Source organism: Larus michahellis, chromosome 2, assembly GCF_964199755.1.
Source record: "Larus michahellis chromosome 2, bLarMic1.1, whole genome shotgun sequence".
NCBI lineage: Eukaryota > Metazoa > Chordata > Aves > Charadriiformes > Laridae > Larus > Larus michahellis.
The window spans coordinates 48,662,484-48,792,992 of record NC_133897.1 but is presented as its reverse complement, the minus strand read 5'-3'; the positions used below and the strand labels follow the sequence as shown (position 1 = coordinate 48,792,992).

At 43.0% G+C, this 130,509-nt stretch overlaps 6 protein-coding genes and 1 long non-coding RNA gene across 16 annotated transcripts; 4 read left to right on the top strand and 3 right to left on the bottom strand.

The window, feature by feature from the left end:
- Positions 1-492: 492 nt before the first annotated feature.
- XCR1 (X-C motif chemokine receptor 1) lies at positions 493-4,296 on the bottom strand. Its single transcript, XM_074573477.1, has one exon. The coding sequence runs from the start codon at positions 4,180-4,182 to the stop codon at positions 3,169-3,171; it is 1,014 nt and encodes a 337-aa protein (XP_074429578.1). The 5' UTR covers positions 4,183-4,296; the 3' UTR covers positions 493-3,168.
- A 19,520-nt stretch (positions 4,297-23,816) lies between these two features.
- On the top strand, positions 23,817-42,350 carry LOC141738969 (C-C chemokine receptor type 8-like). 3 transcript variants are annotated; one of them, XR_012585543.1, is made up of 3 exons: positions 23,817-24,143; positions 37,483-37,684; positions 39,947-42,350. XR_012585543.1 is itself a non-coding variant. In XM_074575208.1 (2 exons), the coding sequence occupies exon 2, from the start codon at positions 39,956-39,958 to the stop codon at positions 41,009-41,011; it is 1,056 nt and encodes a 351-aa protein (XP_074431309.1). In that variant the 5' UTR covers positions 37,496-37,684; positions 39,947-39,955; the 3' UTR covers positions 41,012-42,103. The 3 variants fall into 3 exon arrangements, 1 of the variants encoding a protein (XP_074431309.1); XR_012585544.1 differs by lacking the exon at positions 39,947-42,350 and adding an exon at positions 38,450-38,626 and having other exon boundaries at positions 24,015-24,143; XM_074575208.1 differs by lacking the exon at positions 23,817-24,143 and having other exon boundaries at positions 37,496-37,684; positions 39,947-42,103.
- LOC141738970 (uncharacterized) lies at positions 31,793-68,480 on the bottom strand. Its single transcript, XR_012585545.1, has 4 exons — positions 68,300-68,480; positions 54,217-54,286; positions 51,972-52,119; positions 31,793-35,894 (listed from the first exon to the last, which is right to left on the bottom strand). It is a non-coding gene; the product is annotated as an uncharacterized LOC141738970 (long non-coding RNA).
- On the top strand, positions 55,940-66,906 carry LOC141738968 (C-C chemokine receptor type 2-like). Of its 2 annotated transcripts, XM_074575207.1 has the most exons (4): positions 55,942-56,017; positions 56,541-56,617; positions 62,711-62,870; positions 63,536-66,906. In XM_074575207.1, the coding sequence occupies exon 4, from the start codon at positions 63,547-63,549 to the stop codon at positions 64,615-64,617; it is 1,071 nt and encodes a 356-aa protein (XP_074431308.1). In that variant the 5' UTR covers positions 55,942-56,017; positions 56,541-56,617; positions 62,711-62,870; positions 63,536-63,546; the 3' UTR covers positions 64,618-66,906. The 2 variants fall into 2 exon arrangements, with proteins under 2 accessions (XP_074431307.1, XP_074431308.1); XM_074575206.1 differs by having other exon boundaries at positions 55,940-56,017; positions 62,711-66,906.
- Positions 68,481-74,573: 6,093 nt separating the features above from the next.
- On the top strand, positions 74,574-83,771 carry LOC141738967 (C-C chemokine receptor type 5-like). Of its 4 annotated transcripts, XM_074575204.1 has the most exons (4): positions 74,574-74,683; positions 74,782-74,888; positions 79,177-79,336; positions 80,002-83,771. In XM_074575204.1, the coding sequence occupies exon 4, from the start codon at positions 80,013-80,015 to the stop codon at positions 81,081-81,083; it is 1,071 nt and encodes a 356-aa protein (XP_074431305.1). In that variant the 5' UTR covers positions 74,574-74,683; positions 74,782-74,888; positions 79,177-79,336; positions 80,002-80,012; the 3' UTR covers positions 81,084-83,771. The 4 variants fall into 4 exon arrangements, with proteins under 4 accessions (XP_074431305.1, XP_074431303.1, XP_074431302.1 ...); XM_074575202.1 differs by having other exon boundaries at positions 74,580-74,888; XM_074575201.1 differs by lacking the exon at positions 74,782-74,888 and having other exon boundaries at positions 74,583-74,683.
- Positions 83,772-84,968: 1,197 nt separating this feature from the next.
- TOPBP1 (DNA topoisomerase II binding protein 1) lies at positions 84,969-109,375 on the top strand. 2 transcript variants are annotated; one of them, XM_074575196.1, is made up of 28 exons: positions 84,969-85,053; positions 85,390-85,477; positions 86,062-86,196; positions 86,788-86,931; positions 87,674-87,855; positions 87,997-88,190; positions 88,971-89,150; positions 89,921-90,090; positions 90,653-90,816; positions 91,328-91,575; positions 91,868-92,187; positions 92,837-93,009; positions 93,973-94,184; positions 95,515-95,807; positions 97,438-97,611; positions 98,649-98,767; positions 99,843-99,966; positions 100,348-100,497; positions 100,976-101,084; positions 101,647-101,839; positions 102,669-102,895; positions 103,966-104,129; positions 105,066-105,180; positions 105,696-105,859; positions 106,728-106,868; positions 108,042-108,131; positions 108,572-108,733; positions 109,141-109,375. In XM_074575196.1, exons 2-28 carry the CDS (start codon positions 85,397-85,399, stop codon positions 109,282-109,284), a joined length of 4,572 nt encoding a protein of 1,523 aa, XP_074431297.1. In that variant the 5' UTR covers positions 84,969-85,053; positions 85,390-85,396; the 3' UTR covers positions 109,285-109,375. The 2 variants fall into 2 exon arrangements, with proteins under 2 accessions (XP_074431297.1, XP_074431298.1); XM_074575197.1 differs by having other exon boundaries at positions 85,004-85,141.
- A 3,047-nt stretch (positions 109,376-112,422) lies between these two features.
- CDV3 (CDV3 homolog) lies at positions 112,423-128,412 on the bottom strand. Of its 3 annotated transcripts, none has more exons than XM_074575199.1 (5): positions 127,824-128,412; positions 125,772-125,851; positions 123,461-123,597; positions 122,258-122,420; positions 112,423-114,164 (listed from the first exon to the last, which is right to left on the bottom strand). In XM_074575199.1, exons 1-5 carry the CDS (start codon positions 128,046-128,048, stop codon positions 114,140-114,142), a joined length of 630 nt encoding a protein of 209 aa, XP_074431300.1. In that variant the 5' UTR covers positions 128,049-128,412; the 3' UTR covers positions 112,423-114,139. The 3 variants fall into 3 exon arrangements, with proteins under 3 accessions (XP_074431300.1, XP_074431299.1, XP_074431301.1); XM_074575198.1 differs by lacking the exon at positions 112,423-114,164 and adding an exon at positions 118,803-121,128; XM_074575200.1 differs by lacking the exon at positions 112,423-114,164 and adding an exon at positions 118,803-120,696.
- Positions 128,413-130,509: the final 2,097 nt, after the last annotated feature.

Below are 130,509 nucleotides of genomic sequence, written 5' to 3'. Positions count from 1 at the left end.
GCAATGGAGAATGACCAAGATGGTTAGTGAGCTGGAGCACATGACGTATGAGGAGACTAGATTGATTGGGGTTTGTTGAGCCCAAGGAGAAAAACAAGGCTCAGGGGAGACCTGTTGGCTCTTTTCCATTATGTAATGCAAGGACATAGAGAAGGCAAGGAAGAGGCAACATCGCCAGGTTGCAGCAAAAGAAATTTTGTTCATGTAGAAGGAAAAAAATCCACCATGAGAGTTGTTAAGCATTGGAACAGGGACCCAGAGGAGTTATGCAGTTCTTGCTCTTGGAGATTTTCAGAGTTTGACCAGACAGGGCCCTGAGCAACCTTGTTCTAACTGGGAAGACAGAATGGCTGTGAGCAGGGTGGAGGAGTGGATGACCTCCAGAAGTCTCTTCCAAGCTAAATTAATCTATGAAAATTCACAATTACTTCTTCAGTTGAAAATACCTTAACTTTAATAAGTTTTAATAAGGTGGTTATCAAAGGCAGAGAACAATAGTCACAGTGTAGTATTCCATTGAATTTCTGAATGTTTATTAGTACCACTTCATTATATCAGGAGGGGAAATCTCCACGTGCTGAGTTACTTCGGTTATGGTAGGCAGCAGTACAATTGGGTAATATTAAGCATTCCCTTTACATGCTCAGATACACTGTAACAAAATATGCTTAAGCTACAAACAGATTTAAATAACTTGTTAAAAACTGAGCAGAGCAGGATCATTTTAATCTCTCATGCTTCTGTTATCATTCTTGACTTTTTTTAGATAAATATAAAATGTATCGACAGTAAAGATTTCAGGGTACTGTAGCTCCAGCACGAGTTGAATGACGGTTTGTTGAAATGATGTAGGTGCATGAGACCTTCTTTTACTCATTGTCACAGCATTTTCCTCTTGTAGAGCTTTCCTGGGGCCTGTGAAGGGGTCCGGCTTACCAGAACAGAAGAAAAATTTAGACTCATTTGTCCTTCAGTAGGTTGTGTCCTCATAATTGGTGTTATTGAGTCCCCAGTCCAAAGCCTCTTGAAGCAACCACGTTAATTTCAAATGTCTCTTATCAGGAGGCAAGAGCCAAAGGCTCTTCTCCACCACAACCAGACAAATGACAACTCCCACCTTTCTATGGTTTGTCTGAACACAAGTGAGTGCCCTGTGGGATTAATGAGTAACCTTTTAAGTTTTAGGCAATAACTCTGGTAATGAGATACCAGGACTGACTTGTTCAGAAAGATGCATCTGATGATGAGGGACAAGGTATGATCATTTTGTCTGGCAGCTAAACTGAAACACAAACTGGAAACTGTGGGCAAGCCCTAGAAAGACTATTTGGGTATGTATGTGTCATATATGTTTGCCCCATTCTTATGCTTTTCCCTGGGTATTTTTCCTCCTGGATATGATCAGAAAGAGGATATTGTACTATGGGCATGCCTGAGTTTCTGCTTTTTATAAACTAAACAGCAGCTGAGAAGAATCTGTTGTCTGCTCCAGATGATCTTTGGAGATCAAACGAAATAGTGCGGAAACAACACAGAGACACTTTAAGATGGCTGCCCAAAAAGCCAAATTCTTGCTTAGAACCATTGCCAAATCATTGCTTGATACCACTGCAAAGCTACCTTGGCTTTCTGTACAAATGCTAGGAAATAAATATTCTGGTTGCCAGAGGCTTTGTAATTTAGCTACGCTGGAATATGCACTACGTGTTACACTGCCTGGGGGGAAAAAAAACCCAACAAACCACTGAGCTATTGTGAAGAAGAATATCAGTTTCCGTGAGAAAAAAAAAAAAGCCACATGGTTTGATTGGTGTAATCAGAATGTGAATGGTTTCGTCACAAAAATGCATGCTGTTGAATTGAATTCCCTTGACTTGCTTTTAGCTGGGAAATCGTGTTTTAGTGGTCATGTAAAAACGCTCCTGCACTGAACACAACTAGCCTTCTTAGCAACATTTTCAAGGTTAGGTCCATGCAAACATTTGCACTTTACTTCCCACCTGCCCAAGGAGATGAGATGCGTGCATGGAACAACAGACTTGCGTGTGGCCAGGCAGCTGGTTAGACCAGGCGCTCGCGCACCTCAGAGATACGAGCATATCTGGTATTTAGATGGACGTGAAGCACATCAAAACCACACACGGCTGGCTTTGTTGATCAGGTTTTAAGCAGAGATTTCCACATCTCTGTGAAGCAGTTTTTAAAAAGCTGGGAAGCAGCAAGCATCCAAGCAGGCTAAAACCTGCTGCTTTGGCTCCCTATTTTATCCTGCTATTTAAAAAGCCATTTGTTCTTGCACAATAACATTTTTAGAGAGTTTAATTCTTCTCAGCACCATAGCAAAGTGAGAAAAGGAGGGAGGCTTAGGGGTAAATATGCTCCTGCGCTGCCCAGGACAGTGGCTGCCAATCCACTGGAGCCACCTGAAGGGATATTCAGAGCCTAGAAGGTGCCTGGGGCAGGAACAGTAACAGGAGGAAAACCAATACCCTAGTGAATTATCTTCTTAACAGCTTGCCTTCCTTCTAGGGCTCTCCCAAACTTTCCATTTCGGACTCAAAAAACTACCTTTACATAAAGCTAGTTTTATATGTATTTACCTATCAGCAGGTAAAAGAACATTTGCACTAAGAAATACAGAGATTCTGAGGTCTTGTAGCTATTGTCAGCCCAGTAAATCCTGAGAGCCACCAAAAGAGAGAACCAATAAAGTTCAGCACTGATAAACACTGTAAAGCATTAGAAGCTGCAGAAATACATGTGTGCTATATACATTTGCTATATACAATCCAAGTATTTTAAGTCAGGCAAGAAAGCAACGTGCAACACCATTTATGTCAAGACCTAATGTTTTAGCACCCGAAGGAAAAAGCAAACCTTTTTTTTTTGTTTTTAAAAAGAAATTAAAAATGAGAGAAAATCCATCTCACTGCGCAAAAAGAAAATCATAAAGATAAGACTTACAGACCAATGAAGTAATTTCTCAGCATTCTCAGCTCTCCATCCCACCGCAAATACATTTTTTTATTACTTTCCATACACGGCATGTTTGCAAGGAGTAAATTTGTATGTCTTTCTCAGGGAAGTGCCTCTAAGAATTAGAGATTACCCATGGCTTTTAAAATCTGAAAGTTCATCCAGGATTCGTGCTGATAGTGAGGTCTCGCTTCAGTAGATGGACGCATCTTCATAGTGGAATTTGCCTTGAGACCAGATCCTGGGGCTGGAGACTTGACCGTTGCCACAGGGTAAACACTGACTGCATAAGCGTAACAAATGCCTCTTGAACTTGACTCCAACAAAAACATAGAGCACAGGGTTGAGGCAGCAGTGGGAGAAAGCAATTTTACGGCTGATATGAAAGGCAAGCTTGGAGTCTTTTTCGTACTGGCAGGTAGGTGGTGGAAAAGTGATCAGAAAGCTGAGGATGTTGTAAGGTGCCCAGCTCAGGAAAAAAGCCACCACGATAATAAGGATGAGTTTCACAGTTCTGTGCTTTCTGCGAGATCTTGCTCTGAGCAGGATTATCAGGATCTTGAAGTAACAGAATACGATAACCCCGAAGGAAAACAGGAAGAGTACATTTCGCAGATAAATGTCCACCTTTTTCCATTTCTCATCAGCATAATCACAGGTCTTGTCCCCTTCCAATTTTTCTTGCACTGTGGTGTGAATTATCTCAGGAACCACAATTAATATGCTAACAGTCCAAACAACCAAGCTCACCAGAAAACCACAGCACTGCGTCTGGGATCTCAAAGTCGAGAGAGGGTTCACTACAGACAAGTACCGCAGGATAGTCATGAGAGTCAAAAAGAAAACACCGCTGTAGTAGCCGATGGAGAAAACAGCATTCACCGCTTTGCAGAGGAACTCACCGAAAATCCACCCAAAGGACTGGTCCACTGCCCAGAACGGCAGCATGCAGGAGAAGACTAAATCAGAGACACAGAGATTCATGATGAAGACATTCGTTAAAGATGTGAGGTTTTCATATTTGAATAGGATCCATAACACTAGAGTGTTGCCTAGCAGGCTGAGCAAAAATGAAATAGTGTAGAGAACAGTAGTGAGATGGGTGTAAAATACGAAATAGTCGCCCATTTCACAGACATTGCTGTCGTAATAGTATCCGTATGAGTTATTATCATCTGAATCAGGTGTATAAGGTTCTTCATCCATTTGTCTGTGCAAACCTTGCACTGTTCTCCAGCAACTATTTTGAAGAACTGCAACAATCAACCCAAAATTTTGGTGAAAATCAACCCAATAACTAAACTCCCACTATGGAGGCTTCTGTTTTAAGATTCAAAAAGAAGCAGTGAAACTACCTTATTTGTCCTGTTTTTGGGAGAGAAAGGAGTCGTTTCCTCTTATGACTTGCGCATGAACAGGTAGATACTAAAGATTTATCGTCAAAGCAACGTCAAGATTTTAAATACTTAAGAAGGCAGAAACTAAGACGTTTCTAAACCAATGTGGTCGGTGACAACTGCTAATTATTAAGCTTCTACTATATGAAGGTCGAGCGTGCATTGTTTTTTAACGTAAGTATCCCAGGTGCCAAGACTCTAAAATCTGCTGCTATTTTTTAAGTTTTCTGGAATGGCATCAAATTCCTAAACACTTCAATGTATATACGATTCTTTGTCACCAAGGTTCGGCGCTGCAGAAACTTAAAGAGCTGAGCAGTACCAGTACCAACAAGTGTAGGCATTAAGGATGGTAAAAGCCATGTTTCTTATGGATTTTCATCTTGAGGTTGGCTAATATCTAAAAATCTCCAAGCTGTGATGGAAGCATCCCTAGGTTGGGCGCTCCGTGCATGTCTGTGGCCTGCTGATTCCCAGGGGTGTGACAGGAACAGAGCTCACATCGCACCCCTTTTCTGGGGGGTGCTGCCCTTGGCCTGTCTGCCTGTCTGCAGGTAGGAGTTTAATCCCACTGTATGGTTGAAATTAGCCAGTGTCAAAAATTACTGCCACTTGGTAGACAACATACAATCAGGTGAACGTGCAAGGGTAGCACGGTCACAGTAGCCTCCTGTCTTTATGAAATTAAGCTAAAAAATAGGTATGGAAATATCAGTGATGGCTCCAATCAATGGTTGAAAGTCAAAATTAACATTATCGTTGATGAAGGCTTACTTACAGCACTGCATTTGTATCCTGATTTGACTGATGCAAGTGAGAGACCTGCCCCTAATCTCTTTGGAAGTACAGTCACAAGAGGAAAACTCCACAACTCGGGCCAAAATTGTGCTGGTGACATTTTCATTTTTGTATTAGCGAAAGCAGAATCTGCCTATTACAGCCAAGAGAAGACACGCTGCCGTTGGAGGACAGGAGGGTTATGTCTCCACCAGGAAAGCATCCCAGGGAGTGCTGCTGGCTGCCAGCATTTAATGCCATCCATAGGGGTAGGTGGCTTAGGTCAGCCAGAGTGTGGCACAGGCAGCACAGGGGCCAGGAATCATCTATCTGCTGGGATGTGGTCACACAGTTTTGAAGGTGAGGGATGTGTGGGATTCAGTACTGTGACAGCAAGTGGCCCTGGCATGTTTATCACCAGTCAAAGTCATAACTGGAAATTGTGCTTGTGACCCTCAGTCTATACCATGCTGCCATCTTCAGGCATACAGGACAAGTCCCTGCCGAGGCAGTCATCCTCTCTGGTTTCACTTGACCCTTAAGTGATGACACTTAAGCGATACATGGGATGGATTGAAGTCTTGACCACCATCATGTCCTGTTTCAGCTCAGGTTGGAGGCATGACTCCTTCCTAGCAGCTGTCCTAAAGGAGAAGAGGAGCCTCTTTGCAAAGAGTAAATACTCTCCATGGATGAGATGACAGTGGCAACCACTGTCTTCACCACTTATGCTCTCCTCCCATGCTGGCAGCCCGGTGCCAGCAAGCCCGCAGGCAGGACTGTTCACCTGCCAGGAGCTACACGGCCAGCAGGGCTGCTGCTGGGCTGCTCCTTGCCTCTGCCGCAATTGCTGCTGGCCCCTGGCACAGGGACCTTCTCACAAAGACCTCAGCCCAGATCCCTGCCTCTGCCTGAGAATTATTCTGCTGTGGAGCATTGTTTGCCCTCTTGCTCGCTGTCAGGAGCTGAGCAACACTTGCAAGGCAGAGTGCCATTTTGCAAAGGTATTTTGAGATTTTGTCAGATAATGCTTAAATGCCAAATTAAAAAAGGATATGAGCTTATCTATTTGCTTCACAGGTCAGGTGACAAAAAGTGGTAAATTGTTTCTACAGTCCAAATAGGCTCTGTTTTCCTGTGTCCATCTTCCATGAGAACACTGCTGCTGACCATGCAGGCACTCATGTCAGGCAGGTGTGTAGCTGAGATTGGAAACCCTGCCAGGAACGCCTGCTGTTTCCATCTCCAAATCTCTGTGGGCCTTGGTATCTTACCCATCTGACTCAAAAGGCTCTGTCTTGTGCTCTGGGAGAAGCCAGAGGAATGGTTGCCTGGGGCCCGGTGTCCTCTCTCTGATTTTGTGCTCAGCATGTCCAGAGAAAGTAGAAAAATGCTTCTGTGAAGTAGCTTGTTCTCTGTTGCTTCTTAATGCTGCAAGGTTAGCTCTTGGCTAATACCCTGGTTCACAAAACAAGTTCATTTGTCTTGGATTTCCTCCTTGGTGCTACTGCCAAAGCCATAAATATGGACAGCAGGCATTTGAACAGACGAGCTTGTGGGCCACCAATGTGTCTGTGCAAAGCTACATGGCAAGATGTAGTCCCTGCTGCCAAGAGCTCACCACCTTGGCATCCAGGGAGCCTGGGAGAGGCTGAGGTGCACTGCTGCACCCACCACCACATTCAGCTCCTCAGTTTCCAAGCGCCCACCTCATCCTCATCGGGGCATATCATCTACCCAGCTCACTCTCAGAGAGGTGGCAATTTAGCCTCTGCTTACCACAGCTGTTGTTCTTCCTTCCTCAGCTATTGTACCTTTCCCAGGATGGTGTCCTCAGTTTCCTCCTCACCTTTTGTCCGCTGGGGAATCTGAAACGATAGAATCATGGAATTGTCTATGTTGGAGAAGACCTTGAAGGTCATCGAGTCCAGCCATCAACCTAACACTGCCAAAACCACCACTAAACCATGTCCTTAAGCACCACATCTACCCATCTTTTAAATACCTCCAGGCATGGCTCTCCTCTCCTGTTTGCTGTGGGGTCAGGCGCTGCAGCTGTTGCCCCACCGTTGTTCACACCGACTGCAGGCTGCCTGGTGCGTGGTACCTCCACGCTGTGTTCTCGGTACAGATGAGACCTCGCTGGAGGACCTCGCTGCCCACCTGCCCTCAGAGGTGGCTTATCGTTCTCAGGGAAAACATAGCTTTGTACTGTGTGCGCGATTATAACCGATCTATTTAATGCAGCATGCCGTGCCGTGTCACCTGGTGCAGGCTCCATGTAATTACAGATGGAGGCTCCAGCCTGCAAACTGTCAGGCCTCCTGCGTGTCCTGATCAGCACTGAGTATGTGTTTTGAGATTATGTTTGTACCAGCTGGGAATCCCTCCATCAGGTTAGTAGTGATGGTAAGGAGCGCCTTACGGGAACCTAAGACACTTGGATCTTTCCCTTCTTGCTTCAGATTTGGTAGAAAATTCCTGGTCTCAAAACCTGTATTTTTGCTCTATTGTAGTTTATCTCCCCTGCTTTCTACTCTCTAAATAAGAAATGCTGTGCATGGATTTTCAATTAAGACATATGCAAAGGAGATAAAAAATTGATGTGATTGAATCAGCAGGGTAAGAACATGTTACCGTCACCATGAAATACAAATTGTGCAACTATTTTCAGTATATATATATATAATGATACAAGTGAGAGCAGAAGTTGGCTGAAAGATGGAAATTACCTTAATTTCTGTTGTCAGGACAAATAGGAACAGAGGAAGAACACACCCTACAGTTTAAAGTCATCCCGGCCCTTGTGAAGGGCGCTCAGCGAGGCATTCAGCATTCATTTCACTCCTGGTCAAAGGAGCCACGTCGCCCCTCACCAGGTGTTACACCAGCCTGCTCCCCAGGCAGAGGCAGCTGAGACAGCTCCCTTTAAGATTCCTGGCATTTACACAGACAAACCGAGGTTAACCTCATCTGAAATGGAAAGCTCTGGTCTCGTTATGGAAGGAGAATATAGTAGAGAGGCTGTCAAAGAAGCCCTCTACCATAAGGCACGTGCTAATGGGAGCTACTCAGGAGCATTTTTTACTCACTTTATTCAAACTCCTGCTGTAGCTGCTGGGCTCCGTAGCTTGTTCTCCAGCTCAGGAAAAAATAAATAAAAATAGTTAACTGGCTTTGCAGGACAGCTTACTCTTTAGCTATCCAGGCAGCAAAGGTCCAATCAGAAAATCAATTTCTGTTACCCTGAACTGGATTTTTTCTGGTAGCTGCTTCCTTCATCGATCTCTTGCTCCGGTTTGGGATAGGAAAAAAAAAAAAATCCCAAATGGGACTTTTTTGGCAGGAAAGGATGTTAGTTTTTCAATCAGGTTTATGTAGCACACTTTTTTATTTAGTGGAAGTTAAAACACATTAAATAATATTTCTCCTACCCTAGCCATGACATATCAGTCTCAGAGCACACCCTTGAAGTCACATATAGGAGATGGACAGCAAAGTCCTGGAAGTCACAATTGGGATGTAGACTTCGTCCAAAGTGCAAATGCACTCTGGACAGTTGGTCTGCACTGGTGGGTGAAACAACTGTTCATCTGCCGTGGAGGAGTTTTGCACATGGAACAAACTCTTTAAGGACGTGCGTAAAATGAAAAGCCAGTAGGACTTCCTTTGCCCCACTGAGTTTTGGAGAGCCCCAAGAAGCTCAGCTCCTCATGAAAACTCTGACCCTATTTTTAAAGCAAAATGTGCTCTTGAGTTGGGGTCATTTTCTGAGCCCAGTGCTTCCACCTGTGCCCCACATGTTTCACAAGGCAGGTACAACACATGCGGTCAGCCCAGCTCCTTGGAGGTCCCCTGTTCCACCCAAGCTCTGCCCCTCAGTCCTGGCCATCAGCCCTGTGATCACCCCAGTCTAGGGGAGCGAGAAACACCTCCAACTAGGAGTCTGAACCCCACTCCCGAAACATATATATGAGTTCAATTTTACATACTAAGTACCACTACAGTCAAGGCAGGATCAGCTTAGGGTATTTATGTAGATGTGCAGAATTAATGCTTGTGGGACTTGCCGTGCAGAGAATGATATTTTTCAGAAGTGCTGCCACAGCACAGCTGAAGCAGCAGTGAGCCCCCCTGCCCCCCACCCAAAGTCACCATGGGGGTAAAATTAGCAGCCAAGTCTGTTTTTAAAATGAGGAAGAGGTTATGATTTTCTCGTCTCTGCTTCTCCAGCTTCTCCTTTCCTAAGAGCTGTAAACACACCCTCTGGGCACTTTACCACAGTTTCGCTGTAGCTTCCTCTGTTCCAGAAGTTTTTTTTGGGAAAAAAAGTCTGGCATTTACACTCTGCTTTTGAACTGGCTGCTACCTTTACTTTTATTCAAAACCACACCTCCAGACAGAAGGGACGGCGGGGAATGAAAATGTCCTTGCAGGTTACCTGCTACCAACAGGACGTGCTGGTGTTTGGCAGGTCCCTCCTGGGGTGCTGCAGCAGCCCCTCTCCTGCCAACCCGCCAGGGCGCTGGGGTCTGAGGGCATATGGTCTGCAAGACCATGGTGTGTGATGATAACACCAGGACCTCAGGCCTATTTGGTCGGTAGGTTTTCTCGGCACTAAGACTGGTCAGAAAGGATGCGGTGCCAGCAGCCAAGCAGCAGCCGTCCAACAGAGTGCTCAGGCAGGAGCAACCTTGGCCAAAGAGGTTTGCGTGGAAGTGGAGGTGGTTGGCATCCAACCTGTGGTTGCCCACAACAGGCTTCGAGCCAGCGTAGTGGCAGCTATGGGTATTCCCCATACTCCCCAAGAGCAAGGGGAAGGAGCAATCCAGCCCCTTAATTTGGGTGGATGGTGCAAAGGAGAGCATCGCTCCCTGCTTGCAGCTGGGCAGAGTTTGGCCGTGGTTTTCTTGGTAATTCATGCAAGGACGGGATGAGCAAGTGAGTGCCCTGGAGGTGAGCAGAAATAGTCCTTCTGGTAATAACTGGCTGGGAGGAAACAGCAAACTGGAGCTTTCTGGGGTTTTCTGAGTGGGGAAACTGTCAGTTTGTTTCTACGGTATAGATAAGTGAGACTTTATGTGTATTTTTTGCACACAAAGAGATTGCATTGATCTCTGTTCCGACACGTAATTCTTATTTGTCCTAATAGCAACACTCCTACCAAGCAGCAAACACTAGCACGTTTCTTGCAGGCCAGACAGCCCTAACATGACATATCACTTTTCCATCAGCTCTACAGAGATTATAAACGCTCTGTTTTTCGTCTGTGAAAAGAGCATCACGTTGGTTCTTAGTAGCTGGGTTTGCTGGCAGTTGAAACCAAGCAATTCCACTTCTTATTTTTATTACTAAAGCAGAACATATCTGCAAGTTTCTGCTGCCGAGAAAATGTTGCCACACACACATGCCTTGTCTCTCTATGTGTTGATGTACACTTACTGTCCCAACAATACACTGCAAGATGGGGCTGTCCGTAAGAGTGCTCACCAGACACTACACCATATATTTAATTAACAATCTTAAAGCTGTGTAAGAAGTCTGTTAAGTAAAATGTGTGTAAAGAAGCTGACTCTATTCTCTCACAAATTCTTACAGTCACAAAATTAAGAGGACAATCAAGGCAAAGGAGCACATTGCACTTGGGAGAAAGAATTGCATGTCTTCCCTCTAAAGTTTGGCAAAATTCATGCCTCTGCATAAAGTTCATGAACTCATTTTTATTGCTCAGGGACAACTGGAAGAACAGGGTTGTATTTTTCTATAGAATTCCATTGCTACTGGTGTATTTAAGCTACACGCAGCCTTTTTTTTCAAGGGGATTATAAACCATATGTCTGAAGAATTTGTGTACCACATCTTGGGTGGGATTTCCTGTGCTGCTGCTGGGCCCGTTGTGGCAGGAATGATGCTGAAACAGAAGGAAACTACGCTGGCAGCCACTGGTGTGACCAGCAGGTACGAGGGGGTCCTCCTGCCTTACCCAAGGCTGGGCTCAGAGCAAAGCACCCCCCTGCAGCCCTGGGGACGTGGCTTGAGGAGGGAAGGAGAGGGGCAACCTCAGCAGCAGTGGGTGCAGGCAGAAGGAGGTGTCTTTTCTGGAGAGAGGGCTGAGCAATGTCGCTGCAAAGAGCCCGGCTTTGTCGTGGAGGCTGTCCTTGTCCCTGGCAGCGCAGTCGGCTTCTGTGATGACCGTGAAACGGGCTCACTCCTATCGGGCTGTTTTCACTGGTGAAGCCATTCTGACGCTGAAGTCCAGGACACTTGCAAGGCTTGAGCCAAAGGGAGAAAGAAGAGAAAGAGAGAAAAACAGTGCCATGTTCACACAAAATGAAAGGCCGGGCCTAGTGTAAGGAAGCAAACAACATAACTGTGTATGTCTCTGCTGTCTCCTCAGCATTTTCTAACCAGTTTTGTTTTGCTTTTCCTTCATCACATCCCTTACGCTTTGTAACACAGCACAGGGTGCAAGTTTGCCTTATTCACCTCACTGGTAGCCATTGGTCTTGGCCAACGCCAGGAGGCTCCCTGACACCCAGACCCAAGCGGGTGGCTGTGGCCTGCCTCCACCGCTCCTGATGGATGGCCCTGGCCACGTTGGGAGCCCATGCTGCACATCCCCTCCGGAATGACACCCGGCCAAGGGAGAAATGGGGAGCCTTTTCTTGCAGAAGGAGAAGCAAGGCTGAAGAATGAGGGGCTGCAGCCGGGTCAACGAATGAAGCATGGCTGTATCCCCCTCTCCACCGGCTGTACGACAGCCCCCCTCCTACCAGCACGAATTGCTAGCTCATCGCTTGAAAGGACACACTGCAGCTCTTGTGAAGACTAAGACCTGACAGATGAGCAGCCTCCTGTGCCCAGAGGGAGAAGGTGGCTTCACTGCCAGGCAGCGCGTTTGCTTATCATCAGGTTAACTTTGTTGGCTGCCGTCTTGTCCCTGCTTTTTCTCAGGGCAGCAGCTGCTCTGATGGCTGTTTGGACAAGACAACCTTTGGCTCAGACCTCTGGAGGCTGCCGCTCTGCTGCCCTCTCTGCTGCCACCCCTGACTGAGTTGCTGCTCAATTACTACTTACCCAAAATTACCACTCCACATTGCAGCCAGTGAAGAAGGTGATGCTAGAAAAGTGGATGAAACAATAAAAGAACAAAATAAGAGAAACCATTCTGCCCACTGCTGACCACTCATTTCCTTTGAGCCTTGCAGAAGATTGTCTGTGTGAAAAAAATTCTCATTGCTCCCAGGGGCTGTCTGTTTCTGGAGAGAACCAAAGGCCGAGGCTGTTCTCTGGCTTAAATTTGGAGTCAGAGACAAGAGAGAAATGCATGGTAGTCAGGTGCATAACAGGTTTTAAACAAATGGACTGCAAGGGAGAACAGGAAAGAGGAATGGCCTGAGGCTTCATCGGGTTGATAATCTGAAGCATCTCCAATGGTGGTGGGGAAGAGCCCAAGGCTCATTCAGACCTTGGGAAAACAGAATTTGGGAAAGCAAAGCTTTTCATAGTTAAAATGAAGTTTTCTACAGAATAAAGACAGAGCTGGAGGAATTTCCTTGTGCAAGGACATTTCCAGAGCACGGACGCTCTTTCCCTGCTCTCTGTTGGATACGCTGATGAGCTAAAGCAAAATAAATCACATTTAATGAAAATAAGCCACTCATAGTTCCATTCTGGGCACTGTTTATGTTAACAATGAGGCAATTAATAACTTGCACCGGAAAAAATCAACCGCAACCAAAAACAATCTTGTGCTGTTTTAGGTGCTACTTCCCCAAACCCCAGCAGTTCCTCCTGGCGTGCCACGTCTGCTCGCAGGGCAGAGACACAGCCTGGGCAAGGTGCATTTGCAAATGCTTCATCTGAAGAGGGGAACCCGTCTCCTCAAATATTTTTCCCCAGCTCTTAAGAATGACTGTGGAAGCGATGGCTTCTCGAGCTGATCCTGGGGCGATTGCAGTTCAGGTGGCGCTGAACTGCTCTTGGTCCGTGCCGCCAGGTGAGACCCACCTCTCAGCAGACAGACTCAAGTGCACGCTTTTCTCTCAATAGGCTTTTCAGAGAATAAATCCTTTCCCTTGGCTGCCCCTGAGAGCACAGCTGTTCCTTTCAAAGTTTTGGGCTAAAATACAGCTGGCTGAAACGCTCAGTCTGAGCCCAGCAACTTTTAAGATCCTACTAGCCCTGGCTTGCTTTCACACTCCCAGGTCTTTTTCTCTAGCATTTTACTCATTTCCTTACACTGAAGATTCACTGTTTTTATAAGATGCAGCTCAAATTGTTTTGCCCCGGTGCAGCCATAGCATTTTGCAGAAGACATCTGCGCCTTTCCATCCAGCAAAGCCATGCAGTTTGAGTGCGCGTATTTCAACGCCAAAGTATGAGCAAGCAGGTGGCCAGCAGCAGCAAGTCCACCCAGATAAGCTGTTCTTTAGCAAAAAGTCAGCTGTGGCCCACGTTCCACAGCAGGAGGTAACATCAGGGGCTCTGTGTGTGAAGCATGGGTGAACCGAGACAAAATCTTAATATTCCAGTTCCTGAGACATTTCATAACATCTCCGGCCATCTGTCCTTTGGTGAGATCTTGCGGTAAGTACAGCAAGGGCAGACAATACTTTATGCAACAAGGGTTGGCATGCTCTTCCCCAAAACTGCTCTCTAGCTCCTGGGCTGCACTATGTCAACTCCAAGGTAGCTCCCGTTGCTCAGGCCATCTGTTAAATTTGTGTGGCAGAGGCATATTCTTCTTCCTTAGTGATATTATGCTCAAACCATGTTAAACAACCACTGTTGCATGTCTCAAGGAGAGTCAAGTTGGGAGCTTAGGAAATCACAGCTAGGAGGTCTGGCCAACTCCTTCCCCCAAATTAAAAAACAGAAAACTGAAAGACAAGAAGCTGAAGGCAGTAACGCAATTAGGAGCTGTTAGCACGAGTCTCCAAGCTTGAGTAAAGGCCAAATAATCTAGAATGCAGTCTCCTTGTACACTTTCCATTTTCAAATTGCTCCTTACTCAAAACAGATTTTAAATACATTTGTGGATGATACTGGGGAGGCGAATTCAGGCTAGTTATCCAGGGATGACATGAAGAATCCACGCAGAACATAGAATTAATAAATACATTTCCATTCTTTAAAGCTGGGACGTGATCCCACCTACCCCATCCCTGTGCAAAGGAGCAGCCCCACGATGTCCCAGCCCTGGAGACCACAAGGCTTTCAGGTTCCCCTGCAAAGTCTTTAAGACTCAGAGTCAAAGCTCTGGGATTTTGCTGCGTAGCTTAACCACCACCCCAAGTGACCAGTGGTACCTCCGTAATTGTCTGCACCTCTTCTCCAGAAGCCGAGCTGACCACGGTGCGAAGAGCATCCATTCACCCCCATCTTCCAGCAGGCACTTGCGAGGCGGCGTGGTGCCCATGGGACCGTGTGTGCATTTGCAAAACCACCAGCTCTGCCTGCAGAGGCTGCGCCTTCCCCAGGCACGAGGCAGCCGTGCATGAAGGATGCGTGCAACGCAGAGCACTTGGACCTGAGGCTCTTTGGTGGCCTCTGTTTCTCAGAAGATGTAGCCAAACCACCAGTCTGTCACGGCTGTGTGAAATGAAGCAAGCAAACTTTATGAATTGCTCCTGAGCTTTCGTTCAGTTCTTGTGCTACCTCTGCCGAACGGGGGTCAGGACCCTGCACTGCCAAACCTCCTGTTCAGCTCTGGATGCCAGAGATTCCGGGCTTGCTGGAAGCGCACGGCACAGCTCTGAGTGTGGACTCCCAGCTTGGCCAGAATTGAAAGCTGCATTATTTCAGAGCAATTTCTATGTTTTCTTCTTTTTTTTGTCATGAACTACTGCTTCTTTTTCTGAAACAAAATGCAATTCTCCCTTACTTCGGAATTTCTCTCGGCACCGAAAAGACTGACTTTTGCCAAACCCTACTGCAATCTGCTGCTGCCTTGTGGTGTGTAGAACTGGCGGTAGCGCTAGGTGGTTGATGTGTACAAAGTGAGGTTTGCAGGAGGAGGTTTTAAAGACCAGCTGACATAGAATGAAAAACCAAGAGGCCTGGAGAGCTTGTCTGTTTGTAGATGAGCCTCAGCAAGCCCTTCACTTTCAAGCTCTCTTCTAGGAGCGGGACATCAAGCAACTCAGCTCTCCATCCACCGCATTGTCTCTTTTTCCACCAATATCAAAGATACTACCTATTGCTGCAGGTAAAGTCTCACTGGTAAAGGCTTTCCTCAGCCTGTGGAAGATGTTGGCCAGGATGCAAAATTGAGCCTTGACTATAGGGAATAAATTAGTAGCTTTTGGAGGAACCTCCATTTAGAGACAGGTGCTGGGGGTTTCTCACATGAAGTATCTTGGTAGCATTTTTTCTGACCTTAATAGAGCCCCTGATTCCTAGCAGCTGGCAAACCGTCCTTTTTTATCATGTTCATATTCTGCTGTCTTTTTGCTGGGAAAAAAACCAGGAAGCTGAGTCATTCGAATCAGATGCAAGTCAAAAGTAATTCTGTGGAAATTAAAGCAGGAAAAAAAAAAAAAGCATAAAAAAGCAGCGCTCACAGAATTAGAAATATTTATCAATCTGTAAAAATGCAAAGTGTAAAAGCCAGTGGCACTGTGCTTCCCTGGACTTCAGATGTAATGCAGTTCCTTAGACTACACGCATATTGATTGTAGGAGACAACCTGAGATTCAGAAAGGTTCTTGTGCTGCTTGCTTTGATAGCCTTCCTGAGTGGTGACAACCCACCCTGCACATGCCCTTCAGCAGCAGCGCTGCCCTTCTCTCTCCAGTGTGTGCATGCTTAAGGAAGTTTTTCTGCATATTTATAGACTTTATTGATTTTTTAGATCTATAAATAAAGCTGGAGGAAAAAAAAAGGGTCACAAGCCCAGAGATTTGTCTATGTTTTTGCGATGACCAGCTGATTTGAGAAGAGCTCCGCACACATCTTGCCTGCCCTGGCTCTGCAGGGGGGAGAAGGGTGCTGGCTGGGTGCAGTGGTGCGGGTTAGCAATAGGTGGCACGCTTGAATAGGGCAAACCCCTGCCTTCCCCTGAGCAGCCCAAGAAATCCTGTGCAAGGGACCCAGACAGCCAGAGATCTCTTCCAAAGGGTCTGTTCTTCAGCAGGCAGATAGATCCTCCACATCTACACCAGCTGCAGACAAGCAGAGCTGCTGACAAGTCAGATTAGATCAGGTCTTGCGTGAGGCTGTAGGTGAGTCCAAGCCCCTTGTGCTGTTCGCTGGGCACTGGGGTGCTGGTGGTGTGTTATTCATTAATGCTCTTAGGACAAGATCTTTGTTTTGTCTCCATCTCCACTCCCTTACCCGCCTCAGTTGCTCTTGGTGGGCCCCAGCAAGACTTGATCTCCCATACAGTCTGAAGCTCCATCACACCAGCCTGGGACCAGCCATCTTCCCACTGCATCACCTGGACGGGATGTTTCTGGGACCCGCGGTCTTCTCCAGGCAGCCGTGTCTCTCCCAGAAAGCACACGAGAGGATCTAAGCGCTGGCCGCACCGGTGTGGGTAATTTATGGTTCAGTTTGTGAAGCTAGATCAAAACCTTGGCAGCAACTGAGTATTTTCAGGTACACTTGAAATGAAAACATTTGGGGTTTGTTCTTAGTGAAAAAGTCAGAAAAACACCCATCTGTTTGGAACCAAAATGCTTCATGGGGGAAGGCAGAAGGGCACTCTAATTACCTGGTGGTTTTCTCATTTTTCAAAGAGCAAACATCATTTTAAAGCAAAACCGCAAGTTCCGAAGATGAAGAAAAGCAAGCCTTGCATTTAGAAGCTGAAACCTCGCATGTCAACTTTTCGTAACGTTTCCCCTTCTTTTTATTTTCCAGATGAAGCTATTTGCTAAATGCTCCCCCCCCCACCCCCACCCTCACCACCTCCCCCGCGACTTTCCAAAGGCTGTTGCAAATGACTCAGCCGGCGCGGGGACAGACCAGGGCAGGGCTGCAGCTGGGCAGTGGCAGATGCTGCTGACTCAGGTCGGGCGCTGCCCCATCATCTCCTCCTGCCCGGGCCAGACCCTGGCACCCCTCCAGAGCAGGCAAAGACCGCCCTGGCCCCATAGGAGATGCAAGGTGCCCTTGCTCCATCATCCAGGCCATGCACGCAGCCCCGGTCCCCAGCTTGCCCCCAGGCAGGAGGAACACTGTTTAATATCCTTATCAACAGCCTGCACAAGGGAATCCAGTGCACCCTCAGTAAGTTTGCAGATGACACCAAGTTGAGTGTGAGTGTCGGTCTGCTTGACAGTAGGAGGTTCTACAGAGGGATGTGGATGGGCTGGATCAATGGTTCATTGGTATGAGGTTCAGTAAGTCCGAGTGCCGGGTCCTGCACTTGGGTCACAACAACCCCATGCAGCGCTACAGGCTTGGGGAAGAGTGGCTGGAAAGCTGTCTGGCAGAAAAGGACCTGGGGGTGTTGGTCGACAGCCAGCTAAATACAAGCCAGCAGTGTGCCCAGGTGGCCAAGAAGGCCAACAGCATCCTGGCCTGTTTCAGTAATAGTGTGGCCAGCAGGACTAGGGAAGTGACTGTCCCTCTGTACTCAGCACTGGTGAGGCTGCACCTCCAGTACTGTGTCCAGTTTTGGGCCCCTTACCACAAGAAAGACACTGAGGTGCTGGAGTGTCCAGAGAAGGGCAATGAAGCTGGTTGTCTAGAGCACAAGTCTTATGAGGAGCAGCTGAGGGAAGTGGGGTGGTTTAGCCTGGAGAAAAGGAGGCTGAGGGGAGACCTTATTGTTCTCTACAACTACCTGAAAGGAGGTTGTAGACATGTGGGGGTCGATCTCTTCTCCCAAGTAACAAGCGGCAGGACAAGAGGAAATGGCCTCAAGTTGCTCCAGGGGAGGTTTAGGACGGGTATTAAGAAAAATTTCTTCACCGAAAGGATTATCAAGCATTGGAACAGGCTGTGCAGGGAAGTGGCAGAGTCACCATCCCTGAAGGTATTTCAAAGACCTGTAGACGCAGTGCTGAGGGACATGGTTTAGTGGTGGTTTTGGCAGTGTTGGGTTAATGGTTGGACTTGATGATCTTAAAGGTCTCTTCCAACCTAGACAATTCCATGATTCTATAACACTGGGCTGTTGTCCACCTGCAGCTCCTCCCAAAGCAACTCACTTGCAGTGTTTCTAAAGAGGAGGAGTCTGAAATGAGAGGCACCATCTGAGAAGTCGGATGGACAAAAGTGTTATGTTTTTACTAGAATTTTAGATAAGAAGATAAGATAGCATGTTTTTTCATCACAGCTCATGCACCAACAGCCACTTTCACACTTCATCTGATAAAAATCACCTAATGTGATTGATTACATGGTACTTAGGTTTCTGCGTTCCCTTTCTCAAAGACACCCTGCCCTATCTTGCCCTATCTTGGCTTCCCCCCAGGTGCATCCACGTTGCTTATTAACACTAGTGACAGCTGTTCTTAAATATCCCCATGAGGCAGGTGATGGAAGCATGCGGAAACTGGCAAAAAGCAATGAAAGGATTTTGTCAGAGCTGCAGTTGTTAAGGCTTTATCTACCATGCGAGGACAGTCCCTTGGCTGCAGCGATACTTGTAAGATAACAAGTAAATAACCTTGCTATAGTCATCTGGAGTTCACGTGGAGGAGAGTTTAGACGAACTGTTTAATTCTTCTTTTCTGGGATCCTTTGGTTGCAAAACTGAGTCTCAGATCTCAATTCATAATGCAGAAAAAGCTCTATTTGAAATTTAGGTATTTTTGTTTCAGTTCTTCATCTAGGATTTTATGAGAGTGTCCCTGTAGGTATGTGAGCAACAGGGTATAATTTTGCTTTTTTTATGCTGAAAGAGCAATGTCTATTTGTTTTTAACGATGGCGGAGGAAAAATGACAAAGTTTGCACCCTGGTTTGTAAGGTACGTAAGACCTTGGCCTTAAGAGATGTAAAGAAAGTTCAGAAATCTAAATACAGGCAAAAAGGAAGGGGAAACTTCTGCCGGTGTCCACAGTACATGACAGATTTGACTCTTTTGGTTTTCCTGAAGTGCTCTGCAGCCGAGCATGGAGAGATCTTCTGATACCTGGCCAATGAAATATGACTAATCAGGATGGGAAGTGGTTTTCCTGCATGTAGGTTGATTTTATTAATATCTTTCTACTTCAAATGGCCAAGGCAGGCTTTGAAGAAAACATGTTTGTTAAACTTTTGAGTATATTTCCACTTCAGGGCTGAGAAAGCTTTGAACCTGGGGAAGCAGGGACTTCTTCCTAGTAAAACCAGACTTTTCAATCAGAGTGTAGCGGAGGCAGAGGGTGAGCAAGCCTGAAACACTCCTAAAATGGCAACAGGTTTACTCCTGCTGCAGAGCGCCAGACAAAACCAAAGCCACACCTTGAAGAAAACACCACCACAAGAAGCCTCTGCAGCTCTTGTGCAAAGCCTCTGGGTGGGGTTTTAGCTCTTGGGGATTTTCACACCCTGTCAGAGGAGAACGGATGGAGCGTTGCACGTGCCAGGCTGGTCGTGGCTGACCCTTGAGCAGGTGTTTCAGCCCCCGGTTGGGATGAAATGTGTGCTCACACCTCCGATACGGCTGTGCAAAGGTCAGGTGGCACAGCTTAAACTGGCGAGGAAAGTCGGTTTCAAATTAGTGCCTCCCTTTGCCAGCCAGCACTGAGCACCCAGCGTTGTGGCTTTAGCACAAGGGACCGGAGGCGGGAATTTGAACTGCTGCAAAAAAAAGTTATGATGCTTTTTCTGACCATACAGAAAACGGGTGGTTACAAGCTGATCTAGTTAGAGCACCGCAAAACCATGCAAGTGAACTCTCATTTTGATTTGAGTCTGGTTTCAACAGTTTATATATTTCTGTATCGGCTTCATGCCTTCCTCCCACCAAGGCAAGATAAATTAATATAAGCCATATTTAGATTGGATTCGGTGTAACCTTTTGTGTACAGGTTTCTCCAAAACCTGCTTTTAAGCTGGCTTGAAGACAAAGTGCCCTACTCATCTTTTCTAGAAACTGAGTCAAAACCTCACCGCGTGTTCCTGGAGCGGGGACTGGTACATTTTTGTTTCCTTCCTGCACTTTTACTGAAGTCATCATGAAACCAAGCATCAGGCTTAGCTGAAATATTACTGTTTCCCCATTTTTCCCCCCCATCCATTTTCCCCAGGTGCCAAAGACGGCAGAGTGGACTCATGCCCTGTTTGGGGGACACCAAGAGGACCTGGCAAAGTGTGGCTGTAATTGTAGCAATGAGTTGTTGTCAAAAGCATATTTCACCTACCCCTTTTTGCTCTCCTTTTCTGCATGGGCAGTTAAATAAAGCGAGGATGTTATCAGGTTCGGAAGCGCTGTTTTTATCTTTCTTCCTGAGTTTTTGGCAGCAGAGGTTTCTTGCCTCTGGCCTTTGGTGACTGTTCAGGTGATGGGACAGGCTGTCCCACAGTGCAGGGGGGTACCCTTGGCTGAAATAGGCATGGTGCCCGCAGTGGAGTCTTTTCTCTTGCCCCTCCTGGTACGTGCGAATGTGGGGCTGGTGATGGAGGTCAGGGCTAGCTGCAGCCAGAGCTCACTCATCTGACCAGCCTCTCTCCTTTAGGGTGGCTCCCTGTGGGGTGATATTTTGGGAAAGGGGTTTTGTGGAAGCCTGGCTGGTCCCCACTGAGGCTCTGTGCGGTGTCTGGGAGTTCATCCAGACTTCTCGGAGCAGGACTGTGGAAGGTGCTCATTCACCATTGAGCAATGTGACCCTACGGAGGGTCTCATGCCAGTCCAAAACTGTGAGGCTGGGGAGCACAGGACACAAGGGACACCTTAACATCTGCTGGCAGGAGTTGAGGATTGGAAAATAAAAGCTGTCCTCAGCAAATCACTGTATCCCAATGAGAACCTCAAAGTTGAAATCTCAGTTAGGGATCACCTGCCCTTTAAAACCCCTTGGGGTTGCAATCAGTTCTGTGTCTGGGTTAAGGACAAGGATCAAAACAATGAGGCTGCCGGCTCCCCTCCTTTGGGGTAAATGCAGCACATCTGCATGCTGGCTCCCAAATTCCCTGCGTTTCCACCCTGCAGCTTCGTCTCAGGAGTATAGTCGCCCCAAGAGCCCTCTGCTCACATCAAACTGAGTCGGTGTAAATGATCTGCAGCAGGGATGGGAGGATGAAGTGAGGCCAGAAAGAAAGATCATTGGAGCATTTCAGCCAGTGCTTTGTGCAGCAAGCCTGCTGTGCTCATTGGAGCTGCACCCATTTGGACAAATTTGACCCTGTGGGTCTCCCCTGCGGAGCTGCAAGGGAAAAAATGGAAAGGGAGGAGATGTATACAGGAGTAAACTGGGGTTCTGCTGTGGAATTGAAGCCATCACAATGATCAAAAAAATATATTCTTAATTTTACTTTTACAAAACTAAAACCAGGCAGGGACAATCTGGGCGGGGACGATCTGGACCTTAGCACGTCTTCCTCTTCCCAGTGCTTCCCTTCCAAGTTTAGCTCTGGCCTTCTCCTTTCCGTGAGCTGTTTTGTAATGTCTACTCCTTGTTGCATCATGTGTTGCAACGCAAACAGCCCCATGACGACAATTGGGGTCTAATGCGTGATGGTGAACATTCAGCGTATTTACATAGGATAGTTTTTGGAGTCAAGTTCTCACGCCAGATGCTGGCTCCAAATCCAGCTTATTTGCACTCTCAGAAAAACCGTTTTGTTGTCTCTCTGGAAGACTCTCCAGATCAAGAGCAATGGTACAGCACAGCCTTGCTGTAGTTGCCCCAGGCTGTCCCATTTCTTCCTCCTCAATTAATTTGGGCCACTGGAAATGGGATCAGAGCTGGAAGCCCCTGTGTCCTGCTGTTCTTCGGGGCTGCGTCTGGGTCCTGGATAGGAGTGTGAGCTGAAACTGTGCCCAGAAGGTAAAGCTCCTGCAAAGACATCCTTAATTCATCTCTTTCTGAGATACCTCGGCTTATTTTTTAACATTTTCTTGCAGAAATTAGCATATCTTAAGGGTGCCACAAAAATATCACTGCAGAACGAGCAGCTGAGCATAAGGTACAAGGCCAGGAGACAAAGCCCCTGGGCCAAGGCATGGAGGAGGAGTTTGGCTTGGTCCCAGGACTGATTATACCCTTGGTTACCACAACCTGGCTGAGGTCCCTTGCCCTCTGCCGAGCACAACTCATGGGCAGGTCTGGTCTTCACAGTACTTTGTCTACGTAGCTTTGGAGAGCTACAGGGCGATGAGAGGAAAGCATGCAGGTTTGGGAGGCTTCCCCCTCTTTTGTGGAGGGATGCAGAGTAGTGATTCCAGGGCACACAAGGAGGAGCTGACAAGAGCTGGTAGCAGAGCAGAAGGTGCGCAGGAGTCCTGCCACCAGCTCTGCAGAGCCAGACAGCTACGCAGCTGTGATGCCAAAAGTGGAAGCCGGGGCACTTAGTCAAATTGGCTTTGCACAAAGGGGAACCGGATGCTTTGGGGCCAGATCTTGCTCTCGGTTTACGGCAGGTAAAGTTAAGCGTTAGCTAGTTGCAGAAGACTAGCTCCATGCCCAGCTGGCGACACCAGCAGCAGAGCTTGGTTCCTTGGGTCGGCACAACGCAGCAGATGAGGAAGAGGCGCTGGAGCACTTCAGGGCACAAAAAAAGAAAGCTCAGCTCAAGCGTGGCCAAGGCTGGGGACCGTGCAAGATGTTCATCCTCATCACCCGCTTTCTGTTTCCCTCTCGGTGCCACGCTGCCCCTCCTGCCCTGTCCTGGCTGCCCGTGGCCTCCTTTGATCTCCCCTCACCGTGCCCTGAGCTTGTGCTCCTGCTGCTTCACTTTCTTTACCCAAGTTCATTGCTTGTCTCAGCTCTTTGCCTGTTGTCTGCAATTTGTGGCTGACATGCTACACTGGACGACAGCAAAGAGGAGCCAAGATCCCTTTGACTCCTCTGCTGAACCCATGTTAATGAAGGCAGCCAAGGAACCATATGCATGCGACATCCCCATTTCCCAGCGGCGATGGGATGGCAGGGGAATGGCTGCATTCTTTGGACAGTCACCCTGTGCTGTGGAGACGTCCCTCGCTGGAGGGCCACGGGCAGCAGAGGCACCTCTGCGCTGCTGAGCCCCAGGACGGATGCCATCAGCACACGCTGTCTGTATCTCTCCTCCTGCTGCTCTTCTTGGGACGCCTGCACAGCCCTTGCCATACTCCACTCATGGTTGCCCCTGATGTCCTGTAGTGGTCCCTGCCATCCCGTGGTGGTCTCTGCCATCCTGTGGCAGTCCCTGCTGTCCTGTGGCGACCCCTGCCTCCAGGCATTTTGGTAAGCTGGTGTCTGATGCTGGCTTCCAGGGAGAGGAGGACCAAGGTCAGAGGCCTGGGTCAGCCCTAGACTTAGATGTGCATCTCTCACAGCTGGGGGGGTGCTTTGGCCATTGGGGCAGAGTCTGGTGGGGGACACCACCAGTAGAGATGAAACGGCTCCCCAGGGGAGTAGACGGGGCACAGGGCAAGAGGCTGTGCAAGGGGAAGAAATATCTAAAAGGTTGTAGCCTGGACTGGGGAACCTACACTGTTCCAGCACAGCTCCAACAGAAAGCATTTTGCCCATTTTAATGGTGTAATGTGAAATCCGTAAGCACTGGAGGATCCCATCTCACAACCAGAGGCAGCTGACAGCTGCAGCAGGCAGGGAGACAACAGACCTCATCTATTGAAACATACAGAGTTTTTCTTTCCAGAAAACTGGACTTTAAGTATATCTGACTATTCGGTGAGGGGGGGAGCCTTGATGCCCAAAGGCAACCAGTGCTGTCCCCACGCCAGCCTCCAGCCCCCGTCATCGTGCGTCCCTGCAGCCCCAGGAGACGGCAGCTGCTGCTCCACGCTGCAGCACTGAATGCTGCTCCCTCCTGGGCTCCTGAACGACTCCTGCCAAAGTGCCTGCCACTGGCTGAGGAGGAGGAGGCTGAAGCAGAGCTGAGCTGGGAGGTAAGTAGTGCTTTCAGGCATGGGAATTTGCTTTACCTACCCAGCATTGAAGAAAACTTGCCCAAACCCTGGCACTTTACTACAAGGGGACTGACCAGTTGTGGTATTTTATCTTTAGGACAGCCTGTTGTTTTCCTTCTTGTGCTTGCCTGTTGTTTTTTGGACTCTGTGAAGCCTAATTGCTGCTGCACATCTCCTCCCACAGCACTGTCTTGGAAGCAGCCGTGCCAAAAGTTGGTTGCTCTTTCCCCCCCCGAGCTGATCCCTGTATTTTTGCACCCATGGCTCTGGGGGACAGTGACCTGGTGCATCTGTCAGCTCTGCAGCGCTTCTCACCTTTGGTAATCCCATCCCTAGCGCATGTGCCGGAGATGAGAAAGGATCTGAAACACAGGCACGCTGGGCAAGATATTTTCAGCTCAGGTGCTGCATTTTTATGCTTTGGTGATGGCCAAAGGGCTGATCCTTTCTCACCTAGCTAATTTTCTGAAAACACTTTAAATGAAACCCGAGACCTCTGCACAGCCCCTGGTGTCCCTGACCGCCAGAAGAGTTGGCTGCCTTTTATGAGAGCATGATTTTCTCTCCGTGCGTGGCAATTCCCTGCCCGGTGCTCTTGCCCCACGGATTAATTCCCCTCCTTTCAGCGCCCCGTGCACCGTGCTGCGGCCACGGAGCCGGAGTGGGATGTGAGGGCAGTGGCCGCTTGCCCGGCCACCTCTCTTCCCCGCCGCCTGCCGCTCAGCCCTGCACCGCGCTGCCGTCTCACCGCACAGTGAGCCGGCCACTTCGCCAACGCTGCTGAAAACTTTTTGTTTGCTGGAAGAACTGGATGACTTTTCTTTTTGCGTAAGATTGATTCCCAGCCAGAGTGGGCAGACGTCTCTGCTCTGCCCCTTGTAATGCATGCTTCAGGACAGCACGGCCCTGCTGAAACAGGAGTTGTGTTAATTGTAGTTATGGCTGTGTTTTGCCAGACCAACCTCTCCGAGTCCTTCCCAGGCTCTTCAGTTAGTTTTTGATTGGTTGCGTGCATACCCAAAAGCCTAGGTGAATTTATTTTCTGAAGAGCTTCTTGGAGGACCACCAAAAGCACCCTTGGGATCACCATTTTGATGGAAGGTGGCGAACACTACTGCTGACAAGGTTCTGTCTCACCTGACGTCCGTTTGTGCGATCTTGTTGGCCACCAGCACCCTCAGACCATAGTTTCAGACCCTAGACCTAAGACAGACTAAAAAACAACTTTGTGTTAAAAGCGTGTCTGGATGTCAGGCTTGTAGATGATTCCCAGGGCTGAATTTTTAACATGTCAAGTCGTTCAATGACCCTTTTTTGTCACTGTTTTCCAGAGAGCCTAGAGACAACCATGTAATTTCTCTATCCTCTAGTACATCGGGGGGGTAAAAAGGTGTGTTTTATACCAAGCTTAATGCTGCTGAGAGCATAAATGAATTTATGTTGGGAGTGCACTCATATTGTTGAATAGCGTGCCTTACTGGGAAGTACATTAAAAGTTAACCTCCTGTGGTTTATGTGGTCAGCTGCTGTTTGATGTCTTATCAGAATACCTATTCACATTTCAAAAGGCAAAGAAAACCCCAAAACATTGTGCTTTTTTTTTTTGTTTATGAAGTAATTTCACTTTGCTGCCTTGGACCGTGGATCCAAGGACTTTATTACAGTACAGTGGAGAATTTCTGTTTTAACCTCCCGGTTTGAATTTTCCAAAACTGAAACGAGAGATAGCAGGAATAAATGAGGGTTGTTCTGTCCCATCTTCAGATCCATTTTACTGATAAAAATCCTAAGTAATCAAAAAGGCGAGCGTTCTTTGTCCCAACTTAAGAGAATTATTGTTGGCAAAGTGAGGTGCAACTGCCCCCGCCTACGCCTGGCCTCTTCCTCAAGGAAAGCTCACACTGGGAAGGCTTTTCCAAGTTTAGAATCTGTCTGGCTGGCAAATATGTGCTGGCTTTGCACATATTTGATAGAATAAAGATAGATAGAATAAAGAAAATACGGCATTTTGCGTAAAAGAAGCGCAAACACCCAAACCACTATTTTTTGTTATTGGATATTCAGTATTATTTGAGACTAATTCAAGAGCTTTATTTTTCTTTAAAGATTGCCTAGAGCATTGTGGCTCGACTCTTGACTTCAGGATTTCCTTTGCTCTGTCCAAAAAATATGTGCACATTGCTATTAATCTTGTCTATAAAAGCTGGTCTTGTGTTTGGTCCTGGTCAGAAGGACACGTTCACACCTAGTGAGTTCAAAAGGTTAATGAAACTTTTGACTTTTTACTCTTCTGCCTACAAGCTTAGAAGAGGGGAGGTATGAAATCTTGGTGGTTCTTGGAATTATTGGAGTGTATCAGAAAAGAGTCAGCAAAAGAAATTCTGGGTGTTCTAAGAGGAAAGATAGTTTCTACCTATGTGGTGGAAAAAGTTAATCTGTTTTGTCCCACTCATTTGAAACCCACAAGAGCCCCTCTTGGGCTTTTAGTACATGAGAAAAACATGAAAGAGCAGTTTGGTAATGGGAAGAAAATACTGCATAGTGGAAAGACACTCCTCCTCTTCAACCCACCTTTTTGCTGGATCTGGCATTTTTCAGAACATTTTGGGCTGTATCTCTTACCTTCATTGAGCTGTGCATGTCCATCCCCCAACCACAGGAGAGGAGGACGGTGTAGGTGGTGGGAGTGCGAGCTCTGCTTTACCCTAGCTAACCTAAGGGATCCTCCTCACTGCTAAGGTGAAGAGAGGGTGAGAAGGGATGATGCGTAAAGCAAACTCCTTCCTGGCAGTGCAAGGTCAGCCGTGCTGCAGCTGAAGCCACGCTTGCAGCCCCAGGGCCCGGGGCTGTGGTGGGAGGAACGCCTGCCCCTCACCCCCCGACTCCCCACAGCTTCACCCTGCCCTGCCAGCACTACCGCCAGCAAACCCTGGCATGTCTCCCTGTAAGTAGAGGGACTTTGGGCTTGATTATTTGCTTGTTTTCTCAAGCAGCACCATGCAAGATCAGGAGTGAGTTTAAACACGGTGAGCATTGATCCCTGCAGGTTTTGTACCTGCACGGCTGTCTACAGCCTAGGGCAAGCCCAGGGTACCTGCTGAATGGTAGCACAGTCTGCCCTGCTCGCTCCTGATGTGTCCAGATGACTTGCTGGGTCCATGCTAAGGTGCTGAGCGCAGGTAGCCTTCCTTGTCCCCCAGCGAGCTCTGGCTCAGGGGCTCAACGTGGCTGCACTTGTTTGGAGTGGCGTGGATGGTGGATGTGCCTGGTGTGGACAGCAGGCTCCCTGGTGGGTCTTTGAGGTGGAAAATGAGTTCCCAAGAACCTTGTGCTGCAGCGCTGGAAAGAGAGCTATGCCCCTGGCTCTCTTGACCAGAAAGGTTTGAAAGCTCTTTTGGATACTGGTGAAAAGCCCCCATCTTTTCATCTAATCCTAGTGCAAAAGTGTGTAAGTGTCTGTATTCTGCGCGGTCAAATCCTTTTAGCTGTACTTTCACCATTGTGAGCTTGACCTGTGGGCTTCCAGCTAATGCCAGTGCAACTGCCATGCTCTTCTTGCCATGCCCCCGTTGCCAGGCCCTTTGACTCACCACCTCTCGTAAAGCGGGTTGAGCTAACTGTGAGGTTTTCAACACTTCTTGTGTCTTGCACATTTCCTGCAAAAGGCGGCAGAAAAATGTGTTTCCTGAGATGAAGTAAGCGAAAAAGAATAGCTACGAAAACCAGAGACCAAAAGAACCTAAAAAACCAAGAAAAAGAATAAAGCTGTTCAGTAGCTTCCTGTTTACCAGTGGCTCAGATAGAGATTTATCAGCAGCGCTGCCAAGCTCTCTTCACACCTCTCAGACCACACTGGTGTGGGAGGTGTGTGTCACCCCAGCGAAGCTTCTCTTCACACCCCCGGCAAGAGCAGAGGCCTGAGGGAAAACATGAAAGACAGGACAACGCTGCGCAGACGCCTGCTTTGAGATTGTAGCCACTGCGGTCTAGATGGGAAGCGCCAGCGGGATGGGACCATTGCCCAGATTTTGCTGCATGATGCCCTCGTGCCGAGAGCAGCCTGCCCCGGGAAGGTGTTGCTAAAGGCACACGACCCCCCCGAGGGGACCTGCTGCCGATGGCAGGATGCGGGTTTGGATCCAGTGTCCCTGAGTCACTATCCCAGTCTTAAACCACAGAGGCTTCCCTGTTTTAAGAGCACGGTTTCATATGTTGAAACCCTTTTTTTCCTTTTAAAATCTGATAAGCCTCCAGAGCTGCTTCCATGGGAGGCTCCTGTGGCAAAAGCAGAGCCATGCTCAAGAGGCAGACGTGGGCGCCGGTGGCTGCATGGGGAATTTCCCACCCCGTAGCCCCCTGGTTCCTCACAGTCCCCGGGACTGTTGTGGCCCGAGCCCAGCCCAGAGGCAGAAGGGGTGCAGACACCATGGCATGGCAGTGTGCCCTCGCAGGGGTACCGCTGGCACCCGGCCATGGGCAGGCACCCTGCTTGCGGCCAGGAGCAAGTCTGGCATCCTGCACCGCACGCCGCGGCTCCCACAGGGCAGAGAGTGTGAACGAGGCCCAGCACAAACCCTGGGAGGAACAAGTTTAGCCATTTAACTGAGTAGCTAATTGAGTGCCCTCACCCATGCCCCAGACCCATGCGGTTTATCTACATTCACAGAGCCAAAAAGTGTTGCACAGGGTTAGGCGGCACTGCTGCAGTTTCTGTGCTGGAGCTCACAGACTTCACACCTGAAGGGTCAGTGAGCCCTGAGAAGAAAGACTTGAGCATCAGCAGGAATCATAGGAATGGTTAGAGTTGGAAGGGACCTTAAAGATCATCTAGTTCCAACCCCCTGCCATGGGCAGGGACACCTCCCACTAGACCAGGCTGTTCAAAGCCCCATCCAGCCTGGCCTTGAACACTTCCAGGGATGGGGCATCCACAGCTTCTCTGGGCAACCTGTTCCAGTGCCTCACGACCCTCATAGTGAAAAGTTTCTTCCTGATATCTAATCTAAATCTCCCCTCTTCCAGTTTGAAGCCATTACCCCTCATCCTATCACTACATGCCCTTCTAAAGAGTCCCTCTCCAGCTTTCTTGTAGGCCCCCTTCAGGTACTGGAAGGCCGCTATAAGGTCTCCCTGGAGCCTTCTCCAGGCTGAACAACTCCAACTCTCTCAGCCTGTCCTCATAGGAGAGGTGCTCCAGCCCTCTGATCATCTTCATGACCCTCCTCTGGACCCGCTCCAAAAGGTCCATGTCCTTCTTGTGCTGAGGACTCCAAAGTTGGATGCAGTACTCCAGGTGGGATGTGTTCCGGTTTTTGGTGGTCGCCGACTGGCGCTGCCTGGCCAGTGCTGGGAGCAGAGCTGTGCTCTGGCTGGGCAGTGAGGTTGCCCCCTCTGCAGACTGGGGCACCTAGGAATGAGTGCTGCTGCGGCAGGGCACTGACTCCAGTGGCCCTTTGCTCTGAGCCAGTATGGCCAGTGCCAAGCTCTGGTGGTGAGCACTGGCCAGCCAGCTGGCACAGGTAGCCTTGATAATCTGGTGGGAAAACATCAGCTTATGCCAGAGAGGGAATTATGTGCCAGTCAGTGTAATTACAGTTGCTGGAAAGCACTAGAAGGAATAAGCAGCCTGCAAGAAAATAAGAAGAGTAAGAGCCGATACAGATTCGTCAAGAAGCAGCTGTGTCAAATCAGCCTCAGTTACAGCCTCGTGCGGGCCAGGCAAAGCACTGGTATCCCATAATGGAGCTAGCAAGCTTTCTGAGCATATCAAACAACCTTTAGGTGGATGCACAAGTGGTCAGCAGTCAAACTCCCGAGTGGTCGCTGCTGGTCAGGAGACCTGCCCAGAAGGCCCCAGCACAAGCCAGCGTGCGCGTTACTGCTCTGGATGAAGGGCTGGTGCATGTTTTTACTGTTTTTACGCATGTCACCACCTTGGGAGGGGATGCAAGTGTACTGGGGGACAGGATGGCTGCTCAAATTGCCCTTGACAGATTAAAAAGCCTGGGAGCGATGGGCAGCAGTTCATTAAGGACAAGCGCCCACTTCTGCACACGGGGAGGGTCAGCCGAGACCACAAACACAGGACGGGGAAGACAACACTTCTGGAGAAAAGGATCTGGGGGCCAGCATCCAGCATGAGAGACACGTGAGTCACCAGTGCTATGTGACTGCAAAAGAAGACAGCTACCCCGGGCAGGTGGCTCTTCTAGCCTGCTTTGCCAGGGGTAAGGCCAGAGCTGGGGCTCTATGTCTGGTTTGGGGCACTGCGATGCAAAAAAGATGAAGGAAAACTGGGCAGCCGCCAAAGGAGAACAATGGCTACAATTAACAATTTAGAAAACATGACCTAAAAGGAAAAAGATGGTGGAATATGAGCTATTAAGATTGAAGAGAAACATGATCTTAGAATATTTTAAAGCGGCTAGAAGAGAGTAGCAATTGTTCCTCCATGGATAAGATACTGATAAACAATTGATATTGATAAATAACTCAAATGATACCAGGAGAGTTTTAGATTAAGGATTAAGACAAATTCACTAGGAGTGAGTCTGGAGAAGCACCAGGATGGTTTGTAAGGAGAAGCTGAGGGGAAAGCAAGGGCTGCAGGGGCAGCCTGAACAACCACGTAGCAAGAATAACAGTGGGACACTGCCTCTGCCTTTAAGACAGGGGATGGACTACCTGATCTCCTAGTGTCTCAACCAGCCCTGTTTTCTGTGATTTCTCTGTTCTAACTCATTCTCGCTTGCAGCCTTCTCTCTTCTCCACCCTTAGCATCAGACGTTAACCTCAGGGGTGCCTGTGCACTGGTGTACTGAAAGTGTGGGGCAGCAAAGGCTTAAAAATCAAAGCGCTTTGGGTGAGAAAAAAAGCATCAGATAAGGAGCAGATGGAGAAGAGTCATCTTGTCAAAGAATCCATATGTGAGAGATGTATTTGTTTTCTTCATTCTGTCCCACAGTTACTCTGTTGTAAAACATGAGTGAGAAAATCCCACTCACTGCCGACATTCTTATGAATGAGTTACTGTGCTGGAAGTTTTGCAATGCACTGATTTCTGCTTGGGTGAAACTAAGCGATTGTGCAAGGCCGCAGCTGTCAAAGCCATAATCCGTGTGGCTTTGGTGCCAGCAGTGAAAAGCAGAGCTTGGAGCAGAGTGAGATGATCCAAACATCACCAAGCACCTCCAGCTGCTTCGCCTGCACAAACTCAGCAACAGTTTTTGGAGGACCCTCTGGCTCACAGCCTTTTTTTCTGCATGGAGCATCTGCTGCAGGAGAGAGAGCCAGAGCAATGCCAAATAGGTTTTTCGTACCCACATTTGTACATGTCTGCATACACAAGCACTTTGTTACAGTAACACAACTCCCACTTTGGTGGAGGGTGTCAATATTTTTTCCGACCAAGCTGAAAAGAAAAATAAAAATTTCTGTCTGCTATCAGCAAAACAGACACATCTTAGTTCTACTGGAAATTTTTTGAAGCTTTGAAGTCTGCCTGTTTTTGAGGAAGAAGACTTAGAAGAAGAGGTAATTTATTAAAAAGAAATGCTATATTTGAAAATGACACATTTGAAAATGAACAATGGCAATGTTTTGTCTGGAACTTGTCAAAATAAAGTATGGTGACTCTTCATCTTTTTTCTCTAATTTGGAGGGGGGGGGAAACCCCTCCAAAACAACTTGACACTTTCAGAGATATTTTGGTCAACCTAAATACACCTTTTTGATGACAAAAAACCCAATCACTCAAAATCTCACCCAGTCACAAAATCTCATCCATCTCTTTGTATACAGGCATACAAATAAGTTCTCGCCATTAAGAAAGGGAAATGAACCATTCTGCCGTATGGCATATTTGTACCTCTATGCTGGCAATAGACTGATTAAACAATCTTAACTAAGATGATGTGGTCCTACTAAGATGGTGTGTTGATAGCTGATGCTGACGCATAATATTGCCAAACATTGTGGCAATAATTAAAAGAGGCAAGGATCCTCAAAAACAGCTCCTGTGCGGGGGTTCCTTCTGTACATCCAGGTGACTGCCAGCCCTGGTCCCCCCTGCCTGTCCCCGCTGCCGTATGGGAGAGGGGTGCAAGGGATTCACCGAGAGTGCCATGGCCGGGGAAGGGTGCTTGCTGGTCCATGCAGGCGGGAGACACACTTGGGAGAGGGTTGTTGCGGCAGAGAGATGTCCAGGAAGAGGAATCTGGGGTGGGAGGTTCATCAAAGTGCTACCTGCCATGCTATTCCCAGGCTGTCCCAACCCCTCGCCCCTACCTTCTCCTGCAAAGCCAACTGTCGTCTTTGTTCTTCCCATCAACAGTGATGACTGCTGGTATTTTACAAGCAATTTTAGCTGAGCAACCCAGCATCTCTGAACACTGCATACCCCCTCTTGCAGTTAATCTTGGTTTTGTTTTCTCTGCTGAACTAAGTCACTTCTTCCTCCTCTTCTAATATGACAGACTTAAGCCCTCTGAGATGTAAAGTGAGAGCTGATTTGAAACAGAAAGGCCTCTTTTTGACTAAGAAGCTTCTCTTATTTAGCTGTGGAGCAAAGGCGGAGGAAAGTGCTCTTCTCAGCTAAGAGCACCTGACTTGTCTGTATACCACTGCTTTGAGATGGGTGGAAGCAGAGCATCGCATCAATGCAAACTTGTTCTCCACTTTCCAGCCAGGTGCTATGATAGCAAGCAGATCCAGGAAATACTTAGTCTTTTCTTGGGAAATATCCTACAAGGTAAGGTATCTTACCCTGCTTTTATTCCCGTCTTTTCCTAATGATTGCTACAACAACACTGGAGCCTGTGCCGTGGTGTCAGAAAGGTGCCTCCCATTTGCCTTACCAAACAGCCAGAGCCATACCAGGGCTCACGGCTGGTGCTCCTGAGGCCAAAGCAAGTTCTTGCTGGAGGTGTCTTCTGTTGCAACCACAGTTTCCTTTCTGTATTAGAACTCAAATTCATCTCGACCGTCTGTGGGAGGAAGGAGAAGTTTCTACAAGAGCAGGCATAGCAGTTTTGCAGCAGCTAAGCTGGCTGTTACCCCCAGGCTGAGGAGCTGCAGTGGTGGCGTGGGATAAGAAAACCCTCTGGCAGTAATGTTAGATGCTGAGCTAGTGTGCACGGGTGGTCCTCCAGTGCCAGTGAATGCATCTGGCTGTCGGAGCTGTGGACGTGGCCATGCTGTTTGCCTCACAGCAAAGGTCACAGCATTTGCCACAGACCTTCCATTTAACGTGGGGCTTCGCTGGAACATCACTTTCCTGACCTTGGGGCTCTGAGTAGTTTTGGGGCGTGGAAGTCTGCATTACTCTGATGTGATGGTCACTTTTAGGCTGACAGTGTCTTCAGCTATACAAAGTGTTGCATGGGGGTTTCCCCCACTGAAGCAACTATTCTGGCAGAAGATAAAACAGCACAAACTGTAACTCCGGAGTGAAAATACAAGAACCACTGTGGTGGTGATGGCAGCAGGCACAGCTAAGGTGGAAGCGTGAATGGTGTGGCGCACAGGCTCGTGGTGTGAGACTCCCCAGCAACCGCTGGCGGCCTGGGGCCACTGTGGCTGCTGCAGGCTGGCCCTGACAACCACCAGCAAAACGTAACATGACAAAACAGAAGGCTCCTCCTACAGCGACATTTTCCCTATGTTTTTTAAGCTGAATGGTGGTTGAGATGCCTGTGCACCGGCAGTTGCACCAAGGTGGCGGTGCCACATGGCTCTACTGTCCTGCAGCTCACGGTCCTGGCTGGACGCCTGGAGCGTGGCGCGTGACACAGGTCTTGCACCCAAACCCAAACTGGTCACAAGTTGAAGTACCGGAGATACCAACAGTCAGTTGCCTCTGTTTTGCTGTAAGGTTATTTCTTCCTCACAGGAAAGCCCACAAGAGTATGGAGAGACGTTGCTAGCACTGGTATTAGTGCCCAGCTAAAACTCAACTGGAGGAATGCTGCAAGGCAGCAGCCATGGCTGCTGGAGAAGGGAGGTCTAGGGTGGATTTCAGATGGCTTCTTAGCAAATGGATCTGAAACCTCTCTGCCCTCTGGGTCGTACTCAGCACCTTGGCAGCACCTCCGAGGTCCTGGGAGGGACTGCCCGGTGCCTGCTGTCTCATCCCCAGCTATGAGACCCCCTGGGTCAGGCGTCCCATTCACACACTTAACCAAGGACCACTTTACACCAGCCGGCTTGCTCTCCCCCTGCAGGAATGCTGCTCCACAGCCCCAGCGCCCCGCTAGCAAACTCCCTTCAGTGCAACGACAACCTGTAAATATTGCGCTCATACGCCTGTGTGTTGTGTAAGGTGAGACAATCCTCCTTTTCCCCTGGCCACCTCCTCGCTGGGTTGTCTGTGCGTAGCAAACATATCCCTTCAACGACTTTGCTTTACCAGGCTGAGCCCAGCCCTCTCGCGCGGCTCCTCCTTCCACCTCGCAGCCTCTCTGCACCTCTTTCTGCTTGAGTTCAGCACTTTCGAGTGCAGGTGACCTTTAACTTTTGTGTTCATTTTTTTACCACCTCTTGCTGGTTTACCACATTTTCTGCTTTGTTGTCCTCCTCAGATGAACTTCAAAGGGCCGTTTGTTGGCTCGACAGAAAATCCCTGTTTTGCCTGCGTGGCCCTCGTGTAACCCAGGACGTGGTGAATGCTACTCACAGACTGAGAACGTGCCAGGAGGGATGCAGGTCATTACAGCCTGGCTCACAGCTGGTGGTGGACAAAATCAGAAATGCATACCTCCCCTCCTCCTCCCCCTAGATAGCCTCCTCTGAGCTTTCAAGGGAAGTTTAGCATACCTACAGCTTTCAGCACCCCACATCTGCGAACATATGGTGGTTATTTCTCTCTACTGCCCTCCAGCCCAGCAGTGCTCTGTCTGCCCATGTTCCTCCCGAATTACCTGTAGGAGAGTGAGTAGGGCTCAGCATGGGGAGAAGAATAAAATCTGCCTCCAATTCTTCCCTGTCCTCCAACCCAGGCATCTGCCATTAGTTTTCATCATCATAATTATCACCTTTTCAGCCAACAGTTCCCAAGTTCACCCCTGTGCTGTGGGCCTCCCATCCCATCCACCCTCATACCTGCTGGTGTCCAAAGCCATATTTGTCATCTCCTAAACCTGTCTGTGCTCCCTTCCTTTCACTGCCTTTGACAAATCACATTCTCTGTTGCCTTTAATGAATTTTTCTTCCCCTGTTGAGAAAAGCTCGGGGGATGGCTGTGTATCAGGAACACTGACCATCCCAGAAGCGGCGCGAGCACAAACTTTTCTGAAAGACAGGCAGGGCCAGGGACTTGCTCATGTATATCACTTCCCAAAACACAGCAAAGCTGCTCTTGGAAATGTTACATCAGACTCTGTAATTCTGCTGCTCCCCTCCAAAACACTGGCACCGCCGCTATTTTTCCTCCCTCTCCTTATTACCAGACTGTTATGATAATCCCATCGCTGTCCTCCCTGGTCTGCCCAAAGTACAGCAGCCAGCTGTCCTCCAGCCACGGCAGCGTCCAGGCCTACTCACTTACATCTTATCTTTTTTTTCACTTGAATTTAAGCTCTTTTCCTTGTCTTTGAGGTCTTCTGCATCCTCTTGCCTGCTCCATCTTTCTCCAACACACGCGGCGTTTCCTCTGACGTTTCCCTGCTGCGCTCTTCCAGCTTCGTGCCTCACTTTGCCTGGCCGGGCAGAATTGTGGCTGGTGAAAATGCGTGGCTGTAAGCCAATAACAATTAATAAATATACATTTTGGAATCAACTGAATTTTTTTTAAAAGATCATAACACATGCAACAGAAAACAACTCAAGAAAAAAATATAAGGTTTTTTTCCCCCATTTTTGGATATGCATTAGTTTTTTAAAATGCAGGTATCTTTCATTCTTTTATCAGTTTTATGTCAAACTATTGTTTAATTTTTTTATATGTGTTTTTTAATTATCAGCCAAACTAATGCAAAAAGCATCCAATGGAAAAGGGGGCATCTTTAGCTGGTTAATATTTTGATCATAAGAAGAAATAATGAAAGCTGATCTTATTGATTTCTAAACAAAGAAGTAAATGAAAGCTGACCTTATTGATTTCTAAGCAAAGAAGTGAATTGAACGGAGTTACATTATGTGGTACTGTATGTCTGTAACAGCAGGACATACTATTGATATATTATTAATCATATAATTAATATATAGATAATAGAATAAAATAAAAGTTCTATTACAACAATGTTCAAAAGTTAGTTATGAAAAAAAAAACTAACTAAAAAAGAGGAGCTGGTCTCTCTTACATATTAAGACCACTGGGTACTTGCAGGCAGGGTGATGCCGTGGTCATTGGCAGTATTTTGAATACCTCAATGGACTGGTCTTTTCTCTCTGACTGTGCTACTGACTAGTGCCAGATCCTTCATTACGTTACTTCTTTTTTTCCCCAGCCCATTTTCTCACCTTTTTTTTTGTATCTGCCTGCGGTATTTAGCTCTTGTCTTCTTTGGGACTGTCTTTCACTATTCATTTATGCAAGAGCCAGCAACCCCAGGAGCTCCTTTGGATTGGAGCTGCTGCCTGCTACCAAATAACAGGTTAATAACTTTAATAATAGTCACGCTTTGGATATGCCATGTACTTGTGTGGGGCTCTTGGGCAAATCTCTTGCATTCTCTGTGCTCCTATAAATCAGGAAAACACTGATTGTTGAGATAAAAGGATGAAAAGCGTATCATTTGGATGTCTTGTACCACAACTTACAGTATTACACAAACAAAAGTAATTTAAAGTTATTGAATAAAATAAAAAAAATCAAGCCTGTCCTTGTTTCAATATTTTGTCCTTGACCATGTATCCTAAACGCACTAAAATATACTTTAAAAAAACCTAAGGTAGCAAAGAAACTCTGAAATACCTCCACTTGAATAAAAGCTGCTTAAAAAAGGACTGCAAAGAGGTAACAGTAGCTGTGAGTTCTTATTTTGCTCAGAAAGTTAATACATTAATAATGGAAGAGACATAACCAGACTGCAGTATACAAGTTGATATTAGCTGAAGGAAACGAAAAACTAAAAAAATGCATCTCAGAAATTATATATCGGCTTCTGTAAAAAGTTGCAAATTTATTAGGGTGTGTTCAGTGATGGAGATATTGGAACTTACAAATTTTTCACTTAAATCAGGTGTGGCTGTGAGGAAGGGGGTTGTAGCAAACGTGTTAAAAGAACACCTGTTCATGTGCTACCTTTACTGTCTTCAAAAAGATTTTTGCTTTGCAGAATGTGTTGGTAAGCCCTCTCACTTCTTTTCCTGTTTACTGCAGCTACAAAGCCTTCTATTTGTCTCAAAACCTATTCTGTAACTGGCAGCTGCCCATTTGACACCCTCATATCACCAAATCTCCGCTATCTCCACAAGTGATGGAGTAAACCTCTTGGAAACTCCCAAGCCCGAGAGAGGACAAGGGCACAGTAGAAGGAGAAGGTGACCAGGACCAACTGAGTAGAGGCTTCCTGCTGTCAAAGGTAAAGTCCATCCACATTTAATGTGCTACTCTTAAAAGTAATGGGTTAACGTTGGCAACCAGGGGAAAGGGACCTGCAGCAGTTATCTCTCTCTTGATACCCTCCAGAAAACTGCTTTTTCAGTTTGACTGTTTTGCCAACTGATGTGGAGAGGGGGGCAAATGGAAAATGCTGTGCCCTGGTCGGAAGCTGTCAAAGGCATTAACGGTGTAAAAGTGTTCTGAAAGTCTCAAGTGGAGCATCTCCAGTCTCTGTTCAGCCCAGGAGAAACACTTTTGAATTTTGCCAAAATCGGATGCATCATATCTATAAATCTATACCTATGTATCTGTATCTATCTACATATTTATATATCTATAAAACAGTATTCATTATTTCTTGAAAATGTTTTACTTTTTCTTGTTGAATCTACGGACTGCTTTTAAGGGGTCCCTGACGGGCAATTAAGAAAAGCTAGCCGTTGCTGCAGTGCTTACAGTCACAGTGTGTTGGGGTCACACATCAAAAGCATTAGCAGCAAATATTTTCCACCCATACCTGTTGCTGTATGAATAGCTATTATCTAGTGACTCAACATCGCGATATTTAGGGGTTTCTGCGTGAAAACAAAGTTGAAATTAATAACGCAGGTGTCCTACCTACAGCTGAAAACTAAACATACGAAAGAATTACACTATTAACGTAGATTGCAGCACTGCTTTTCTCTCATCACTCATTATTTCTGAGCAAGGATCTCCATAGGGTTGAATGCTGTATTTGTAACAGGTTTCTCGGCATTGCGTGTGCCAATTGACTTTGGTAGAAGCAGCCCTGGTGCCCTGAGAAAAGCTGAGGCAGGTCAGCGAGGCGTGAGCAGCGTCCATACCTGGAGCAGAGGACGAACACTGGCTCCAGCCCCCCTCTGTGGTGTGCATCCAGATCCTCCTGTTGCCCTGCCACAAGGTAGCACAGCCAGGCAAGAAGGGGTGAATTTTCATTCCTTCCTCATCAATATGAAAATTTTCACTGTTCTCTCTCTTTTCGTATACCCAAGCAGCAATTTTTGACTCAGGAAAGCATCCTCTACTATTAATGGATTAATCAGTATTATTGCTACAGCTTAATAGAAATAATTACTTCAAATGATTCTTCCCTCCTGGGAACTCTGCGTCTTTGAAGCTCTTTCAAGATGTGATCAACCTGTATGCAAGCATAACACAGGTGCCGTGCACAATAAACATGCAAATGTCTTAGCAGTGACAAGGGAAACTCCTTTGAAATTGTGCCTTTTGAAAGAACAATTAGTTCTTAAAATGTGAACACTTAGCTCTGCAAGCCAGATCCCCTTTTATAGGAGTCACAAAGTGACATATGAAAAAAAACCACCCAAAGCTGGCTAAAGCACTGACTCACTTTTGGAGAACAGGTTGGACTATTTTAAAGCTGTCTTCATTGCAATTCTTCAGAAATGACAAGAAAGGAACACACACCCCCCTGCCCCTCACCCCCCTAGATTCTTTTGGTTTTCTCTAAACTAGAAAACTGAAGTTGGGCAGAACAGGCAGGAGTGATAAACTGCTGTGTTTTAGCAATAGGCACAGCCAAGCTGCTCCCCAGCTAACCCAGGGGTCAGCGGCAGCCTCGCCGCAGCAGCCCGGAGCTTGGCACAGCAAGTGCTGCTGTGTAGCCCTGCAAACTCCGTGCTGCTGCTGCAGAGTTTTTTTCGTATGCGATCCTGCGCTCGCCCGTGGAAAACTAACTTACGTGTCTCTGCACTCCATGCCAGTATCTAGCCCTGATGGGCTCAGCTAAAAATGTGGTTATGTGGATGGCTTTGTCGGTTGAGACACTATTAGAAGGGTCTTCATGCTACAGGCAGAAAGCTTCCCCACCCGAGGGAGCACAGGAAAATTCAAATTCTTAGATCACATGCAGGTTTTGTAGCCTTTTGCATCATTACGACTATCCAGAGCGCGAATTTTTCCCCGTCACTATAATGATGAGGGGCTAACTCACTGGCACTGAGGCAATTTCGGGCAAATCGAAAGCACTCCAGTACTCCCACTTAGGCACATATCGGAACAATTGGCAGGCTGCAGGTGCAGCCTTTTGGGTGGCACAGCTATTCTTGTCCAGCCAGGGAGACCAAGATCGCATTTTGCAGTCCCTCTCTGCCTGGAGGCTGACCCACAGGCTCGATGCAACACAGAGAGAGGCAGAAGCCACCCTGGGAGTCCTGTGCCAGGACAGCCAGCCATTTATCCCTTGTTCTTTCCTCCTCAGGTATCTGAGATGAATCCCACGAGCCAGTTCCTTGGTACAACAGAGTATGACTATGGATATGATGAAAACACTGCTCCATGCAATGAAGGAAACAGCTTTCGCAGGTTCAAATCCCTCTTTCTGCCGATCCTTTACTGCCTTGTGTTTGTCTTCTGCCTTCTGGGAAACTCTTTGGTCCTTTGGGTTCTCCTGACCAGGAAAAGGCTGTCGACGATGACCGACATCTGCCTGCTGAACCTCGCAGCCTCCGATCTCCTTTTTGTCCTGCCTCTCCCTTTCCAAGCCCACTATGCCTCAGACCAGTGGGTTTTTGGCAACGCTATGTGCAAGATAATGGCTGGCATTTATTACACAGGTTTTTATAGCAGTATCTTCTTTATAACCCTCATGAGCATAGACAGGTATATAGCAATTGTCCATGCCGTCTATGCCATGAGGATACGGACAGCTTCTTGTGGCATAATTATCAGTTTAATCCTGTGGCTGGTGGCTGGCTTGGCTTCTGTACCCAACATCATGTTCACCCAGCAGCTGGAAATTGAGCAGTCTGTGCAGTGTGTCTCTGCATACCCCCCAGGCAACAATACCTGGAAGGTCACTTCTCAGTTTGCAGCCAATATCTTAGGCCTTTTGATTCCCCTTAGCATCCTCATTTTCTGCTACACCCAGATACTGAAAAACCTGCAAAAATGCAAAAATCGGAACAAGATCAAGGCGATTAAGATGATTTTCATCATCGTCATTGTTTTCTTCCTCTTTTGGACTCCCTTCAACATCGCGCTGTTCCTAGACTCTCTGCAGAGCCTGCACATCATCAATGACTGCAAGGCGAGCTACCAGATAGCCCTGGCCCTGCAGCTGACGGAAACCATCTCCTTCATTCACTGCTGCCTGAACCCCATGATCTACGCCTTTGCTGGGGTGACCTTCAAGGCCCACCTTGAGGGACTACTTCAGTCCTGTGTCCGTGTCCTCTCCAGCCCTGTCGGAGGTGCCGGGGCTGGTCAGTCGTGTTCAGGGCACACCCAGCTCTCCGGCTGCTCTGACAGCGCAGGGTTCCTGTGAGACCACCTGAGCTGCCTTCTTCTGGTGCAAGAAGTTGGCCTAAGGTCTGACGTGGCCCTGGAGGTTGTACCATGTGTGCAGCATCCTCTTGGGAGGACCAGTATATCTAGGCTTCCTTTTGGCATACGCTGTGAACTACGGCACAGTAAGTGGCAACGTCAGTTTCCCAAGAGCACCAGTGCATTTGTAAGATGGTGACTCTACAAGCTTGCCACAGAATGATTTTTAATTAAGTTTTAGAGCTCTTTTAATACATTTCAGCAAGCAGGGTGCTTCCTCTAGCACTAATTTTCTCCTCTGATAACAGCATTGCTTCTGCCTCACCCACAAATATGCTCTACCTTGTGGAAGCTGTTCCATACCTGGATCCCTACATCCCTGAGACAGGCGTGGGACACCCCTCCGCAAAGCAGGGAAGGGAACAGGCGTGGGATTACTTCACATCGCCAAGAATCACCTCGGCCACTGTCACTGTTCCCTGTTTGCCTCAGCTCCCAGATAAAGAGGCCCCTCAGCTCAGGGTCCCGTTGCTTTGCTGTAGGACACTCCCAGGGCCACAGCCAGGGGGTCCCTGGAGCTGCTGCTGCCCGAAGCAGCCTTTGGTGGTGATACCTTCAAAAATAGCAAAGCAACGCCGCCAGGTGCCCCCTATACCGGTCACTTGTAGAGGCCCATGCTCTTGAATATGTTGTCGTCAAAGCAGCCCGGTAGTCTGCATCACCACGGGAGGTGTGGGACCTCCAGCTCTGTGCCCCCAGCGCTCGCTGCTAAATGTAAACACCATAAACCGGCATGTAGTGTGTAGGCTCTCTCTCTTTTTCCACGCATCGTTTTCTGCCATTTTAGAAATGTTTTCTTTGAATAAACATATTAACTGCACCTTTTTGTCTTGGCTCGTAAAAGTCTTTCTAATGACTCACAAGCCTAGATTAGGATGAGGAAAGGATGTTTTTACTGATTTTTGAGCTGGTATCACGTAAAATACATCTGATGGAATTGAGAGGCACCCTGGAGCTCTTCAGCAAAAGAAGTCTGTCCTCCGCTTTCCTGCTGTGAAAGTTTTGTTCTCAAAATACCAATAAAAATTCACAGTGAAAAAATAACATTTATGTTGAGGTAATATTACTGTAAATGAAATTCTAAAAGTTAACAAGAGAGTACCTGAAACCAGGAAAAACACAGCCTGGGTATTGTCAAAGATTGTATTTTCTAGGGTAATAAAAAATACTATATGTTTTCTTAGTTCTACCTTTCCTTCTGAAATACAATTGCATTTTTTTATGTTTCCTAAGAATTTCAATTACATTTCTAACCTCAGTCCAAAATATTCTTGCCATAGTATAGAAAATACCGCTTTCATTTATGGTTGTGTAATTAACATTTCTAGGTTTTATGCCTCAATGGATAAGAAATGCCCTGCAGCTCAAATACCATATTGTTTTACTTCTCGGAAGATTTCTACTTATTTAGAAACAAAGGCCCCTGATTGTGTATTAATGTGGGGGGTTTTGTACTCTGCAGGCACTTTAATGATTGAAAAGAAATATGGGCCAGCATCTCAGGTGAGGTATCTTCCCCGTGTCCAGAATTCTGGAGTTTGGATAAAAGTATTCCTGTTTAAAATGTCCAGTGACATTTACCATCATCTTACCTGTTGATGTTTCAGATGAAAATGGAAGGGAGAAAAACCAGAAGTTTTATATATATTCTTTTTTAATTGGTATTTTGAGAAAAAAGGAAGATGGAAACGTTTTCTGGCCAGCTCTCACACACCAACACTTTCCCTATGAGTTGCACCACTGCAATTTAGCACAAGGAACAAAATCTAGCAAGTTAGCAAAGAACAAAAGTCAGAAGCCAAGTTTCCCGGCTGCAGGGAAGAGACACAACTGACTGATCAAAGAGTGTGCCCCGGTCCAATGGGACTTACAGCACCAAGGAACTGCCTTCAAGGATATAAAGTATCCATGGAATGTCCCCTGCACTTTTTTAGGCTGCTAGAGTTCAGGGAATGATCATTTAATACCTGGCAGCTTTTTTTCTGATTGAAATTGGGCACGTGTGAAACAGCAAACAACTTGCCCTGGTCACTTTGTTTTGTCAACAGTTGTATAAAAAGGACCAAAGCCAAGCAATGACTGCCTTCAGGTAAAGATAGTATTCAAAGACTCACTGGTTTTAAAACATAGATTTGGATCATATCTGCAATTCTGTTACTCAGAAGAAATAATAATCCCTTGATAAGGTCCCTAAATTCTTATTTTTCAATAATTGTTTATTTGCCTTGCTGAATTTCAAGTTTCAAAAAGGCAAGATGGCCAAAAGCACTGTAATTCTTCAAAGATCATACCCCTTTTCAGGTTGCTATGTCTTCCAAAGTGATACGCACCAGATATGCCCCAGACATGCATGGTTCTTTCCAATGCCATCATGAAATTCTGCAGGTGTGAACCTAAAATGTCCCAAAGAGACTCTTGCATCATTAATGCAGCAATGTTTTCAGCAGTAGACTAGGATTCTCTCTGTTACAAGAGAGATTAGGGTTACAAGACAAGGGCCACAATCTTCAGTTTCTATTATTTATTTATGCAGCTCCCACTGAAATCACACTCTGCATATATGTGTAATAGCAGAATTTAGCCCAAACGATATGTGAAGTCTTAACCAAAGAAACAAAAAAGTAGGTTTTGCTGGACTCACTGCAGAGTTTCTTCCTCCTCCTTGTCTTCCACTGCTGTGTTTGAAAGACTTATTTAAGAACCCAGAAAGAAAGATCCAACACCGCCCCACTTCTCTGATCAAGAACAGTCAATCTCTCACAGATCAAGACTGCAGATTCTTAGGGCAATTTTCCCTTCAGAGGACTCTTTTCTCTGTCTAATGTGGCTGCAAAAAGCAATGATACAAGTAGCTATTTTGCCCCTTTTATTGTATGAGCTACCAGAATAGGGACACAAACACGCCCAGCATCAGCCCAAGTACTCATACACAGCAGAGCTCTCAGAAGCCTCGTGTCTCTTTTCTAAGCATGAAATTTTATCTTTAATGTTGTAAACCCACAGGACTTTAAGCTACTCTTACGTGCGATGGAAAGAATCTACGGAGACACTAAGCAATGTTCAAAAATTTTTGCGTGTCTACGCACTGAAACAGTTCTGGATAACAGCACTACAACGGTAGAATACTATAAAGGAGGCGGTACTGCCATTTTTTCAAAAATCTGGTTTTTTTAAGGTAGAAACTTGTCAACGACAATCTGCTTTCTTCTGCAGGTGTAATATTCTCCCTGGAATAAAGCATGTAGCAGATGCACTATTTCCTCAGTTTCAAGGGTTCTGACAGAAAATGAAATTGGCAAAAGAATTTTGCAATCTACTCATAACCAGATCAGCTAGTTTTCATGTGCGGAGATGTTGTCAGCTGCAACTACCACTGCAAAAGCACCAAGGAACATTCAGGTTTGATGTCACCTGGATTTCCTGGTGCTGTGTGTGGTAATGTGAATATAGACGCCAAAATATCTAGCCCAGTCCTGTTCTGTTACATTAGTGGAAAGTTGATTGCTATTCTGAAGAGTACAGAATAATGAAATTATTGCTGTTCGTAGAACAGATCTCCTAATCAGATGTCGCACAACTAAAGCAATAACGTTTCTCCAAGGACCAAGCTGCAACACCTATCATTGTTATCAGATTGTCAGCTAAAGTGCGAAGTACCACTTTTCATGTTTGGTAACATTTCCCTAGTTAGTTCTAAAATGTGTCTGAACCTGCGTGAGCTTTCTAGCTATTGGTTTTCATCTATCATGTTTCACAATTCTCCACTTTCATGTTTCTCTGCCCTCTTGTAGTACAACGCCTACGATGCTAAGACAGGAAAGTCTGATCTTATTCTGGTCCAAGACCACTTGGCAGTGTGCAACAAAACATCCAAATGTGCACATCCTCAAAAACACCTCACAGACCTTTAAAATAAATAAATTGTAATAGAACTGTGCAAAGCAGTGCAAAGGAGAACTGGGGCAGTTAGAAAAGCAAAAGCATCATATAACATGTGGTGCTGTTGGTGTTTCCTCTTGATTTTCTCCAGCCTGCAACTGCCAAGTTCACTGCTTTTGTAATGTTCTTCAGTCCTATTTACTTACCATGGGACAGCCCAACCTTAAGAAGATGCAAAATTGAATTTTAGACATGTCACATTTGTCCCACCTTCCCAGGCTAGCGTCATGAGAAATCCGATTTGATGAGGGCTCCTGGGAGATTAAAAAAAGTGAACATGGAGATCATTCTACAGGAAGAAAAATTCCTTAAAGTGAGGCTCTGCCAATTCAGGAACAGTACTTGGAGGCTTTGCATACTCTTGCTCTCTATGTCTTTGGCGCCATGAAGCCCCCCTCTTTCCATAAGGAAAAGTGAAAAGCTGCACCTGGTGTGAGAGCAGGGTAAAGTGCTGGTTTGCTCTGTGTTGGCATCTGGATTTGCCCTCATCATCTAGCAGGTGTAGAGTTCTGTGACCTAGCTAAGGGGCTATACCCTCCCAATGGGAACAGTGACAGAAGGTCAAGGGAGACAAGCCACAGAAGTAGAAAATGTCTACCTTCCTTGCCTTTTCCACTTCTAGGGAGGAAAACTGTATGTTAATTTCTGACTGAATACTGGAGTTTCATTTATTCAACTTTTTTCTGGGCTGCATCTGCTCAATTTCCTAGATTAAAACTAAACAGAAAAACACAGGTAGAACTCTCAATTAAGATGCTTAAGCAGCATGAAAAAAGTGGCAGTCAACCCATAGAAATAATTTGTGGAAATGATGTCATAAATCATACAATACCTCAGGATAATACAGCTGTGGAAAAAAATCACATTAAACTTCATTTTATAATACTACAGTATTTAAGCTAATCTTCTCAGTGAGTTTGGGAAACCATGAGTATATGCCTTCGAAGAGCTGAAAAATTTATTCATGCTCCTACCATTTGTTCTTCGCTGCCCATTAGATGCTGAGGGCAGTGGTCTCCAGGCAGACCCATCACTGGCAGCCCCAGGCAGCTTTCCAGCCCTGGGACCAGACACTCTCAAGAGGTTAGGTTATTTGGCAAATGTGTGAAATTCAAAAGACATTGCAGATTATTTCACAATAACAAGCTTAGCTCACAAGTCACACACACTACTAGATGTCAAAGACCTAGAAAAAGTGTGCTTTAGGTGATAGAAATAGCTTTTTTTTCCTCTGTGCAACTACTACCATGCTCAGTTCAGGGTCATGAAGAGATAACGAAGTCACTTCCAAAGTAAGAAATGTGCCAACACAGTATATACAGTATCACACAGAGAGACTGCTTCAGAGGCACAAACCTGTGAGGTCAAAAAAGCATTCTGCTGTGCATAGGCTAATTAGCAGCTGAGAGCTATGACGAACAAGTCGCATGGCTGCTGGTCCTGGACCTGAGCTTGTTGTCCAGCAGCACCCCCACCATGTCCCTTTCCACAGAGCTGCTCCCCAGCCAGGTAGATCCCAACCTGTGCTGCACCCCTGAATTTTGTTTTCCCAGACGCAAGACCTTACACTTGTCCTCACTGAACTTAACTGTAAAGTGAAAGATCATCTCATCTTTCAGTGGGAGGGGGAAATGCGAAATTACCACTTGGCACTGCTCTTAATTCCAGGAGCTGTTTTAGCCACTCGCCTACTCAGAAATTTCAACCCACTGTAATGTATTCTTCAGCTTTCTGCTTCATTGTTCCTTTTTCTCTCTTCTGGGGCACTTCCCTTAGCACAGCCTTCCCACTCCTGAGGATCACTTCCTCTGTTTCAGGAGTCTCTAGCACCTTGATTTCCTTTCTGCAGTAAGCAAGTTAGAGGGTAAGTCTGTGCCTTTGTCCCCAATCTTTTCCTCACAGCACACCTCTTTGCTTTTCCGTATCAACTTGCCATGTTGTTGGCTCTCAAAAGCTAGGGCTGAGCAAAGCTGCCTTGTGCAGAAGGTTGGTGAGTGACAGAGACGTTGCTGAATTCCTCTAGCCCCGCTATCTGCAGCTCAAAAATATAAACATTTCCTGAAATATATTGCTATTATCTTCTTAGTATTGTATTGTGAAATATTCACTGAATATTACCTCTTTTTACAGGTGGATGTAACGAGGGAGAGACTTCTGTAACCCTGTAAACAGAGACTGTGCTTTCTGAGTGTCTTCTGTAGCCCTATTGCCCAGTAATATGGTATTTTGCCCAGTAATACAGTATTGGTATCGCTATCGCCAGGCCACAGGCTTTGTACTGAGTGTGCAAGGCCTCAGGACTAAGGCTTGCTAGCCTGGCTTTGTCTGAACTCATCTTGACGTGAAGCTTTATTTTTGCTTGGTTTAGCTGCCACAGTAGTTCTTCTGAGCAGGTGACTATATTTAATTTGTCTTAGTTTCGCTTATCTTTGTGTGGCACAACCACAGTTTTTATATGGATAGTAGTAAAAAGTAGTTATGCTTTCTAACATGACTCTAACATGATGCTGCAACATAGAGAAATACAGTCCTAGTATGATAGAGGAGGCTTGGAGAAGTAGGGACAGAGGATGAGGTGCAGAGGGACCCTTTCATAAGGGACCGACAGGCTGAAGCCATTGACCTTAGGGCTCAGAGGAGCAATGGGAGAATAAAAGCATTATGCTTAGAAAAGGGGTATAAACTAGGAAGTATGTATATAACAAATTTAACTATTATTTTTGGTATTATTATTGTTGTTGAGATGTTTCTGCCCAGAAATATTCATGTCTTTTTTAATTTTTTTCTCTTTTCTTTCTCTTCTTGAGATAATTAGATCTGGACTAATAATGATTGTTGGATTAGAGTGTTAGAAGTTCAATTAAACTAATAATAAATTCTTAGGTTTATGCATAAGGTGTTTCCTTTTTGCCCGTAACAGAACTGTGAGAATTGCATTTGCCCCGCAGACAAGGCTAACTAGGCAGCATCGAGCACCTTGGTAGACAGCCTCGGTTGTGGCACTGCAAATTTAAGAGGTACAGCGCCACTTTGGGGAAACCCAAAACAGGCGTGAGAGAGTGAATGTGCCTCACCCTGAGAGCCTGAGATCCCACAGGTCTGTATACGTAATTAATTTAAAGCCAGGTTGTGTCACTTCTTGGAGATGCACCTTTGAATTCAGTCAGTGTGATTTGCGTAACGTTTTCCAGGGCTTGACATCAGTGTTAAAAAGATCCAGATAAGAAATAATTATTACCTTCTCCTCTTATTTTAGATAAACGTATAAAAAAGAAGAGTTGGTTCAGCCAAAATCAATGATACTGCTCTTTTGTGGCCAAACTACCTGTAGTCCTTACACTAGAATCTTGGCTACAGAAACACACCTCACATGGTCTTTTTGATACCTTGTGGGGGTTTTGCTTTTCTAAATTAGAAATCCATTCTAACCCAAATACATTATCCAATGCAAACCCCAGATGCATTAATAAATTAATCCAGAAGTGAGATACAAAACTTTCTGTGGTTTACAATTTTCTGCTGAAATGACCTCATAATGCCACTAAGTTCTGAAGCTCGCCTGACTTCAACTTTCTTTAACAACCTGAAAATCTCAGAGGTCTGCTGAAACTCTGGTGACCCTCAGATGACTTCCACGCCCAACTTCTCTCTCTCTGACAGCAGTTCCTTTCCTTCTCTTGAGATGGAGAAGATAATCAGGCGTCCTGTCTCATCCATCACAGTGCACTCTAGTGTCAACTGGTCAGTCTGTCTCCCCTCCTAACGAGTCATCCTGTTCTTCTCCTCCTTCACACTGATTCTCAAGCTAGCTGATTGTCCTCGTTTGAGCAACACAGGATTAATTTCTCTTTCGGTAATTTTACTTTTAAGTAAGGTCTCTTCTAATGCTAGAACAAACTGTATTTTTAGAAGACTCTAGTGTCTGAATTTGTGAAAATATTTACTTTATGGCCAGCTATGGTATGCAGGTTTCAAGGTCCCAGTGTTTTCAAGCATAGCCAGGTGCAGGGATGAGGAGGAGCAAGACCTGGGCACTTGACCCAAGCTGGCCAACAGGATTATTTCATACCATGAATGTCACATTTAATATAAATTAGAAACTTTGCTGAGGAGTTTTCTCTCTTCTGTGATGGCTGTGATCCTGAGAACTCCTTGCCCTGGTGCCAGACCCCTGAGCCCGTCCCTTCCTCCCGAAGCCGTAGCGCTCGCAGTGTCCGGCATTTGCTGCCCATGGCTGGGAGTGCACAGCTCCTGCTGGTAGAATTGGCTAAGTATAATCCTTGTATATTTTATATTGATATTGGGATCAATATTGGTTCTTTAATATTATTATGTTAATTATTTAGTATTATTCTATTAAATCTGTTTATATTTCAACTCTCGGGTTTCCTTGTTTTTCCTGATTCACCTTCCCGGGTGAGGAGGGGTCATCAGATGATAGAATAATTGTCAAAATGAGAATAAATTGTTGTGAGTTCTTCAAACCATAACACTGATAAATTGTGTTTTCACTTGTCACAGCTTTCTGATGCAGCTTTTCCAGGTTGTGGCTGATATCCAGAGCTTTTGGCCCTAATTTTTCTATGCTTTTTTCTCAGGCAGAGAAAATGTTAGGCTATATCTCAGCAGAGACTCCTTGATTTCAGTGAAAAAACCACAGGCTTGTGGGGCTCAGACTTGCCTGACAGTGGAGGGAGGGAAGTTGGAAGTGTCAGTGGTGAGCACTGTGTAAGTAAGTATTTAATGCTTAATGCATTTAACATATGAACAACTAGGAGATAAGAAATGGTCCCTCGTCAGTGTCAAAAACAGTACTGGACAGTAAACTTTGCCACTATCCAAGGACAAGTAAGTGCTAATAATATTGAAAATATATTGAGACTTTAAGTCTTGTAAAATGGAGCACCAGTGTATGATGTTAACTCCCCAAAGAAACATGCCAGCAAGTTTGGGTTTGAGATTCCAGGTGAATCCAAGTGCCCTTCAGGCAACACAAACACTTTTTTTTTTTTTTTTGCTAAGATTTAGTTAAAGCTTTATGTAGGACTTTATCACAACAAACTTCGTACAACTTAGGCAGAAATACCAGCTTTCCTTGAATTCTCTTGTTCAGATGGCTTTTCAGTTGAAGTTCTTTTTATCACTTATTTGTGGCTTGCTTTTGTCTTAACACTTATGCAATCTCTTCCAAGAAGAACGGCAAACTAGTTTGCATGTGCTAAATATACCAGCATAAAACAACTATTGCAATATGATCTGAGAGCTTCACAAACACAGATGGTCTTGGCTTCATATCACACTTGCTAACACCAATACTGTTTTGCACAGTGGCACAAACAGCTTATCCACAATGATTCAACTAACAGAGCAGGTGCAGAATATCTTACTTGTGGACAAAGCTGTAAGCTAGCTCTTCCATTCTCATTATGAGACAGCAGTTAGTACTGCCTTCAAAAAAGAGAGAGAGAGAGAATGCAATAAAATTTACCACACCATAGTACAGAAGATACCACAGTGATTGTCATTTGCTGGGGATGGAGAACACCATGCACAGTCTCTGGTATCGCAGACTTGGTGGTGTGGTTAGTCTGCTGTGGACTGTGAGAAAGGAGGTTTTGCTGACTCACCTAAAGCACAGTGTTTTCTTATATTCTCTCTACAGAAGTTACTAAGGAGATGGTGTCCCCACCCTCTAAATAAAACCTGTTGGAAGATGACTAGGGTCAGAGTCAGTGTGTTTATAAACCGGTGTAGCACGGCTACCAAGCTGGCTTCAGGACTCTCCGTGGGGAGTCTTCTCACAAATAAAGCAGGCTCCACCAGACAGGTGCACAGGAGTGTGAGGCCAGTCTCTGAGAAGACTGAAGACTATCTGGGGCTGTTTGTGTCTTTCGGATTCACTTACCTTGAGCAGTCCCACAGATACCTGGGAATCAAAATCACGTTTCAGAGACGCCAAGTCCTGTGCCATAAATACTACTGGAATCTGCAAGCTTGTCACAGGGCAGACATGAGCTCCACCAAGGGATTTAGGCACTTACGCCTGAATTTATCCTACCTACCCTTAAGTGTCTACTTCTAGCACATAAATTAAGCGTCTTCCCTTTCCACTTAAATTTAGATTTTCATAGATGGCCTCTGAAGTTGTGTTCCTCATATTCCAGGGCACAATGTGAAGACCAAGAACCAGCAGCTACAACAGACAGGAACCATGCCCCAGCATAATACTTATCTTTGTGGAAAAAAAATGTACAAACCAGGTTCCCCAAATTAAGAGATGCTTGACAGTGTTATTCATAATCTTGGCACTTCAGCTTCCTCATTGCAAAATGGAGATAACTGTATTGATTCATCTTCTAAATGTGGTGAGAAGACAAATACTGTAATACCTGTGAAGCAATCAGATATTACCCTAACAGAACTAGAGACATGACCATGAGGGAAAAGCAAAATTCTGCAGTCCAAGAAGGGTCTGTGTAGAGTACATTAAATAGGGTACTGCACACTAGTGAAGTGCAATAAAAAGAACCCTGAATAATCAGTCCCTCAGCTGGGAGGATGGCTCCTGCAAACTGAACAAAGCGTCATGATGTGTGTACTCGAGGTTATCATGAAGTCCAGATTGCATTGATGTTTCCTTGTGTAGTACTTCCTGTGAGCAACTCAGAATATTTTAAGAATATGTTGAACTCCCAATTTACTTACATCTCACTTGTCAAATCTTACTTCTCCAAGGCTCTGTGAAATGCCCCAAAACTGTGAGGAAGTACTATGACACCTGAGCAGCTGATGATGCAACTTTCATATGCCATCAATAGAAACTGTGTTTTGCTTTTATGTATCTTCCTACCTCTTCTAAAACACAGTGCCCCTTTAGAACACCTGCATGGGTATGAGGACATAGGGGAAGAGGAGGATGGCCTTTGCAGCCTTACTTCTGTGACATGATGGTGAGCACTTACAGTTTTCATGGGCTTGAGCAGGATACAGGATACACAGTCCATCAATAAATCTGTTTCTGGGTGGGTCATCAGCAGGACAGGTCTTTATATCTACAGCGTAGGTCTCTTCCTCTCCAGCAAAGGATGTAGACAGCTTTAGCAGGCTTATCTGCTAAAAAAACACTTCAGCCTCAAAGAACAGCAAATTGAAAACGTTTGGCTTGATCTTTTTCCAAAATAAAGAATGGTTTCTCATCACCGAAATCCTCAACGATTTCATTCAGGTTATCTGAAACATTTGATTGGACTCAGTTTTATCAATGTACAGGTTAGCTGTCTAGTCTGAGCTCATCGTCTAGGCTCTTTCTGTCACTAAAGAGAGCCCCCTCCATATGGCAATTCATTCTAGCCTAAGGTGGAGTAGTTTAAGACAGAGGCAGTTACCCTCTGCAAATACCTACCTCTATCCTTTGACTATAGAGGGAGCCCTTACACTAGCTAGCCAATTACCAGCTAAGGGTGGGAGAGATGATTCCTACAGTCTACAACATTCAGTTTGAAAGAGTCTGGAATGAATTACCTACTAACGTACCTTGCAAAGTTCCTCTGTGGGCTCCTCCTTGTGCTCAACCAAATTTGACACATGTCCATTCCTGTAAGTTTGAGGACAGTCACCAAAATGTCTGCTGAGGGCTACTGTGGATGAGGATGCTCAAGAGGAGCCTATTGCACAGGACTCAGTAATACATTTGTTGAACTCCTTTTTCAACACAAAACACCTACTTCCTCCAATTTCATCATAGAAATGCAGGCTGAAGCACACCAGAGCAATGGGAAAGCAACTCCATCGGTATGCACCTTCACTCCTCGTGCTGTCCTGCTTTGCCTAAAATTCTTAAACGTGCTTTGACACAGGGACTAAATTCAGCATTCCTCCTTCCACATGGGAGACCTAGAATACTAGATGAACTGCAAGGCCATTGCTTAATCTTTGCTATGGTCTTAGTGGCATACAGCTGAGGTTCAGTCACTCCTATTTAGCTAATCTGCTTGGTAATTTTACCAATATTTTTTGCCAACAGTGAACTGTCTCCAACTCTACCTTTCCCTCCTCAGGAAGAGAAAAGAGACTTCTTCAAGAAATGAGGAAAATTATGTCAGTGCCCTGAGTGTATCACCACATCTTGACTTCAGTATCCACATAACATTCTAAACTTAAGGCAACAGTTATTATCGTCAGAAAAAAACGGTTCTCTCTTACATTCAGCGGTTGACAGAGTAACAGAAGCACATCATGGTTTGGTTCCCTTGCTTCAATTCTGTCAGTGGTAGTGTTGTGACAGCTTGTAGAAAGTCCCAACTGAAGTAAGACAGTTTAGTTGCAGAAATTTTTCGTTATTTTTTGATTCTTCTCTTTGGTACAACCAAGTGGTACTTCCCTGTTTACAGAAGTTTACGTACTCTTTTCTTCCCTTCTTGCTTTTTCTAATTTTGTAGGTGGAGACCTTAAGCAGCTCTCGAATTTTATAAGGCAAGCAATCTTCACCTGGCAATGTCTCTGACTTTGGAAGGCTTTTCTCCCATTGCTTCCATCTCCTAGGCAGTTCTTTGGATTAGATAATGTTTATAAAGCTCACTAAACCCTTACAGGAAAGATGCTAAGAGTAAAATCACAGAAAGTAAGTCTGAGAAAACTCTCCAGAGATCATCTAGTCTTTCCCAATCATTGCTCACGGGCCATGCTTTCTAGACCGATGAACACTTAATTCCTTTCTCCTGGATTTCTTCAGAGTTCTAGCATCCCTGAAAAAGGGATTTTCAGGTGGCTCTGTCCTTTCTAACAGGCTCTACCTTTATAATATTATAATAATTTAGCTACAATTCAAAATGTATTCCCAGGTGCCTAAAATTAAGTGTCCAATATGAGATATGTCTTCTCTTTTGAATCTTTCTTTTTTCATGTATTTTAATCTCAATCAAACTTTCTGAAGTAGCTTCCAATTATTTGTATTACCATTTTAGAAAGAAACGGTCCCTGACTTTCAAAGGTCAGAGCAATTGGAGCTCAGGAAGCCTGAAAATACTGTCCACTTGTCTTCAATGTAAGCACCCAGACTGGAAGCACAAAGAATTAAAACTCTTTCAAAACAATGTGTGCAAAACTGTGCTTTCTTTCTCAAATTAGGAGTCATAACTCATGAGTCACTCAATTCCCAGCACAGGGATCCACCAAACCCATTAAGCCAAACTCAAGACCACTGCTTACCTCAGAGATTATGAAACTAGCACGTAGATCTTCCAAGAATGACTCTTCTGTGATCTTTCCTAGCACTGGTCTGTGTAAGAGAGAAAATGAAAACAAGAATTCATCCATTCCTGAGAGACTTCAAATTTTAGCAGTTCTATCAATATGGACGCTTGCAGGTTTGTATATATTTTTTCTCTCACATTTGTTTAGAAAGTACTGCCTGCATAGGCTGCTTACTATACAAGTAAGTCTTTTTCCTCTCCTGTGTGGGAAGCATTCAATCTTGAGGTGCCGCATTTGCAGTTTCCAAAACTTTTGTCATCACCTACAGGTTGACTCTGCTAGTTCCAGCCGTGATTTTTGCTTTGGCAAACTGATAGAGCAACCAAAAGAAAGGAGCTTGGTGACTCCAGAAAGTCCCTGAAAAAGGCATAAAGTAGCCCCCATGTCACAAGACGGGGAGAGAAGAGGGCAAGGATTACTTCTGGTTCCTCTAGACAATTACACTCACCCACAGACTCTGGGCAATGGACTCCAAAGGAGTCACACTTCCAAGAGCTGAGACAAGTCCCTTCTCCAGGTGAGTGCCCCTATTTCTTATGGGGTAGCGAAAACAAAGTGCCTTTTGGCAGGATTTTTGATCCTGCAAGCCAAGCATTTCTTTTCCAGGCATAGTAGTTCACAAAGGCAACTCATGAACAAGCTTGCAAACAAAACTGCTGAACTAGCAGCCTGTACATTGAGAGGGAAGAGATGTCCCAAGTGGTAAAAAACATAACTTCGAATTCAGACAGCAACTCAGAAGGAGATGGTATAGAAAGATATTTGGGTTTTATCTCCCTGTTATTCACCGTGTCCCTGTAGGGAAGGCCCTTTCTGCTCAGGCTTGAAGGTTTTCAGGGCTTTGTGGTCTGTCTTTACAGCAAAATCTACACAGCGCCTTCCGATCAACAGGAAATATCTGTGTTCTTTCAGCCATCACAGAGATCCCTCTTCCTAATGCCTTGCTTAGGTGCTCCTTCTGAAACAGCTCTGTGAGTCTCTTTTATACTCTCTGGAACACGTGTGGTCAGGTTACATCACTGGTTTTACTGAAACTCCACAGAGATTTTGTAGGAAATGACAAAATCCAGCTGTAATTTTAGCACAAGCCAGTCTTATAGCATTTCAGGAATACCACTGGAAACCACCCAGCAGTCTTAGAGAAAAGGGTCAACAGCTGCTGCCAAATACCTGCAAATTAGAAAAACATAGCCTTGCTATAACTTGCTATAAAATTGTAAAAAGGCTCCTCAGGGAGCAGATAAGTGGCCAGATTATTCATCAGTCCTGGTTTATAATGATCGGTTACATTATCACTCCAACTGCTGGAGGCTGTTGCGGCTGCAGTGCCAATGGCATTGGTGAAGTGAATGTTTTAAAAAAATAAATACATGACACCAGCCTGTACACTCCACTATACTTCCTGCCTTTGAAGCAAAAATATATTTTAACTACTTTCTGTTATTTTAATCTCTTTTTTTCTCTTGCTTTCAATCATGCAATGTCACCACATCAAAATGGGAATGAGCTGCAGGTTCCAGCTTGCCTCATACAGCAGCCTCTTAGAAGCCTAAGATCATTACAAATGGTTTTGCAAAAATTACAATACATGTTCAAGGAGGGTGTCTACACCACATGGTGCCTTGTGGTGTAGACTGCATGAGCTGGTCATGTAACTGGAAGGAAGGCAGCTCTACCAGTACAGTGCTCTACCTGACCTAAGTAGCTCTGAAACCTCTGGACCTTAACTTGTCTCTCTTCACAATGCTCACCTAAGGTAAGTGTGATAATGTCTAACATGACACTGCTTTGCATTGTATAAACATATCCTAATTTTGCTTATAGATTCTTTTTCACTAGTAACGATGAAAGGGAGAACCATGTAGAAATTATGTAGAAATCAGTCAGTGACAATGAACAGGAAGAATACCTTGGTGGTGTTGTTTCAACAGTCATTTTGGAGGCCTGAATATAACTTTAAAAGCACACGTTCTGTATGCCGGGTATTTCAGCCCACTTTCTGTTGAGCTGCAGAAGTATCTAGAGCAGCTAGAAATACTTATTGTCCTGAGAACAGGATTTTACTGAGTTCAACCACCCAGTAGAGATGAAGTAGTTCAGATACTGATTGCTCCAGTTCCGGCTTGTCCAGAACAAGCAGACACCCATAAAGTCTTCATCCCTCCATTCTGAACTTGGCCTGAAAATGGAGCATTTTCAGAAAAGAAGAACCGTACCCTTGATTCTTGTACTAACGTTTTGCAATAGATCACACAGGAAGTGCTGTTTCCTATTTTCAGATGTAGGGTTTAACTATGTGTTTGTTCACAAAGAAGAAGAAGAAGACACGGTCAGACAAAACAAGCCTGATAAATCAGTGAGTAGCTATTTTTTTTCCCTTCTTTTACATGTAAATGTGTATATAGAGATATAGATTCACTCAGTGGAGAAGTATATGTGCCTGATGACAGTGGAGTAGAGCTACCATTCAAGCAGAGGCACTATCTTTAAGAACAATTGGATCTTGTAACTAGGTTACAACTCAGCATAAGGCTAAGTGTGAGAGTAGAGAATTGAACTGGACAATTGGTGTAGAAAATTACAATCCTTTTTGTACTAGAAACTTATTGGGTCTTGGTTTTGAAGCTGCTCCAGGAGGTCAGTTGCTTGAAAATGTATTTGGCTAAGGATATAAACTGATCAGACATGAAATCCTTCACACTTAATCTAACCTCTCCAAATCTAAGCCACATCTTGTTCTATCAGATGCAGATGGTGGATAGTCTTCATCGCTATCCTATCACATGGTTCCTTTATATTATTCAAGCACTAAAGTCTCTTAAAGGTGTTTCATTATCATGTTATGAAGACATAAGTTCTTTGGGATTGGTTCCTCTTTTTTAGTGTGATGTCTCTGATCCACCACATTAGAAAACCTCAACTGGAGATATCAGTTTTATGGCAAGTCATGATCTGGCTAGCAAATTTTGTTAATGAGGTTTTACATGAATAAAATTCATCAATACTACACTGGTATTGTACTATTCTCTCCCACAAGGAGAGGTGAGCTCCTTTGCCTGGATAAATGAGACTTGCCACTCGGATATTAGCAGAAAAGATACAATAGCCTAAGAATATATTTTTTTTTGGTAGTATATCAAATATACAGCTATAGCAACATTTGCTTTCATGGGAGAATTGCACTGTCATTTGCTGGGAACGGTTGACAGTGCCAGGGCAGTGGGCTTGAACTTCTCTGTGTGGAGACCCTTGTAGCAATAACATGACAGGGACATGATCGTACGACATATGTTGGTAATCTCCACTCCAGAAGCAAACTGTCTTTTTTTATACTCTAGTTCATCCCCAGCATAGTTGTGACTACAATTATTGTTTGAACTACTCTGGATTCAATAGTTTATCTGAAGCAGTTTAAGCAGAGACACTAAAAAAAGACTCCTGAACAGATACTAGCACAGGACTTGGCTTACACAAAAGAACCCTCTTATACATATAGTCATAAATTTGGAGGAAGACATTTAATAGCTCTCTCAAGTTTCACTTTCTCAGAGTGCTTATTTTCAGTGTTTATGCTACTCTTTTACTGTACATTTTTTTAGTTAAGAACACCTCCTACTTCGTTTGTCTTGTGACCACATAGACTGACTATTTCATTGCAGAAAAGCTCAGAATTTTTGCAAGACTGTCTTTCTGGTCTTGGTGGGGAATGGAAACAACTGGATCCTGAGGGTTCACAGAGAATTAATCCTGTTTTTTCCAGCCGAGAACATATTTTTCCTTGAAAGATCATCAGGGATGAAAAAAACTTATCATTTAGGAGGCAAGCAATTCTGAAGAGATGCTTCTAATGCTCAGCTGTTATAAAAGAGGAAGAGGTTTTCAACGCAAGGTTTAATTTTGGAAGGGACTGCCTTTCCCCAGCGATATCCTGGAAAGAAATACTGTGGTCACTACCACATGAAAATATGTGTTTGAGGGCAACTATCATCTCAGAGTCTTACATACAACATTTAGTTTACTCTTCGATCTTTTCCTTCAGCTTTCTCGGCAACTCAAGAAAAGTGCATACTTTTATGCTTGCTCCCCATGATATCTTTGGTGTCTGTGCACAGTCTTCTCTATAGTTTTGCCTGTCCACAGACTCCTTCTGGCAAGTCAAAGGCAGAGTTAAAGAGATAGAGCTGTTGCCAGGAAACCCTGGGCACCTCTCTTGTAAGACCTGCCATCAGGATATAGGGCATTATTTTTCTTCATTTAAGTTTCAGTTTTACTCTGTGCTACATTGTACTTCTCTCTCTTCATAAGTGCCCTAGGTGCTGCTGACACACACTTTTAAGCTGACTACATGTCATTAAGCAATTTCTTTTTCCGTAAGACAAACATGGCCATTTGTGAAAAGGAGAAGAGTGAGGGCAGAGGGAGTAGTGCTGTGTTACCTGTTCATACATTTCAAAAGAGAAACCTTGTCTTAGACCATAAAAAGGGAAAGGGAACTTTGGGCATCATTCAGTTTTGAGGCAAGCAGCTCCCTTAATACATGGATGCTCTTCTACCTTGTGGTTATCAAATATTCTGATTTCCATGAGGAAACTTTGTCCAAATCCCCTTTAGAGCACAGCAGATTCATTGAGCTGTGACAACTGCCATCTCTGAATAAGTCAGCGTAGCAACTCTTTGCCTGAATAACTCTAAAATGGAAATGCGTGATGGTCATACCAGCACCTGGACCTTCTATAGCTAAAGGTGACATACTATAGATAACAGCTAATACTCAAGAGCTAGCAACGCTTCTCTCAAGCAGCTGCAATACAGAAATCTGAAAAGACATGATTCAGAGCTACACCCTCATTACAAGAATCTCTGATGTTGCTGTAAGTGCAGCTTTGTTAAAACTTAAAGAAATGAAATGACACTTATTTTGGCTTACAACATTACAATGATTAAGAAAATAAAATTTTCTCCCATCCTAGCTGTAACCCCATTTTCTCTGCAAGAACTCTTTCCCAGGGTGCAGGTATTTGGCCCAGGGCTTGGTCACACTTCACTGTACCCACCATCTTGGAGACTCAGAACATAACTAGTCCTCCAAGGGGAAACGAGAGTAGCTTCTTATTGGACTGCTCATATATTTAGATGCTTTTGCATGATAAGCACACAGGATAAATTAGAAGGGAAGAAGGGCACCAAAGAGAAAGCTCTCCTTCTATTATATTTCTACCTTAGGTTTGACTCGGTTGCCTGCTTTTGCAGAAATTGCCCAGAATTTCTGCTAGCAATCAAAATTACCCTGTGCATGCAGAAACTGGGTGTGTAAACAGAATGGTGGGCACTGATGGCTGCATGCAGTCCATCAAGCAAAACAGAAAGCCCCACAAATGAAAATCATTAAGGCTTTCTGAGCATCCATTTGTAATTTTGGAAGGAAAATAAGAGGGAAATAAGCCAAATAATCACGAGTTCCCAAATCAGAATCTCTCAGAATAGCCCATTTATAACTTGCAGCACAAGAGCAGAGATAAACCTGGAGATTTCTTTGCTAAGACACCCATTTCTGAAGGTTCATGCTTAGATAATTTTAGAGCCCAAACCAGACTTCTTGTCAAGGGCTACAGCTTCAGCAGAAGATGTTCCTTTCTGCTTGAAATTTGGAAAAATGGTTAAAGATAAATTAAAAAAAAATCAAATGCAAACAGTAGTTTCCAATAGAATTTGTTAGCGAGATCAGTTTTCTACAGCTCTTTGTGATTAACATTGCTTGTGTGCAAAGGATAGGGAATTTTTTAGAAATCATTTCAGAAAACTTTTTAAATATTTTGTGCATGTTGTGAAGAGGGGGACCTGACTTCTATCCCATGCAAATGCTCAGAGATTTCTCATCAGGTCATAGACAGTAAACAAAATAACCACAGTATATGCTGTCTTTCTAGGCGGCATCGTTGTGAATTGTACAGGGCAGGACCTCAATTTTGGTAGTGGGAAGGCATACTGGGTCTGGCTGGGATGGAATTAATTTTCTTCACAGCAGCCTTTATGGTCCTATCTTTTACATTTGTGACCACAGCTGGGACAGGTGACCCAAACTGATCAAAGGGATACTCTGTGCCGTATAACTTCATGCTCAGCAATAAAACTCATGGGGGAGTTTTTCAAAGCAGGCGTTGCTCAGAGACTGACTGGCCATCGGTCTGCTTGGTGGGAGGTGGCAAGTGTTTGTCTTTGTATCACATCTTGTGTTTTTTTCTGTTTCCTTCACTTATTCAACTATCTCTATCTCAATCCACAAGTTTTTCTTGCTTTTGCCTTTCTGATTCTTTCCCCCATTCTGGTGGGGTGGGGGAGTGGGGTGAGGGGGAGTGAGTGAGTGAGTGAGTGAGTGAGTGAGTGAGTGAGTGAATACATGCAGGCTTATCTGCCGGCTGGGGTCAACCCATACCGGGAGATAAGACTTGGGAAGCAAAGGAGACAAATCTGTAGGGAATCAGTTACCTTTAGTTCTGTTACTCCCACAATTATTTTCTGTTGTTTTTAAATCTCAACATAAGTTCTAAACTAAATTAAAAAAATTTACTTTCTTTGCGTACAAAGAATCAACCAGGCTACGTGTGCCGGGGGAGGTTTAGGTTGAATATTAGGAAAAAATTCTTCACTGAGAGGGTTATCAAGCACTGGAACAGGCTGCCCAGGGAAGTGGTTGAGTCACCATCCCTGGAGGTATTTCAAAGACCTGTAGATGTGGTGCTGAGGGACATGGTTTAGTGTTAGACTTGGTAGTGTCAGGATTATGGTTCGACTCAATGATCTTAAGGGTCTTTTCCAACCTAAATGATTCTATGATTCTACAATTCCATGATTCTATATAGATATTACTGTATATATATGTGTATTTATACTTGTGCATATACACACAAAGTAATTTTTTTAACACTGCTTAATCAATAATGTTTGTTCAAGAATATTATTTATATTATATATATTTCTATATATATATATGAAATATATATGTGTGTGTATATACATATATATACACAGTGAGGCAAAGACCAGATTAAAACTAGGACCTCTGGGTCCTGAATGTTCTGCAATTTGGTATCAGGAAATAATCCTTTCCTCAAACAGCTAAGTAGGCTCACACAAGCTTAAGACACTTCAGAAATTTCGCATGCTACAGCTCAGAATGGCCCACCATTTAATCAAATTGAGCTTCTACTATAAAGCAGACCAGTGTCACTCCAGCCATGGGCTGAGTTTCTTCAGTTACATTTAGTCTTGCAGAACTCAAGTGCAGAGAGAACAAAGTGGTGGTTTTGAGAACGCAGTCTCTGCAAAAGACCTCTGCAATCACACAGGGTAGACCTTGCCATTGAAAAAGCGCACGGCAGGGCAGTAAGAGGAAAGGAGCAAACATTGCTGCACTGTGAGAGTGGCCAGGGATCACAGAGGGAGTTGGGACACTCCGTTGCCTTTGTCAAGAGAACAGGCATCAAGTTGCCAGGAAAATGCAGATTTCAAAACCGTCAACCTGCTATGAACGGCCACCAATCTCCCATGAAGTGCCTGACAAAAGGCAGGCACGATCACGCAGGAAGAAAGAGCAGCCCTTGCACCAGACAGCAAATAGCTCTATTTGAGTGGCTACCAAACACATTGATTTCACTTCCCCACTAAGTGACCAGGAAGCACACTTGGGCCCTCTGACACCCATCTGCACAAATTCCTCTTCCTGGCTACTCACAGGACACGGAGGAATTCTTCCATTTCCCCGGGGGGTCTGTGAGAAGACAGAGCTCCTCGACTTCTCAGAGACCAAATTACAGAAAACTATGCTTCTGCATCTGGATCACAGTCCTGCCAGGGACTTGGGAAAGGGGGAGGGTCTGGCAAAATTAAAGGGCTGACATCAAAGTAGCAAGCCCTTATCTGCCCCCACCATAACAAAACTCGCGTGAGGGCTTTCACAGCTCTGCTGCACACTTACCTCCCAGGCTGTGACTCCTTCTTGCAAGGGAAGCCCTGTCCCTCCAACAGTCCCCAAACCAAAACTGGAGGGACAGGGAGTTTGGGTAACCCTTGCACTTCCTCAGGTTCTATGTCAACTCACTGGAAGCACTGACTAACAAAGGATGAAGGACAATATCAAACAACCGCTACACATGGAGAACCGTTAGTGCACACTCATAGCGATGGCCATATTTGCCTCCTGCCTTTGTGCCCTCTCCAAGACACTGAGCCAATCTCAACTTTCGAGTTCCTAAATCACGGCTGCTAAACAGCTACTGAAACAGGGAATCAAAACTTCTTTCATCCCTGAGCACTGGGGAGGTTTTTCAATTGACAGGAAGATGCCACAACAGATAAAGGTGTCAACAGACACAGATACATGCCACGCTGATAGCAACTGCCACCCCTTATGCCATTTGCCAAGGTCTTTGCCTGTCTGTTCTTTCTACAGGACCGCGCAGCATTTTCATTCCAGAGCCGCCCAAGACCTGCACGCTTCCATGGCCTACGCCTGACCCAGACTCTGTGAAGGACACAACATTTGCCATTTTAATCCAGACCAACGCTGCCAACTTGCTGCTCTGCAACACCCAGGACAGCAGGTCCACCAGGTGCGTACGTTTACTACTGTGCAAAGGTCATTTCTACACCTGATTCCCACAGGCATTAAGGCTCCCAAGAAGTCATGAACAACCTGAACAAGCAGCACTCAGTGTGTTTTACCCAGGTCACAGCGCCTTTGCAGGCACTGCTTTACACCTTGCCGATGCCCGGTCCTCCCTGGGCGAGGGCTACAGTACAGGCTGGCACCATGAGGAGGTGGCCAGGTCCTAAGGAGAAGCACGGCTACGCTCTGCATGCCAGCTGCTGGGCTTCCCTGTTGCTGCCTTGCTGGCTTGCTCTACCCCTTTGGAAAGCCACTGCTGACCACAACAACCCCAAACTCCCCACTGCTTGGATTAAATTCATCATTCCTCTGCTCCCGGTTGGGTCAGGCAGCTGGCAGGCTCTACTGAGGAGGAAAAACGCACCACAGAGCGTACACATAGGAAATGACACGCCGTGCACTTCCAACATGCAGCAACGTGACTTCACAGGTATATAGATGGGTTTCCTGGGAGCTCCGCAAGTTCGTTTGGCTTCCGTACCTTGACGTAGCAATGCTGATGTGCTCAACAGCAAAATGCATTCCAGAAGAGGACATCAATGTGTTTCATTCCCCTCACTGCCAAGCTTGGAGTTTCCTCTAGTTTAACATCTTTTTCTTCATTTCCAGAACAACACACCATGGAAAACCAAACCATGGACTTAGCCGACTGGTCACTGACGACAGAATTTGACTACAGTGATTCAGCGCCATGCATGGGAACTGAGGAAAAGCACTTTGCAGCAAAACTTTTGCCACCGCTTTATTCTTTGGTGGTGATATTTGGCTTCATAGGCAACATGCTCGTTGTGCTTATCCTAGTAAAGTACAAGAGACTGAGGAGTATGACTGACATCTACCTGCTCAATTTGGCAATTTCTGATTTGCTGTTTGTATTTTCTCTCCCTTTTTGGGCTTATTATGCTGTTCACGACTGGATTTTTGGGGATGTGCTTTGTAGAATTCTCTCAGGTGTCTACCTCCTTGGCTTCTACAGCGGCATCTTCTTCATAATCCTATTGACCCTAGACAGGTATCTGGCCATAGTGCATGCGGTGTTTGCTTTAAAAGCTAGGACAGTTACCTATGGCATCCTCACCAGCGCTGTCACTTGGGCTGTTGCCATTTTTGCTTCTGTTCCTGGGACAGTATTTCACAAAACTCAAAAGGAAAATTCACGTTATACTTGCAGTGCTCATTATCCAAGCGATTCCAGAATAAACTGGAAGTACTCCTATATTTTAAAGATGAACATTCTGGGACTTATTGTTCCAATGCTTATTATGATTTTCAGTTACTCACAAATTTTAAAAACATTATTGAGATGCAAGAATGAGAAAAAACAGAAGGCAGTCAGACTTATTTTCGTGATCATGATTTTTTACTTCATCTTCTGGACACCGTTCCATGTTTCTTCTTTTTTGCATACATTTCAAGGTTCACTTTTCAACCCAAATTGTGAAATCAAAGGTCAACTGGAGAAAGCAGTTCAAGTGACAGAAACAATATCAATGATCCACTGTTGTATCAATCCTGTGATCTATGCATTTGTTGGAGAAAAATTTAGGAAATATCTTTATGCCTTTTTCCGAAAGCATGTTGCAGCCCACCTCTGCAAAAAATGTCCAAATCTTTATCGTGAAAAATTAGAAAGAGTTAGTTCCACATTCACACCATCCACTGCAGAGCATGACATCTCTACTGGACTGTAAAAATACACCAAAACATCAGGAAATGTTGCAGCATTCGCTTTGCCTTAAGGACTGCCTAACATTATTTGAGATCTTTATGTCAACCGCTACTGAAAACTGTATGACCCTCAATTCTCTTGGTTAACTGTTCCCTGGGGTTACAGCGTTTTCCATTCTTAAACTAAGAGAATCAGTGAGTTCTCCAGAAAATGTTAACACCATAGCTGGATCACATCAAGATTTGAATGGGGCCCAGAATAGTATGATTCTGTTTCTTGACTCAAATTCTCCCCAGTCAAAGAATGCCAGTGAAGTTTACCTGGGGGGAATACAATATTGAAGAGACTAAGGAGTAATACGTCATCTCACAAGAGCCATTTACTGTTATGTGAACATTTTAAGATGAACACTGGGAGGAAATTTTGAGGACTGAGGTATCTGTTTAGTATCCAACATTAATGGAACACCTTCTGGAAGTGACTGTATTCTTTCTGCAACATGGTCAGGCATTTGATGGGTGGAGGCTTTCAGTTTTTTTCATTTTACCCCTACCACTTATTTTCCCTATATGAGTAAAAGATGTTTCCATAAAAAGTAATTTGAGGATGAATACGAGATATATTAAGATAATATCTCTCCTCTGATGGGAGAGCTGACGGACCTTTATCTCATTAGGGCCATTGAACCCAAGGATTTATCTGTTAGCTAATAATGTAGTCATTTTTAAACATAAGCCTTTTGACTATAGGCTAAGTTATAGTATTTTGATGTTAGTTCTTTAATATCTGCCATATTCTTTATACCTGCCATATCACTGTTCAGTTGCTAACATTTTCCAAAGTGGGATTTTAATAGGTGATTTCTGTGGGTGCAATTTTGCAAATAACTGCACATATCAAGTCTACTGACTGCACAACCAGACAACGCTGCACTCCCAAAAAAGAGGAGCTTGTTGCTGACAAATCATATCCCTCCAAGGAAAACAGCACTTAGCCAAAAAAAAGCATATTGGCAAAGATCTGCAAGGCCAGAATGAAAATCACCTTGGTATTCGGTATGCAAGATTCTGTATGAAAAAAATATCAGGACCCTCTGAAGGATTTTGGAGACCATAAGCACAGTGTGTAGAGGAAGATCATGTGTGTAGAGGAAGACTTTACATGGCAGATGAAGTAAGTGTGTCAAACTAGGCTCCTGCATGAAAAAAACATGCCCTTCACATACACAGTAAGTCTGATGTTTGGGATACACTTCTAGGCAGACGTCAGCCTTGGAACTGCAAAAGTAGCCAGCTGCAGAGGAGACATACCTACTCTGCCTTCCCAGGAGAGGAGTGCCCACAGCCAACTGGTACCTCAATTAGAACTACACGCTAATTGAAGACGTGAGTCCATTAGTCTACTGGTGTCCTACAGCCATACATTTATGCCATTATTAGGAGCTTCCCTGTAAAAGAAAGTGGTATTCTAGGGACATGATGTTAGCAAAGAAGAAGAGGGAGGGGCATAGTGGAGAACTTCTTGCTTCAAACTGTAAGGAAGTGCAGGTGAGCACTGCAAGTGAACTGTCCTCCTGGTTTTTTTTTCCTGTCTACTTCAAAAGGCACCGCTCATGCATGTAAGGCCTTGCTCGTGGAAATATGGAGGGGCAAGTTCAACTAGCCTCCAGGCAACGTAAGGACACAAGAGGGGATTCCACACTACTTAGCATTAGGCATGAGATTCAGATGCCTAAATTAACAGCAAATCTCTTCGAGGTCCCTCAGTGGTCAGTAGAGAGAGAGAGATGCCTGAGTCAGAAGCAGACATATGATTTAAATGGTCTCTGGGGAAAATTATCTGTCCAACTGTAGAAGGAACCTGGAAATGCCAGCCTCTTAATTTAGGCATCAGATGCCTTAATCTAGGTGGTGCAAATACTCTTCCCCCTCTAGCCTTATAATATCAAGGCACTGCTTCTATTAGTTGTTAGCTTTTATCCTATCAGCTATTATAATCTGTTCATTACCTTGTGAGTTAATAGCCACAGATAAGACTAAAGAAAAGACCAAAAACTATCCTCACAGTAAACTTTCTTGCTTGGAAATAATATTTTTCCTTCCTTTGGTTCTTTTTTACTACACTAAAGTGAAAGCATCTTTTTAATATTAAAGCATAAATTAGTTCAGTGTGATAAAAATTCTGCTATAACTGTGGTATTTCTACTGCTGTGTTTTATTTTAAATTCTTGTCTTGTTGGAATGATGTTTCTTCCTGTTTTCATGTTAATGCAGTGAAATTAATAAAATCTGTGTCTGATATAAAACTTATACTGTTAGCCCATGTTCTCCCCCGTAAGCCAAAGGGCATCAGCTCTGCTCTCAGAATGGAGGTTGCAAAAAGATGCAACCATGGATTTAAACACTCACAATACCACATTCCAGCGAAAGAAACCAAACTGATCAAGCAGAGAACTGCCTGCCCAGTCCAGAAGCTACTGTAGCTGGCACAGCTTTTATCCACTGGCAAGCTTGAGAAGAGAGCATTATAAGAGCTTTGGGAAAAGTCTGGGGCCACAGATTTTAGACAGATGAAATTTAGAGAAACAGGGCTCTCTGTATATTATAAGCAGGGGAAGAGAAGAAATAAAGGAGGGCAATAAAAGATTGTACTCTATTAATATTGGTATAAAGACAGAATTCTCCATAGAGAATTCTGTAGCTAATTTCAGATCTCCTTGCACTGCATAGAGCGACCCTAGCAAAGTGGTATGCCTGATCTCCCAAGCTTTATGTGTAAGGAACTTTAAGCAATCAAAGTTCAATATGGAAATATCCTTTTGCTTCACCATGTCATTCTGCCTGTTCCACTGTCCCAATTCCTTTTGTCAACCTATGATCCACAACTCCTCCTCTCCCCTGCACACTCTTTTCCACCATGTGATGAGCTAAATTCTATACCCACTGGCTTTGTTTTCTGATTTTCATTTTCTATGTTGTGCTGGCAGGAACACAAACAAACTCAACCTAAAGATTAGCTTATTGTTATGTTACATGGCCAGGCAGGATAATCCTTGGTCCTTCACTGTAGCTTTGCACTGAGACAAGCAAAGCTTTAGATAGTTTTGTGGCAGATTCTGAGTCTCAATCGGTCAGATGTGGCTGCAGCGTGGCGTAGCTAGAGGCCAGGTAGCTCCAAATTAGGCTAGCAAGACTTCAGGCATTCTGGTCACAGTGGGCTGGAGTTACCCATGGGGAAAATTTAACAAGATCCCCAGTCCCTATGAAAGAGAACACAAGTCACCTTGGCAGAGAAGTGGGGGAAATTTTACATATGGGAGACAATATTCCACAACACAAGCTCTGCAGGAAAAACCATTGAGATGAAGATACAGTGTGTATGAAAGAACTAGAGAAGCAGGCAGATATACAGAAACTGTGCAATGAACTAGAGGTATGTTAAGAAAATGGCAAGGCACACCAGGATTGTAATCACGGCAGGGAAGAAGCTAACTGTCGCGGTTTTGGCTGTATTGGTCAAGCAGAACGACAGATGGCCCTCCCCTCCCTCTCTCCTCAGAGAGGAGAGGAAGAGATAAGGAGATTTACGAGTTTAGAAAAAGAACTAAACTACTTTAATGAAAATAATAATAAATAAGGAAATAGTAAATAATAATAGAATAATAAAAATTTAAAAAAAGGTATACACTATATACAAAACTGTACCCAGCTCCCAGGATGACGATCGCATCACCAGCAGACACAGGGAGAGTCCCAGACTGGAGTCAGCGACGGACAGGAGCTGAATTCTGGAACTAGAGTCAGGAATGCTCCAATCGGTATCAAAGGCAGACGAACAGACACAGTCCTCCTCAGACGTCGGCCATTGAAGAAGGAGAGCAAGCCCCTTGCCCGTTTGATCCCTCAGCTTTTATACTGAGCGTGATGCATATGGGACGGAATACCCTGTTGGTCAGTTTTGGGTCACCTGTCCTGTCCGCTCCTCCCCATAGGCGTGAACCCTCAGCGCTTCTCTGCTTCCGACCCTCTAACAGGGCAGATAGCGAGGTTAGCTGACCTTGTCTGTTATAGCAATGAGTGTAAGCAAGAGCCTCTGTGCATACCATTCCTTGGTATAATCAGGCCTTATCACTCCGAAAGTGAACAGTTTCTGAACAATATGCTGTTAATTTCAGGCTTTAGTCAGTTAGAAGAGGCCCAGCTAAAAAGTAAAATTACAAATCAGAAAATTTGTTCTGTTTCACCTCAAACCAGGACACTAACACAAGGAAGAACCACCGCAGTGTTTGGGGGGCATCTGAGCTGCTCTGGTGAGGCACTGAGGAAATGAAAGCAACCTTTTGCGAAGTGTACAAGTAGCACCAGAAAACCCGAAAGATTCAAGACACTCTGTGAACACTACAAGTAAATTGTTGCTTTACAACAAATGCTGAACAGCTAAGTGAAAACTGTTACAAGTTCAAAACTTCTGGCACTGAACTTCTGAAGAGATAATGTGATGACTGGGCTTTCAGCATGCTTATGAAAAGAGTGCCCAGGTGCCATGGACAAATACATATGCACAGCCCTGAAACAAATCAAACAGTTTAGTTTATGCACAGGACAAGACGGAGTCCAACCTTCCTGTTAGGAGATGTTACTGCCACGTGTTCAGGATCGCGTGGGGAGGAATGCCCCACACAGCAAAAGACTGCCGACTGCCAGGCGGACTTCCTAAGGGGCAAAAGGAAATGTAGCAAAAGTGCATATATGGTATGGGTGAGTGCTGAGCAGTACTCATGAACCACCACCAGATTTATAATCACTGCCATTGGTTTGTCTGTGGTAAGTATACAATGAACAAACCTAGAAATAGTGAAACTTCTGGTAACCAGTGCATAGGGATGTTCCTGTCATAAGACCTTCTTGCTTGTTAACCCAATTGTGACCTTATGTGTACATATTTTAGATAAGATAAAGGTAAACGGAGTATAAAGGAGGAGGTGTAGATGAAAAGGGATAAATAGGAAAAAGTAGTGGTAAAAAATGAGAGAATGGCTTTATTACCTTTAGCAGAGACTAATAAAGTATTAGCCAGAGTCATAGGAAGTTCAGAGATAAATACTTTAAGCAGAACGTTAAAAGATTTAGGTAAGAGAGACTTTCAGGCCAAAACAAAGAAGGATGTTTGTCTAGAAATAAGAGGTGAAAGCATTCCTTTGTACCCGTATTCTGGTGACACTTGCCTATTAGGAGCTGTACTTCCTTCAGGAAATAGGGAAAAGAAATGTTGTATAACTGCCAAGCAGTTTGGTAATTCCTGTGACAGTGAGAACAATCTCAGTTTGAGTGTTTTAAGTCTGAAATTACTCATCTTGGAAAGGTGGGGCCACAACACTGAACTGGAGGAGGGCAGCATTATCAGATACGCAGGCCAACGTGCAAAACTGCCCAAACTTTCAAGTGACAACCAGCTTCATTGGACTGTCTACAAGGTTGTGCCAGTAGGACACTAACCATACAACACTAACAAAACCTATGCTGATACCAGACTTTTTAAATGGAATGGAAACCAAGTGGATGGAACTGAAGGAGCCATTTGGACACAACTTGCAGGGATGCTATCATGAGGTACGGACAATTACAGACTACATTTAATCTTTGGCACTCAAAAGTACTTTCTGGTTCCTGGCACATACCTTGTCATTGTACAGACTCTGACCATCCTTTCTGTGGCGTACTTTTCACTGGGAAGAAATTTGGTGTGTGATTTTCCCAGCCTGCCTGATCAAAGATCCAGAATTTACTCGTACACTGAGGAATATTTTCGATTCACGGCTGAGATAGCCCCAAACAGCACCTCTACACCTAGAATTTATGTACTATAAATGTACCTGAAAACAGCAAAGTGTGAGATTCTGGGAAATGAAAATTTGTGAAACGCATAGCTATGGCCTAAAAGTAAAATCTATTGTACTACGATATACATAAAATATGGCAGCATACATCAGAGGCCTGAATATTAATGGTAGAAGGAAGTAGTGCTCTCTTCTTCCTCGCTGCATGAGGAAACACAGCGAGTTCAGTAAGAACAGCTTGGGGAAAGCCAAAACAAAAATATACCATAACAATGGAATTATTATGTGCTGCAATGGATAGTTATGTACATGCAAGATTTAGACAAGAGAAACAAACAGAAAACAGAACAATAGGGGGTGAAAACTCCCTTGATTTTACTGCCAGTAAACTATCATGGGAAGCAGCAGTGTTAATTCACATTAGAAAGGCTTGTGTCTTCCAGAGTTTGCTTTTTGTAACCCAGTTTCCTTGAACCTGTGAAATGTGCAAAATGTTTGCTGGTTTTTTTACTAGTCTCCATGGCAGAAATCTTAGGGTGTGGTACATAACATTTTTTACTCCATTTTCCTCAAAAAAATACACCTCACAGATCTGCAATTGGGTGTGATTGTACAGTGGCAGCAAAAGATTATTCACAAAAACTAGAGAGACTGAAATAAAAGTCTGATAAGAAAAAAAAAAGCTAAGCAGCAAAGTAGTTTTAGCTGGATGTCTTTATTCAGCCTCTTCAAAGCAAAGACATTTAACTATTACTGATGAAATAAAGTATATGCTAATACTAACCTAATTTGGGCATTGATTTTGTGACTATAACAAGTAACAAAACGAGATATAATTGGGGGACACAATGGAAAAAAGAAATGGATCCAGTCTGTGTTCACATGTCTTCATTAGACCTCTTCTCCAGATGAAAAGGATGATCTGCTTTGCTGTAGTTACAGACTTTGGTAAGAGTGTTGTGCATGTCTAAGAAAGGTATCTGCCATTCTGTCCTAGGCCTTTCTTTTTCTCCAGTCTTTCTTCTTCAGGTGGTACAAGATTGTAATAAATTGAATGAAAACTGTTGGTTGCATTTTCAAATTTCTGTACCCATAATTCTGCTTGATGACAGTTGTATGTCACACCGGTATGTGAGCATCTGGTAAGCGTCCTAGCAGACATTTCAGTACTGGGGTAAACTTCACGTAAATGATGACATCTCCTTGTGGGAGTGCCGTATCACTTAGATACTGGATACTTCAGTGTGATGGCCTGATTACGATGAAGACGAATCACAGAATCAGTCACTAGATAGAAGAGATTGACAAATGCAGTTTGACTTGACAGTGTACGTGGCTGCATACTTGCTGAGTACATGACCTTGAGCCCCACAGGTAAGGAATGAAACCCACTACCATTCCAGGAACATCTTTATGGAGGGAATGAGTATCACACCACCAAACATAACTCCTACTCATCTCTGAAAGTAAACCCATGATAAGTAAAATTACAAGCTATATCAACCCACTGTATTATTCCTTTTATTATTGAGCAATAGCTTCCATTTCTTGCTAAAATTATGAGGTTCACCTGTAGGTAAAGACTCTTAAAATCTGCTGTAGCTCATGGCAAGCAGCAGTGCAAGCAGCAGTGCATTTTTTCAAAGAGATGCTGGGCAAGGATTGAGAAAAAATGAAAATAATCTGACTTGAAGCAATAGGTGTGCTAATTGCATTGTTCACCCCTCCCTGTTGACACACAAACTAGATGGAGGCAATCTGAAGGCAGCAGGGAGGAGGAGATACAGTAGCAAGATGGCTGGTCCCACGCCGGTGTGATGGAGCTTGAGACTGGATGAGCTCCTGCAGGGGCCCATTGGAGAGAGACTAAGGGGTGTAGAGGAGTGGAGATGGAGACAAAACAAAGATGTCCCAACAGCATTGATGAACAACACACCACCAGCACTCCAGTGCCCAGCAAACAGCACAAGGAGCCTGGACTCACCTACAGCCTCATGCAAGACCTGATCAAATCTAACTTGCCAGCAGCTCTGCTTGTCTGCAGCTGGTGTAGAGCTAATTGAACGTACCCTGTAGGTGCTGCTAATAAAGTCAGAGTCCAGGTGCCTGCTGACAGTGTCTCCCTGTAGTGGGGCTGCCAAGTGTCATAGCTATTCCACGCTCTCTGTGGGGAGTCTCTCATTCAGCTGTAAAATCCAGCTGGTGAGCAGACCAAAAGCATTCCTCTTAGTCAGCTGCTATAACCGTGAGTGGCAGAGGCCCTCTGTCGGCATGCAACACCCTCTGCGATCTTAACGGTGCTAATCGGTAAATGAAACAAACGCCCAGCTACCTTTGCTGGTCTGATTGAGCTATGAGAACGAAAAGCTATAAGCAACAAAACCAAACAGATTAATAAAGCCAATGAATCTGCGGGAACAAGGGACTATTTCTGAAGATCAGCCTACCACAGGTCTTAGCTTTAAGTCGGTGTTGTTAGTTGAAATGTTTGAGACCGGTTTTGTGAGAGCATATTTCAGAATCAAAAGCTTGATGAAAAACGGGCAAGTCCAATAACAGGTTTGAGACCGTTTCCCCTGTTCATGTAGTGTGAGGTTATGATAGGTTTTAGAGTCTCCGGTAAGTTCACTAACATGTAACAAACAGTGAACGATGAAGCAGGTTTCAGAAAGAAATCCTAAAAATGTCTGTTAATTTCAATATGTAGACTGTTTAGGAATTATACATTGAAAAATTAATTTGATACAATACCTTTTTTTGAGAATTATAAGAATTCATGATAAAAGCGCAGGCTTTTTGGCAGCAAAGTTTGGTAGCAATTAGGAGTGTGATTTAGGTGTAGGGGAAACATTTTTAAAAGCAGCTCTTTCCCCAGACTGTATAGGGGGTCTAATGTAGTCCACCAAGTAACGTAGTGTGAACATACCCTTAGAATACCCTACAGTGGCCATCAATTTTGATGCTGAGACTCCAGCCCTTAAAGAGCTCAATGCAACAGCTGATTGGGAAAGGAAGAGAAAAATCTGTTATTCCTGTGGAATGAAGATCTTGATTACTCCCTCATGCAAAGAAAGGTTGACAAGGAAAACAAGCTGAGCCTTTCACTTTTTACTGTATCCCCCCACATCTGAGATGTAACTCAGAAGCTGTGATTTCCTTGACTTCCGTTAAGGAATGGCAGCATCCAAAGCAAGACATGTCCATTGGGCTTTTGGCATTTTAAAATTTTCTAAGGATACTGAGGACTGAGTGCAGAAAAGACGTCCCTTTAGTGCCTTCACTAGGCTGATAGGATGAGATACTCCAGAACCCTCCAAAGAGATGTCAAGGAGAGACAGTGGGTTGCACTTTATTAGTTATCTTCTCAGGGTTCCTCTCTCAGGGGTTCTCAGGCATCTGATAAGGCACCATCTCTTGCTTTCTACCTTTCCTACCTCCTGTGTGGCTTCTTTGATATCTAAGAAGGATCTAAAAAGCTGCTCACGGTGCAGATTCAGTTTAACTCTAAAAGTCACAGGAATCAGCCACAAGGAAATAAATTGGTAAAACATCAGATTTTATCAGCCTTTTCTGAAGCTTAATTCCAGAAAGTAACAATGTTGTTTTAAAAGAAGGTCAGACTCACTATATGGACTAAGTTAGAATCTCATGAGGGATTAAAAGAAAAAACACAGTCCAAAAGGTCAGGTTAGAGAAAAATAGAATCAAATCTCCTAAAATAAAAGGACTGCAACTCAGTCAGGACTGCCAACAGAAAGTGCAGGTAATTCTGAATAAAAATGTAAGCTTTATTCAAAAGCTCCACTTTTTGTTCAGGTACAAAAAACATAAAAGAAACTTAATGATCAAGAAATGTAAAGGGATGAACCTCATGTAAACTGTTCTTGATTCAAAGAGGTTAGCTAAATGAAAAAGAGAGTGCAACAACATAAAAACCTTTTTCTAAAACTACAGCTGTGGGTTCTGAAACCTTGAGTTCAGCTCCTAGGAGGATCCTCTGCAATTTCAACATCTCTGCACATCTTACAGAATTAGAAAAGTAACATCTGATGACCCATTTTTAGAAAAAAGAGAACCACTCCTTGATTTTTTTTTTTAAATAAAAACAGATTTGTTTGCTAGAATTTTTCAAACTGATACATCCTTCTTCATGCAGGAAGAGGTGGTTTTGAGCTTCTTCTCGTGACTGACAAATTGGTTTAGCGTTACTCTAGCATTAATCCAAGCCATCACTTGCACCATAAGATATATGGTAAGTCATCTCTGCTTCTTTTTTTTTGTTCTTTTTTTTTACTAGTTGCTTAGGTAGTCTAATGCCTGAGGTGAAAAATACTTGTGTAATCTTGCCAGTGCACTCATCTTTAAAAACCACCCTGGGGAAATGCATAGGATATGTTAAATGGAATACACTACTTTTAAATGACAGAACCACTAGAAGACTTGAGCAGAGGATCAAGGTAAGCAAAGCAATAAATCTCTAGAGATTGATCTGAGTGAGAAATATAATGGAATATGCCTCTGATTTTTTCTCTGAAGATGATATATAATGATGGAAATCTGGATTTAAAAACTGCTACTGCAAAGACATAACTGCTCATTTGAGTGAAGAGTACTTATTCTCACAGGATGACTACAGAAAATCTGATATTGTATTTTAAACACTCTGTCTCATCAAACCTGTTTACATGCAGCATAGCATAGCATTTTATCTGTTTACTACACCTTTTTAATTGTTACCATTTTATAGAACTGTGCAAATGAACTGAAACTCACTTTAATAAAATCTCTGCCCCTTTAGAAACAGAGCTCTGATCTCAAACTCAGCATGAAACAGTGACATGAGATTGCTCAGCTTTTCTCTTGAAAACTGCATGACTGCTAGTCTCAACCAGAGCAACAGAATTTGTACAGCAGATTGCAGATTTCTAGAAATACTGTATGTATCTAAATTGTATTCAAAATAATATAGACCTCATTTTGAAATATCCTTTCTTCAGAGATCTTCCAGGATTATCTTTGGGTTTTTTTTCCTAATGATGAGGAAACACAAGTCCAATCAGATATCTCTTATGAGGCAAACAACCCAGGTCGATTAACCCAGTGAAGCATTCTAGCCAGTGGCCAACACTGTTTCCTAAAACAGTGAGATTACACGATAAAGCACAAACACTCTTACAGTTCCTTTTTCTGGTTTCCAAATTAGTACCTGTAGTTTCCATTGTCAGCATGTGCTGGATACTATACACAAGTCAGGGTAGTAAGTACTTTTGCAGAGAGAGGCTTCTGAAGCAAAGGCTAAGCTAGAGGAATGGGGCTCAGTTACCGGAAGGAACCACTCAGAGGGGAGACCACAATTTAAGCATGCAAAAAGGGCTGAAAGGAAGAATATGCAGGGAAGATGCATCTGTCATTACAAGAAGGCAGAGGAAAAGCAGGGAAGGCACTGAGAGAGCAGTGAGCAGGAAGAAGGAACCGTCGTGAAAAGAATTACCGCCACAATACTGAGGCAGCATTTTGAGGTAAAACAGAACCAACTTTCTGTTCAGTAATTCCACTTTTCAGTTAAGCTTCTTCTAATTAACTGAACTCTCTGAAATTAATGGCATATTTTTCTAACAGTATCCGCTTCCAGAGTGATAAGTCATGATTGTTTATAATTTATACCAAGGAATGGTATGCAGAGAGGCTCTTGTTCATGTTTATTGCTGTAACTACGAAGGTCAGCTAACTTTATTATATGCCCCGTTGGAGGGTCAGAAATGAAAAAGTGTAGAGGGGTCACACCTGCAGGGAGGAGAGGACAGGACAGGTGACCCAAATGGTGTTTTCCATGCCCTCTGCCTCATGCTCAGTATAAAGACTGAGGGATCAAAGGGTCAGCCTCTTTCTTCAGTGGCCAACGTCCGAGGCGGACTCCGTTTGCCTTTGATCCCAATCTGTGCATTCCTGAATCCAGTTCCTGAGTTCAGCTTCTGTCTGTCCCTGAGTCCAGTCTGGGACTTTCCCAGTGCCTGCTGCTGACATGATCATCATCCTGGGAGCTTGATACTGGTTTTGTATCTATGTATATATTTCATTATTTTAATTTTTTGAAATTATTATCTTTTGTTTTCATTATTTTATTATTAATATTTCATTAAAGAGGTTTAGTTTCTTTTAGACTCAAAAGTCTTTTTCTCTCTCATCCTTCTCTCCCTGAAGGGAGATGCTCTCCCGTCTCTGAAGGGGAAAGAAGTATAAGAGAGCATCTGTCTGCCCAGCCCAAACCATGACAGAAACAATATTTGCATGAATCCTATCAATCACATACTCATAAAATCCCACTCTGGGTTTATGACCCAGGTGTTTTTTTCATACCAATGTTTATGCATAAGTATCATGCAGGTGCAAAATGATCAAGAAAGGATGTGATGCGTCTGGCACTGTGTTGCAGCCAGTTCCTCATCCCGTAATCCCAGTATACAGCATGGCTGACTGACACATCAGAAATAGGGATGTTTAGCTATATGCACTACAAGGGACTTGTGCTGTCAGGCATGCAACATAGATCTAGCAGATCTAGCTGAAGGGAATATTAAATATTTGCGTACTGCCCAGGTCATTTTCATGTTTTGAAAAAACAAAAAGAAGTTAATGTTTTGAACCAAATAGTGTTTTATAAAGGTCCTATTTTTTTCTAAAAGAGTTGCTGAAAATACCTAAGAAATATAAACCGTTAGATACTTTAAAATCAACTTATTTACTGCTAATAACACCTGAGCCACAGCCACTTCCCTTACCAAAAAAACCCCATAATCTCAGCTCAGTATTGTAATAACTATGTAGTTAGTGCAGCAGCGGAAAAAAAACTTTCACAGAGATAGACAGATCTTCCTGAAAGTCAACCTTTGAGGAGTTTGACCGCACTTATTTTCCACCCAATAAATTGTATCTAGGCAAAGATGAGACCCAAACTGTTAAAACTTGCCAATTTTCTGTTATAGCTTGTTTTCCAGAAGAAAACTTAATGCCATACTCAACATGCCGAAGTAATCATCTCATTTTGATATTGTTAGGAGCAGGACTGACAGCTAGACTCAGGAAGAACCTGGTGAAGGGGTGGGAAAAATGTTGCAAAAGCAGCATCTCTTTTTGTTTACAAGGTGTATATTTTGCTCCAATAAGGCTTCCTCCTTTTTGGGCAGATTCAAATCTGCACTACGCAGCACAAGAATCTCCAACAGGAGCTGGCAGCTCAGGAGAGATCCCCTTTATTAAGGTCACTGGAAAGTGGTCAAAGAAATAGCAAACAGTCCCTTCCCCAAAAACTCAGCATAGGTTTAGCTAAATTAACCACTTTGACACAAATTAAAATAAATACGTTAGCATTTTGAGTGATCTGTGCTTACAGCAGAAAATAGTCCTTTCACCTGAACAGTTTTGTCTAGAGAGACAAAAAACAGACAGTTCAGGGATTTCACATGCTACAGCTCAGAATGGACCACAATGAGCTTCTACAAAAAAGCAGAGCTGCCCCAGTGTCACTCCAGCCATGGGCTGAGTTTCTTCAGTTACATTTAGTCTTGCAGAACTCAAGTGCAGAGAGAACAAAGTGGTGGTTTTGAGAACGCAGTCTCTGCAAAAGACCTCTGCAATCACACAGGGTAGACCTTGCCATTGAAAAAGCGCACGGCAGGGCAGTAAGAGGAAAGGAGCAAACATTGCTGCACTGTGAGAGTGGCCAGGGATCACAGAGGGAGTTGGGACACTCCGTTGCCTTTGTCAAGAGAACAGGCATCAAGTTGCCAGGAAAATGCAGATTTCAAAACCGTCAACCTGCTATGAACGGCCACCAATCTCCCATGAAGTGCCTGACAAAAGGCAGGCACGATCACGCAGGAAGAAAGAGCAGCCCTTGCACCAGACAGCAAATAGCTCTATTTGAGTGGCTACCAAACACATTGATTTCACTTCCCCACTAAGCGACCAGGAAGCACACTTGGGCCCTCTGACACCCATCTGCACAAATTCCTCTTCCTGGCTACTCACAGGACACGAAGGAATTCTTCCATTTCCCCGGGGGGTCTGTGAGAAGACAGAGCTCCTCGACTTCTCAGAGACCAAATTACAGAAAACTATGCTTCTGCATCTGGATCACAGTCCTGCCAGGGACTTGGGAAAGGGGGAGGGTCTGGCAAAATTAAAGGGCTGACATCAAAGTAGCAAGCCCTTATCTGCCCCCACCATAACAAAACTCGCGTGAGGGCTTTCACAGCTCTGCTGCACACTTACCTCCCAGGCTGTGACTCCTTCTTGCAAGGGAAGCCCTGTCCCTCCAACAGTCCCCAAACCAAAACTGGAGGGACAGGGAGTTTGGGTAACCCTTGCACTTCCTCAGGTTCTATGTCACCTCACTGGAAGCACTGACTAACAAAGGATGAAGGACAATATCAAACAACCGCTACACATGGAGAACCGTTAGTGCACACTCATAGCGATGGCCATATTTGCCTCCTGCCTTTGTGCCCTCTCCAAGACACTGAGCCAATCTCAACTTTCGAGTTCCTAAATCACGGCTGCTAAACAGCTACTGAAACAAGGAATCAAAACTTCTTTCATCCCTGAGCACTGGGGAGGTTTTTCAATTGACAGGAAGATGCCACAACAGATAAAGGTGTCAACAGACACAGATACATGCCACGCTGATAGCAACTGCCACCCCTTATGCCATTTGCCAAGGTCTTTGCCTGTCTGTTCTTTCTACAGGACCGCGCAGCATTTTCATTCCAGAGCCGCCCAAGACCTGCACGCTTCCATGGCCTACGCCTGACCCAGACTCTGTGAAGGACACAACATTTGCCATTTTAACCCAGACCAACGCTGCCAACTTGCTGCTCTGCAACACCCAGGACAGCAGGTCCACCAGGTGCGTACGTTTACTACTGTGCAAAGGTCATTTCTACACCTGATTCCCACAGGCATTAAGGCTCCCAAGAAGTCATGAACAACCTGAACAAGCAGCACTCAGTGTGTTTTACCCAGGTCACAGCGCCTTTGCAGGCACTGCTTTACACCTTGCCGATGCCCGGTCCTCCCTGGGCGAGGGCTACAGTACAGGCTGGCACCATGAGGAGGTGGCCAGGTCCTAAGGAGAAGCACGGCTACGCTCTGCATGCCAGCTGCTGGGCTTCCCTGTTGCTGCCTTGCTGGCTTGCTCTACCCCTTTGGAAAGCCACTGCTGACCACAACAACCCCAAACTCCCCACTGCTTGGATTAAATTCATCATTCCTCTGCTCCCGGTTGGGTCAGGCAGCTGGCAGGCTCTACTGAGGAGGAAAAACGCACCACAGAGCGTACACATAGGAAATGACACGCCGTGCACTTCCAACATGCAGCAACGTGACTTCACAGGTATATAGATGGGCTTCCTGGGAGCTCCGCAAGTTCGTTTGGCTTCCGTACCTTGACGTAGCAATGCTGATGTGCTCAACAGCAAAATGCATTCCAGAAGAGGACATCAATGTGTTTCATTCCCCTCACTGCCAAGCTTGGAGTTTCCTCTAGTTTAACATCTTTTTCTTCATTTCCAGAACAACACACCATGGAAAACCAAACCATGGACTTAGCCGACTGGTCACTGACGACAGAATTTGACTACAGTGATTCAACGCCATGCCCAGGAACTGAGGAAAAGCACTTTGCAGCAAAACTTTTGCCACCGCTTTATTCTTTGGTGGTGATATTTGGCTTCATAGGCAACATGCTCGTTGTCCTTATCCTAGTAAAGTACAAGAGACTGAGGAGTATGACTGACATCTACCTGCTCAATTTGGCAATTTCTGATTTGCTGTTTATATTTTCTCTCCCTTTTTGGGCTTATTATGCTGTTCATGACTGGATTTTTGGGGATGTGCTTTGTAGAATTCTCTCAGGTGTCTACCTCCTTGGCTTCTACAGCGGCATCTTCTTCATAATCCTATTGACCCTAGACAGGTATCTGGCCATAGTGCATGCGGTGTTTGCTTTAAAAGCTAGGACAGTTACCTATGGCATCCTCACCAGCGCTGTCACTTGGGCTGTTGCCATTTTTGCTTCTGTTCCTGGGACAGTATTTCACAAAACTCAAAAGGAAAATTCACGTTATACTTGCAGTGCTCATTATCCATCAGAGCAGAGAAATGTATGGAAGCAATTCCTGACCTTAAAAATGAACATCCTGGGACTTATTATTCCAATGGTAATTATGATCTGCAGCTACACACAAATTATAAAGACATTACTGCAATGTAGGAATGAGAAGAAACATAAAGCAGTCAGGCTTATTTTTATCATCATGATTGTCTACTTTTTGTTCTGGGCACCATATAACATTTGCATTCTCTTGCGTGATTTTCAGGGCATGTTTTCCATCACTACTTGTGAAGGCAGTGGTCAACTGCACAAAGCAACCCAAGTGACAGAAACAATCTCAATGATCCACTGTTGTATCAACCCTGTAATTTATGCCTTTGCTGGAGAAAAATTTAGGAAGTATCTTCATAGCTTTTTCCGAAAGCAGATTGCATTCCACTTCTCTAAATACTGTCCCGTTTTCTATGTTGACACAGCTGAACGGGCTAGCTCCACCTACACACAATCTACTGGAGAACAAGAAGTTTCTGCTGCATTGTAAATTGTGTCTAGCGAAAAAGTGGAATTGACTTTTGTGAAATCAAGTCTGTCATGAAAGCCTGTAGAATCTGTCCTGGATACTGGCTCTAAGGCAGCTGCAGAAGATCACAGAACACATATAAACCAAAGCTTGTATTTGCTGATACATTTGGGTATTTGTACATAAACGAAAAGGATGTATCAAATTAGCTACCTAGACATGGTAACACGGGATTCTGTAGGGAAAAACAGTGTTCTCTTTTTTTTGTGAATGTAAATGCATAGTTTTGTACTACAGGGCTCAAAAGCACACAAAGGCTGAGGGCCTAAGCTAGCAGGCTCATAAACTGATTTTTTGAAGTGAACTAGAGGTTAGAAATTTACGCTGGTTCTTTGGAAACATTTCTTGACTGTACCTTACACAAGATATCTCACTCATTTAAACTCTGTCTCAGTCACATCTTTTACTAGTCTGGTTGTGTATCTCTGTAAATAATGCTAAACTACTGAGGTCCGTGATACAGAATCTTTACAAGTGGCATAGGAAAATTTTATTCATTTAGAAGAGACTCTGACATTTCAACGTGTATTTCCCTTTCCGTATGGTTAAGTACCAACCTCTTGTATCTTTCTCATAATAGTTTTAACTACTAGGTGCTGATATCTAAGTGACTTGCGAGTTTCATACTTCAGAAGGCTCTCTTTTAATCAACTGCTGTTTTATATGCCACTCATACTAAAAAGCTAATATAACAAATTATCATTGATCAGAAAATCAATGCGTTTAGAATATTTTAAAAATAAAGTATTGCACACAGAGCTTTAACCAGGTTAGATCAAATGTGGACAACGAGTCAACAGGGTTTTAGCTTTTTAGTGCGGTGATTTTGCTTGCCATTTTTCTAGCCTACATAAGAGAAAAACTTTAAATATGAAATGAATGCAGCTGTAATGGCTGCAAAACCACAACAGCATTAGAGGTGTGAAAATGATCTCTGAACATGATTGACTCCGATGTTTTTAGAGATAAACATATGCTATAAACACTTAAGTTATCAAAATATATGAATACGGAAACATATTCACTGCTCTACAGAGTCAAGGACACAGAGTATCTCTTTTTTGTTTTAGAAGCAGGTATCATTTGTGGGCTATAACAATGGGTTTTTTTCTGAAACTTAGGAGTTTTACAGAGAGAGAAGCTTCCATAATTAGTCAAGTGGTCAAATGACTGGGCTTCCCCTTAAAGCTCAGATCCCACAAAACACTTGAACACAAAGAAGAGATTAAATAAATATGGGGATACTCATGTGCTTAAGATCATACCATAATCAACCTATTAATTGATTTAGGCCAAGTTGTCCTTTCTAACACTTCTTATACTTTCCCTAGGACATACAGTTTTAGATAACTCTGGAGACAGGAAATTAAAAGTGAATACTTTGATTGCTATTCTTATCCAGCAGGGCGATTTCTGTTTCCCAACTCCTCTAGATAGCCTTTTAAATAATACTTTCAAAGAAGCAAATGTTTCAAATAGCCCCAAAGAGATTTTACATTGCCAAGGGCTTGTGAAAGCAGGAAGTGAAATAGGGAAATCTTTGCCTATCAAACCACTTGTTTTAAGTTATTCAGTTTTGTCATATTAAGCACCACTTTTGGACTACATCCACATGGGAAGTATAACAAAAGTATACTACACCTTCAAATTTACAAGATTTTCAGCTGCATACTCTTTTTTAAGACTCTGTGCATCGGTTACTTTCTGGACTTTGTATATGCTTTTAAAACACGTAACTATATCAGTATAAGCAGAAATTGTGTAATTTCAGCATAAACCAACAAATATATGCATTTTTTTTTTAAAGAGATAGAAAGCTACAGGCAGTAACTTCTGGATAGGCTGGCTTTTTGTTTTTCCTTCTAGAATACATTTATGAAAATATTTTTATATTTTAGTCTGCTCTTGACAAGAACTTTCTTTTGGCCCCTAAGACGCCTCACCTTAAGTTACTTTCTCTGGAGAGCATCAAGGTGTGTATCTCGACGAGCCCTGCAGGAGCAAAGTACAACAACCAAGTGTGCACAACCACACCGACAAGCTTTCTGAGAGACTTGTCAAAAAGCAGCCCCAATCCTCTGCGGTGTTCTCTTCTACAGCATGGATCTTTCCAAGTGACAAGCAGCTTCTGAAGGGAAGAGGTGGAACTTAGAGATTGGTGGCCCAGTGGATGAGCAGCTTACCAGGAGTTTCTATCACTTCACCGAGAAGGAAACACGCTTCAGCAAATGCCAACATCTCAGATGTCAGCTACTGTAGTGAACTGTGATCCACATTCAAGGAGATAACAGAAAACATAGTATGTGGTAGCACTGCTGGTGCATTCAACTAAGGACTCTGCCAATAGATTGTAATAATATTTTGTATTATACAAACCATTAAAGTTGGTTAACTTTTGTGTGTTAGACTTCTTGATTTTTTCCCCTTCCACACCCTTTTTTTTCTTAGAATAGCCCATAAGAATGAAAAAAGAAGGGAAATTCCTCTTCATAACAGGTTGCTATCATGCTGAAAGAGCAGGCAGGACAAATTCAGGGTTTTACAAGTGGACTAAGAACCAATATCATTAAATAACACTGGACCATCAGAATAACTCCAACATTCTTAACTGCTTGTCACTAATAATCTAATAATAAATATGCTACTTTGGTTATTAAATTTGTTTTCGTTTATTTTTACAAATGGGAAGAACACTATCTCACACAATTGATTCTGATCCTAGAAGATTAATTTTAAGTGTTTAAAAAAAAAATAAGCATACAAAATTTTTAGTGTGGGATCTGCCCTAGTGACCGAAGAGCTAACAATTACAGTACACTTGTACACACATTTCTTTTCAGTTCATAAGATTATGGTGCCATCATGTGGTCACACTGTAAGGTTTCATGCTACCACACATTCACTACCCCGGGAACGCTTCTGCTGCTTTCCCATTTTGAAACACTTCTTTTTCTAAAAGCATCTTCTATCAAAGTGACTACTCCCAGTACGGGCAGCATCAATATTATGCAATCAGCAGCAAGCCTTGGAAAACAGTCACAGCCACTAAGAATGGAGGTCCATTGAATGAGTGGGCATGGTCATCTTTTAATGATTCAGGAAGATGTAACAGTGTGATATGGGAGAAGGCAAGCTTATTTTCATTCCTGCACAAGTTTTGCATGCACTCATCTGGATTCCAGCCATCTGCTCTGGAAGGGGAGCATTTGATAGCTTCCTGTGCATAGCCTGGAAGTTACAAGAAAAAAATACATTCCCTACAGTATTTCCTTTGGAAAGGCAATAAGGATTGAAACTTGGATGGAAATGGGATGCTCACACTTCCAACCTCTCCCAGACCCTGTCAGCTGTGATACTCCCCGTTATCACCCCCCAGCAGAAGCTGGCAGCACCAAATACCCCAAGCCGATTCCAAGTAAGCCCCCTTAATGGGCTTCAGGGTTTTTTGGAGAGTAGGTGCCAGCTGCTTGGGGGGATGCCGGGACTAGGGAAACAGCCTTTTTTGCTGCTTCCTACGGCGGCAACAATTCCCAGAGCGCAGAGCAACCTCCTCCAGCTTACCGCTCACTAAGGCCGGCTTGGGCACGCTGCTGCCTTCAACCCCGGCCGGCACTGGCCCACCACTGCCAGGGTAGGGGCCTAAAGCTGAGGGGACCCCACTGACACGCAACCAGGTGCCGCGGGGATACACCAGCGGGATGAGGAGGAGGCCGGACACTCCGGCCTGTTACTCACCACAGGCCACCCCCCCGCCCCGGCCTAGCAGCGCCTCCAACGGGCGGCACGCGACAGCCCGCGCCTCTGGCGGCGCGTGCGCCCTTCCTCGCTCTCTCAGGCCTCGCCCCCGCCCGCTGGAGGTCGCCCTCCCCTTGCGCCTGCGCAGTGCGAGCGGCGCCGCTTTCCCGCCCGCTGTGGTGGCGCTGGGCGCCGGGTGAGGGGTCGGGATTGGGGCTGGGGCGACCGCAGGGGTCGGGGTGGTGGCAGCGTGGCGGGGTTCAACCGTCGGCGTCGAGTATCCGGTGCGTGCGCGGGAGCCCTGAGGTGGCAGCAGGGCCCCGGCGTGAGGAGGGGGGCCTGGGGGGAAGGGTGGGCCTGGCCTCTCCCGCCCCTCTCCGGCAGAGGTCGGGGCCGAGGTTGGGCGGTGTGGGGCAGGCCCGTGGGCCGGCGGGGACAGGGACAGGGACGAGGGGGGTTCCCCAGCCCCTGGGGGTGGGCGGTGCGCCCCGTCACGGCGCGGTTCCGGTGCTGACTGTGTTTTGCTTCTCAGTTAAAGGATGAAAGGTAGTAAGGAGCCGTTTTTTGTGAAATTCATAAAGTCTTCTGGGAACTCGGAGTATTTTTTTAAAGCTCTTGAGGTAAGTAGGTCTGATCACCTTTCTCAGGGAGCGTGGGGAATTATTAAATGATTTCTGTGGTTGACTTAGATGTAGCTTATATGTATACATCTGGAAATAAAGCTATTTCTCTAATAGAGGTGTTTAGTGTTTAATAAAGTCTGTTGAACAAGAACAACTTTATTGAATAAATTGATTCTTGAACAAGAAATAATTATAATTGCAAAACGTATTGATGTTTACTGAAGTGACATGTAGCTGGGAAGGTCTGGATGGTGGTCACTCATCTAAGCACTAACCAAACTTTAGGAAGGACACTGTGGATTGCTTTCCACCTTGAGAAGTTAGTGGGAACTAAAGGCACTGTGTGGCAGGATCAGGTCATGAAAGTTTTTATGATGAACGTTTAAGTCTGAGTATTGTGAAGACTTGGGGGAATGAGGAGGACAACCATGAGGTATTTTAGCCCGTTCATCTGCCATTGTACTCTTGCATGGTAGCTTTGTTATTAGCTGTTTCCAGTAGCTGTGCTTGTGTAGTTTCCACAGGATTAACTGTTTGTTATTTGTTAAATAAATGTTGTTTTCTGCATTGTTTACCTGCAGTCTATAAAAGAATTTCAGTCGGAAGAACATCTCCAGATCCTTGAAGAAGAAACAGCACTCAACGTAAAAGAAAATGATAAATCACTTTACGTTTGTGATCCTTTCAGAGGCGTTGTTTTCAATCATCTCAAAAAAGTATGCTACCCATCAACATACTTCTAGCTATATTCTTTTCTTGAAGTGCTCATGTCCATACTTACACTCTGTATGTTCTCTCTTTTTGCACTGAATATAGTAGTATGAAGTTTCCATAAAAAAAATCTTTAACTTCACTGCATCCTGTATTTAGGGAAGAAGATGACTAGTAAAGCATAAGGATTATTTTGAAGCAGGTGGAAAAATAAATAGTATGATCAGTTATGATTCTGATGGAGTTGCAAAGCTGGCTTTCACACTTTTTTGCTTCCTGAGTAACATGATTTTGTTTGACCTGCAAGGAATTGTCCAGCAGACAAAGACAGGCTTTCTGTGTAATTCTCTGGCATGTTAGCTGTAGCATCTGCTGCTTTTACTGAGGCCAGAAAACCTGCAAGGGTTGTACTGAAAATCCACAGCTGAAAGTAAAAACAAAACTGTCAGCTACCTGGAGGTGCTAGAGGAGGGGGACAGATGGACAGAGGGACAGAAGCCCTGCCTTCCTCAGGATTCAGGGACAGGGAAAGTCTTCCTTATACCAGTGTACCATCTGCTAATTTTATTTGGGTTTTTTGTTTTATTTTATTGCAGCTTGGTTGTAGAATTGTTGGACCACAGGTAGTCCTGTACTGCATGCAGTCCCAGCGATGTGTCCCAAGAGCTGAGTATCCTGTGTACAATATGACCATGGCCGATGTAACAGTATCCTGTACCAGCCTTGAAAAAGATGTTAGGGTAATGCATTGTACATAATGGATTGTTTAGCTGATTATCGTTGATGTTTGCTTCAGGTGGCTTATCGTTAAGGCAGCAGTCTAACTGTGCCTGTGTTTAGATATATCTAGTTCTTCTATAGACTATGTATAGTTTACGTAGAGAGTTGTATGGAGAAAGAGGGAGTCTTATATGTAGTATGTAAATGTGTATGTAGTGTATCTATGCATGCACATGTATATATTATATAAGCATATACATACATAAGATTTCAGCTATATTAATATGGGAGTAAATGTATGTTTTAGGGATTTTTTTATTAACTGATTAGATGGAACACATAGCTACAGACAACCTTCTTTGTTTCTGGTTACTTAAAACTACATGGTAAAAACTTAATATCCAGTCAGCTATGGTTTAAATTTATCTTAGAAGTTTACGGTTTTTTTATTCTGACTTCACTTTCTAATTTATACTACCTACAATACCAATTATCTGTAAAATTTTACTCATAGAGTATGGTTGTAGCTTTTTTATTAAGGATGCATATTATGTTCAGCTTATCATAAATGCAAATAAAATGGAAATTGTATTTGATGTTTTTGTGGCTTCCATATATATCCAATTTGTATTTTTGAAGTTTTTTAGGAGAAACCATGGACAATTGAAATCCATGGTTTTGTTTTTTAAGGTGAACGTGAGTGCAACATGGCTTCTTTCTTATTTCTTGATGATTTCCTATAAATTTTTTTCCCCCACCCAGGAAGAAGTTCATAAATACGTGGAGATGATGGGTGGACGTGTGTACAGAGACCTTAATATGTCAGTAACTCATCTTATAGCTGGAGAAGTTGGCAGCAAGAAATACTTAGTAGCTGCTTCTCTGAAAATACCTATTTTGCTTCCCTCTTGGGTTAAGACACTGTGGGATAAGTCTCAGCAAAGGTATAAAAAGAAACAAAACAAAACTGATGTTGTTTTGGGGACTGGTAATTCTTATGGTGATACAGACGACTTTCTTTTTCTGCTTAATTTTACTTGAAGAAAAAAAATATTTATTTATTTTTTTCTCTTTTGTTCCTTTAGCATAATGAGATACACTGATGTTAACGTGGAAGACTACGCTTGTCCTGTGTTCCTTGGCTGTACAATTTGCGTTACTGGCTTAAGTAGTTCAGACAGGAAAGAAGTCCAGCGCCTCACTGCTGAGCACGGTGGGCAGTACACAGGGCAGCTCAAGATGAATGAATGTACTCACCTCATAGTTCAAGAGCCAAAAGGTAGAACTTATAGAGTGAATATTATTTTCACTTCTTGAGTTGAAATAGTGTAAATATGCATAAGCATAAGAGTTTGAACTGTCTGTGTGCCTGCTTCATTGTTACTGCTACTGCTTTCATTTAGGGAATCACTGTTTATGGGAAGACTAACAGAGGGCACCCTTACTTTGCTCTAAAGGCATGAGAAAGAGCAAAAGTTGAAAAAATCACAGAGACCCAGATGGTGTTTAAGAGAAGAAAAAGGGAGAATCCTAGAGGGAATAGAAGAACAAAGGAAACATAAGTTTTTTTGGGAGAGCTGGATAGGATTTAATTTATATTCTGATTGAAATTGGGTTGTGTGCTAATGTTTTTTAACTGGTCTATTCTTTGTGCCTTCTGAACTCCCTACTACGAAAAAATGAAGGCTTCCTTTCTTTCCTCTAGTGCCCAATTTCCCTGCCTTTCCCTGTGGGGAAATATCCTGGGACTTTTTAGACTTCTTTTTTTCCCCCCTGTGCCTGAAAACTTTAAAGCCTTTTTTTTTTTTTTTGCTTTAGTGCCCTGTCATACTCTTCATAATGTACCCATGAGCTAGCCATCAATGAGATTTTTTGCTCTAACTGTATTTAGAGACTAAATAAGTAGCCTGTCAGAAGAGTTCAGGATAACATGACTTGCACGTTGAAATCAGTTATTTGAATTCTTAAATTTTCTTAATGTCCAGCCATCTTTCTGTGATCACTGTTTAGCATTAGTCTTTCAGTGGCTTGTGATTTTTATTTTGTTTACATTTGAAAGGTCAGAAGTATGAATGTGCCAAAAAATGGAATGTGCACTGCGTGTCTGTGCAGTGGTTTTCTGACAGCATTGAGAAAGGCTTCTGTCAGGATGAGACAATATATAAAATAGAGGCTGCATCAAAACTGAGTAATACACCCACTACGTCAACACCTACGAATCATGCCAACAACCCTGATAGTAAGTAAGACCTTTTAAAATACGTTAAGGTAAGAAACATTTGTAGTAAGGAGGAAGAACTGTTTCAAATTCGTAGGGTGCTACTTGCTTTTGCAGTGGTGGTTTGACGGTTTGGGTTCTGATTCTACTTATGCTTAAAAGGCAACAGATCACTCTTACGCACGTTGAATATTCTAACGTGCAGATTTAAAACATGTGAATAATTGTTTAAAAAGTAAACTTGAATTAGGCGTATGATTGTCTGTATAAGAATCAGTAGTGTGTACGTCTAAGTCCTGAAAAAGTGTGACTGTTCATGCATTTGTAGTTTAAAACAAGTGTCTGTTATGAATTTAATCTTACAGCAGGGGAAAACAAATACTGATTTATTTTTTTTTAAATTATTTTTTCTTCATATATTTATTTTTGCTTACTCTATGCTATTAAAAGAAGGAAAGTTAAAAGCATTTTGTAAACAAACATTGTAGCATGAAAGACACAGCCAGCTTTAAATGTGTCTTTCCGAATGCCTGTTACTGACTACTACTTCAGGAAATGACGGAATAGGAGCACTGTAACCCAACTGCACTAACTACCAACAGAGTACTGGGAATTCAGCTTAGGTGTTTAACCTAGGTTATATTTACCTAGTATTTTTTATTCTTCAGACTTTACATTTCCTTCTAGCACAACAAAATCATATGTGGCAGTTTTGTATTTTGTTTAGTGAAGCAGCGGAGAGAGATGGGCCAAAACTAATGCATCTGTTTTCATTTTAATTTTATTTAAAGATCATACCCTTTCGGATGTCAGCCACATTTCCAATATCAATTTGAGTGGTGTTAATGAAACAGCGTGTAGTTCTGCTATGAGCAGCAGACTGGATCCTCTTCCTGATGAGCTGGAAAACTTGGATATAAGTTCTTTTCGAGCACCTGAAGATTTGTTAGATGGGTGTCGGGTAGGTTTAACAATGTATACTTTGAAATGTTTGGTCTTAATCCTCTGGAAGCAACCAGGTTGGTTGCCTGCTTGCAACAGGAAGCACTGGCAATTGCTGCTTGAGTAAATTGTTGTTTCATGGTCAGTAGCAAATGCCAAATTTATTTTGTGTCCACATGCTGTAATGTGCTTGTGCGTCTATGTATATATGTGTGTATGTGTATAATTGTATTAAATATATAGTATAAATATAAAATTACATATTTATAGACATATATTTAAATACTATAGGTTCTGGAATTGGTGTGTGGTTTTGGGTGGGGTTGTTTTTGGCTGTATGACTTTGGCTGGGGGTTCATTCCATTAGTAGATATTGATGTTTTGCTAGATTAATTTGCAAAGATAAATTAATCCAGTTATAAATGCTTAAGTTTTTGCTGCTTCTCAGAAGCTGCACCACTAGCTCTGCACCACTAGAACACAGGTTCTACATCAGTCAGAACAAATTATACCAAAATATCCTACTTTGGTTTTTTTCTTCTTTTTTAAGCCTTTTTTTTGTTGTTCTGCTCTTTTTCTAGATCTATCTGTGTGGCTTCAGTGGCAGGAAGTTGGACAAGATGAGAAGGCTTATTAATTGCGGCGGTGGTGTTCGATTTAATCAACTTAATGAAGATGTTACCCATGTCATTTTGGGGGAAAATAATGATGAGCTGAAACACTTTTTGAACAAGACAGCTCACAGGTTGTGATAACTGTATTGCTTAAGGTCTACTTCTGCCTTGTTTTCTTTCTCCTACCACCTTGTAAACAGGAAAACAAGTATTGATTTGGAGATCCTAAATAGTTCTTGACTTAAATTAGAAGACTTACAGCCAGTATTCATAAGTACATCCTCATGTGCTCTTGAATACTGTAGTTCTTTGAGTAGCCATGAGTCACTTCAGTGAATAGGAAAACAAGTATTCTTCTTGGTGAAAAGAAGTGTTAACTTGCATTTGTTAATATATTGAGGAGGAAGGATTTGGCAGCAGTGGCAGATATAATTTACATTATAGAAAATAAGTATGAAATTCTCTGTTCTGAGACTGAAAGAACTAAACAAAATCTTCAGGCTTGTAAAGTGCCCAAAGTTTGCTTAGTGTTGGAGTTGCAGAGTTCAGGTGTGTGTATATACTAGTATTTGCAGAGTGGGATGTAAGAATCACAGTTCAGAAACCTTCTGTAACGTATTTGTATAACGCTTTATTTTATAGGCCTCATGTCGTGACAGCAAAATGGTTGCTGGAGTCATTTAGCAAAGGTTATCTGCGTCCAGTGGAGCAATATATCCCTCTAAACTACCAGCTGCCAGAGAACCCAATTTTGGAACAACCTGGAATGAAGTCAATTCTTCCCAAAAATAACAGTCTCTTGAAGAAAGAAGCTGTGAATGTTATAAAGCACCAGAAAGCTGCTGACGATGACTTCCTCTCTCAATATATAAATAATGATTCTACATTAGGTATGTTCTAGGCTCAGCATACCACAGAAAGTTTAATTGCTTATAATTAGCATTTGAGCTTTGTGACATTTGCTTATTAAAAAGCTAGCCACATCTTGCATGTTAGCTTCTATATTGTGTTTTAGAAATCAAATTTAAACAGGCCTTATAGAGCAGTTCTTAATTAAAACCTGGCTGAAAACAGCAGAATACTGTAATTTCTTCATGAAACTGTTTTGAGTTGTCTTTGATGTTCTTGTCAGGCAATTGCTGTTGTTGGTTATTTTTTGGTGGGGTTTTTTTTTCCTTTCAGATGAAGTTGAAAAACTAACATCCGTAACCATCAGTGATGTTACTCACTTGACTGTTCAAGGAGAGAATCAATCTTCCATCTGTAATGGTTCTTTACGAGAGTCTTCTGCACTGTCTGAAGGAGGCTTATTTGTCAAAAAGAGATTTCTTCTTTTGGGTTTTAGTGAAGAGGACGAGTCCTGCATTACAGATATTATAGTGGAGAATGCTGGGAAAATTCTGCCACTGCAAAGCAGAACCATTGCAGACTATGCTGTGGTACCTTTATTGGGGTGCACAGTGAAGCCGACTGTTGGTGATGTTGTCACAAATACATGGCTGGTAAGGAAGTTAGACTTTCAGTTTCATGAGTAAACAGGTATCTATATTAGAAATATGTCTTGTCAGACTGCAGGGATATCGGTGGCTTAAATGTGAGTAAGGTACTGAAAGATTAGCCTCGTTTAATTTGAAATGTACTAAATGGGCTTTAAAGCCTGTGCATCTGTAAGTTGTCTTTTATCTGTTTCGCTTAATTTTCTACGTGCTTGTTAAATAAGACTTTGTTGTCATGACTCAAAGGCTTCTTATATGAGAGTCTGACAGCATTTTCTCTAAATAATGAATTGTAGAAGGAGCTAGTTGACTAATACTGATTTCGTTTGATATCTTTGTGTTTACTTGTCTCATGCTTTTTATAGCTTTTTTAGTTGTAGCAGAAGAGCAAACTACTTTAAGGGAGCCTTCAGAGTTGGAAGAGTAGTAACTGAAAGGTTCTGAATAATGCCTCAGTGTGTCAAACCTGACAAAATTAAAATTATCTAGAAAAGAATATGTCTTATTCAATGGGAAATAATTTGTCTCATGTAATAATGGAAGCAGGATTGCTTGTTGTTGAATCCATAAATGCTATTGCACAGTTGCTGAAATATTGCTGACTTTGTTGCTATTTGGCTTGATTTAGATTTTTATCTCTTTCATCTTTTTTTAGATAACATGTGTGGAGCAGCAGCTCCTATTAAATCCACAGTCCAATCCGCTTTTCACACCAGTCCCAGTAATGGAAGGAGTTACCCCTCTGGAAGACTGTGTTCTTTCTTTTAGCCAGTTCACTGGTGCAGAGAGAGACTCCCTGGTTTATCTGGCAGGACTGCTAGGAGCCAGGTATGTCTCCTGTCACCATTTCTTCTTGTTCTTATGCAGGCAGTGTGATGAAATCCATTTATGCATTTCATTTCTTTTTTATTAGAATTAAAGCTCTTCTGGATTCTGTTCATTTATAAAACTTAATGCGGAAGCAATGAGACATTATTATATAATTCTTTTATTTTCCTTTCCTTTAGAGAAATTTACTCACATTCACACAGCCTAATTTCTACCAGAATACACTCACTCTCATACAATGACTGAGTCTCAGTAAATTTTTGCTCAAAAAACCTAGTTTTTCAGATGTGAGGTTTTCCGAGTTGTCCTTCAGTTGTCCAGGAGTGGACCATTGTTCCTCTTTTTCAGTACTGTCTGGTTCAGCCTTATAACCAGTGATAGTGCACCATTTCTTAGGATCTGCAATGGTGAATTATTTGCTTCTAATTCATCAGGATCTTTGAAAAACATTAAGAAAAACATATTTAGTCATGAGGTGGCAAAATTGTATAGCTTAGAGTATCATTTGTAGTCTGTTTGAACTAAATTTTTTGCTGGTGAGTTCTCAGTCCTGTTGTCTTCTTGGAAAATTGGGTCCTTGATGATAAAAGAAAAACTGTAATATAAAGAAAACTATTGTGGATTTTGAAATAACGCTTGTTGCTTCCAGAAAGGAATCCTGCCTGTCCCATTAATCTTGCAGAAGAACATTAGGCCTCGTGTATGATTTGGAAATGGGATATGCGACAAAGTCTGGAGTATGAGAAATGTTAATGTTTTCAATACTGATAGAAGCAAAACATTGCTGTTTAATTATTATTTTTTTTCATGTAGGTTAGGCTGTCAAGTGCAAAGTGGATGGCCTTAGATAATTCTACTGGTTCATTTTCTGTTGCTTGAATGCATTTTGTAATAGTTTAAACGTGCCTCAGATTAATTATTTTTTTTAATGACTAAATGAATGTTTTATTAATCTAATTTTAGAGTCCAAGAATTCTTTGTGCGGAAAGCCAATGCAAAAAAGGGAATGTTTGCCAGTACTCATCTGGTGGTGAGAGAACCGGATGGTTCCAAGTATGAAGCTGCGAAGAAGTGGAATTTGCCCGCAGTCACTGTTGCTTGGCTTTTGCAGTCTGCAAGGACAGGAAAGAGAGCAGATGAAAGCAAGTTCTTGGTTGAAAATGCAGAGGCTGGAGGTTGGTTATTAGTAAGTTAGGGAATATGACTGTGTGATTATATTGTTTGTTCACACTGAGAAAGGCAGGTATGATGAATTTTTTTTTCCCCTAATACCTTCGAAGTATTAGAGATAGAGGATATTTTTCCAAGTATTTTTTTAATTTTTTGTTTTTCTTCTGGTATTGAGTTGTGTTTATAGAAGTGAAACTGTGTGTTTGCTGTAAGTCTCTTGGAGCTAGTGGAGTCTTGTGGTTATCAGTCATTTGGGAATCAAGCTCAGCGTCTCAGCATTGTCCTTTCTGTCATATGCTGCTCTGTAGGTTGCATGAGAATTGATGTGAGATCCAGCTTAGAACTTTCATACTTGTTGATCTGCAATGATGTGATTCCCCTCTGCTCAGTCCTCTATGCCTACTTCATCTTCTGATGCTTCTCCTCCTTTTCCAGTTATTTCACACCTTTTATTTGGCAGTATTTCTTCTATATTAAGATGCAGACAACAGTGATTTAATACTGAATGTTAGCAAACCTGTTTTACCAGTACCATTGTGAATTAATTATATGGGTCACTAAGTCAGAGGACAAAAGGTATGTTGTTGGCATAGGCATGTCTTATCTGTATATTATATTTTTAAGGAAAAGAAGTGGGTGCGCAGGGAAAATAAGTAGTGAAATGTAAAAGCAATTCTTGTACTAATATTTTTGAGCTGTAAAGATGATGAGTCATGCTTATCTAGAAGCGTTTATGATGGATAGGGGCTTATGATGGATAATGATAGGGGATTATGATGGATAAGGGCTTATTGCTGTCTAAATCTTGATCCTGTTGATCCAAAACTGTAAGGGACTGGAAGTGTACGTAGTGACCTGAAGAGGTGTGATTCAGTTATGAATACAAAAGAAACTTTATGTTGCGTGGAAAGTAAGGAGGCAGGGAGGAGTTACCTTTAATGTTGAAAGCGAAGGGTTTGTTGTGTATTACATTCTTTTTCTTGGATTTGTATTTTAATAGCTGTTGTACCACATATGTGAGCTATACGGATCTGTGTGGAACTGCAAACAGTGTGAGCAGGCCAGGCGTTGCTAGCTCTTTTTCAGACGCTTAGGGTCAAGCTCAGTACCAGTGTAATTCAAACTAAGTAGTTAACTGGAAGAGACACAAGATACTGGCTTTTAAAATATAATTGTCACTGTACAGCATTTATTGGGGGGGGATGTGAATTTTTTTGGGGGGAAAAGGAAGGTCAGATGAACTTTTAGTTGTTGTTCAAATAAAGGTGTATGTGAGATCTGTATTCAAAAGAAAAATCGGATTGCTTGTTTATATTTTCCTTCTTTCTTTTAAAGATGGGGAGAGTTGCATTACTCAGCTTAGCAAGACACCACCAACTGTTAAATCTCCTGATTCAGAGCAACCTACTTATCTCCTTGAAGCTGGAAAAAAGCCAGCTGTGACTCCTCTTGATATCAACAGGTTCCAGAGTAAAGCTTTCCAAGCTGTAATCTCTCATCATATTGGGACGAAGACAACTCCTCTTGTGCAAGGGGGGCTGCCACAAAAAGAGCCATCTTTACATCTTGATACACCATCAAAATTTCTTTCCAAAGACAAGTTATTCAAGCCTTCTTTTGATGTAAAGGTGATCATCTTTGCAAATTTTTGTCTGTAGAGCCATTAGGGTTAAAGATGAGCATAAACTTAAATACAGTACAGAAACCCGTGCTTACCCTTTCGTATACTGTTAACATGCAGACTTTCTTTTTTGAATAAACCCAGGAAAACTGGCTCTGTTTGTTGATGTATATTTCTAGCTAATGACCTGTGGACTAAATTTATTGACTAGTAAATGCTGTAATGTCTTTAACAAAGCTCCTTTATGCTTATTGCATCACATGCTCATGTGTTCTGCGCCTCACACAGTACACAGTCTGTGTTCTTTACACTTAAGGCTGAGAAATGTAACGAGAAGGTTTATAATTGCTCCAGATAGAAACAAGTGTTTGCTTGTTTTTTCGATGAAATGCTACTTTAATGAGATGTTTTAATGTAATAGCTGTATAGCAATTTCAAAACTGTTATTGCAAGTTGAAAAATGCATTGGAGTTTTGGGTTCATTGTCTCATTCTGAAGGCCACAAGAGGCTAGAAAAACTAGTCTTAGAACAAAGAAACTACTGACACTTATGAAGTATCTGTGCTGGAATAGCTCTGGAATGACTCAAGTGTGCTTTAGAAGGTTTGAGGTTTATTTTTCATTTTTGAGGCCTTATCTGAAAGATGAATGCACTGAATTCCTGCAAAGTTTGTTGGGTTTTTTGCGGGGTTATTTGTGGGTTGGTTTTCTTGTTGTGTTTTTTAACCCCTCTGCCTGCAATAGAACAAACATGTATTACAAAACCAGAAGAATCTATTGTTCTTTTTAGTTAGTTCTGCTTCGTGAAGAGAAGGCTCCAGGGAGACCTTATAGCGGCCTTCCAGTACCTAAAGGGGATCTACAAGAAAGATGGGGAAGGACTCTTTATCAGGGATTGTAGTGATAGGACAAGGGATAATATTTTTAAACTGAAAGAGGGTAGATTAGATTAGATATTAGGAAGAAATTCTTTATTCTGAGGGTGGTGAGACACTGGAACAGGTTGCCCAGAGAAGCTGTGGATGCCCCATCCCTGGAAGTGTTCAAGGCCAGGCTGGATGGGGCTTTGAGCAACCTGGTCTAGCAGAAGCTGTTCCTGCCCACGGGAGGGCGGTGGAGATGAGCTTTAAGGTCCCTTCCAACCCAAACGATTCTGTGATTCAATTTATACTCTGCTTTTTGAAATCCAGTAGTTTACCAGACTGATAAATTTTCGAAAACAAGATGTTCTATATCAAAAATTTCTCTTTTTCAAAAAAGGGCAGGAGGAAACTTGGTGTTTTAAAGGTGCAGATAGAATCACATACTCATGCAACATGTAGGGGCAGGTATTAGTAAATTAAAGTAATTGTCTGGGGTTGGCTACTCGCTTTTCCATTGAAGGCAGTTTTCATTGATGTCAGTGAAAAGAGAGATTAATAACCTGTTCTTCCTTTTTTGCTTATTAAGACTTTAAGATTGGGATTGTCTTGTACTGCTTTTGTGCAATGGTACTACAGTTGCACTTCCTAGCTAGTAGTACACCATCCTAGTTTTGTTTGAAATCTTACTGCAAACTATATTTGTGAAACTTGCACTTGAGTGAGAATTTTGTAATGTGTTCATGAAAGTCAGTCCATTGCTTCTTTTTTTTGTAGGATGCTCTGGCAGCTTTGGAAACTCCAGGAGGTCCTGATCAAAAAAACAGGAAACTGAGCACACCTCTCTCTGAAGTCATCGGCAGAAATTTGAAATTGGCACTGGCAAACAGCACAAGGCATACAGTAGCTCTTACTGCCAGCCCTCAGTTGACCACTGCACATCCAGAAGTGGTAGGAAATTCTGATTCTAAGTTTCTGGAGCATAGGCTTAATTACGAAAATGCCATATCTTTCTTGATTTACGTTACAAAGGAGTTTGTGAATTGTGCTATTTGAGTAGAAATCCATATGATTATGCATTCGTCAATGACAGTTAAAGGAAGGTAAGATAGAAGAGTTTCCTTCTGGGAGGCAAAGAATTTTAAAACCTTTTTCTACTGTCTGTACTACTATCTTGAATATTAAGCAGTTGCTAAGTAACATGGCGTATAAATATGTACCAATTTAGTCTTTGTAGTATTGGGATGAGAGGATTTCATCACACTTAAGAAATTCCCAGGCTCCAGATGAGCAAGATTAAATATTTTGTCGTGGACTAAAGTTAGGAGTTCTTCAGTGCATGTGTCGTCTTTTCCTATCTTTCTCTGTAACGTACTGCTTTTCTGCTTTCTGGGAGGCACAAGGTGTGATCAGTTGCTTATTCCCTTATAAAGACACATTATGTCATCATTTCTTGTAGTCATCTTGCCTCTTCAGTCTAATCCACCCTAGTGAGAGAAAACAGAAAAAGATGTAGGAGGAAAGGGAGCTTTTATGTATTGCTTGCCGTTTTAGTACACTGTTTACTGTAGAGGAGAGGCAAGAAAGCTAATAGCCTTCAGCAAGGGAAGGTTGTCACTTCTTATTTTGTAGCTCCTTATTCTTATTTTTTCCACTCCAGTACAATGAAATACTTCTGTGGCATCAAGTTTGATAATTCCCTGATTGCAGTGTTCAGGAAGTGCTCAGTCTGTGATGGAAGGAGCAGAATATATTCCAGGCAGACTTGCTGAGAGTGAATCTTTTGTCTTTGGATTCCTAGTGCGTGGAATGGTAATAGTGCTGGGTTTTGACCATGGAGTCTGGGAGAAGCAAAAATAGAGAAAATGTGTTTACCTTAATTTTGTTGTTACTGCATTTTTTACTGTATGCTTCACTAAATATTAAAGTATTTTTGTTACTGATACAGAAACCTTACAAACCTGACTCTCCTGTTTTTATCCCTGCAGCTTGAACAGGAAGAAGAGCCCAAGCCACTTGCCGATGTGGTTATATATGTTAGTAAAAAACTTAGTAAGAAGCAAAGTGAACTGAATGCAGTAGCAGCTTCTCTCGGGGCAGATTACAGGTATGAACTGATTAAAAAGAGCTTCTAAGCTTCTGCACTGATATGATTCTTCGCATTCTAATATGCTTTATCTGCGTGACCTTTTGCTATAGCTAAACGTTAGATTTCACCATCTTAAACAATTTCTATTGCAAAATAAGGCCATCTGCTTCTAATGTGAAATAAGGCCATCTTTCCCCAACGCATCCGCAGTCTCTGTGTTCTTGATAAGTCTGTCTTGGAAAGACTGTTTGTCCTGGAGTCTTCCCAAACTGCACATTTTTTAAATTATTTTTTTCTCTTCTTTTTTTGAAGAAAACTATGAAACATGTTTAGCTTTTGCGTGGTTTATAATTTGCTTTATAGTTTAGATTTTGAATCTGATCTGAATTTGTGTGTTTCTCCCTGGCTCAAAACTAATTATTTTACAGATTGTAAGCATGGCTAAGTTAGTGTGTTTAGAAAAGCTTAGGAAAAATAGGATGCCACGAAGAGAAACCACAAACTAAATTTTATGATTTAATACAGAATTCTGCTCCGTCTAAATCTGATTTATATATTTTGTTACTGACTTCTATAAGTGTTATCATTCACAGTGTGGACGAGGAAGTTGCCCTTATGTTTGGTAGTAGCTTAGAAATGATGAGGATAATTGCATTAGATAGCTAATACTATTTTTTATCATTTTAAATGTTAGAATCACGCATTTTGTTTTATTTTGAGCTTCCAGGATTAGTATTTAACTTGCAGCTCAATATGTCAACAAAAGAAAAAGCTCTCTCATGGTGGGTCTTTTCAGAAACTGATTTGAAACTCCACCTACTTAAATAAAAACAAGCCAAAAAAACTCAAGCGAAATGCCTCCTCTGTATCAGATTTAGTTTTGTTTACTTCAGGAATGCTTTCAAAAGACATGAAGTTATTCTGTCCTGATACTGAGTGCTGTCATTTTTGATGGAGAAAGTGGGCTCGTTGCTTATTTAGGCATAGGCAAAGCAATATTTTAACATGAACAAGGGCTAGGACAATTTCTGAGCAGAATTTCTGTATTTTAGAAATATTGTATCTTCAAGTTGTATTTTGTTTTCTTTTCTAGATGGTGCTTTGATGAAACAGTAACACACTTCATCTACAAGGGAGGACAAAATGACAACAATAAGGAGTACAAATCCATTAAAGAATGCGGTATACATATTGTTTCAGAGCACTGGCTTTTAGAGGTATGAAGTTTGCTTTGTTCCCTTATTAAAAGTGAAGGGAAATGTAGGCTTAAAAACAGTTCTATGGCAGTGGATTTTCTGCTTGCATTTATACTGCATATATATAGGAACTGATGTTTTGCATCCTGCTTTGAATTTATAAATTGTGCCATCAGTTTTCACTGATGTATTCTTACCTTGTTCTCCATGAGGAGAAAAGAAACTGTCTTCTATCGACCATTTCTGCTACACATTTCTCAGAATGAGAGCTGCGTTTTTCTCTTCTGTAAAGTACTTCTTCTGGTGGTGTTCTCATTGTACTTTTCCTATGTTTAGATGTGGAATTTCTCTTTTATCTCAACCAGTTTCTCATCTTTCTTATGTTAACTGATGTTATTACAGAGTGCCCAAGAATATAAACGGCTTCCTGAATCTCTCTTTCCTCACACTTACAATCCCAAAATGAGCCTGGACATCAGTGCAGTGCAAGACGTCAGGCTCTCTTCCTCCAGTAAGCTTCCATCAACTGGAAAACCAGCAGAGGAAAACGAGGTATAACATGTGATAAGAATTCATGCTCTATGAGGTGATTTGGATTCAGTTAACTTAATTGTTGTATTAACATATTAATAAAAAATGTTGATGCTTATTCAGTGATGCCCTGAATCAGGTTTAGCTAGTAATTAATAGTAGCTGTTGCAGATGTTCCTTAAGTTTTTTCTGCATATGTAATATTTCTATTCTAGGGCAGTACAGGGAAACACAGGCATTTCAGGATTAGAAGTGCTTTCTGAATTTGAAATGATGTGGGTCCAGTCTTTGCTTTCTCTTGTAGGTAACAAGATCCAAGGTGTGAACTTGCCTTAGTAGACATTTACAGTGCAGAATAGGTGTTGTCACTGGTGCTTCACTGTTTTACTGTCATTTCAGTGGCAGAAAGGTTAGATTTACTCTAAAGCAAGATGAATAATCATGAGAATTTATGCATGTGTTGAACATGGGTTAAAACCAAAAAATTTTGGTGTTTTAGATTATTCCGGTGGATGAAGATGATGCTGAAGATGATGTAACTACTGACCAAATAAAGGAAATGGTTGCTGCAGGGGATGAACAAATCGTAACAAGTGAAGCCAAAGGAGGTAAATGTTTTCAAAATAATTGTGGAACATCAAACTATCAAAATGAGCCTTCTGCAGTTTCAGGTGATCAATGTTAAGATCTGGAAGCTTTAGGTACCATATTTATGCTGCTGGATGAGAGGAAAGACTTTTGCTCTCTATTTTAAAGACTTTGACAGCCCATAAGAAAATCATAATAATCTGTTGGAAATTACTTAATTGGCATTTCTTTGTTTTAAAACACTGACGTTCATCTTCAACATGACAAATCTCTGGTTTAGAGTATATCTTTTTTTTTATGTAAATAAATGTGTTACTGGAGAATTGTGGATATCAGTTAGATTGATGTGAGCAAATTCAGAAGTGAGCCAAATGGAGATTTCTCCTTGTGTCTAGGAATAGCTGACACAGGGCATACATAGTTTCCCTAGATATTTTTCCCCCACATATCTTTTCCTCTCCTTAATGTCTTGTCTTTGTCCTGATGAGGGGGTGGCAGGGGGAAGTTGACTGGCATTTCATTTACTTTTCACTTGTTACAATATAACAGTCTTGATCTATGAGTTTTGTTCCTTCTCTTAAGTTTTAACGCAAGCACTAGAAATGAGGGAGAACTTCCAAAGGCAGCTGCAGGAGATCATGTCTGCCACATCATTAGTAAAACCACAAGGGCAAAGAGGATCCCTTTCAAGGAACAGTTCTGATGGTTTTCCAACCACTCCTGATAGCACACGGTCTGTGCGAAATGGCCGCAGTAGGGCATTGGAAGCTCTAAGGTATTGATTTGTGTTTCAAAGTATATTATTTTGTTCTCCCTGCGCATACTCAGACATTCATTGAAACATTAATAGGTCTCCAGGGTTTTCAGATGTATTGTCTTTCTCTACTGGTGTACTTAAGTTGCTTCTCTTGCAATTCAGAATCTTTAACTGGACATGCTAGATAAAGTCAGAATGTTATCTTAATCCATAGCGGGTATCTTGTTTTTCAAAAAAATCACAAAACAGTATGATTGCTTTTTAGTTTTGATTTGAATTGTGCCAACTGATTTCTTTCTCTTCAGATTGGTTAGTGTTCTTACAGATTTTTAAGAAAGCAATGCTGCATTTTTTCAGTACATAGGTCATATACAAGCAGTAGGTATTCCTGCAAAGTACCTCTGTGAATGTTTCTCCTCTTTTCTTTTTCTTTTCTCTCTAAGCATAGAATAGGATTTGAACTCTAACAATGCTGAGCTACAGTGAGAAAGTAATGGAAACCTTGCAGAATTATTCCTTTAGCGTGGTATTTATTTCCAAAGTAATAGGTTCAGTAAAGAGTAGCATACACTGATTTTTTAGAATAATTTATCAATATTGACACATACTAAAAATATCTCCTGCTGATATTTTTGTTGCCTGTTTTCAGCCATGCTGAGACTTAGGCTTACGAAGCCAGGCTGCTGGGAGTTGCTTTTGTACTGAAATTTTCCCCTTTCCCAACTATGCTTTCTAATATGCTTTCTTGGACGCTACAGTTGATGTGATCATTAACACGTTGTCTTCTAGTATGGTAGTCTTCTGTAAAACAAATGAATATTTAAGGTATCTCTGCCTTTTTCCTTAGGCAATCCCGTCAAGCACTTGCAGATATAAACACAGAGCCATCCCAAAGTGAGCAGATCATCTGGGACGATCCTACTGCGCGGGAGGAGAGAGCAAGACTTGTCAGCAACTTCCAGTGGCCTAATAGTCCTTCCCAGTACACTGAGCACGGTCAGAGTAACGCCAACAAGAACATGGATGAATCTGCCTTCAAAGGATCTTTAGCTGATGCAGAGGTTGCTGCTATAGGTAAAACCAGAAATACAATATCCTCGTTCTTTGCTACAGCATCCATTTAATCTCTAGGACTTTTAAAATACAGTATTACTTGAATTCTACTGAAAAAAAAAAAGTGAGCATTGTTGGCATTTTTTGAATGCCAAAAAGTACAAGTTTACATCTTTGAGCTCCATTATGTGTTGCTGTTTTTTAAAAATAAGCTTTCCTATTCATTTGGCATTTGTGGTCAAACACCAAGGTGCAGTGTTCGTCTAAAAATAGTCTGCATCAGCTTTAGGAAGTCTTCCAAATTTTTTTCGGAACCACAACTGGTTTCCAGGTAAGAATTCAGGTAGACGTAGTGGAATTCAAATGGGAATACCAGTAGCAAAATCTTTCTAATTGTAGTGGAAGCATTCATTGGTGAAAAGTGGAGATACAGGAAGAAAAGCCATGAGCCCAAAAAACAGATGTCAGAGCTGCCCATGGGCATGCTTAGGATTCAGTGAAGATACTGTATTTATTTTCCCTGTCCTTTTTGAAGTCTTTAGTCTACTGCTAGGACTAAGGAAGCAATGTACTTACCTTTTTCCATCTGTATTGCGTTCTTCACATTCCTGCCTCCTGAGAGATAGTGGAATCCTTTATTTCTCTCTCCCTGCTGCCTCCCTCTTGCCCACAACTCCTTCCATCAATCTACTTACAGAGTTTCTGCTTGCAGCAACAATCTTCCTGGAAACTGACCCTGTCCTAGAAGAGGTTGAAGAAAATTAGCTAAATGCATTCAATTGATTTTTGGTTCAACTGAATCAGTGCAGTTTAGCTAAAGAAATTAGGCTATTTGAGGTTTTTGGCTTTTTCAAAGCAAGGCATCCAGGGACATTAGTCTGCGATATTGCAGTTGGTGGTTTGTGGTACAAGGAAGAGTATCTTTATGAAAGGCAATGGTGAAATTTAACTGTATGTGTGTTGTAGCAGCAGTTGTGTTTTATCCTTTTAGGATAGCTACATTTTTTTAATTTATTTTATTTTATTTTTTACTTTATCCATAATTATATTCAGTCAAAGACAAGTCATGCAACAATGCCTTACTTTCACAGCTGTTCCTGAGGCTGGGGATGGAGATTTGATTGAAGGTCTAAAGAATCCTGTATGTAGAGATCCTGAAACACCGATTAAAGATCACTTGATCCCCACTCCGCAGGCCCCCAGCATTGCTTTCCCACTGGCTAACCCTCCTGTGGCACCACAGCCCAAAGAAAAGGTTTGTCATATGAAGAAATATTTATGATGATTTGTGTTCTGAGAGATGTGGTGACAGTTTAAGAAGTTTTGAACTTGATGGTAATTATAAAATAGGTGAATAGCTACATTTAAAATCCTGAAGTGGATTGCTTTTTGTGCAGTTCTAGTTTTCTTCCCCCTTTTTTAAGCTTTTGAACAAATGAATGTTTGCTCAAGTAAATAAAGCTTGCTTGTTCAGACAAATAAAGCTTTTTGTCCTGTTAGTTCCTGCTGGAAAGCTGAGGTAGACTTTGGAGTGGAGAGTTACTATGTGTATTGCTTGGAACTCCTACAGCCGTGTTAGGATGATGGAAAAAAGGTTAGGCCTTTGTTTCCTTGGCGATATCTGGAATTTATGTTTAGGTCAAACAGAAAATTATTTTTCTGCCAAAAACCTGGTTTAAAGTTCTGCTATTTTATAGTGAACTTGGAAGGGGCTAGGAAAGTGAGCTTATTCTTTGGCCCGCAGTGTATCACTTGATGCTCAAACTTTCAGCAGCTATGTGGCTTCAGAGGCATCATGTGTCATGTTAGTACATAAGCTGGGGTGGAAATGCATAGAGGCCCTCAAAGTTATAGAAAGTCTGAATGAATGAGGTGATGTGATAGATGGATGATGATTTCTTCATGTGTTCAACTTAGCATTCAGTGGATATGAATGAAGGATTCGTTTTTATGACAGGTTGGTTCAGTTGTGCCCTGAAGAAAGGGGGAACCAAGAGGATGTTAAGCAGGAGCCTAACATTGATTTGATAAGATCCAACCTTTTTGTCAAGTGATTGACAGGTTTGGTTCTGCTTTTCCTGGCTAAAAGAAAACTTAATATAAAAATAACCCAGAATGTTTGGCAGAGAAGTAGTCAGCTGTCAACCTAATGTTTCTGTCTTATTTTCAAAATCTGTTACTGTATTTCCAGGCTGTTACAGAAGATGAGAAGGCTGATGAAGAACCAGAAAAACACCGTAAATTTCAGCTGTCTTCTCTTAATCCTCCAGAAAGATTTGATTACTGCCATCTGATTGAGGAATTAGGTATCAGATATTTGTGAAATGCAAAGAATAGTATGTGTCTGTATGTGTTTGGTCAGCTGTGGCTCATTGGGGAAGAGAAAGGGCTTCTGTTAATGACTCATCAGATTTGAGGTCTCAGATTTATGGCTTTGTGTGCTTGTGAGTGATTCTTTGAATTTATTATTATTATGTGAGCAATCAGCTTTGCCATGAAACAGCAATGGTTTTGTCTTCTATCTGTCTCCACAACAACCTCATTCTTTACTGTTGAGATCTGCTGTCTTCTGGTGTGTGTCTCATTCCTGTCTGTGTTACACTGGCACTTTATTTTTATCAGAGAACTAGTCTTTCCTGACTGCTTCTCCTTCCTTGCCAGCTTCAGCCCTTGTCACTTCAATGATAAAACTTTCAGTGTAAATTTTGAGTTAAGTGTATTTTTGTAACTGAATTCAAATAATTCTAACTTTGAGTTGATCCTTTCTGTGGTACAGCATGACCCTTAAATAATTTGAGTCAAATTCATTCCTTGATTCAAGGTGGAATAGTACTTGAGAAACAGTGCTTTGACCCAAGTTGCACGCACATTGTTGTGGGACATCCTCTTCGAAATGAAAAATTCTTGGCTTCGATGGCAGCTGGAAAGTGGGTGCTTCATCGTTCCTACCTGGAGGCATGTAGAGGAGCTGGCTGCTTTGTTCAGGCATGTGACATTATTATTGAGAAATTAGTATGTTGTACCTTTTCATATTTCTTTTTATTTTGCACTACTGGGAAAGGATTTCACTTCTCAAAAGCAATTAGCAGTTTGGGGTGTCTCAGCCTTGCAAGTTCTGGAGGATCCAAAGTCTGAGAAATTTTTGGCAAACTTTTCTCTGAAAACTAGTCCTGGACCAAACTCCTGGTATAGGACAAATAAAATACCTATATTTTTACAGTTCTGAAAATTGAAGCTTGAGTACCTTTTTGGTAAATTCTTACTGGTATCAGCTAAAGTTATGTGAATCTTGTTACACTAGGGTTTAAGTCCTGATCCTTTCAATAAATAGACATAATAGTTTTAAGTGATCCAACTCTGTAACCATGTACATAAACATTTTTGAACGCTCTCTTCAAACTCCTCACTTCCCTAACTGTTATTTCACACTTCTCCTGGGTCTAGCAGTTCTTTTACATTGACAGGGCTAACTGTAAAATAATGCCTGTAAACTGGTTTGTATCTTCATGCATCAAACCCAGCTTTCATTGTTTTGGAAGACACTGCAGAAATGTAGAGTCAATGGTGTCCAGAGTAGTGAGTTGCTTTGCCCTGGTCTTGAATTCCATTGCAAGAGGAATCTGTTTGTCACATCAAGTCACATTGTAGACAGAAATGATGAGTTGATTTAGATACATATGTGCAATTAAGAACCATATTTCCAATTTTAACTAGAGCTGTTTTGGCCAGATAAAATCAATGTATAAAGCTAGAGTAGCTGGGACTTGTTCTTGGTGTGGGTTTTTTTATTTAATTTTCTGCTGGTAACATTGGCAGGACTCTGCATTGTAATTCAAGCTTATGACTGTTCTAGGAAGAAGATTATGAGTGGGGAAGTAATTCCATACTTAATGTTTTGCCTGGAATCAACGTAAACCAGAAGAAACTAGCACTCGCAGCCATGAGGTGGAGGAAAAAAATTCATAAAGGGAGGCAAGAAACTGGTACTGTTGAGGTATTCATATACTCATGCAAGCTGTACAGTGTGGGTGGACAGGACAGGGATTGTCAACCAAGAAACTTAGCTGGCAGGGAAAGGTAATCTGCCTTGTTATTAAGAACAAAATGGCTTAGCTGGATATATTCTAGTTAAGTAATTTTGTTTAAAAAAAAAACAAACAAAAAAAACCCTAAAAAAAATGTAGTGCTTGCAAACTAGAAGTCTTAATTTCCTCCTGAACTCCTGTTCATTTTTGGCAAAGCTGGAATGTGGCTGCATAGGTATGTAAATGTCCTTTGACCACGAAGGTGATGTTTACACTTCAGATCTCTGATGGGGGTGCTAACCTAACTCGGTGTCACTGGGAAACCACAATTTGTACTGGCAGTAACAGGTACAAATCCTGTGCTGTGTAGTATAGGTGAATACAGCTCTCTGGACAGCATTTTTATGGCTCTAGCAGTGAGCACACTGTTGTGCTTCAAACATGGCACAAGTTTGCACCTTTCCTAAAGCACCTTCTGTGATTTTTACGGTACAAGTTCCATAGTTTTTCAGTGAGATTTTTGAAAGTGGGAATTGGGTACCCCAAAGCCTCTCTCTCAAATCAGGTGTTGCAGTTGAGTATTCATTGAAAAGTGGAAATACCGCTGCTGTTTCAGTTGCATCGGGATAAATCTTGATTTGCACGTATTTTACAGTAGCCTTTTTAAATGAATGCTCGTAACAAATCCTCTGTACCCCTTGCCTCCTTGGAAACCAGAGTGAGTGCTTGTAGGAGGCAACCAGTTGGCTCTAGGTGCTGTTACTGTAACTAAGTAGATAATGTAGTGCATGGGGTGGGGGGGAAATGTTTCCAAGCAACTATCTTTCTTAAGATACATTTCTGTAGATGAGTGTCTGGTGTTCTGGAAAAAAAATAGCCAAGAGTCTTTTCATAGATCAGGTTGCCCATCTCTCTGTGCAGGTGAAAGGGCTTGGTGGCAAGCTGCCTTGTCTGTATGATGTTGGCCCAATACTTGTACGTTATGCGGGGTTTATTCTGCCATTTACACTTAAAGACGACACTAGGTGATAAAAAGTATTCATCTGGAGGATATTCACGGAAGGGGCAACTTATAGATCCAGTAAGTGTTTGTACTTTTTTAATACCAATGTATTTTTGACTAAATTGAATCTTTTATCTAGGGAGCTTTCAGTGGCTGGAAAGTGATCCTAAATGTTGACCAAACCAAGGAAGCAGGATTCAGGCGCCTTCTTCAGTCAGGAGGAGCAAAAGTATGTAGCTTTTTGAAAAATAATTAAATACGTGTATGTGGTTTTGTTGGTGGTTTTTTTTTTCCCTGTTAAACTGTGCTGGGTATTTTCCATGTGAGTAAAAGGTCTTAACCAACAAAATTACTTACACAGGAGAGCTGAGTCATGGTCAAAGGGTGGGAAGAAAAAGCTATGTCATCATCAGGCAGGGCAACTTGTCTGAGGTCACACAAGTCAGTGGTGCTGGTGGGAATTGAGGTCGGAATTTCTGTGCCCTGCTCTGATGAGAAGGATCACCCTTCCTGAAATGTACATGATGGTACAGAATGCAGCTGTAAATGGTATTCTGTTTCACATTAGTTTGCTAGTGAATGAGTTAATTATAGATCACAAACTGCATTTGTCTTGTGGAGGAAATGCAAAAGTAAACTCGTTCTTGTCTGTGATGTTTTAATCTGTAGGTGTTTTCTGGTCATTCTGTGTCTCTCTTTAAAGAAGCGACTCATCTCTTTGCTGACTTCAGTAAGCTGAAGCCAGATGACGCCCGGGTTAACGTAGCAGAGGCGGCAGCCCAAGGAGTGAACTGCCTGAAACCGGAGTACATCGCTGACTACCTCATCCAGGTGTGCACGCCCACGGAGGGTCTCGGGAATGCTCTTCGCCCGCCCAACAGGCGGATGGGGCAACCCCAGCCACCTGAAGCCTCTGGAAGGGACTGCTGCTGTGCTGGTCGCGTGCCTCCTTTGCCAGCAATTGTGGCTGCAAGTGCCTGATGCTGAGTATTTCGATCTGTGGCCTCACACTTTAATTGCTATAACATGACTTGTTCTAGTGCTGGCAGTGGGATCTGCGGAAGGGTAGGGAGCTTGCAAAACATTCAAAATATAGGTGTGCAATGTTCATTTTGTTATTTTGAATTTTAGAAAATTAATGAGCTGTTTCTTTCTTCTCAACTTTAGCTTCTTGAGCTAAACAAAGACTTGAGCTCAACCATTTTATTTTATTTTTTTTTTTTCTTCCTCTATTGAAGGATCCACCTCCCCCAATGGAGTCTTACTGCCTGCCGGAAGCTGTGTCTTACCTTCAGAATAACACAGAACTCGGAACTGGATTATCCCAGAAAAGAAAAGCACTGGGAGAAATGACCAAAGTCAAGCGATCCAGAATACACTGAGGAAATTCTGTGCTTTTAACTTGTACATTTTAAAATTCATATTTATATTTTTTTCATTCTTACCACAAAAATTAAAAGCTTTTGAGTTTCACTTCTAATTTGTCCTGAGATTAAAATAAGTTTACAGTAATGTTCATAGGAAAGATTGCTTTGGTTACCAGTAGCATCTAAAAATAGGCAAGAACTCATCCAAAAAATACTTTGTCTCCAAAATGTCCTAACTATCCTACTAGGGATTTTGTTTAGGGACACCGTTGGATAATAATAATTAAGAGATGCTTTGTGACATGCTTCTCACATCTTTTATCTGTGTGTTGTGGGGAAAATACCGGTTGATAACAATTACGTTGCATTTCCCACACAGTAATAGACTTAGGTTTTACATGAATTTTTCCTCTTTTGGTATTTTCTGTTGGAGGGGAAAAGGGAAACTGGACAAAAACAACTGGTTTGTAGATTTTTGTACTAATAGAGGGTGCAATAAATTATTTCTGTAAAACAGAGGGGCTGTTGAGGTGCTGCCATTCTGAATGCTGATGAATCTGTTCAGCAAACAGAGAACCAACTCTGACCATGCTCCCTCTTTGAGCCTGCGACAGGAACCGGAGGCGAACGAAGACGATAGTTTGCAGCAGCTGGAAATGTTCTTAGTCAGACAACCACACTATCTGACAAACTGTTCAACCTTTTAGTGACTATGGGGTCTGTGTGTCTCTTTCTTTACTGACCTTGCTGTATGTGAGGTGCACTGTGTTAGTCTGGTAAAAGTGTGGGCGCTTATGAAATCTGAAAAGCTGTATTTAAGCAGCTGGAATTACTGCAGCTGGTTTGAACAGAAAAGCACAACATCCAGTTGCGCAGGCCCAGTAGAATTGTCTGGGGAAATACATGTAACATCTTTAATTCTATTTAATCTACCTCTATTGTTTTGAGGGTGGGGGGGCATGTTCTGCTTTTATTTTCTAGGTGCTGAATACTCTGTTTTATAGAAAGCATCAGCATCAGTTGCAGATAGAAGAAAAGGGGAGCCACAAGCATTTAAACTCTGTGTAATCTGGAGCATGTTGCTCCAGGTGAGAGAGGAAGAAGGCAGCCTACCTTTATGTGCAGGCTGTGCTTTGTGCTTCTGCTTCCTGCTTCAGTGCACTGGACATTTTGTCAGTGAGATCTGCAACATGCTGTCAGGGTGACCTGAAGGAATCGTCAGGAAGGACTGAAACATGCCGATGAATGCCAGGGATTTGATTCTTCTTAAAAAGCGAAATCTGTGCCCTTACCGGTGGGGGTTCAGGCTGTGGCAAGGTTGTTGCTATGTCGAGTTGCAGAGACTAGTCCTACCACCTGCTTTGCTTTTCTTGATCGTAACAGCTTGATACTTTTTGCTACTTGTGAATGTCAAACATCTCTGACTTGCTCCAAGTCCACATAGTGAAAATAATGCTGCTGTTAATGCCTTAAATCATGTTTTGAAATTAACTTTGTGTTTCACTGGCAATTCTCTGTTCCACCTCCAAAATGCTGCTTTGCATTGCAGGGATTTTAAATAGGCGTGGATATTAGTAGGTCAGACCTGAGGGACCTGTGACTTTGTAACTTTTTTTTTTCTTCCCAGTCCTCAGAAGAAGCTGCTGTGGAAGGGTAGTGCTGCTGGTCTCACTTTACAGATAAGAAACCGCTCCCTGACCCACTTAGCTAAGCTTTAAAGAAGTCTTGGGAGACAGTTCCCGCAGCTGCTGGGAATCCTGGGGGCAGGGCAGAAGCAGACGCTAAAGTGAGACGCGCACCAACCCCCAGTGGGACCAGTAACGGGGGAATCCGAGCACTACCCCGTTCTCCAGCTATCTGTCTCCTCAGCTTGTGTTTATGTACATGCCACAAACAGGCCCCAGCGTGCGCTGCCCAGGTGGACATCGGCTGTGAGCCAGGGGGAAGGCAGGCACTAAGCAGAGATGGTGACGGCGAGGGAGCAGCTGCTACAGCCTGAGCCAGCCCCTAGAACAACACCCTGACACCCAGCAACGCTGCTCTCCGTCACGCTGTCACACCGAAGAGCGGGGCGAACACAACCACAGCGAGACAAAACGCGGAGGTATAAATTCAGTTGGTGCTTGTTAAGATAAATTTATTTTCTTCAGCTTTCTTCACAGGAAACATCACAAAAGTGCTTTACAGAGTTTGATACCATTACTCTAACATGGGACAAAAGGACAACAACAGGCGTGTGCACTGCACAGTTAGAAGTTGTCAAATGCAGAAGCTGTGATAGGTAAACCAGGGTAAAAAAATCTACTGACAAAAAAAAATATATATATAGTTCAGGTTTTGAACTTAAATTATGACTATAAACATATAATTATATAAATATACAGGCACCATTAGGTTCCTGTGTTAACTGCGGGGGCCACACAGGGATTCTCAGAAATAGATCATATTGTACTCTACTTCGCTGAAACAGTTTCTGCTGTGCTCAGTGGGCGCCCAACCAACCATTTTCCCAGCCAGACAGCATCATTCTTTCTTTAGCACTACAATAAGCACTCAAAGGGCTTTATCTTCGTTTCTTCACGTTAAGTCTGATGGTGAGACATTCTGGTACGTTGTTGAAAGCAAATTCAGTTTTGTGGTTTTTTGCTTACAGAGATATCCTCTTACTATTCTTTACTCAGTCATCTCTTCATTAAAAAAATAAAAATGCATTAGGCTGGACCCCGCTGTCCAGATAGATAAGACAGTTCTGTTTGAGCTACCAGTCATGCAACTCTACTCCTATTCATAGCTGGACTGTGTTGTACTGGGACCAGTGCTACTGCCTTCATTTTGCTGTATTCTGTGGGAGTTAAGCTCCTGTGTAGCCCTTGAGGGTTTAGGTTTAAATTCTTTGAGATCGCAGTGACTTGCTAAGTAATTGTGCAATAGCTGGAGCCATGTTTGTGATGCTACAGCCCTGACTGAAGAAATACAGCACGACCAAGACGCTGGAGTTCCTGCTTATAAAACTGCTTTCTAAGTAAGTGGTGAATAATTCAGGCACCTGACTAGAAATCCTTGGCATGGTAATAATGTAGATGAACAAAAGGAGGAGGGAATACTCTAAGGCGAAGAAAGGTCAAATCAAGAGAATTTTTTTTTTTTTTTTTTGCTGTGCCTTGAGTTGCAGAAAAATAAATTAGCAGAGCCAATTATCTAGAAAACACTGTCATGCCAGTTTACAAAGCCAGTTTGCCCAGATTAAAGACACTGCACAGTCAGAGAACTAGTTAGTCCTGAAGGTTACTGGGTGGTTAGTAACACAGAAAGAATTTACAGTGGCAAGACAGGGCTTTGGTGAGTGCAGCAGCAGAGATAAGTCTTTTAGATATGTGGGAGAGGGTACGAAGTACTACATTCTAACAACTATCAGATATTGCTAAATCTGCTCTATTTCCGCCCCTCCCCAAATTAACAAAAAACCTCAGCTCCAATTTGCTGACTTTATAAAACTCCAAGCAGCCACAATTGTTTTTGACACAATACTAGTAACTGCCGTAATAGAAAACCCAACAGATGATACAATTTATTTGGACACAAAATCCAAGGTACATTCTTCTCAACCATGTTATCGTTAATAGTACCAAAAAGCAGCTCTTCTATACGATAGAGTATTCTGATACTGAGACAATGCAGCTCTTAGGTGCTAGGCTATACGTCTAACAGGCTTGAGTCTTCCCTCATGTCACCTCCTTTGTATTTATCAACACAACATTACTGGTAAACGCAGGCAGCCCTTCAAGACTTCACCTTATTTACAGATGTACAGCCTTCAAAGTACAAGACGAGCATGTGAAGAGATGAAACAAACCACAAAGACTAAGCCTGCCCCCCCAGTATTGCTGCACTCATCTTCGTGTCAAATACTGTAATCTAATTTCAATGCCCAGTTGAACACTACAACAGGTATGTTAGCCTAAGCGTGGCTGAGCCCATTCTGTTGCTGGTCCGAGACCAAGTAATACACCTGCTTCCTCTCTGCCACAAAGAGCAGATTAACTTAGAAATTTAAAACAAGTTTGCTACGGGGCTTGTTCACTTGTGCGCAGTTCTGGCTGTTGTGTCTAGATTTCAAGTGAGAAGATCTCAAATCAAGTTTTAACGAAACTGATCTCAAGTGACAGAAATAAGTCCACTGAAACCAATGAAGTTGAGCTCTGGGGAGATCAGATTCACGTATGTTTTGCCTGTTTCTAAATGCATTTGTTCTCTTGTATCAGCCTGTTTTTATGGTTTGAATCATTTTGTTATGGTTGTACATACTCTGAAAGAGATACAGAATAAGTCATTTGTTTTAATTAAAAAAAGGAAGCCTATGACAACACTTTAACTAATAGTTTTCTGTAGGCAAATTTGAAATAAAGCAGGCAGTTATAACTCAAGGAATTCAATGCTATAACTGCGCTAGAATGAAAATTCAATACAGAAGATAGGAGACAAGAAACAGAACAGAAAGGGTCAGCTTGAGTAAAAGTTATTAAGAGCATGCCACACTAATCACGGGTCAGAAGACTGAATTATATACATGAAACTGAAGAGCTGGGTCTATCAGATGGCAAAAGCCAATGCCCATAGAAAGTTATTAGGTTTGTCAGCACTGGGGAAGGTGGTGATTGCCAGGGTAAGCTAACTCCCTCTGTAAACTTGGCCATTCAGTGGTAAGGGAACATCAACAGAAAATAAACCCATGGCAATGAATACTGGAAAGGCTTTAAACCACTCATCATGCTCTGGTGGATTCTGAATTAGTTGTGATCTTTCAAGGGGACGATCTAGGCATCAACCATGGACAGCTGGATGAAGACATCTGCTCAATGTGTAGTTGCAGTCAAGAAAGCGAATAAGATGTTAGGCTGTATCAAAGACAGAACAATATGGAAAAACATTACAGCATGTATTTCTCTTAGAGGTCCTCAATGAATATTTGCTGTTTCACCAGCACCTTAAGAAAAGTGACATATTGGAAAAATACAGGGAAGAGAGCAGTAAGAGCAGTAGAAGCAGCCCTTTGTAGCTGGAAAGACAGTTAAGACCATTTAGTTTATTTGTTAAGAGGGGAAAAGAGTAGATGATATACATCTAAAAAGTAATTCTCCTCCCCACCATGTAACAGGATATGTACCTCAGTCATTTTAAGCCACCTACCAATCTGCTGATTGCTCGTTATCATCATCACCGTAAGTATTCAAAAAAAACCCTGTTTTATTCTTTAATGCTTATTATTCAGCTAGTTAAACATTTCCTCTGAAGCAACTGCAGTATTTTGTTGAAATTTAACAATAATCGTTTCTGACAGAGAATTGTCACGGCTGATGCACATTAACAACTGTCTTAGAGGTGCTACAATGATAAAAATATCAGTAGGAGAAGATAGCTGCTGGGCCTCATCTCTGTCCAGGACCCACCAGAGGTCTAATTTGCCTGTGTGCATGCCACCATCATGTTCTCTGCCTCTATTTGCAGGCCCACTGTAAGATCTGAGCAACGAACCATGAAATCACCGCCAACAGCAGACAAGGGCGTATTCATAAAAATTATTTCTTCATGTTCTTTCAGCTGCAGTTAACTGATAAAACAGGAGGTAGCAGTAAATACGGTAATCACCTCTTCTGTATCTGTATTCCTTCCTCTCCTGCCCGTCCCTCTGGCTTACCCCTCTCGGCTCTATCTTCTGATCATTTCTTTCCTTTACCCGTTTCACAGAAACCTCTCCATGGGCAACTATTTCCCTTTGTTTTATTCACTTCATCTTTTTCCTCCACAGCCTGCCTTAATACTAGATTTTAAAAGTTTTGAATTTCAGATTACTCTCTCTCCCCTATTTCCATTGTACCTGCATGCTACCTCAACTTAATATGGGAAAGGATGAAGGGTAGGACAAATGCGTGTTTACGTGTGGAGAGGAGAAGAGAACCACATTCCAAAATACCGCTCAGTATCCTGACACAAATACATACTTTCAGGAGTGAACATTTCTAGTTCACATCATTTGAACAAACTTTTAACAGCCACATTAGAAGAGATGGCTATCAACTGTGAGCAGGATTTTATTTCAGTCATGGGGTTTACAAAATATAGCAATATTGATTTTAATGTATTCCACATAAAACCAAAAAGCCTCATATTAATATACCATTTGGGTTGCAAAAAGAGAGGAAACACCAGTTAGAGTGCTCACCCTGAACTTTTTCCTTACCCATACATACTAAAGTTAGGTCTAATTACATAATACTTAAATAGAACGTATGTTACATTCTGTAGAAATAAGCCTTTCCCAAAGTAGTATTAAAATACTGTAATGGAGGCTAATACAAAGATCTTTTAATAAAGATTTTTTAGTCCTGTGTAGCACCTTCCATCAGCCCCAGCCCTTGCCGTAGAACAGCTTTGGCCTCACAACACCCCTGTGAGGTAGGTTGTTGGGTTTTTTTGGTACAGCTGGGGAAACTGTAAATTACTTGAAGTTAACACAGCAGCTCAGTGGAAAACCAAGGCCAAATCCTATTCTCTTGGTCCTGTGCTCTTGCTACAAAATGGGCTTGATTCTTTTCAGTGCACGCAGTTGTTTTAGATGATACTTTCCATTCCAGTATTCCAGATGTGCTACTTTTTCTGGTTGTTCATTAATACTGTGATACATTTTTAATAATTGCATTCCAGCTAAGCAGCCTATCGAACTTCATTAACTTTGCTGCACCAACATACATTCTAAGCAACTGAACATAAACCCATGATATACGTACCATTAGAAGATGCTTCACAAAAAAAAGGAAATGTCTTCATAGCAATTTGAATCAGTGTCTCACCTTTTTATCACACAGAAGCAAAAAAGAGTTTTCTTAAACATGAAACAAATTATTTCCTAGTAAGATTGGAATTTGTCCTTTCTCAGTTCTCTCTTTAGGCAACTGATTAGACAGCTTTATACCAATGCACAGTTCTACTTTCTCGCTGGACAGGTTTTCCCAAGTGTTTGTTTTTTTTTTTTTTTAAAGGGAAAAAATAAAATAGGATGCCTCCTTCGAGTACTGAACTTCAAATACTTTTGATGATTTAAAAAGTCAGATGGATCTATCGCTTGTAAAAGCAGTGCTTACCCACGCAGCACTTCTCCTCCTATCCAGCCACTTACACTCCACTCCCTACCTCAGGCTATGCATTTCATACTATAATTTAGAAAACGTCCTTCCTAATCCCTCTCCTCTTATACGTCCTGTGTTTTATTTGCACAATGTCCACTCTCCCTCATTAAAAAAAAAAAAAAAAAGGGAAAAAAAAAGTCTTCCTTCCTGCTCTATTTCACTTCAAACAGAACATGGGGTGGAACTATACTTGATGCTTCAGAAGCCAAACTCCAGATCCACGACAGTTACAACTTATCCAAATTGGTATTAGACTCCTCAGTTGTGTTTTCTGCTGTCATTTCTTCTTCCATCTGCTAGAGCTTGCAGGTTGTCATACTAACCTCAATGCAGACAAGCTGACTTAACTTCTTCTGAAGAACTTATCAATTTTGACAAATATATGTCAGATTTCCTCCCCCTTTGGACATACCTAATTTATATATCTGAAATTTAAATACGCATGTTATTATTTTCTTATATTCTCAAACAAAACCCTTATTTACCATTAAAACCAATTTGCAAAATTAAAAGCTGAAAACAGAGGGACAATTTGGGAATGAAGTTACAGTCAGGTGATGAATCCTGGATTGTGGCTATTCATAAATATTTTTAAGTACTCAAGGTGGTTTTGGTAAAATTTAATTTCTTGGGCCTCAGATACAAATTGGTCATGTAAAATATGAGGTATTCATTTCTCTGACCATGTCAATATTGGAAAGAATAATATTATTATCTTGTAAATAAGCATCTTCTAAGCACATGAAGAACCATCTGCTCCATTTTAGTCATGGTATTTGACAGAAAAACACAAGCAAGTTTAGAACTGCTCAACCAGGCCGAAATTAGAAAGACAAAAAGATACAAGCAAAAGCTCAGATAAAGCAAACTCCAAGATGTGCAGCCCTATCAAATCTATATTCTCTTTACTTGACCTGAACAGCACAGGTGTCTCAGCCATGCTGTGGTGAAAGAGTTTCCAAGAGTCAACAGATGCAAATACCAAGAATCCTAGTCCCTGTGGTGTTAGGTCTCTAACACAATTTGTACCATTAAAAATTCATCTGTTCATGAGTTTCGCAAGAGTTACTTTGGACATGACTGGTAAAGCTACCTCCAAACACAAAACTGAAGTAGCAGGAGACTGTCACTTCGAGTTGTCAATTCCTCTTCATTTGCGAATAAGATTAAACATGGCACACCTAAATCAGGGAGGGTGAGGAGGGGCAAAACTAATCCTCTCCTACATCTATCATCAGCTCAAGCCCATACAGAAGCCATAGTGATACAACAGGCATTTGGGAAGTCCAAGTTTATTAAAATTATCTATTTTTGGCATTTTAACACTCCTTAAATACCTGTGTCACTGAGAACCACAAATCCAAGTCGTTCCTTTCCCAGTAAGTACTGGACATTTAAATGTTCTACTAGCAAGTCACTAACTTTATGGCTGTTTTTTTAATTTTAAGCCAGGGAAAGTAAAATGGAACCTTTAAATTGGGAATTAATAACTAACCCACCATAAAAGCACGTTACAGGTTAGGAAGTTCCTGAGGCCGCACCCAACTGCATTTTACCGACTGGCATCAAGAATCTCATTTCTACAACTGACAATCCTTCATTTATGGAATGAGCCTTCAACAAGCATTTTGAAGGAATGAAATGGACATTCTTAGCGTGCCTTGAATGAGAGCAACAACAAACCAGATAGAGTTGGACTTCAGGGTCCCAAAAGCATACTGAGCTTCCACAAAGAACTGACTTTGAAAATCTGAGGCATGCAGAGCAATTAATTGTTACAAGGAAGATACTGATGACTGGCATTTTGATAGTTGCTGGCAGCGATATTTAACACAAGAAACACTTTAAAATAGTTTAACATTCTGTACTAAGGAAATCTGCTGCATTTCTGATTTTTTTTCCTTTATGCCTCCAGAAAGAACCTGAAATGGAATGCTTAAGAAAAGCCTCCAAAATAACCTCTAATTATCAGTAGCTGATGGACTCTGGTGACAGCAGCCATCCAGAGGTTTGGGTTTGTTTTTTTTTTTTCATTCTTTAATTTAGCAGAGCTACTTTCAAGTGAAAAGCAAATCAAAGCTTCATTTATATTCAATTCACAATCTCAAACCAGTCCCATATGGTGGGAGTAAAAAGACACTCTGATGGGTAGCAAACTAAACTTCTATGTATAAATAAAAGTCATATTAATATGCACTGCTATAAGCTCTTAAACATAGCCCACCTGACCATAAGGCTGACCACCCACTTCATGGCCTGTCCCTTAAGAGATCCAAATGTTCTACATTTCCTCAGCTGTTGTGCAGTCATAAGCTAGAACTAAAGGTAAAGATTCATTAGACTCCAGAATCCATGTATATTTCCATTTTATTTGACTTGAAATTGTTACAGGGTTTTCTTGAACTGCCAGAATTCATGCCCAAAACCTCAAATAAAGATGGTACAATGGACAGTCTCATCTACCCTTCATACAGTAGACTAAAACTCGATTCATGTGCATTGGTGATCTCAATCACTTTAGAGCATCAGGAAAAGCGTTTTAAGATTTCATCTTTCTACCACATCAAGCGACATGTCCATTCACCACGACTTCCACAGAAATCTTTAGTGACAAATCAACAGTTTTGCTGGCAACAATGTATTTTCAAGGAAGATACATGGCTCAGAGTCCAAGGTATCCGTATCAGTCTTTCAGTGGGGGTTTGATTCCAAATGAAGTCTCCAACTTTAAGAATAGTCTCTTGAGCCCTCTCTTTAATAGCAGCTTCTAGCAGAAGTTTTAGAGACAGTTAACTCTGCAAGGGCAAGGCCAGTTTTAGTCTGTGCACAAAAGAACCAGGGGAAACCCCAGCCCCACTGAAGTCAACAGCAAAATTCCCATTGGCCTCAGAGAAGTAGATTTAAAGCGAGTCAGCAGTTAGTCAAAGGGAACCCAACTAGGCGATTCCTGCACTATCCTCATCTTCTGCACATACACAGTACTCCCACACACATAAGCAAATTTTGTTTTGTTCCCTTGTTTATCTTGCCATTGGCAACTTACAGATGTTGGGTCTATTTTTTGGCATTTACTCTGAGAAACCTCAACACTGGAGCACGCCGCTATTGTACTTCATTTTGCTTCTGGTGTAAGAATTCAGAGAAGAGAAAAACAGTTACAGCAGGACACTTTTGGTATTTGACAGGTTTCATTCATCGAATCAGAGTTAGGGGCAATGTCCTATATTCTTAGTGTATCAGTGCTGTTTTGCCGACTTCCACTAAATTAATTCAGAGATGACAGCAACTTAAAGAAGTCACTGCCTTCCCTTATTACTAAGTTTCCTGACTTCGAATAAACACCATTTATGAGTTTTACTTCGAGGATTTCTGCCTCAAAAAGCCTGCATGCTTCACAGAAGTAGCCAAACAAATAAGGCTTACCAGCTTTAGTTATCCCCTCTGCATACTAAGTTATTTTGGTTATCAAGTAACCATTACCCTTCAACAAACAAATAACTATTTTTAATAGAAGAGAAATTTTTATCTATTATCGCTACTGCCATGTATCTCACTTTTAAAAGACAAATTCTGAAGACTGTAGTTGGAGCTTGGATACCTCTGTGTCAAATCAAAACTCTCAAGTCTTAGTGCTTTAGGGTGAGAAAGACAAACCTCATGACAAAAGACAAAATAAACCCTATTTCACTACAACATCTCATCATTATTTAAATATACTGCAATTTGATACCAGAAACAAGGCAGGCATTTTTTTTTTTTAGTGGAGAACAGAAAAAAAATAAATGCTTGAACAGACAACTGTGAAAATGGCTAATGCAAACAGACCATTCAAACCCAACATTCTTCAAATCTGATACTGAATGAGTTTTAACTTCTTTTGCAGTTACTTCAGTACAGCTATCTAAAAAGGTAAACAAACTACAGCTCTGTTATACTTGGATAATATGAGTGGTATGGTATGCTCCAGAAGTCTCTAGTAGGCTATGGCTACAGATGACAGGATTCCTCAGGAGGGGAACAGAATAGGTTTGTCATTAAGGTCACTTAAATCTTTGTTATAGCAAATTGGAACCAAATGGCTGACTTCTGCAGGATTTCTGACAGGAATCCAGTAGAGCTGGTTTCAAGTTTCAGATGGCCACTAAAACAGCTGTAACCTTCTCTTCCAGAAGTTGTGATCCACATGGTGTCCACAATGAGTGCAGCAAGTCTGAGGTAGTCAACCTTTACGAAGGCTCAGTATCTGAACATAAAAAGATTTTGAAATGACCACTGGCTGTAGGTATCTTTCTGAGCAATTAAAGAACACTGATGACTCTTGTTCAATCATTTACATTAATTTGCCCCATATCCAATGGAGAAGTTGTAACATATTATGCTTCCATAGTGCAGGAGAACCAATCACTTACGTCAAAGTAGTCTGCACTTGCTGCAGTAGATCCAGCAGAAATAAGGTGGCATGTTCATCATAGCCGTTAGCTGTAGTTTAGTTACCTTAGTAGAAGGGTTACCAAAAAAGTATTCCTTAATTGTAATGTGTATGCAGCTCTACTGATCCCCAAGCACAGCATACTGGTTGTCTAGCTGAAGTTTAAGTGCCTGGTTTTTTGAGACCTCATCCCTACCTCTAGTTTTGTGTTTTACTACTTCAAAGCTCTTCTCCATTTCTTTATCCCTAAGGGAAAATAAATGTAATCAGTAAATATCTCATCACTAGCTTGTGAATTGTGAATTTCTAGTCGATTTACACCCCATCCCAACAAAACCATTATGAACACAGAACACTAAGGTCTAGAATTTTAACAGAACAGCCAAACATTCCCAAGCAAGTCTTGTAAAAACTTATCTCCAGAATCAAGCTCATCACCCAGTACAATTCAGATTACATTCTAAATTTCAATATTAACATTCTCAAAAGTAAATGTAAATGCATTTATTAAAAATAGGTTTTAGAAAGAAGAATTCCATTTCTAGAATGCTCAGAATTTCATCTTAGCTCAATTTGCACCATTCAAACCCTACAGCATCAATGACAGCATATCTCATTTGCCAAGCAGATGAAGCCACACAACAAAAAGAAAAAAAAAAACCACCCAACCAAACAGAAGTAGAAACAAAGCTTCTGCTAGACTGTAGTCAATAGCACAGCAAGCAGAGAAAAAATAAAACCCTAAGCCCCAAGTGAATCATGTATCGGCCTAGCTATCTTTTCTGTAAGGAATGAGGTTATGGAAAGATCAGGACTCAAAAGCAGGGTGAGACTCAAGTCTTTGGCACCACAAAATACAAAGCACTTCAGCAAAACTGAGAGGGGGGTCCTCATTGTAAACCACAGCTCAGACAGCAAGTTTATTGACTTGTATTAAACACCATTCCTCCATTTAATTTACCCTCACATCTCTAATGAGAAGGCAGTGTGCTCATGACATCTTACTCATGTCTACTGATGGTAGTAGCACACAGCCTCACCATGGCTAGTTCCCTCATCAGGGAACCAGATGCTGTCAAGAGCCGAAATATTCTGCTTCAGGGCAATCCTTCAGCAAGTCAATTAGGTAAGGCGACTGGCAGTCTTGTTTGACTATCTCACTGGGCTACGTCCTATGCAAGTTTTGTCATGGGAAGCCCTTCCTAGAGTTGGAAAATACAATCAAGATCTCTCCCATATCTCTTTGCCAAACAAAATAATTTCTTCATTATTTCTTTCCTCTGTGGAAAGATTCAGGCTTAAGCCCTAAAACAAATTAAGAACCTAGAGAGGCTGTTAAAATACATCTCTTAGGGAATTAATGGCATGTACTTACTTTCGACTGTCTACAAGCTTGGCGGTGGACTGCAGTGATGGAAACTGCGTATCACTATAGATTTCTGGTGGTCCTTGCTGTGCTCTCCGTGGTCTGCCGCCCTCCCTGGCGCCAGGCGGCCTGTACACACCACCAGTCTGAACTGGTTCTGGGGTTTCTGTAACTAGTTATAAGAACAAGATTTAGAGAAGTGAATAAGTTTGCATGCATATCTGAAAAAACTCACAAATAAAAAAAAAAGAATCTTAGAAGTATGGTTTTGGACCTTTTAAAGCTCTGGAAGCAAATATTTTAGACAAGGCAGAAAATCAGGTGTCACCTAATTTAACCTATACTTAGTCAAATTAAAGTGTGGCTCCAGTGTATCGCCTCACAAAGCTCAGGGAATCAAAACCACTGATGAGGACTTCATGTTTCTTATTTGCAATTTATTAGCAGCTTACATTTAAAATTAGATATTTAAACACATAATTATATATTTGCCAAATCTTATTTAAAGCACCTCTCTGGATGCAGAAGAGAATATCCAAATAGTTCATATTTAAAGTAACAATGTACAATGAAATACCACTGATTAATTAACTTTACCACCTTGCCTGTACAAACAGGAAAAAAACACTGCAGGCCGATTTTCAATGAATTTCTCAATGGAAGAGAATAGTCTGAACTCAGGTTGTGGCTAAGTAGTTTATCTCTGCTGATCCTAATGAATTGTATTTAATCAAAACTAAAGTCCTATCCCAGTTAAAGAATCAATTTTGTAACACCACATTCTCTATACCCTAGAACTGATTTGAAAAGCATACTAACAACCACGGAACCCTACTCAAGAACTGCAATATCAGACATCAGATATTAGCTGAACACTTAATTGTCAAAGCAGTATTTTTAGATTAACAGAAGTGTGCCCAAAAGGTATTTTGCAGATTGCGAAGCAGAGGGATCTCCTTCAAAGATGGAATTCTTCTCCCCCACCTTTCAAAGTCGGAAATAAAACCCCCTCCATTCATTTTTAATTGAAGTATCCGAGAGTACTATTAATTCAGTTCCTCAAATCCCTTTACAGAAGATTTACTCATTCGCTAATATGTCAAACAAGCCACTAGTATGTTAAAAGGTGCCTGAATAGGAACTGCTCCTTGAGCTCTATCTTCTGAGCAGCTTTTCCACCTGGAAAAAGCAACAACTCTGAGTTAAATTTACCAATTGGTTCAACGACAGGTGCTGGTGCAGGAGCTGACTTGTTCCAAGGACCAGATGATCTGTCTACACCACCACCAGTCTCCTCCCAGTTGTCACCGGGTTCTTCTCTTTTTTCACTTTCATCATCTTCTTTTTCACTGTAAAAGAGAAATTGTAAGTAGCATTTTACAAACAGGGGTTTAAGACTTTAAGAGATTACGCAATCGCCACAGACAAGATTTCACAGCTACTGTACTGAAGATACTAGATTTAACCAGACAACATTAGTCCTGTAACCACTGTATTAGTACATCCACCTGAACGACTTTTGGCACACTACTACATAACCTGGCAATTGAGAAGGAGAAGAGTTCTTAAAGAAAAAGACAAATTCAAACTGTACTAAGCGACCAAATAAAGTGATTTCTTATTTTGAGCTTAAAGACTTTTTTCTTACTTAGACATGCACTTGGAAGTGATATGAAGATAAGGCAGGAAAGGGCTACAAGTCCAGCTTCCATAAAATGCTTTAATCAAGAGGAGGAAATTGTGAAAAAGCAGTGACAGAAAGCAAGTCCTGATCTCCCTTCCCCTATAAGCACAACTACCTGAGAATCACTCTTCTATTACCCACACAGTCTACAAACCAACTCAGATTCTTTTTAAGCAGGCAAATAAAAAATACAGAGAGAAAAATACGCCATTTTTAAAGATAAATCCTATGCATAAGCCTGACAGTATTTTATTTAGACTATTTTATTTTGCATAGAAATAGTCAAGAGAGTCAAAGTAATTTGCTAGACAAAGCTACTACAGAAAGCTTTGTGGTATAATGGAACATACGTGGAGGGTGAGGCTGTTAAAAAAAAAAGACACTAATCTGAACAGCAGCAGCAAAGTGTGAATACAGAAGTTTATAATACACCAAATCCTACTAATCACAATTGGTTAAGCTTTCTGTATAAGTAATAACCAGAGAACAGTTAAAAATACGTATTATTTCTGAAAATTAAACAGCCTTTCACTGTTCATCCAAATACAGTAATAATCATAGTAAGCTGGACCAAGGGCCTAAACACATCACTATCCAATTTTAAACTAGTCAGAAGCAGATGCCTACAGACTAGCTAGAACAGAGCAAGTACACGTAACATCCCACCCCTACCAGATACTGTGTCTTATTTTCAGCAGAGAGATCTCCAGAGCTAGAGAATTTATAACCTCCAGTGGGTTTTTCTTCCATTTACTTCTCCACTCTCCCCTTGAATACATTAACTGAGTGGTCACAAAATCCTGTGGCAGAACCTTCCACATCCCTGAAAATCTGCCACAGCATCAAAAGCATTCAGAATGACGGCCTTTGTCTGGAAAACCAAAGTACTCACTTTTCAAACAAACAGTACTAGTAGTCAGTGAAGCAGCAGCCCACTTGTTACTTGTCCATTCAGACATGTCATTATCTGCTGTGACACTTCCACGGTATGGACAGCTTGTGGACCAAATACGTACAAATGGCCTAAAAGGACTAGTTAACTAAAAGGAGGATGTGTGGTGTGGGTTAAAAAAAAATAAAATCAAAGAATACATAAGGTCTACTCAGTGAAGAAAGCATCTACCGCACTGGTTACAGGCAAGATGATTTTAACGTGCATTATTCCAAACATCACCAATACCTGGACAATGAGGATTATGTGACATTCTCAGTCTAAGTTTGAGGTCAGAAAAGGGATTTTTGATGAAACGTTTTTCTTAACTAGGACAAGCTTAAGTAGATTAGATTGTTCCTGTACTCTGGTCCAAAACCAATGAAAAACCAAGCAAAGAATCTTGGATGAGATGCACACATGCAGTCCTATGGGGTGTTGTCACAAGACACTAGTTTTACCAACTATGTTTTCGTTTTTTTTGAAATAAAAATGTAATGGTACAGGAATTCACTCCCCAAACTAAGATGCTGAATAGATTGAGTCAGATACCCTTAGAGCAGTCAAATGATTCAGTGGGAATTACTATATTCAGTGGGTATTGCTACTCCTCTCTCAGAGGAATTCCTACTTTACTATCTTTACAGAAGGGAATGTTAGGCATTTGTAATAAAAATTTGAGTCCCAACCAAAACAGATAGACCTAGAACATCAACAGCGATTTAGAAAATAAAGTGAAGACTAGCACAGAACAGTGAAACTTAAGTTACCCTACCGCAAACTTCTACACTAGCAGAAACATATCAAACCTCTGTTTAATTGGACTCCATGAGGCAGTTCTGAGGAAGGAACATACTTTTTAGACATAGGTAATGGTTATATTGGAGAGAAAAATTAAAAAGTAGTACCTTATTTGCATGGACTGAACTCTAAGACCACTATAATCAATTTCTTCCTTTTGCTCAAACTCCTTCCAATCATCCTCTTCCTGTAAGAAGAGAAAAATGTAAGTTATCTTCTTTACACGGAAAGCAGAAAAGAACGTAACTAAGATAATACAAAGAAAACTAAGGATGAAGGTGCAATTCCATGGGAAATCAATCTGTGTGCACCACTATCAACAGGGGAAAGGCTTCCACTCCCTCCTCCCCTAACTTACTATATGTCATCTAGGATGCACTTGTGAGCTGATTTTAACTCACTAGAACAGCTAAGAAATGCCCCAGCAAAAAAGTCATTCAAGTGAAAGAAAATGACATCATCTCAGTAAAAATCCAGTGGAAAGTCAAGGGACAACACAAAGTAGAGAACAGGACAGTGCAGTCAAGGCCAGGGAAATACAAGGGCAAGATCTCTCCCTTTTACTAACAGTAAGCTTTTATGACAGCTTGAATGCACATGAAGCTTTAGGTTTGTTTTTCTATCACCTATTTTATAAGCCAAACAGTAACGAACATTTGGAATGGCTTACAGTGGATTTATGACAAAGATTAATATTGGTACTTTTTCACATTCACAGACACATTTACAGTCTTTCTTGTTTTCTTAATGTTTTTATAATAGCAAAAAGGCTAGCTTCAAAACCACCGCAATCTTAGTACACAAAAGCAGTGGAATACTAGCCACTGGAGAGCACCACTGTAAGGTTTTAAAACAGGTGTTTGATCACCTGTTTGGGGAAAGAGGGACTCACCTAAGTGTGGCCAGTTTTGTCCTAGTGTGTAATCAGCAGATTCTGGGGTTATTAAGGTAGAAGACCTTATTAAGGTAGAAATGACCCGGAACAGATAGGCAGTCTTCCCATGTTCCTAGTCACAGCTTTAAGACACACACAGCCTAATTAGTAGTTTACATAATTCCTACACTCGACTTGAAATGCAGTTATATTACTTTAAGTACTAAGACCTGCAAGTAAAGTCTGCCAATGGTATAGCCCCCTTTCTACTGAACAGCTGAGAATACAGCTCCTTTTAAGAGCCCTGTCCTACGATCTTCTACACTGTCTTACTGCACTGTCTGCTGAAGATTCAGTCTTGTGGAAGACCGTCAGTCTACACACAGTCTAAAGTCTTTTAGATTCCTCATATCCCCATCTCCATGGAAACATCACAGTTTCCAAACTAACATACCTTTCTACGTTTAATGATCTTTATTTCTAATCCAAGTACAAGCTTCAGTCAAAACCAGGTATTTTTCTACAAGCAAGTGTGCAGAAGAGCAGCTGAAAGATTACCACCCTGGTCTAGTAGACGCTGGTCTACTTAGAAAGCTACTGCAGGTGTCAAGCTCCACAGGGTAAACAACATAAGGAAATATCAGAGTATTTCTTAAAATTAAATTTTAAAATGTACAGCACGGCCAGTTGTAAGGCAGTAAACTCAACTACAAGCACTTAAGCTCCTCTTGCATTCTCATCTTTTCGCTGTAATACGGTAGGGAAAAAAAATAAAAAAAATTACTGGCAGTAAAACCCTTCCTGGCAAAAAGGCAAAGAGCTCGGCATACTTTGCCTGCAGAGAGCCAGGGGGATCTTATCGCCAAGGTCCACAGGCCACACGCCACACACCCAGGTGGCCGACGGCTGGCACCCGATACAAATCCCCAGCTCCGGCCGCTGCCTTACGCCCACAGCCAGAATCCGGGGAGGGCTGAGCAGAACCGAAGCTACGGACCGGGAACCGGCCCCGCTCCCCCCCCACCCCGCCTCTACATGCGGATATAAGGGGCATTGCGAGGCCAAGAGTCCGCTCGGGCCGGAGCCCCGCCAGGCCCCACGCCGCCCAGGGAGCCCGCATGGCCGGGCGGCGCCGCTCCCCCGGCCCGGCTGCGGCTCCCCCTACCGGCAGGAAGGCGGCTACCGGCCCGGCGGAGGAAGCCGTGACCCTTCCCCCACCGCCGCCCCGACGGAGCGGCCCCGCTCTCCCCCCCTCCACCCCTCCCCGCTTTCACCCCGGCCGCACCTTGGTCGTCGTTTTGGCGGAGCCGGCGGTGGAGGCGGCGGCCCCGGAGCCGCTGCCGTCAGCCGGACGGTTTCCGCCGGCCGCCGCGGCCGCCCCCGCGGCGTTAGAGGCGGCGTTGGAGGCGCCGGAGGCGGCTGCGGCCCCTCGGCTGCTCTTCTCCTTCCGCTTCTTCTTGTCCCGCTTGGCGAAGAAGTCGTCGAGGCTCCGCTCCTCCGTCTCCGCCATGGCGGCGGCCGCTCCCAAACGGGGCGGGGGGGGGGCGGGGGGAGAGTAGAAGGAGAGGGTAGCGGCGGCCCGGGCCAACAGGTGAGCCCCGTGCAGCGGCGGCACGGCCTCCCCGCTGCCTGCCGCCCCTCACCGAGGGCAAGCGAGCGCGGCCCCTAACGGCTGCGGCTGACCGGGTCCGCGGGAGCCCGCCCGACACCCGGCGCGAGAAGGCCTCCGCGCTCCACGTTGGTGGCCGCCGCTTGACACGGCCCGAAAGGGAGGAGGGGTGAAGGAGGGAGTGGGGGGGCGGCCCGCGGCAGGGCCGGGCTGAGGAGAAAGGGGCGGAACCTTCCGCCTGTGGGTCGTCCCACCCCCCTTCCGCGCATGCGCCGCGGCGCCCCGGCCAATCAGCGGCGCAGGAAGGCAAGGCCCGCCGGCCCAGTCAGAAGTCTCCAGGGGCAAGTCGCCGACGTCGCGACGTCAGAGTTGCGTGACGGGCGGGGGAGGTGGCGGCGTGGCTGGGGATTGGCCGAGCCGAGCCGGGCGGGGCGGGGGAAAGGCGAACGGGTTTGGGTTGAACGGGAGGGTGTGTGCGTGCTGCGGCCGGGCGCGCGGGGTGGGGCTCTGCGCGTGTGACAGGCGGACGTTGCCCCGCGCGCGCGTGGGGCCTCCCCTGCTTCCGCCTCCCCCTGAGGGGAGCCGTGTGTGGGGCCGGCCGCGCAGGTGGATCGTGACCCGCCGGGACAGGGCTCCTCGGGAGACCGTCGGCTGTTTTCCGCCTCGGGGGCCGGCCTTGCCTGTCAGTGCCCGCCGCGGAGTGAAAGAGGGACGGGAGCGGCAGCCCCAGAGGGGGGTGGTGGTGGTGGTGGTGGGTGTCTGTCCCCATAGAACGCTGCGACAGCCCCTCCCGAGGAGGCTGAGAGTGCCGTTGGAGCCTCTGAGGCCGCCCAGCGGCCCCCTGGCTCCGTTTGTGCCGGCATCCCCCGCCCTTGAGGTGAAGTGGCGTTCGGTCTTGGCGTGGACTAAGATGACTAAAGCCTGGCCTCCCCGCACCCTACAAGGGGCCCTGTGCTTACACTGTCATTGGGAAGGATGCAAGGAAGTAATTTAGCTTTCATCTTGGAAATGGTGTGGTTCAGTTAAGACTTGAAACACAGCTCTGTCTAGGACGTCCACGTGTGTTGGCCGGAACTTCCTAGCTGCTTTTCCTGACTCGTAGTGAAGCCGAGGGAATATCTGCTGGGAAAGCAAGGTTCACAGTGGGTGTCTGCAGATTATCGCCGCTACCTTTGGGTACTGTAGTGACCTTTAGCTCTGGAAAAAAACACAGGTGTTTTAAAAAGTTCACCGTGTCTTCAAAACGCATTGTCAAAAGTCTTGAGGCAGGCAATTTTGAAAAATAGCCTCAGGACTGTCACGTGTCATAAACAATTGCATGAAGCATTGATTGTGATGACTGACTTTGTTGGTCAGCCATCAAAAGATGTTCCTGCTGCTAAAGTGCGAGCCCAAATGAGGATTACCCATCGCATAAGCATAGGTACGATAATCATAAAAATAAGCATGTTTGTATTCTTGGTGTATTTAGTATCATTTTATGTTTTGTGATATTTTCTCTTGAAATCATTATATATGTGTGTATATATTAACATAAATGAAAAGTTTTTTCTGAGCTTTGGAGAGTGGCAGTCTCTAATTTGTGTCCGTGAAAATACTGTTACTTAGTGTTTTCCATCCATAATCTTCACCTTGTTTGAAAAAAACAGGGGAGGTACCATTGTCATATTGCAGAAAGAGGTCAAATACTGTCTGTGTGAAGCATTTTGTAGCTGTAACCAAATCACTGCAGTCAGGTGTTCTGTGTTTGGGAGATTTGTTACAACCTTCTTTTATGTCTGTCATGCTGCATTCTCCCTGCATTGCTCTACCACCGTTGACATTCTGTGCACTTACAGGATTTTGATCCCGCACAGAGCAGGCCCCGAGAACTAAAAATTGCAAGCATAACGGTTCATTTGGTAACACCGGGAATGCTGTGTGCTCAACGACACTTTCCATTTTGTGACAGGAATAATTACTGAAGTAGAGAACGAATTCGGTAGCTAAGTCTCATTTTCTGTGCCTCCTTGGTGCAACTGGACTCCCCTCCTACTTCCTTCGATTGATAGGAGGTTGCATGGAAGATGAGGCACAGGACAGCTTGATATGGAAGTGTTTGATGTTCCTTTTTTCGAAGCGCTGCCTTTCCTTGCATTTGTGCTCCATTACTGCCCAGAAAGCTGACATACCTCCGCACTGCACCGTGCCGTGACTTGCAGGCTCAGCACTGATAATAACATGCAACTAAGCAGACAATTTGTATCCCTCAGCTTTTGTGGTAGATAAGCTAATAATGGCCACTAAGTACAGTGCTGTGTCTGATTCTAAGCTACACCTTTTTTTGAATTTCAGCAGCTGGTAAAATATTTTCATCGCATTA

Bases quoted from the DNA above. Each gene is read 5' to 3' on its own strand.
- XCR1 (XM_074573477.1), bottom strand. From the start codon at position 4,182: ATGGATGAAGAACCTTATACACCTGATTCAGATGATAATAACTCATAC.
- LOC141738969 (XM_074575208.1), top strand. From the start codon at position 39,956: ATGAATCCCACGAGCCAGTTCCTTGGTACAACAGAGTATGACTATGGA.
- LOC141738968 (XM_074575206.1), top strand. From the start codon at position 63,466: ATGTGTTTCATTCCCCTCACTGCCAAGCTTGGAGTTTCCTCTAGTTTA.
- LOC141738967 (XM_074575204.1), top strand. From the start codon at position 80,013: ATGGAAAACCAAACCATGGACTTAGCCGACTGGTCACTGACGACAGAA.
- TOPBP1 (XM_074575196.1), top strand. From the start codon at position 85,397: ATGAAAGGTAGTAAGGAGCCGTTTTTTGTGAAATTCATAAAGTCTTCT. The intron at 88,191-88,970 runs GTAGAACTTATA...TACATTTGAAAG, and splicing joins CATAGTTCAAGAGCCAAAAG to GTCAGAAGTATGAATGTGCC. The intron at 90,091-90,652 runs GTAGGTTTAACA...CTCTTTTTCTAG, and splicing joins ATTTGTTAGATGGGTGTCGG to ATCTATCTGTGTGGCTTCAG.
- CDV3 (XM_074575198.1), bottom strand. From the start codon at position 128,048: ATGGCGGAGACGGAGGAGCGGAGCCTCGACGACTTCTTCGCCAAGCGG. The intron at 125,852-127,823 runs GTGCGGCCGGGG...CTCTTCTTACAG, and splicing joins CCGCCAAAACGACGACCAAG to GAAGAGGATGATTGGAAGGA. The intron at 123,598-125,771 runs GTACTACTTTTT...TCTCTTTTACAG, and splicing joins GTTCAGTCCATGCAAATAAG to TGAAAAAGAAGATGATGAAA.